Raw genomic sequence first — 130749 nt, 5'->3', positions numbered from 1 at the left:
GGGCACTTTTGGACTCAGAAACAGGGTTGTAGGCATACACCGTGACAGGTGAGGAGAGAGGCTATAGGCAGAGGGGGCCCGGAAGACGGAGGGAGGCAGGAATCCCACCTGACGTGTCACCGTGAAGGGTGGCTGGGCTGTGGCTGCTGAGCGCAACACCGCCCTGCAGACAAGGGGCTCCCGTCTCAGGGACAGAGGGGCACTGGCCGTGACTGGTCTCTGCAGGTCGGCGCTACGGGGTCTCACACCAGAATCACATCCTCTGGCCCTGAAGTGATATGTCACCCAACCCACCGGCCAGACCCAGGCACAGAGCCCCACACTACACAAGAGGCCAGGACAGGGGCTGACTGGGAAGGATGGGCCAGCGACTTGCACCACCTCGTCCAACTCCCAGGTTGCCATAAATCCCATTGACTGTCTTGCACCGAAGACCCCCATTGCCCCATGCTGGAAGATGGCCAAATCCCTGTCGTGCTGTGGGGCAAGCCCAAGCCTGGGGTATCTGGGGGTCTCCGTGAATGAGAGGCTATGTACCAGCCCCAGTGCAGGGCTGGGGGCCCCAGTCAACCCAGACTTGTGAACCGGAAGGCATTTCCCAGCCCACAACAAGGACGGGATGCTGCAGGAACGTCCTGTTGAAGGGGACACGCAGAGGCCCCAGCAGCCCGCCAGGCAGGCTCTAAGGGACCTGTCCTGGATGTGGGTGTGTCAGGGGCTCTCTGGCCCTTGGCTCTGCCCTGGGAGGCTATGTCCTCTGTCTTCTTGGCCACACCTGAGCTTGATGCTGACCAAGACGCCCCTTTGGGGTGACCTGTTTTCTCAGCCTCTTCCCTGTTCCCAAGCCTTTAGTCCTGGGCTCCTCAAACACACTGCAGCCTCCTAGCTGCTTGGCCCCAGCTCCAAGGGCCTGTAGCCACGCCCACAGGCCTTCCCAGTGCTGCCCAGGAGCCCTCACGTGCCACCTGTCCGCCCCACCTGCCAGCCTCTCCCCTGACTTTGGAAGCCATCAGGAGAGGGGGTGACCTGTACTCTTGATGTTCTCGCCACACTGTCTGCCCTGGCCCGATCCACGCAGGGGCTCTCAGCCCCACCAGCACCCACGTTCCTGACCGTTCTCCATTCCTTTCCACCATCTTGCACACCCAGAGTATCTCCTAGCCCATCTCTTCGTGGTGTTTTGCCAAATGCACCCTGTGACCAACAAACTGCTTATGCTTCCTGACCTCCCCCTCCAGACCCACAAGTCACTTCAGGCAGCGTCTGCTTATGAGATTCAAGAGGACATGGTGGCATTTGCTGCTGTGCAGCACAGCTGGCCAACATCCCAGCCTCCAGTAATGGTCACAGCCAGCCCCAGGCCAACGACAACATGTCCTGTGTTCTGACAGCGGGCACCCTCTTATAGAGACCAATTTCTGTACCACATAGGCTATTTTATGCTCCAGGACCAACTCTAACAAAGATGTTTCCCACTCATGCCACGTGTCCACTGCAAGCTGGCAGTGAGGCGTGGTGGGTGGGCTTCCCATCACCTTGTTCCCTTGGTCCCTGTGGTGTGTGGAGAGAGGCAGGCTGTGGAGGGGATCACGCCGGTGACTGCACACGCCGGAGTCCACATGCACTCCCACCATGTGTAAGGAAGTGGGGGCTTGACAGGCAGCAGTACTGACACCCACAGCTGCATTTTCAGGACAGGGAAGGGAGCGGTTAGCAGGTCAGGGAGTGGCATCGGTGGTGCCAAGGAGGTGACATCTAGAGAGGGCATGGGAGCGGCCACGGGCATCGGATCTGTTGGGGTCCAGGAGAGCGGGACCTTGAGCTGACTTCACAGTGGGTTGGACAGCTGACGCATGAACAAGGGTGTGATGGAGGCTGAGGATCTGCCCAGGACCCTGCCGCCCACAGCCCCTCCGGTCCCTGGGGTTGGGGAGGGTCACCGAGTTCCTCAGGCCAGGTCCTGGGAGGGCTGGCTGTCCTCTGGTGTGATCCCAGTGCACGCGTGGTCCGGTCCAGACCTGTCCCCAGGAATACTTCTCTGTCCCCCCTCTCCTACTGGGAACTGCTGGTGCTTAGTCTCCTCTGCTAAGGCTGGGTGCCTCGGGCAGACCTGGAGATCCTCATCCCTCCCTCCATCAGCCGAGCACCCGCCTGGGGGAGCACCCACTCCCTGCAGAAGCAGGGCCGGCAGCGTGACCCAAGGAGGGCTTCACAGCACCCGGAAGTGTGGTCTCAGCCAACGGGGACTGAAACAGCCATAAAAAAGGGATCGGCCATCATGAGATATGAAACGAACCAGTCAGAGACCTTGGGAGTTGTTTTTATTAAAATAAAAAATGAAAACTCAGTAGAAGGTTATCAGTGGAGATTAATGGGCTGGAGTATCAGAACAAATGGTGCTCCAAGAATCAGCAAAGGGGTTTTAAAAAGGGAAACTATAGAGGAAAGTTAGGTAGTGGAATTTACTGAAGACCTGGGGTCTGGAGAGAGATGATGCACTGGCAATCTCAGATCGATTGATGCACTTTCGCTCTGCTCTCCCCGTGCCCTCCCCCCACACCTGGGCCTTTCCAACGGCCCTCAGCCCCGGACCCCGGCCTCATTTCCTTAGCCATGGCTGCCCCTCCCTCAGCACTGCCCACCTCTCTCCTCCCTGGCCAGGCTGAGCAGCTCTGCCCTGCCCTACCAAACCTCCACATACACTGAGGTGTTTCCTAACAGACCGTCCTTTTACCAAGAGGAATCTGATGTTGGCTTTTAAGGCTCACCCCTCCCTTTCTCTCTAAATAATCATCTTGTCGAACCCTGGGAGATCAGAAGCCTGCTGGTGCAGTATCCAGGAGGTGTTCTCTGCAGGCTGGGGAAGGGTGCTAAGGGGATTACAGCCACCACCACCCGTACCCTACCACACCCAAGCCCAGGTAAACCCTCCCTGTTCAGAATGAATGCATGAGCTGAGAGATTCCACTATCTGGAGGGAGGAGGGCACCCACAGCGCAGAAAACAGCCACACATGCAGTGGGCTCTTGCTGGACTGCCCGCCACGGACGTTTCTACACCAGGCTTGTAATGAAATTTAAAAGCACGTGGCTGTTTTGGAGCAGCAGTTAGGCAAAAAAAAAAATGCCTCAAAGGAGCATGTATTATTTTCATAATGGGTTTAAAAAAACCAAAACTTAATCTAAAGCATAACAAGCATAACCAAAAAGAACCCATTCCTTGTGCTGCAGTGAGCAAAGCGAGCCAGACCCGGTCTGGGAACTGCAGTGCGTCCCACCTCCAGCTGTGAGGTCCTGGGTCTCCACCTTCTTCCTTTGAAGTGCAGGCTCTTCGCTGTCAAATGGGACAGCGACACTCGACTACGGGATAGGTGAGGACCATACAAGCACTTGTTTCAAATGAGTCTGACCCTTCCAACCCTTAGGGACTCCTCTTCTTTTAGAGGACTGACCGTGGGCTGCAGAGAGATGGCCCTCTCACGTCCTGCCTGGTAAGATTCCTTCAGCTGGAAACTTCAGGCTGGGGAAGGCGAGAGACCCAATCTTCCAGGACCCCACTCCCATTCTGCCGGGAGCCATGCTACTCAAGCTGTGTAGCAAAGCTCAAGCTAGAAGAAGACCCCCATAAGGCAGAGGCCTTCGCAGCTGGCTCCCTCTATTACCCACTTTGATTTTGTTTTTCTCCATTATACTATTGGCTTTGTTTTTACTTGCATTGTTGCCAAAGACTAAGCTAACCTTTGCTAAGCAGCACAGAAATGATGAGAACATAAACTTCCCAAAAGCTTTTCAGGACAGTGCTCCTGAAGAATAGAACACGCAGGGCCAAATAGCAATCTTAGCATAAAGTACAGAAACCTGCTGTTAGTTAGTCAAACATTGACCACCCCATTTCCACTGAGAATGCCCCCCTTGTTTACAATGCTAGTGAAACTAGTGATGGAAAGTTTTATAGAAATAGAGTCATGAGAAAATATTGAATAGAATAACCCTGTTGACACTTAACTTATCATCTCATGTTTTCTTCCCTCTACTACTTCTATAGTTTGTTTTTCTTCTTTCCTAATCACAGCGCTTTACTAGAATTTGTGCCTCATACGTGAAATTACCAAGTACCATATTCCAGGAAGTAAAGATACCTCAAAACAAGTGCTGGGCATAGAAGCCATGGAGCATAAATCTGCAATGAAGTGAAAAACTAACCTTTTCAAAGAATATTACTTCTCTCTCACTTACCAGCTTTACATCTCCCTGTGTGGCCCCGTAAGATGGCTGGTTAGGCAGAGACGGGTAAGATTCCTCAAGGGAGGAACAACCTAAGACAGGCACAGTCGCAGGAGGGCCATCAGGTGAGAAAAAGGGGGCCAACAGAGGTGAGGCTTAGAAGCTCACCCCCCCCCCCCCCCAGTTTTGAGAGAAATCTTCTACACCTGTGGATGTTTTGTTGCCCTTGTTCAGCTTGGATTAAGACCTGGTCTGTAGGCACAAACTTGATCATCTACACCTGCCTTCTTACAGTTCTAAATCATGCTTTCTATCTATATCTTGCATTTACCTACTATATTAACATTTCATTAGATTCACATATAAAGTATAAAAATCAAATGAATAATCATACATTATATTTGACGTGATTGTTTATAGTTTAAAGTTTGTAGTTAAAACAGAAACAGTTTCTATGATATGAATGCCCTTGCATTGTTCACCATGTAAGAACTTGTTCAGTCCCTGCAGTAGTGGAGTCATGGAGACCTGTGCAGCATACGTCAGGGAGATTTTGGTATCTACACAGAAGAAAGAGAAATGTAGATAAGAAGGAGAAATTTAGTTTGCTGCCTACTGTGCCCTATAAAGGGGTATAAGATGAAGATATGAGTTTATGATTTTAGATTGCTTATAAATTTATTAAAGCTTTTAAGAATATTTTTGTGGGAAAGAATCCTAGCTAACTGTGGCACTAGGTGACCTGTATTACACCCTGAGCTGATAGACTCCATAGTCGCTGCTACATACTGCACACTCCTATGGTCACATGCACTTCTTAGAAACTGTGTTGCATAGAAACGTAAAACACAATAGAGTACATGTTAATGGGAAAAGTTTTGGTCAAAGAACAGAAAAACAGTCGTCTAACACTTGACCAACCACGAATAGATTAGAAAGTAAAAGAAAGAAAAAAGCTTGCCTATACTTATTAACCAACTGTGTATTCTAGTTAATCATCAAAATAATAAAAAATATCCTTGTGCAAAATGGTATAAAGCTGTCATTGGCACTTTGTCGAGAGACCACCTCCATCTGACTCCATGTCCTGTCTCTCCATACGCCGACTCTGTCCTGGACCTTCGGGCATCCCACCCCTAGGCTGGAGCTGGACTCCCGCACCATTCCACCCCAGCTGATGACCCACAGAGGAGCAATCCACGTTTGGGGCCTCACTGACCACCCCCCACGGCCCAGGACCAGCCACGTGCTTTGCAGTTTCTCATTTGATCCTCATATCCACCCTGGGCCCTCTGCACCTGGGGTTTGTACAGGAGGGGAGAGGCCCAGATAGTGGCCAGGTGACTTTTGCTCAGGTGATTTCACATGCTCCAGGCTCTGGGGCCCCAGGCTGCTGCTCTAGACACCCCCTGGACCCACTGGGGTAGACACCGGGCTCCCACCATCTCTCAGAGCTCAGAGGACAGATGTTAACTTCAAGATGTGCATGGCAGAAGCTAGTCCAGGCCTTGCTCAGGGAGGGAGACAGGTCTCCTGCTGTCCACAGGCCTAGGACACCGAGCCTGACTGTCCAGCAACTCAGTGTGACTGAGAACAAGCCAAATGCGAAGTCGCATCAAGGCCTTTCCCCAAAGACTTCGCTTTCGCTCCAAGTCCCAGGAGCGCCCTAAACTGGGGGGCCTGCAGGCTCTCTCCTGTGCACCCCCCTCTACAGCACCCTCCTTTTTCTGACTCACAGGACTAGTCTCCACGCAACTTCAAAGCAGCTCTCTCTTTTCTCCACTTCTGGTTCAAACTCCAGGCCTCCAGCTCCCTCCCTCCCAGCCTACCCTCAAGGACCCACTTCAGGGCCCCCCACTTGCCAGTGGTCTTCTAAGATGCAAACTTGGCACCTGCCTCTGCCCGCTCTTAAAGCCCCAGGGCTCCTCAGAGTCCTGGGTGCCACACCCATTCCCTCCTGGGAGGGGAGGTGAACCTGTGGTCGTCTTAAAATGCATCTAGATTCTCAGATCCTCCTCCCTACAAAAGGTGGAGTTTCACGCCCCTCCGCTTAAGTTTGGGCTGGACTTACGGGACTCACTTCCAGTGAATGGAAAGTTGCAGAAACGATGGAACATAACGTGGGGGGGGGACCCATAAAACAGGGACAGCTTCCGTCTGCCCTTTCCCTGGAGCCCCGTGCTCTGGGAGAAACCAGCTGCGACATTGTGAAGACACTCAAACGGCTCCATGGAGGTCCACATGACAAGAAACTGAGGCCTGTGGGCTTGGAAGTGACTCCGCCAGTCCCAGTCCTCCTCCAGATGACCTCAGTCCCCGTCTCCCAAGAGGCCCTGAGCTGGAACCACCCACCCACCCAAGTCACTACCACATTCCTAAACCACAGAAACTGTGACATAACAAAGGCCTATTATTTTAAGTCCCTAAATTTTTGAGGTAGTTTGTCATGCAGTAGTAGGTAATTAATACAGGGTCTCTGCACAGTGTAACACTGAAACAAAAGATCCAACTCAAAATGACTCAAATAGTAACACTGCATGTTCTATGACCCTAAGTCCCAAGGTGGGCAATTCTAGGACTGACCAGTTCAGGGGCTCAGGGATATCACCAGAGACCCAGACTCTTTCTGCTCCCAATAATCAGCATATTGACCTTTGTCCTTTGGCTTGTCCCTTGTGGTCACAAGCCAATTGCACCAATTTCTGTGCCATGTCCTCAACACACGGGCTCCCAAAGGCTAAGAGAATATACCACCCCCGTGCCTTTGTAGGCTGCAGAAAACCCTCAGCAGCCCCCCCAAGAATGGCTCCTTTGCCCCACTGCCCAGAGCTGGGGCGCAGGCCCCTGCCTAAAATACCTGCTTCTGGAGCTAGAGGGAGTTCCAGGCTCCCCATGACCTCAGCTGCAGCAACTGAACAAATGGAGGAGATGGAGGGGTGCAACAGAGACCCCTTTTGGTTGGGAAGTCAGAGGTTTTTGGACCAGGTTCAGTTTCTCCTCGAGAAGTAAAGACTTTTCAGATCTGATTACAGGAGAGCTTTGATCTGACCATACTTCATATTCTGGGGGCTGGGTAAAAGCAGCCTGGGGATAGGAAGAACCCAGAGGACCTAATAGGTGGTGGTGAGCTGTCAGAAGAAGGGTTGAGGCCCCCTTGCCCTCCCTTGCCCAACGCTCTGCGGGCTCCAGGCACAGTAAAGCAGGCTTGGAGGAGCAGGCAGAGAATAAGCCTACTGGCTGACTACTTTCCCTCCTTGCTGGGAATGGGAAGGGCAGGTCCCTGCACTAAGTCGCAAAATCACTGTCCCCACCTCCCCGCAGTACTGAGCTGCCACGGGTTATAATCGCACTTCCAGCACGTCACTGTGCAGCCCACCAGGACCAGATGCCAGATGCCCGGCCATCCAGAGGCCAGGAGGACGCTCCAGCCCCATGCCCCTCGGGATCCAGCGCGTCTGCTCCAAGACTGCCTTGAGACAGCGCCCCGGGCCCGCGCCGCCGCCCTCCCCAGCCACTCACACAGCCACGGCAGCGGCGCACGCAGCACTTGCCCGCGGCGGAAAGCAGCTCACCGGCGGCCGGAAGAGGAGGCGCCATTCTGGGAGGCGGAGCTGCACTCTGGGATCCGCAGCCTACAACCCGACCTCGGCCGAGACGGCCCCTCCGCGCCCTCAGCCCCAAGAGTCCGCGAATCCAAGCGGCCCTGATGCCCAAGCTCAAGCCGCACGGAGCGAGGACAAGGCACCCGGCAGCCGCCAGGGCATGAGCCTCCGCCGCGGCACTTCCCGATCCTCCGGTCCCGGAAGGAGATGTGGTGCTGGTGCGACGGCAAGACCTCGCGAGAGTAGAATTCGCGAGCCACGCCCCTGGGACCTCCCGAGGCTGGAGTGCGAGTGGGCCGTTGTGTCATGTGACCCAGAGCGATACACCTGGTTGGCTGCGACCTGCCGGCGGTTACCGGGGCGACGCAGCCGGCGAGCATCGCCGGCCCGATGGGCACCCGCGGCCGGGAGGCCCCGCAGAACTGCAGCGCCCGGAAAGCCGCGGGCCTGCAGGGGACTGGTCCTCCTTCTGGGCCGCGCGCCGCGAGATGCGGGCCCCGGCCAGGGAGCTCTTCCGGGACGCCGCCTTCCCCGCCACGGACTCCTCGCTCTTTTCCAGCTTCTCCACGCCGCTGGCCCGGTTCCGGGAGGACATCACGTGGAGGCGGCCCCAGGTGGGAGCCGTCTCGGGGCTCGGGCTGACCCCTAGATGCCAGCTCCCTGCCGGGGTGCGGAGCGCGGGGCCCGGCCGGCGGGGCGGGCACGCGGAGGTCCGCAGGTGTGCCGTTCGGCCCTCAGCGGTGGCACCAGGCCCCGTCACCCACCTGGGAGCTCCCTGCCAAGCCCCCTCCAGGAGTGCTGGGCGACAGGCTCCGGGCCCCCACCTGGGGAGCTCTGCTCGGAAGGCGTTTAGGGGCACAGCCAGGGGGCGTTTTAACGGAAACCCAGCGCCACTAGCTTCCGCTCTGAAGGGTGTGTAACCAGACTTGGCTTCTAGCCTGCCTGGCTCTTCTGCCCACAAGTGGTTCTGTTCTCTTTTACGTGTTTGCTTGTGGCTGCTGCTCTCATGCGCTTCCGGAAGGGCCAGACTGAGCCTGCAAAGCAATTTTATTTTGGATTTCGAGCACCTGCATATTCAGATGTGAACATTTTAAGGTGGCTACTTAAAGGGATGATCTGGCCTAGTGCCATGCTGACATCTTCAGAAATGGTTTGCTGCTGAATGACTCTTCTCAGGGAACAACCTGCCTTCCCAGAGTGTCAGCAGAGACATCCATGGGGCCACCCAGTCCTGCAGCAGATGCAGAACTGCTTGGCTCTGGCGACAGGTGCTTTCCATGGGCAACACTGAGAACCTGTTTGGCCAGAGAGGGGGCAAGGGCCAAAGCACGAAGAGCTTTATAGGCCATGTTGGGGGCATTTGGGTGACAAATGGATTTTAGGTGCAATGAGTGGCCATTAGAGGGTTTTAGTAGGAGAATGATTCAATTGGATTTATGTTTTAAGAAGTTCACTTTGCTGGTAGGTGGGAAGGGAATTGTCTGGACAAGAGTAGGAATGGCCATTACAGTGGCCCTGGAGCAAGATGAATGGGTTCAGACCAATGTGACAGCTGTCAGGGTGGGGCTGTGCAGTGGCTGACTTTGGAGGGGGCGTTGATAGGCCTGAGTGACCAACTGGGAGGGACTGAGAATGACTTCTGGACTTCTGGCCTGAGCATCGCCCAGGATGGCAAGTCCTGTTCGATGTACTGGGGAAAACTGGGAGGTGGGGGAGAGCCAGGGGTGGACATCTAAGACTGGGTTTTGCTCTCATGTGTTCAAGCAGAGCTGTCAGTGGAAGGTGGGTGAAAGAGTTGGGAGATCTGGGCTAGAGGCTCTGTCTGTCTGGGAATGGGGACGGGAGCAGGGTCTGGAGGATTCTATCCAGACAGTGGGCTACAGCAGCACAGCGCTCCAAACTGAGCCTTGAGGCGCCCTAGTGTTTCCGAGTGGGGTCAAGCAGGTGTCCTGGCAGGCAGCCTTGAGAGGCAGCAGGCAGTGAGGTGGAAGGACAGCCAGGAGCACATGGAGTCATGGGAGCCAAAGGGGACCGCTGGGGATGTGAACAGCCACCTTCCTGACACTGCCAAGTGCTGGGAAATGGTGTTGGGAAATTCAGTCCCAGGAGATCTCCCTGCAGTAGGGGAGACCTCAACCCCGGGAGAGGGTTCTTTATCAGTAGAGAAAGAATTCACGAGCATGCGGAGCAGGTACAAGCAGAGTAGTTCAGTGAAGTACGCACTCAGGGAGGGAGTGCAGGCGTGCCCCAGAGATGAGCAGCATGGTGGGGTTCGGATTGGGTGGTCTTACAGCTGGAGTTTAAGCAGGGGCTGGAATATTCATTAGAATAGGTGGGTTTTTCTCTGAATAGAGAGGGGATTTCTGGGAAATAATGTGACTCCCTCTTTTGTCCTGGAATGCCTAGGAAACGTCATGGTGGCAAGTGTGATTTTAATACGCTCATGAGCATGTGATGTCCTTTGAGGTGAGGCAGGGTCAGCTTGTCTGCGTCGGAACCAGTCAGTCTTGGCAGGTCTGCTGTTTATATCCTCACTCCCCACCTCCCAGGAGAACAGCATCTGGCCAAGTGTAAGCCCTGGCCCAAGTCTCCAGCACCTCCCTGCTCATGTCTGGCTGTCTACCGACCGTAACAGGAGGGCGAGGACCCTGGATTTGACAACACAGAGGTGCTCTGGGGGCATGACTGGCCCAGAAGCTAGAGCGGCCATGCGGAGTGCGAGCAGGAGGGCGGAAGTCAGGGCAGCAGCTTTTGAGAAGTCTGCTGGTGGAGGGAAGCCTCAGGGGGGAACTGGTGCTAAGGGACAGTGTCTTAAGGAAGATGGGGCTCCCTATGCCTCCGGCTTGTGGGGAAGTCCAGCTCAGAGAGGCATGGGCAGTGAGAGTGTGGGAGAGGGAGGAAGGTGAGGGTATGGACTTGTCTGGGCTGTGGGGAATTGAGCCATTTAGGGTGACAGTAGGATTTCCAGCCGTGCAGAGGACCCATCGGGATTGGCCGTTAGGAATTCAAGTGCAGCCGTTTTCTAGACCAACATTCAGCTGTTGGGATAGGATGCACCTAGAGTCGTAGTTTTGCCAGTTAAGGAAGGTGGCTGGAGACGGCCCCAGAATCTAAGCTGAAGGGGCCAAGTGAAAGCCCGGAGGGGCCGCACGAAGCCAGCCGCTCCCTCTCCCCTCCTAGGCCATGCGGACAGCCAGAAAAGCTCCTCCCCAGCCTGGCACCTACATCCTGTGTTCTGACTTTGAAAGACTAGCCATCAGGCATGATGTAACTGGACAATTTTCTTCATTTCAGGAAATTTGTGCCACGCCCCAGCTCTTCGCAGATAACCCCCAGGAAGGCCAGGTGAAGCAGGGGCTGCTGGGGGATTGCTGGCTCCTATGTGCCTGTGCCGCCCTGCAGAAGAGCCAGCACCTGCTGAACCAGGTCTGCAGCGCCGCGCCTCCTCCCCTCCTGCTTCCTGCCTGCGGGCACAGGAAGGGCACATCTTCTGGGGGGGCTGTCGTGGCACCCGTGTGCCGGGGGAGGGGGGAGCTTGGCTCGGGCCACGGGACCTCCAGGGCACCAGGGCCCAGCGGGCATGTTCTGCACAGCTCTGCAGGCTCCTGAGCCCTGGGTTCTCATGCAGTCCGAGCCTCACATTTGGAATAAAAGACAGACATGCCCACCTAGAGGAGGAAAGGGCCCTTGCAGGGATCCTAGTCCCTGGTTTGGAAAGTTCCCCTAGTTAGTACTTTTCTTTAACAGGTTTTGAATATAAGTTGACAAAAGGAGGGGGGATTAAAACTGTTTCTGATGCTAGGTAGAATACACAGGTGTGGAAGGCCTGCCCAGGTTCCTTCCCCAGGAGCATGTGTGCCTTTTGTTCGGCTTACTGCCAGTCGTTCTCGATTAGTGCAGCCACGCTGACGGCGCTGAGCCCAGCTCCTGCTGTGTCCCAGTGCCTGCTCAGTGCCCTGCTGGCTGCCGTTCATTCTCACAGGCCTTGCTGGCTTTGACCCATTTTATAAATGAGGGAGTTGCAACCAGTGTGCTCCCCTAATGAGTGGCAGAGCCAGGACCAAACAAGCCCAAAGTGTGGAGCCCACACGGTCTCTTGGGCTGGTCAGAACCCTCTGGTCCAGGGGCTGGCAGAGCTCCGGAGGTGCCAGGCCCCTGCAGGGGGTGGCGGTGCCTACAGGGGCCTGCCGTCTGCAGTTCTGTCGGGAATTGGCTGGCTCGTGCCTGTAAAATTCACGTTCACTTCGGATTCAGGTCAATCACTTATTCAGAATAGCAGGATGTACTGGTCGACTTAACGCTTTGGAGACACTGGTGCCCTCAGCAAAATCCTAAGCGATTTACTGAAAGGTCTGCTAGTCTGTCCGGTGACTGGGTTTTCCACAAGTGCCAACATCTAGGTGTGGAGTAAAGGTGCACTCTTTGCGAAGCTGCAGGGTGCTGGGGGAGGGGCCAGTGGTCACAGGCTGGCTGAGACACTCAGGCAGCACGCAGGACGCTGTCCCTCACAGCCCCGTTTGCCTTCCCCTGTGCCGGTAGGTCATTCCTCCAGGACAGCCCAGCTGGCTCGACCAGACGTACCGTGGCGCCTTCACCTTCCGAGTCTGGCAGTTTGGACGCTGGGTGGAGGTGACTGTGGATGACCGTCTGCCTTGTCTTGCAGGGAGGCTCTGCTTCTCCCGGTGCCAGAGAGCTGATGTGTTCTGGCTTCCTTTGCTGGAGAAGGTCTATGCCAAGTGCGCACACTGGGTCTGGAGGGGGGCTGGGGGCCCCACATCTTTGCTCTCCCTGGGCCGTAGCACGTTTGTGAGCTCCAAGGGTCTGGTGGCCAGGCGTGGAGTGAGGCTGACTGCCCAGAGACAGGAGCCCTGGGACACGGCCCATGGTGGCCTATCCCCCACCCACTTCCTCTTTCCCTTCCTTCATTCCAGTGTCAGCATAAAGGCACCACCTCCAGAAAGAGAGGGGCTGTGTCTCCCCCTTTCTCTTTCCTCAGACCCCAGCAAGAAAGATGTTTCCATCTGTCTGTTTCTCACCACTGGGGGCTAGCATCCTCTCTGCAAGTTGTCAGGAGGAATGAGGCTGCCTCAGTCTCAGCCCTTGCTTATCATGGCCCTGACCGAGACCGGGACACTCATCTAGGGTCTGATTTGAAGAACTTCCCCCTTAGAATGCCTCTGTCGTCTTGCAGAATGAGGCTGGCCTGGTTGGCAGGCCTTTGCACAGAGGAGGAAGTGGGGAGGCCTGCTGGGGACATCACTGTGACTGAGTCCCCCATCCACTGGCCAAGGCCCGTGATAAGGGGTTGGAGCTTGAGAGATGGAGGAATGGGTGTCCACAGCCTTGGCGCTGGCTGAGAAGGTGGTGCCGGGGTATCGGGGGCAGAGAGGATAGAAAAGAGGCAGGGAGCCCCCAGTGCCAGGGCCTCACTCCACGATTGTCTCCCAGGGTCCATGGGTCCTACGAGCACCTGTGGGCAGGGCAGGTGGCTGATGCGCTGGTGGACCTCACTGGTGGCCTGGCGGAAAGGTGGACCCTGAAGGACTTGGCAAGAGCCAGTGGCCACCAGGACAGGCCTGGCAACTCAGAGCACAGGGCTTGTCGCCAGCTGCTTGGTCTCAAGGACCGGTGTCTGATAAGCTGCGCGGTGCTCAGCCCCAGAGAGGGTAAGGCGACAGGCGGGGGGTGGTGATGGGCCTGCACGCCTGTGCCCGGCAGCCGCCCGGCAGCACCAGAACCTGCTCCCGTGGCCCTGTCAGGACTAAGGAGAAAGCAGGATGCTTCTCCCAGGCAGGTGTCCCATGCGCAGCCTTCCCCTGTGGTTCGTCCTCCCCAGAGGGAGACGTCCCTTTTCCTTTGACCAGGACCCTCCCTAAAAGCAGGCAGGAGCCTCTGTGGGACCTGCCGTGTAGACACGTTCTACAGCGAGTGGCTGGTGGCACCATGGCCTGGCTGGAAGCCTGGCAAAGTCAAAGTGTGAATTTTTGTTTTGGTGATACATGTGCTCAGTAGGAGAGTTGCAGAAAGAGAAAAGTCACTCGGCACACCACCTTTGACTTTTTAGTGCAATTCCTCCGTTTTTTTTCATAAACACATGTACATTTTGCATTTAACGTCTTACATCATTTTATGTGGTGGTGTGTAAACTTTGTGAGCATCTTTTGTCATGGGCATGCCCACCCTGGTTTGCCCACGCCCCCCTAACACCGGGCATGTGAGCTGCCTCTGGTTTTGTGCTGTGATTGACACTGCGGGGAAACCTCCATGCGCACTGGTTTTCATACTTAGGATTTCCACAGTGGAATTTTTGGTGGACGACTCTGAACATTGAAGTAAACCGTTGCTGTTGAGCTGCCCTGTCAGGTGTGTGAGGGTTGGCACAGACCTGGCCTGAGTCCCCCACAGACAGACCCTAGGCTGTAGTTCGAGCACACACACAGGAGAGTGGGAAGTGATCTGTGGGCTCTGTGCCAGACGCGAGCGTCGCCTGAGGGTAAGGGGGCTGGCCTAGTTGGCATCAGCTGCTTCAGGATAGGGCAGGGCTATTTCTTAGCACTTCAGGCTTTGGAGAAACCACCAGGCAAAGAGAAGGGGCTGCTGGCGGTCAGCTGGAGCTCACAGATATGGCAGGGCCTGCGGACATGCGTGAGACACCCAGAGTGGCTCCCTCGGTGCCATTCTAAATGAAGCATTTAAAGACATCCCAGGAGTTTCTTTGGACCACCACCCTCACTCCCTCTCTCTGCTTCTCCACCTCCCTGTCGTTAGTCCCCAGGCCACTGGGCCTGCAGTCTCCCAAACTGGTGTCTGGTCAACATGTCCGGCTGTCCCCTAGCTGGCCTTGCCAAGAGGAGGTTCTCCCGTTGCCTGGCAGCAGCTTGTTGGAGGGTGGCCCTGTGTCCGGCGTCTGGCACTGCCATGCAGGCCGTCCCCCCACCCCGTCCAGGCGCAGGCCAAGACCCCGCAGAGGGGAGGATGCCAGACCTGGTGCCATGGAGCCAGATGCACACCCAGGTTCTCCACTGCAGCACCACCTGGTCCCTGGGGGTCCTGGGTCTGCATGCCCATGTGGCTGTCGCTGGGGGGCTGAGGACTCCTGGGAGGAGCAGGCCCCCCTGGGCCTGTGACTGAGCTGTCCTCGCCCAGGTGCCGGGGAGCTCGGCCAGTTCCATGCCTTCGTTGTCTCGGATCTGCGAGAGCTCCGGGGTCAGGCTGGGCAGAGCATCCTGCTGCTAAGGATTCAGAATCCCTGGGGCCGGCAGAGCCGGCAGGGACCCTGGACAGAGGGGTGAGTGCAGGCACCAGGTGGTGCCAGAAGGGACCTGGGGCCCCCAGTAGCAGCTGTGTGTGTGCCTGGGCCCCAGTGCCCATAGCACATGCCGCAGTCACCTCTAGCTGGTCAGAAAGTGCTTTCTTAGTCCCTGGCAAGGCCCACTTGGCACCTGCTTGAGGCTATCATATTCTGCACATGCCCAGATGAGTCAGGAGGCTGGCTCAGTGCTGGGCACTGGGACCAAGGCAGCCCTGGCTCTGGGGTCCTGTCTTGAGGATGCCATGGATGGCAGATGCCCAGCCAGGCTGTGGATGACAGAGATGCTTGTGCTGCAGCCCCCAGCCCAGTGGAAGACCACTGTGGCTCTGGGTCAGCTCCCCTTGGCCAGGCCTGGGGCTGGCAGACAGATCCCACACTTCCTCCTGCATCAGGCTGCCAAGGGGCGGTGGGCAGGTGGCCTTTGTTCACTCTCCTGGCCCTGGTGAGACACGTCCAGGGGCGGGAGCTGCTCTGGGAAGGATGGGTGACTGCCCGCGGGCAGTCCAGCCACGGGGCACTCTGGGTGGGGCCGTCGGGGCTGCGGGGCCTGGGGCTCTCTGACCCACTCCCAGCCCCTCCGGCCTGGCTCTGGTCAGTGCTGCGGGGGAGGCCTCCACTGAAGCGAGCTTCTGTCCAGGGGCGAAGGGTGGCACCTGCTGGACCCCGCGGATGCGTCGGAGTTGCTTTCGCAACTCCAGGAAGGGGAGTTCTGGATGGAGGAGGAGGAATTCCTCCAGGAGTTCGATGAGGTCACCATTGGCTACCCGTTCACGGAGGCTGGCCATCTGCAGAGCCTCTACTCAGGTAACAGGCCCGCGCCTGGAGAGGCCGCCCTTACCCCACCTGGGCCGGGCCCCTGTCGGGTGCAGCGACCTTCTGAGGGGGGAGGGCTGCGCAGGCCCCTGTGCCGCTGCCAGAGGCTCTGGTCACGGGCTCGCCCAGCCCGACTCTGCTCCGCGGGGCCCTTGAGGATGCCAGTGCTGGTGAGGGAGGGGAGGGCAGGGGAGCCATCCCCAGGGGTGACGCGCTCGTGTTGCTGCCCCAGAGAAGGTGCTGCGCCACACGCAGGAGCTGCCCGGGGCCTGGGTCGAGGGACAGTCGGCAGGCGGCTGCCGGAACAACAGTGGCTTTCCCAGCAACCCCAAGTTCTGGCTGCGGGTCTCAGAGCCCAGCGAGGTATACGTTGCTGTCCTGCAGAGACCCAGGGTGCGCACACTGGGCCGGGCAGGCTGGGCCCAGGCCCCGGCGGGGAATGACCATGCTGTGTGGAGCCCGGTGGGCTTCCCGAGCAAGGACTACCAGGCTGTAGGCCTGCACATCTGGAAGGTAACTGCCCGGCTGGCCCCCTCCCTGGGGGTATGGGGCTGGGGCTGTGGAGGCCCATGGAAAACTACATCTGAGGCTCAGGAGCGGCCGTGCCGGGGCGCAAGTGTGTGCCGGGAGCCTGTGTGCCTCCCTCCCACCTGCTGGCTCTCCCGGGGCTTGCGTGCGTGCCGGCACTCCTGCCAGCACAGCAGTGGAGAGAGTCCACCGGGCTCAGGCTCGGGGCGTCCCCCAACCTTGCCCAGTGAGTGGCCGACAGAGCAGCCCCCGGCAGAGCCTGCAGGAGGCACCAGGCATAGGCTTCTGCTTGGGCCCTTTTCTGTGAGAAGGGGTATCAGGACCATGGCCAAGCAGGCCAGCCTGTCGAGGCCCAGAGCCCGGCTCTGCTGCTTCCCCTCCCTGCCTCCCTGTGAAGCGGGGAGGGTCTCACTCTGGACTCCTGCCATTGAGGTTCAGGCTATGGCCGAAGGAGCGGCCGGCCTGCCCTCCGAAGGGATGAGCAGGTGGCCAGCACAGGAGCCGGCCGCCTGTGTGCTCGACTGCCATTTGGTCTTCGATCTCCTGTGTCCTGAGGAGGCCTCACGACTCAGGCCGTGCCCTCCCTGCCCCTTTGCCAGGTGGCCTGCGTCACATTCCCTTCCTCTTGGGGAGCAGCTGCTGGCTGACCTTTGGGCAGCAGTCCGGGGCTGCACTGCCCTTCTGTCCAGTTCACCCGTTTCCTGGGGCAGCAGTGCTTGCATGGCTCACCTCTGGGACAGGCTCCCCACCCCAGGGCTGAGGAAAAGCCCCAGACTCACGGGCATTCCGGCCGACCCCTGAGCAGTCATGGAGGGACCGGCAGGCCTGGGTGACATGCCTGAGGGGAGGCCAACGTGGGAGCCGGGCCAGTCTGTGGCGTTGGCACCAGGCCTCTTCTGCAGGTGGAGAAGCAGCGGGTCAGCCTGCCCAGGGTCCTGTCCTCACCCCCTGTGGCTGGCACCGTGTGTCACGCGTATGACCGGGAGGTCCACCTCCGCTGTGAGCTTGCCCCGGGGTACTACCTGGCCGTCCCCAGCACCTTCCTGAAGGATGTACCAGGGAAGTTTCTGCTCCGGGTCTTCTCCAGTGGGCGAGTGTCTCTCAGGTGAGGGCCACCGGGGGCCTCTGCTTTTCTAGCTCCGGCTCGGGAATAGAAGGGACCTATTGGTGCTTCCTTGGGGGCTTGTGGTGCCTGTGACCGAGGCTGGCAACATCGGGTGCTGTCTGTCTCGCGCAGCGCCGTCAAGCCTGTGGCCCAGAGCCCTGCCCCCAGGGAGGCCCTGCCACTGGGGGAGTGGGAGACCGTGCGGCTGCGGGGCTCCTGGAGACTTGGCCAGACAGCGGGTGGCAGCAGGAACTTCGCCTCCTACCCCACCAACCCCTGCTTCCCACTCTCGGTCCCCGAGGGCACCGGCCCACGCTGCATCCGCATCGCCCTGCAGCAGGATTGCCAGGACGGCAAGTGCCACCCCATCGGCTTCCACGTCTTCCAGGTTAGCTTCTCACGCTGGCTGGGGGCCAGGGGCCAGGGCCGGAGTCAGGCCAGGTGGGCTGCAGGGAGGGGAAGGTCGCTCAGGATCTGTGTCCACGCAGATGGCCAGGAGTGGCGCTGAGGCCTGGATTTTGTCCTTCGGGCAAGTCGGCCAGGCTGGCTGGGCACATCAAGACTTTTCTAGGATGCATACAGTCTGTAACTCACTGGGGTCAGAGGTCAGCTCAGCCCATTGTCCACTCACCCTGGCCCTGAACAACTGTGTCATGAGGGCAGTTCTGCCTCCCAGACGGCACCTCCCACCTAGGAGACCCACTGGCATGCACTGGGGCACAGTCATGCACCAGGAGCCGCCTCAAAGCCACAGGACCCACCTTTCCCCAGCCACTGAGGCTGCTCCTAGGCTGGGAGCGAGGAAGAAGCAATGGCTGGGCGCTGGAGGGGCAGAAAAGGGATGGGGGAGGCCCACACTCACTAAGACACTGGGGGCCTGACAGGCACTCCCCAGTGGTGCTGCCAACAGTCAGGTGTGTGGAGAGCTTGCAAGGTCACAGGAGCCGCCTCCAGGCGGGGGAGTCCAGTGTGAGGGCCCCGTGGGCTCAGCAGTGTGGGGCGGGCCTGAGGAAAGTGCCAGTGCCTCGGGCAGGATGACCCTGGGGCCAGGGCCTGGGCAGTGTGCTTCTGGTGGTCCTCCCTGCGGGCGTGGACACCTGGCAGGGCTGCCTGCCCCCCTGCCCGGGCCTTCCACCAGGGCTGGGGAGCTCTGATGCACAGGGAGTCCAGCGTCACAGGCCTGGCAGCTCCTCCTCCTTGGAGAAGGGTTTGTGTGATCGGGGAGTCGGGGGCATCGAGCCCCAGGAAAGCCAGGCAGACCACTGCCCCTGCCCAGGTGCGCCCGGCCTAGGGAGGGAGTGTGACCCTTGTGTGCCTCGAGCCACCGCAGATGGTCCCACCCGCCCACACATCCCCAGGTGCCCCCGGTGGCAGCAGCCCAGGCGTGCCCAGCCTAGGAAGGAAGTGCGGCCCTTGTGTGCCTCGAGCCGCCACAGGCAGTCCCACCTGCCCATGCATGCCCCCCCAGGTGCCCCCGGGTGGCAGGGGCCCAGGCGCGCCCTCCCTGCTGCTGCAGGAGCCCCTGCTGAGCTGTGTGCCGCATCGCTACGCCCAGGAAGTGAGCCGCCTCTGCCACCTCCCGGCGGGGAGCTACAGGATCGTGCCCTCCACCTACCTGCCAGACTTGGAGGGGGTCTTCACTGTGACCATAGCCACCAGGATAGACAGGTGGGGCCCAGGGCTGTGGTCCTCGGCACCTCAGGCCCACCTCCCCGTCTCCCCAGCCTGCCCCGCCCAGCACAGCCCTTCCCGTTCTGGCAGAGACCAGCGGCAGACACACCTGCCTCCGGACTGCCTGCCTGTCAGCCCGTGGGGGGAGACTCGCGTCCATCTCGTGCATAGCTGGGCGGGTGCGTGGCTGCCCTGGTGGGATGACCACGGTGCGCTCTCCTGCAGGCGCTCCATTCACAGCCAAGAGGCGCTGGGGCAGCTTCTCCAGGAGGTACGTGTGGGGGGATGTAAGCTCCCTGTGCCTCAGGGCTGCCTAGGGCCCTGGCAGCCCCCGGCCCCTCCCAGCGGCCAGGCTGCAGGCTGGGCTGTGTCCTGGGACGCGCAACTCTTTCTCTTCCCGTGAGGGCCCTGGGCAGGGCTTGCGAGGGCTGTGAGGCTGGTGCCAGTGGGAGGCTGAGGAGGCCCCAGCTCGCTGTCCAGGGCAGCTGCTGCCCAGGCCTCACCTGTGCCCTCTTGCAGGCCTCCTTTATGGCCGTGATGAAAACCTAACTGGGAGATCCCGCGTGTCAGCTCCAGCGACGGGTCTGAGGGGCGTCCTCACCGGGTGCTGCCGGCCTCCTCGCTGCCGCAGCTCGACCCACGCTGGATGGCAGCGTGTGCCTGGAGGCCCCGGTGAGGAGCCCCGTCCTGGGGAGAGGCAGTCCTGGGGTCGATCAAGTGCCACAGGAAGGGCAAGGGAAACTCACAGGGGCGTGTTTGCTCCACGCCACAGACGGCAGAGCCTCCCCGAATCCGCTGCGTCCCCCCTCTGGCTCCAGAGAGGCCTGGCCGTGGGCGAGAGGACCATATCGTGACAACACTGATCAGGACTCTTTATTTGAGATACTTTTAGGATGTAACTTTATAAACGCAGGAGTATTGAGCAGTTTCCAGGTGTGGCTGGTTTCGGGTAGCTGGTGGTGAATCGGCCTCCCTGAGGGAGTGGCGACAACCGCCCGCAGGGGCTCCGTCCAGCTGCTGGCACACTGGCCATGATGCGGGCCTGGAGGAGGGCAGGACTGGCGTTGAGGAGAAGGGGTGGCGATGCGGAGAAGTGACGTCTGGGGGCTCAGGCAGGGCCCACCCCAAGACTGGAGCTGCCCCAGGAAGCCTGCTGCACCGCCCTCCACCCGGCTGCCTTCCAGCTGTCTGGGTCCCAGCCACATGGTGTGCCCAGCGGGGAAACGCTGCCAAGGGCAAACGGAGAGACCCCGTGGCCTCTGCTTGCTTCCAGCAGGAGGTGCCCGGTACAGTCCTGTGCTCCGGACTCGGCAGGGGACGTTGCCCTGGGTCCCTGACCATTGCTGACTCAGCAGGCCCTGACCGCGGTTCTCCCACCACCTCTTAATCTTCCAGCTTGGCACCTGTTGTCACATGATCAGGGTGTCTGGCCCGTTGGGTCTCTGTGCCATAGTATGAGGTTCCTGGGGAGAAACTGCCAGGGCCTATTGTCCGGCCCACGTGTTTCTGATCCTCCCAGACTCACCCCACCATGGCTGCACCCCTGAACCTCAGGCCTTAGGGACGGCCTGCCTGTGGCTGCCCCTTGTTGGTGAGCCGCAGTCCACACCATCCTGGAGCCCAGTTTTTCCAGCCACATGGAATCAAATGGAGACGCGGGGTCCCACCCCAACTTTACAGAGCCCCCAGGGTGGTCCTAATCTCCAGCCTGCTGCTGGTGGGGCATTATGGTCTCTGTCCCCCCTTGGCCCTCCCAGCTGTGATCTCTGACCCCAGTGAGGGTGTTGCTTGTTTGCCACATTTCAATCCCAATCACGTGCTTGGAGACCAGAAAATGGCCATGCGCCCACCATAAGCCGGTCCTGGCAAGCCTCCGTTATTCACTGCCCATGTGCCTGCTCTGCCAGGGCCCATGAGGATGCCCCTGGGGCAGAGTCAGCTCAGGACCTCTGTGCCCAGTGGCTCTCAGAACACATGGACACCCCTTCCTCTCCCAGCACACAGTACTGAGTAACCACAGGGTGGGGGTGCAGGCACTCTGGGGGTCCGGGTCATCCACACTTGCCGGGGGGAGGGTCCTTCCCCTTGGGGCCTGGCCGCCTGGGTTGGGTCTGGCTCTGTCCTTTGGCTGGAGCTTCTTTGCAAGTGACCGGAGACTTCCTCAGGGCCAGCCCCCACAGCCTGCCCTGTCACCCAGCCCGGCATCCGCAGGCCTGCTGGCTGGGCCTTTCCCCAGCACCTTCCGGTCAACCCAGAGCTGTGGTGATGACAGCGGGACCACCACCTCGGCCAGGGGCCACCAGAGACGCACTGAGCGACCCAGCTCCAAACCCGCTGCGCAGCTCCAGGACTGAGGCTGGGTTCTCCAGAGGCAGATGGTTCTGGCAGCTTTGGGGTGGGGGTGTTTGTAAGGGAGGAAGAGGAAGTCAGGGCAGCACAGCCTGGCCACCCCGCTGGGGGCTCTGCAGCGCCCCGTGCCCCACGTGGCTGAGGTGCCCAGCGCTTGCACCCCCCAGCTTAGCCTTGCGTGTGCGGTGCGTGCCCTAGTCCCTCCTGCTGTCCAGCATGTTACTGCCCTCTGCTTGGCACTGTCATTTGGATGAGAACCACAGGTCTGCCTGGCGGCCACCTCGACAAAGACACCAAGGACGGAGTTGTTCCCCCAGTCCCTGTGCTGAAGGCCTGACCCTTGTGTGGTGGTGTCAGGAGGCAGGGCCGGTGGGGGGATCGGGCTCAGGTGAGGTTGCATGTGGGGCCCTGTGATGGGATCAGTGTCCTTGTAGGGGGACCCCAGAGTTTCACATGAGAACACAGAAAAGAGGTGGCCGTCAGCAAGCCAGGAAGAGGGCTTTCACCAGGAACCGACTGCCGGTGCCCTGACCCTGGGCTTCCAGCCCTCGGAAATGTGAGAAGTCATGTTGCTGAAGTCATGGCAGCCCTGGCCAAGGCCAGAGCCAGCTGGGCCACAGTGGCCCCTCAGCAGCCCTCCGGCGGGCTCCCTGCTGCCGCCAGGGCCTTGAGATCCGTCCGGGTGCTCCTGTGGGAGAGGCCCAGGAGGCCGCCACGCCCCTGCCCAGCCTGGGAGCCCTGATGGCCCCGCCGGTGTGGTCTGTCGCGATGCATGCCCCCAGGGTCACCGCCTGCCCGCTCGCCCCTCCTGGGCCGTCCGGAGGCTGCCGGGGCGCACTCGAGCTGCGGTGCGCTCCGCTCCATCCCTCCATGCGCCCTGCTGGCTTCACTGCGAGGCATTTGGTTCACACCCCGAAGTCAGGCCGGGTGCCCCAGCGGGAGCGCCACCCTTCCAAAGGAGGGCTGGGGGCGTGGTCGCACCCGAAAAAGGAAATGGCTGCTGAACCGCCCTGCCCCCGTCACATCTGGGCCAGATACCCAGACCTCTCCGGAACTCCAGAGGGCAGGGCCGAGACTGGTGCAGGCTGCCCCGCTTTCCTCTTCAGGGGACTGGGTCTGGGGACACGTCCGGGCCCCACTGTGGGGTCGGCTGGAGGACCAAGGGAGGACCAGGACCTGCGGGCCCCGCGGATGGAAGGGCCACCTGGGGGAGGCAGCCACCAGCTGGGCTCTTAGGACTTGGGGGGCAGCTGCGACGGGGCGTGCCCTCCTGCCCCAGGGCAGCCTTGGTAGCCGGGCAGACCCGGCCCCCCGCAGCACTGCCCCGTCCTGGCTGAGTGGCCTCGAGAAGCAGGGGGCGGCCTCTGGGCCTCGGTGTGCTCGCTGAACACGTCCCGGCTCTGTCTGTACCCCGCGTGTCCCGCGTCGCGGCCTCTGGCTCTGCTTTGCCCTGAGTCCTCGGCCGCGAGGAAGCCGCGCGATGGGCTGGGGGGGGGCCCTCTGGGGTCTGAGCGTGTGGGGGCTGCAGCGGTCGCTCCCTCTCCCCCCGCGGCGGAGCCCCCACATCCAGTGCGGCCACCCCAGGCTGAGCGGCCCCCGGGCCCCAGGCAGCCCCGCTGCTACCTCCACGTCCACCACAGTGGCCGATGGGGCCTGGGGGCCGCCCCGGGCCTCCGAGCCGTGGGCCTGCTGGCGGGGCGCAGTGTGGGGTGCAGGCCGCCTCCCGCCCACACGCCGTGGCTCTGGCAGGCCCAGGCCGACGAGCAGGTCCGGGAGGGCGCAGGCGAGGGCGTCTTCCCCGGCCGGGTTCTCCTGTCGCTTCCTGCTGCAGGCGGGCGGGCAGCGCCTCCTTCGTGGGGGCCCGTCCTTCCCCGTCCTGCGCCAGCCTTGGGGTGGCAGAGCTTCTGGGGTGAGTGTGGGAGCCTGGTGCCCCGGGGAGGCCTGGTTGGAGCAGGGCTGCCTGGCCAGGAGGCGAGTGGGGCCGGGCTGGGTGGCCCAGGGCTGGCCAGGCTGCTGACTTCTCAGAAGCTTCAGGCTCTTTTCTCTCCATCTCCATTCACAATTCTCAGTGTCCCATGTCTGCCTCATTTGGTTTTACTAGATTTCCCCCCTAATATTTAACAGATTTAAGTTAGCTTTGCTGCCTTCTAAAATGGCTGGAAAGTCACTTGTGTTCCTGAGGGCACTTTGGAGTCCTGGACCCCACACAAGGCCATGGACACGACTGCTCCACTGGGGGAGGGCCTTTTCTGGTTTTGAGGATGTGCTCTGGGGGCAGGCTGGGCCAGCCCCCAGCTACACTCAGCACTGCAGCTCTGGGACCCCATCCCTCCCCAAAGGAGCCCAGATGGTGGCTGTGGGCTCTGGCCGCGTCCAGCCCACACTCGGACCGTCTGGCAAGTGCAGGCTGTGTTTGCAAAGACAGTGCTGCCTGCGTCTGGCCTGGGAGCCTGCTCCCAGGGCCAGAGCCCAGGCCCTCCCATCCTCAGCTGCCCAGGACCCCTGGTCCCTTTATAGATCTGCCAGGAGGTGAGGCTGCTAGGCAAGGAGTCACTGGCTCGGGCTCTACTGGGGCTACTCTGCTGGGGCAGGAGCTGAGGCTGGAGAGGCCGATCAGGGCCTTGGGTCCGCTGAAGGAGCTTGAGTCTTATTTCTGGGGCAGTGGGAAGCCCCTGCATGGTTGTAAGCAGGGCCTGCTGTGTGTATGTTTGACATCTCTCTCTGGCTGAAAGCTCAGGATGGACCGGAGGTAGTGGACCAACCAGAAGGCAGTTGCAGACATGCAAGGGAGAGATGTTGGCATCCTCACCGGGCAGGAGGTGGGGAGGCCAGCAAGACGAGGTCAGGGCTGAGGAAGCAGAAGCAGCAGGAGGTGATGCTTGCTGCTTAATTGGATCGTGTAGCTCAACATGGGCGAACTGGCACCCTCAGTCCATGAATGTGGTATGCCTGTCCATTTATGGGGGGCTTTAATTTCTGTCACCGATATTTTGTAGCTTGGAGCATACACATTGTGCACTTCTCAAGTTCTTTGTTTTTGACACTTGCAAATAATGAATTTTTAGTTTCATTTTTCCAGTTTTTTGCTAGTATATAGAAATACATTTTTGTTTGTTAATTTTGTGTCCTATAGCCTTGCTAATTCACTTATTAGTACGTAATTATGGGGGGTACATTTCTTACGATTTTCTACATACACAATAGGTTATATGTGAAAATAGTTGTACTTCCCTTCCTATCTGAATGCATTTTTTTTCTTGCCTTATTTCTACTGGCTAGTTAGGCTCTCCAATCCATTTTGAATAAAAATGGTGAGAGCCCTGTTCCTCTTCCTGAGCACAGTGGGAAGGCATTCAGTCTGTCACCATTAAGTATGATGTTTCCTGTAGTAGATCATCAATAGATGCTCTTTATCACATTAAGTGAGTTTCTATCTAAAAAGGATGTTGAGTTTTGTATCTTTTTTTGCATCTAATGAGAGGATTATATAAATGTTCTTTATTAATGCAGTGAATTATTGATTCATGTTCCAATATTAAAATAAACCTTACATTCCTGAGATAGTTGTTCATGATGTTATTTGTTTTATATCTTGCTGAATTCAATTAGCTAATATTTTATTAAAGATTTTTGTGTTTATGTTCATGCATGTTATTGGTCTATATTTTCTTTCCTTATAATAACTTAATCCAGTTTTGCAATGAGGGTAAAGCTTGCCTTTGAAAATGACTTGAGAAGTGTTTCTCCTTAACCTTCTGAAACTGTTTAAGATTGATATTATTTTATCTTTAAATATGTGATACAATTCACCAGTGACACCATCTGGGTCAGGAGGTTTTTTTTGTCAAAAGATTTTAAATTATGAATTCAACAACTTTAATAGATATAGGTGATTTAGATTTTATATTGTATCAGTTTTGCAAAGCAAGCTGTGACTTTAAAGAAATTTGTGCATTTCAACAAAGTTGTCAAATGTATTTGCATAGTTATTAATAATGTTCTTATTCTTCTAATGTCTATAAGGTCTGAAGTGATGCCTTCTCTTTCATTCCAGATTATTATCCATGTGTGTTTTTCTTCTCGGTCAGTTTAGCCAGCCACCCCCCAGGGCAGGCTTTCCAGCCCCTGTTCCTCATCGGGGGCCCTTACCTGACCCACGCCTGGCTGCCAGGCGGCGGCTGTCCGCAAACCCGCAATCTAACCGGTCGGCCTCACCGGGGTTGACTCCCTGCTGGGGAAGCCCCACTGGTGGGGGACATCGCGCAGACTGTCCCAGGGGAGCAGGGGAAGCTGGCCTCAGCTCGGGGTCCGGCCGAGGGTCGCTGGCTGTCACATGCCCTCTCCGGCTCCTGTCAGTGGCTCGGTCAGATGTCACACGTGGCGCTTGATCTAGTTGCTTGATCAAGTTCAAGTCCCTGTTTTTGGCAAGGACACCTCGTGAAGTGACTGAATCGTGTGTATGGTTTTTTTAAGCATAAGTACAAATTCATGAATCAAAACATTTTTTTGTTCCGATTCATTGAACTCATTCTCCTTATTGATATTCAGATCGTCGCACCTTGGCCAGTGGGGGAAGCCGGGCTACTGAGAGCCTCTGATGGTGGCCACGGTCCCGATCCGCCTTGTCCTCCAGCATGAAACGCTATTCCAGGCACTTCCTCACTTTTCCTGGCCCAGACCCGAGAACAGCCACTGACAGAAATGGTATGTAGAGACCACAGTCTGGGTGTTAGGGGGCTTGCTTTAGGGCCTTGGCGGCAGACAAGGACGTTTCCTCTTTAAGAGGAGACACAGCTGCGGTGGGTACGGACACCATCGACTTCAGAGCTGCACGGTCCACTCAGCTGTACTGGAGACACACCTGCTCCTCTAGCAACCGGGGCTCTGGACGGTGCGCACGTGGCCACCAACCCGGCATCTCCCACAGCACAGGGAGCTCAGACACCAACTCCAACACTGCTGTCAACAGCATGGTTACTAAAAACAGTTTCACACATTTTTATTTATCTTTAAAATCCTTGGGTTATACAGATGTGCAGACAAAACAGTGGTTTTTCCAAAATCATTTGGAAAATGAAACATTTTGCCATGCTTTCTGTACACAGGTTGTTTGGATCTGCCCTGAAGCCCTGGATGCAAACATCTCTTGGCAGAGTTTGATAAGGTGAGGCTACCACCTGATGATGAACTTAACTGCTTTCGTCCTGCTTTCAAGTTTAAGAACTCCTTTTATAATTTTACTTAATTTAGTAATTACATAAATATTTACATTACATTGTCCCAAAGCCAAATCTACCAGCTAGGGTATAATCACAGAAGTTTCAGTTCTATCCCCATCTCCCTCCACTTCATTCCATCTGTTCCCTATAGGTAACAACTTAATTTAGAACAAATGTAGTGTCTTGTCCTTCTACTTGTTAAAATGCAAGATGCTAGCCCTAAACAAGGAAAGAAGCTTCAACCCCCTTTGCCCCTTAGCAGTGCACCCTGAGAAAACCAATCTAGTGCACAGAAATGCTTCTCCCTCCTCACAGCTGCCGGGTGCACCGTGGTGTGGACGGGACGTACTTCACACAGCCGGGGCCCCGTGGGCAGATGTTTGCGTGGTTCCCAGGCTGTCGGGCTCCACACACTGAGGGGTCCACACGCCCTGTGCTACAGGAAAGACCCTTTCAAGGATCTACTCCTCTGTCTGACAGATCCCTAGATGATTCTTAGAAACAGGGCCACTGGGCCAGAGGGTAGTGCATCTGTCACTTGGCGGCCTGTTGCCAAGTCCTGTCCCTGGGGGTTTGTACCAGGCAGAGTGTCAGAAGGTGACCTGAGGGTGTCTTCCCCATAGGCTGTTGTCAAACTCCTAGGTTTGGCCCATCCGCCAGGGAGAAATGGTACTGCATTGTCCTTTAATTTGTATTTCCCTTTTTCTGAGTATGTGGGCACCTTTTCATATGTGCGAGCAGCCCTCTGTCTCCTCTTGTGTGAACGTCTGTCCTTATGTCAGCGGGCATCTTGCCCCACCTTCAGAGGAAGTGTCTCAAAGGCCAGTGGTCCTGGGGGCGCAGGGCGGGACGCAGATTGCTAGCGGAGCGCTTCTCAGGTCCCCTGGGGCTGGCCGAGCTGGGCGGGGAGAGGGGCCTTCCTGCTCCAAAGCCGGCCGCTGGGCTTCAGGGCGGACTCTAAAGCAGGGGTCAGATGCGCTCAGCACATGCCTGCCTTGTAAGCTGCTGCTCTGGGCCTGAGGCCCCTGCCAGAGTGTGGGGCAGTGGGGAGCCGCCACAGGCCCTTGAGCAGGCGAAGACCACCTGGAAGAGGAGCTCTCCCACGGAAGGGGTGGGGAGGGCGCCCCGGGTGGGGGCTGGGACGGCTGTGGCTGCTGGGGGAGGGGCTGGACCAGGGCTGTTCAGGCAGCATCCCCGGAGCGGGTTCTGGCCCGGGGCCAGCAGCCAGCGTCCATCAGAGGCGGCCTTCAGCGGAGGAGGGGCAGCGGACCCGGGGAGGGGGTCGATTCGGGGCAGCGAGAGTGGGGAGCGGCTGGGAGAAGCAGGTTCCCAGGGCCGCAGACTGCCGCTGCCACCCCCACAGGGGCTCTGGACAGCACAGGAGGTGGGGCGGGCAGCCCCCTGGGACCCCGCGGAGGCGGTGAGCTGACCAGGGGCGCCAGGCAGGGGTCCGCGTGGGCAGGTGCCCTCAGCCCAGGGTGTGCCCTCCCTACCAGGCCTGCTGGGTGAGCGCATGGCTGCTGCAGGGGGGACGCTTGTCATCTGCCGCTTCCAGATGCCCGAGGCTGCAGGCGGGGACGCAGGTGCCCCGGCCCCTGAGTGTCCGTGGGCGGCGGCTGCTGGAGGGGGCAGGGGGCTTCCCTGGCTGGGAGTGTGGAGGGCGGGTGGACAGACTGCTGCCCCCCTCTGTGCCTCCTCCCCGGGTGGGACCCAGGACCCACAGAGGGAGCACCTGAGGACTCTCAGGATACCCTCGGGACCCCTAGTTGCCCCGTGATGTCCTGTGATGGGGCCTCCCCCGTGGCATCTGGAGAGGACTGCGGACACACCCGAGCACCCGGCTTAGCTGTGACCTCTGTCAGGCGCTGTGGGGTCCACGGTGAACCGTCCCAGAAGGGGCTCCAGGCCAAAGTGTGGCTGAAGGTGGGGCACGTCGGGGGGCCGAGTGCAGGTGGGCGCTGAGGAGGGGCACAGCAGGAGGGGGGCCTGCGATGGCCAAAGCCAGGGCTGCAGCCTCATGTCCTGCAGCCTGGCCTCTGCCGCCGGCTGGCACATGCAGGTGGTGCACAGTCCAGAGCAGCCGTCTGACCGGAGACGGCAGCTTCTGGAGGCAGGCAACCAGCCTCTGGGTACCCTGGGAGCCGGACCCCAGGCCGGGCCGTGGCAGGAGCCTCCCTGGCCGGGTGGGGCCCAGGCTGGGGTGGAGGCCCAGGCTGAGGACAGGCAGGTCCTGTGGCCAGAGGCCTCCCGTCCCCCCTGACCCTTCCAAGCCGGGCTCCTTTCATCTTGCACTGTGTTCCTCTGAATGGGTGCCAAGCACCAGCTATGACACAGCGGGTATCCAAGGTGGACCACAGCTCCAGGCACACACACCCCCCGTCCCCAGCCAGACCCTGAGGGTGTGCCGCCCCCACTCCCACCCTCTGTGGCACCCCTTCCTGCACCCCGTATTTGCTGACGGCGCATGTGCATGACCGAGTGAATGACTGGGTGAGTGAGCAGCCCTTGCCTCAGGACCACGTCAGGACGTCTGTGCAGGGCAGAGGCAGGAAGTTGCCCCAGGGGGGAGCAGGTTTCCTAGGCAGAGAGGCACTGGAAGCCTTCCCACTAGAGGGGGCTTGCATGGCAGGGGGGCTGAGAGCGGGGCTGGGGGTGGGGAGCCGAGGTGGGGTCTCCCAGCCTGGGGTGGGGCACTTCTCCCGGGAGGCTCTGTCCCTGTGTGTCCCAGAGATGGCAGACACTGCCTGCTGTCCCACCTAGTCCCTTCCCCACCCACACGGGGACCAGGCCTCGGCCTACCCTGCACTCCTGCCACATCCCGTTGGCAGACCCCCTCTGCCGTGGCCTGGTGGGGGGAAAGGAGTGCACAGAGATGGGTCACAGGTCACATCTGAGGCACTGTAGACCCTTCTGCAGCCACACGTGTTTCCCTATTTTTATAAACTTTTTATTATGGAATATTTGAAATACACCAAAGTAGACGGTCCAGTCCAGCGATCCCCATGGCCCTGGTGCCCAGCCCCACAGCGACCAACTCCCAAGACCCTCATTTCATCGGCAGCGCCCTCCCTCACTGAGGCTTCCCGCCGAATCTCAGGCGCCATGTCCTCCGGCACCCGAGGGCGCATCTCTAGGAAGCCAGGGCTCCATGAAGTCTAGCGCGGTGCCCGCAGCTGTGCCCGTTCACCCAGTCCGTGGCTCCCCGCTCGGCGTGGCCCAGCAGCCCGGGTTTCCTTGCGCCAGGCAGACCAGCGCCCAGGGCCGCGCCTGCCCATGGTCTGAGGCTGGAGGTCACAGCAGCTTGTCCAGCTGTAGCTGGGGAGCCAGGAGCCAGGGAAAAACCGTGCGCAGGGCCTGGGGGTGCAGGGCGGCCAGTGGGTGGTCCCCAGAGGGGAGGGGCCGAAGGCGCAGCTGGACGGGACACAGTCCCCTTCCTCTCCCGTCCCTCTGGGTCTCGGAGGCCAGGCCTGGGCCTGACGGGGCCCAGGACAGGGGATACCTCAGGGCGACCTGAAGACAGGGTGCTGGGGGCTCACGTTTGAGGGTTCAAGCCTGTTTCCACGTGGTAGGGCCTCGTCTTCCTGTGAGGAGGGGCAATGGCTTGGTGGGCGAGGAGGCTGGCGGGGGGGGGTGGGGAGGGGTAGGAAGGGCCTCTGAGTAAGAGGGCGGGCCCCAGGTTCCTGTCCCTCTCCACCCTGGTTGTCCCCATCACCGCCCGGCCCCCATCCCCCTTCCCCTCCCCCCTTGTGCCCTCCCCCCTTCGTCCCCCAGTGGTGTCCGGTCGCCCCTGCAGTGCCCCAGTGCTGGGTCGGGAGGGCAGAGAAGGCCCCAGGCTGGCTTTGGGCCAGGCCCGCGGGAGGGGCCGGGCCATTTCCCAGGCCTGGTTCCTGTGAGGTGGGGAACAGAAAGTGCCGCAGAGACAGCATCCCGGCCTTGTCCTTTGCTAGGGCGGAGCCCAGGGCCCAGTGGCCTTGCTGGCTCTGGAGATGCTCTGCGTCCCACCCATGGGCGCCTGGCGCAGGGCTGGGCCAGGGTGGGGCAAGCGAGGCCCCCCTGGGGAAGGACGTGGAGATGGGTAGGCTTCAGCGCAATGTTGTCGCGCAGCAGGCGCCCCAGATAAAGAATTAAGCTGGCACGGGGTGGAAACCTGGCACTGCCCACAAAGGGCCCTGTCTCCCTGCAGACCAGCCGGCTGCCTCCCCCTCTGCAGTTGGGATTGTGAAGGAGAAGTGAGCAGGCTGCCCCTCCCGGCTCCTCCGGGGCTGGGGGCTGATTCCCTCTGCCGCTGTGCTCAGCCCCTTCCGGCCTGCAGGAAGCCCTCCCCACCTCTGCCTCCTCCAACCTCCCAGGCGCAGCTCAAGTGCCACCTCCTCCAAGAAGCCTCCCAGTCATGACCTGCCTGTTATGAACTTCAGTCTTCTGCCCGGCTTACCCATGTGAGTATATGTGTTCCCTCCATGCAAGGGGCCCCCACCTGGGGCATCTCCCCATTGCCGTGCCCAGCATGGTGCCCATGTGGGGCAGCAGGGGGGTGGGTTGGGAGAGGGAGCACCCCGGAGTGAGGGGGGAGCAGGGTGGATGCAGGATCAGCCCAGGAGGAGGGCCTGCGTGGGGGACTGAGGGGCCGCACTGTTTGCCCAGGACGAGGGTGGGGCGCCTCTAGGGCCCCCACCTGAGTGTCCTGGGGTCCTGAAGCCCCACTCTCAGGGCTTTGTTTCCTGGTGCCGTGGAGGGCAGGTCGTCACACCCACCCCAGGTGGGCAGGCTCGGGGGGGCCGGAGCCCCGGGAGTCGGCTGTGTTTCCTGGGCCGCCCGCGGGCCTCACCCAGCTGCCTCCGTCGTGATGACTCAGCCTCTCCTGGGCGTGAAGGCTCATCTAGACGGGGAGACGGCGGGGGTGACGACGTGCGTCTGTCGGCCACGCCAGCCGGAGGAAGGGGCAGGGAGGGTTCCCCTCAGACCTGGGTCTGGACCCGCCGCACGCAGGCCTGTTCCGTGAACTCCCCAAGCACAGCAGGTGGGAAGCAGGACAGAGAGCTGGGACAGCCGAGGTGGGGGCGCTGGGGCGAGGCTTCGGAGACGGGGGCTGTCTGTGCCCAGGATCGGGCCCCTGGGCCCCACGGGGGGTGCAGTGAGCCTCTGCAGGCTCGTTCCCTTGGTTCTGAGGCTGCCCGGCAGCAGCCCAATGGGCCTGGCCTGGGGCCCGAAGCCTGCCAGGCATGGCCAGGCTTCTCGGACCTGCCGGCCCAGGGCCTCGAGGAACGGCCTGGCCTGCCCTCATCAGCCCCCATCCCCATGGAGAGGGGGCCGGCACAGCCAGGAGAGGGAGGGCTCGGGGGCCAGGCGCCCCCCACTGCAGGCTGTGGCTTCTGAGCTGGCGGCCATAGTGTGTCTCGAGTGCCTGCTGGCAGCCAAGAAGCCCCCGCGCACCCCCTGTACCCCTGGGGATCCTCCCGGCAGGGCCGCGCCAGCCACTTAGCATGTGTAACTGAGGCTCTACTCTTCTCCATGCCATGGGTCACACACTAGGAGCAGGTGGAGTCCTAGCCACTAGCAAGTGCTGCGGACACAGAAGGGCTGTGTTGGCTCCTGAGGTCTGAGGAAACACAGCCAGAGTGGGGCGAGGGGGCAGGGCAGAGGGAGTAGCCTCGTGGCTGTGCTGGGGTGTAGCGTTGGGCACCGTGGGCCCTCCGGGAGCACGGGGCTGCAGGGCGGCAGGAGGGGCCCAGAAGACCCCATTGAGCAGATGCTGCCCACCGTGGGCTCCGCAGGGAGAGGCCTGCCAAAGGAATGGAGGCCCCAAGGAGCTGGCTGGGGGCTGGAGAACATTCTAGAAGGGGGAGCGGTGGTCTAGAAAGAGGCCTTCTGAGAGGCGGGCTTGAGGGGCACCTGGCGGAGGGGGGGGACGGGACTGGAGGCTGACAGGAGTGGCAGGAGTTATCTCCAGTCTGTGCGACCCTCCACCGCCGGGCAGCAGGTCTCGGCAGCCACAGGTGTGGGCGGCTGGGATGCTGGTGGGACAGGGCCTCTGGGGGCAGGGACAGGAGGGCTTTCCGGAGGAGGTGGGTCGGGCAGGCAGGAGGGCCATAGAGGGGCCCCAGCTCTCTGGCTGCTCCCAGAACTGGGCTGCCTTCAGCGAGCATGCTGGTCCCTGGAGATGTGCGTGCAGGCACCCCACTTCCCCTCCGAAACTCCCTAGGCAGCCCTGCTCTGGGCCTGCCTTGAGGAGGGGTGCAGTCGAACTGGCCTGAGGGGCAGGCCATCCCCCACACTCCCAGCCCTGCCTTCCCACCGCCCTTCTCAGGCAGTCCCCGCCCAGGCTGCGGCGGCGCGGCAGAGCGGCAGACAGCTCAGCTGGGGAAACAGGCCGGCTGCAGGTCGGGCTGGCTGTGGGGCCCGGGGTCTCAGAGCAGGCGATGGAGGAGCTGCAGTGGTGACGGCGTGGGAAGGGGGCCCGTCCGCCGTGACCATGGGGGCGCCAGGTGTGGGCGGCAAGGCAGAGTGGCTGCAGGTGTGCGGAGGGCCTGGGCCCCCAGCGGGAGGAGGCACCGCTGAGCGCGGCTTCCCTGGGGGGTGAGCTCCGTGGAACAGTGTCACTCGCATACACCCACCCTGGACCTGGGCTGTGGGGTTTTTCTTATGTGGGGTCACAGCTCCAGGGGCCTCTGTGGTGCCTGGGCAGCCCTAGATCCCACTCAGGCAGGGCCGCCCAGACAGCGGGAGGGCCTGGGGGTACAGGGCTTCCTGTGCTGGGGCCTCCCAAGTTCAAAGGTTTCTCTCCAGCGCTTGCCAAGGTGTCTCAGCGCAGAATCAAGGGGTGCTCTCTGCCTTCTGGCCGGGAGGCCGGGGATCCAGCCTCCGGAGGAGGAAGCGCTGCCTCTGAGGGGCTGCAGCCTCCCCACAGGAAGCTGAGCGGTTCTGCCACCGCAAGACGTAGATCGTGCCTCAGGCACAGGCAGGGGCATATGATGGGGACCCAGGGACTTGACTTTCCAAGCTTTTTTGGAGGGCACCCCTCACCGCAGAGGATCGGGCCCGCAGGCAGGGCATTTCCTCAAAGTCTCATGTGCGCCTAAACTTCTGCAGGGCCCACACCCTTGTTCCTGAGAGTCAGGAGTTCAAGTCACTATAAAAGGGAACGTTTAAAGACTGTCGTCGGGTTTGTGAACTTCTCGTGTAAAATATCGGGCCACATTGAGGCTAGACTGAAAGTCACACCGCCAGGTGCGTGACTGGAGACCAAGTGCCTGTGCGGCCCTCTGGGGCGGGGGGCATCAGGGCTGGGCATGGCCCACCGCCCTGGGCAGTACCTTGCACCACCGGAAACCCAGACAGGCTGGCGCCGCTGTCCAGTGCAGGTGGGCAGATTGCGCGTCCCCGCAGAATGGCGGGATATTCCCCGCAGGTTCTGAGGATTCTGGGCCAGTGGAGGACCCCACAGACTGGCCTGGCAGGTCACGTTGGTGGGGGTGCAGTTGGGGGGTGTCTCTGGGCCGTGGCCAGGCAGGAGGGCCGGGCAGGGAGTCTGGGAAGCCCCCAGCAGTTGGCTCCGGGGCGCAGGTCGGTCCCTGGAGCCGGCCTGGCTGCGGGTCCTCAGAGCCTCAGAACGTGGGCAGAGTGAGGGGTCCCTCGCAGAACGGGAGACCAGGAGCCGAATCCTCCCAGCATGCAGAGAAGGGATCACAGGGTGTGGGGAGCCTGCACACCTGGCGGAGGGTCCTGCAACCTTAATTGCTGGCAAGTGTGCCATTTATAATTCAAGAGATGGAATGGGATCCTTTGCTGGAATATTTCTGTTTCTGACTGTAATCGGTGCTTCTGCTGCCCTAATGGGCTGTGGTCTCCGGTTTCTGGGAACCGCAGCTGCAGAATGAGCCTCCCCACCACGCCAGGCACTAATGGGCACAAGGCTCTGCCCACACTGGGTTCTTGGCATTTCTTCCCTTCCTGTGTGGGGAGGGGGCAGGCAGCAGAGCAGGCACAGCCTGGCTCTGGGCCCTTGCCTGGGTGGGTGACCCCCTTCCATCCACCCCTGAAAGGCAGGCCTGGTGCTTTCACGCAGAGAAGTCATTCTGCTTCACCCCCAGGCCCTTCCAGCCAGAGAAAGGTGGGGGGCGCAGGTGGGTGCCCTGTGCCAAACACCAAGCTCTGACCTCTCATGCACGAGCTCCTTGAACCCCCATGAGACCAGGACCCCTGTGACAGGGACGCAGAGGTTTTGCTCAGCTCAGGGTGAAGCCAGAGACCGCAGTCGCCACACCACGGGCCATGCCCTGGATGTCAGACCCTGACCAAGTCCTCCCAGCCCTCCTGGGCGTGTGGTGGGGCACATCCTGGGGAATTGTGGGCAGGAAGGTGAGGCTGCGTGGGAGCTCCTGATGGTGGGTTGGAAGCTGGCCCTGAGCTGCCCGGCCAGCCTGCAGGAGCAGGGCCACCCTCATACCCTGACCATAGGGAGCTCAAGAGGCCTGACACTCCCGACTCCAGAGGGCCTGGGGCCTCCAAGTGGGGCCTCAGGGCATAGGACTAGGGCAGATGGGCACTCGGAGGGTATGGGTGCCTGGCATGGAGGTCCCTCAGGAAGAGAATGAGGGCTGCTCTCAGCAGGGGACGGAGGGAAGAGGCCTGGAGACCAGAGGTCTGGAGTTTTCTGGGGGGCTGTCTGGAGCCACAGCCCCTGCTGTCCTGGACTTCGGCTACCAGGAATGGCCAGGTGGGTGGCTGCTGACCAGCCTGCTCAGTGGCAGGTGCCAGTCAAACATAGGCCCCTCCAGCAGCCACAGGGAGTGGTCGGGGCAGTAGGCGCCCTGGCTTTGTCCCTGGTTGAGCCCACCGAGGAGAGAGGCCCCTGGGGGTCAGGGAGCTGCCTGCTCACTGTGCGGCCTCGGGCGGTCCTGGCCATTGAAGGCCTCTGTGTGGGAAAGGGCTTGGCCTGCAGGGCCCCTCAGACGTCTGCCAGCTTCTGTCATTTCTGTAGGGAGGTGGGCTTTGGGCTCCCGCATGTCCTGCATCCCTGGCGTGCGGTGGGTGGGCCCTTGCCGGCCCAGCTGCCCTCCCTCAGCGCCTGCCCCTCTCCTGCAGCCCCCCACCATGAACAGCAGCAACTGCAACTACAGTGAGCTCGCCTGGCCCCAGGCGGTCACGTACATCCTCTACACCTACACGAGCCTGCTGCTGGTGCTGGGCCTGGCGCTCAACAGCCTGGCACTCTGGGTGCTGTGCCATCGCCTGCAGCAGTGGACGGAGACCCGCGTCTACATGGCCAACCTGGCCGTGTCTGACCTCTGCCTGCTCTGCACCCTGCCCTTCTTTCTGCACTCTCTGAGGAGCACTGGGGACACGCCGCTCTGCCAGCTCTCCCAGGGCATCTACCTGTCCAACAGGTACATGAGCATCAGCCTGGTCACGGCCATCGCTGTGGACCGCTACGTGGCCCTGCAGCACCCGCTGCGTGCCCGCGGGCTCCGCTCCCCACGGCAGGCCCTGGCCGTGTGTGCAGGGCTCTGGGTGCTGGTGGTCGGCTCCCTGGTGCTTCGCTGGGTCCTGGGGGTCCAGGAGGGCGGCTTCTGTTTCTCGAACTCCTCCCGGCAAAGCTCCAACACCGTGGTCTTCTCGCTGCTGGGATTCTACCTGCCGCTGGCCGTGCTGGTCTTCTGCTCTCTGCAGGTTGTGGCTGCCCTGGGTCAGAGGCCAGCCACCGATGCCAGCCAGGGCGAGGCCACCCGGAGAGCCGCCCACATGGTCTGGGCGAACCTGGCTGTGTTCGTGGTCTGTTTCTTGCCCTTGCACGTGGTGCTGACCGTGGGCTTGGCCACGAGCCTGCGCACGTGCACCGTCCTCCGTGCCCTCTTCATCACCAGCAAGCTCTCAGACGCTAACTGCTGCCTGGACGTCATCAGCTATTACTATTTGGCCAAGGAGTTCCAGGAGGCGCAGGCCAGCCCCACCGCCAAGGCCCACAAAAGCCAGGACTCTGTGTGTGTGACCCTGGCCTAGGGGACGAGCCGCACGTGGGGCCAGATCCCAGGCCTCTGCAGGAGGCCCAGGTGGGGGCCCGGAGCACCCCTGGGGCAGAAGAGGGACGACAACAGCAGGAGGTCTGAGGCCTGCGCAAGGCCAACCCCGGGGCCTGGGAGGGGGCCACACTGCCGCGTGCCCAGCATGGTCCCCGGGGCTGGGTGTGGCTGCCTGCCGAGTGCGGTCAGGCCGCGATGGCCAGCCCTCTGCCCTTGCCCCCCGGGACCAGAATAAAGTTCTGCACCCAGACTGGCCCTGATGGGGCTGCGCCCCCAGGCTCACCTGCGGGGAGGTGGAGGGTGGGCATCTTTCCAGATGACTCTCCAGGGGTCTCCACGTGGGGGCTCTCCTCGGCCTCCCCTCCCCTCCCCATCCGGGGGTCTGGTGGGGCCAGGAACCCCTGGGACCCTCGTGGGGGCTGCACAGCTGCACTAGGGTGGGGGCGGGGGCAGGGGGAGGCGGTCAGGGTTCGTCGGCGGGGAGCGGGAGGCCCGGCTGGCAGAGGCAGGGACTGGGCACCCCAGCTCGAGCTGGAACCGGAGCCGGTCCAAACCAGGCCCGAGTGCAAAGCTGCCTCTTCCCGCCGGCGCGTCTTGGGCCCCAGCCTCCCCGCCCTGCTGCCCAGTCCACAGGCCTAGAGAAAAAGTGGCAGCCGCATCGGGGCAGGCCAGCCTCCCCGGCCCCCAAACGCCTACCGCACACTGCACCGGGCACTGGCTGCCTGACCCGCCGCCACCTGCCCCTTCCCGCCCCTCCGACGCCCACCGCAGCCCAGGGAGCCCTGTGGGTGCAGACCCTGCTCAGGGCTCTATGTCCGGCCCCTGACGCGCAGCCTCCCTCCCATCCGTGTGCCCAGCCCTGCGGGGGTCACACCGCATGCCTGCCCAGTGCTCAGCCTCCCCCTCCTCCCCCGTCCTCAGGGCCTGAGACAGATGGGGGAGGGTGTGGAGGCAGAAGAGCGAGATGGTCAGCAGGACTGGGCGGAAGGGAGGAAGGGGCCGCAGGGTGTGGCGGGCGGCCGGCGGAGGCCTGGGAGAGCGCCGGGCGCCTCCGCCCCGCCTGCAGCCGGCACGGGAACAGGCCTCCGCATGGGCGGGGCCGGGTCCGGGTCTGGGGGGCCCCCGGCTGGCTCTCAGAGGGGGCTTCTCCCAGGGTGCGGCCCAGGCAGTCCGGCCGGGGAGCCCTGCCCTGGCGAGTCTCTGCCCACCCATGCCTCAGTTTCCCCACCTTACAAGGGCTCTAGCTGCGTCTCCCCGCACTCTGTGCTCCAGGACCCTGGTGTCTGTCCTGGGCCGTGTTGGCCTTTCGGAAGGCCAGGCCCGAGCGCTGGCTCTACCCCTGTGGGGCCCGTCCACTGCGAGTGGAGGATGCAGAGCATGGCTCCCGCCTCTTCCAGTTGTGACCCCCGCATCCTGGGCAGGAATGGGCCACCTGTTGACCGATCTGCAGCCCCACCGCTATGGGGTGTCCGTCCCCGAGGGCCTGCCTGCAGAAGGCCCTGTCCACTCCCAGCATGGGGACCACCTGGCAGCGTTCCTGGAAGCCCAAACCAGTCCTCAGGGGCAGAGCCGGTCCCTGCCAGGAGGACCCCTCCTGGGGGGCCAGCCCACAGACAAAACGATGGTGGAGCCCCTTGGGAATCAGCAGCCCACAGGGCACCTCTGTCCCCATTTCCAAGGTGGGTCTCCTGCTGTGCTGGGGGCAGGCCCTCCTCGGGGAGCCCAGGACAGGTCACCGGGATCTGAGGGCTGAAAGCAGAGCAGTGGGTGCTGGCTGAGGCTGAGGCTGGGGGTCCCCCTGGACCGTGGTCAGGAGGCTCTGCCTGGGGGTGGGAGGGGTGCTGCCCACTTAGAGACATGTGGGGCCAAGTGAGGAGTGAGGAGAGGCAGGCCGGGATGACAGGACCCACACCCTCAGAAGGGGTGACAGGAGACATAGGGGTTGGCAGGCCAGAGGCTGGGCCAGGCCCTGCAGAACTGCCCCAGCCGCCCAGTGGAGACCTTCTGGGATGAATGGGACAGCTTGGAGCCTGGAGAGGCCTGGCCAGGAAGGACAGCTCTGCCAGGGCCTGAGTCCCCCAGGAATGGCCACCCCAGTCTCTGTGCCTCCTTGGCTCACCTGTGTAGGCCATGATGGTGCCCAGCAGGGCCACGGCGGGCACCCTGTACAGGGGCGGGCTGCTCCGGAGGCAGAAGAGGGTCAGATGGAAGAGGAAGGCGCAGGCGCCTCCCAGCAGTGCCCAGTGGGGCACAGTGGTGTGCAGGGCCGAGCTGCAGTGTGTGTCCAGGGAGCTCTGAGGACGTGCAGGTCGCTGAGCTCCCAGGCCCAGGGCAGCCGGGTCAGGGCGCAGGCTGCCCGCACGCCCAGCCCCTGGGCCACCAGCTTCAGCAGCGTGCTGGGCAGAGAGGCCTCTGCCAGAAGGAGCTCTTGCAGGGACACGGCGGGGCTGGCCGAGGCCCCATCGAAGGTCACCCTGTGCGCCAGGAGGGGCAGGAAGAGCAGCGTCAGCAGCAGGTCGGGGCTGAAGCCCCCAGCCCAGGGCCCGATCTCCACCGACATCCGCAGCGCCAGGCAGCAGGCCCCCGACTGGGCCGCACCTGCAGCCTCCCGGGCAAAGCTGGTGTAGGCTCCTGCCGAGAACAGGGCCTTGGACGCCCTCCTGGCCACCTGGCAGAGGGCAACAGTGACAAAGAAGAAGGACAGGGACACGTTCAGACCAGCCATCGCCTGGTGCTCCCCAGGGCCCTGGGCCGGACAGACAGGGCAGGGCCTGAGGGAGGGCACAGCTGGGCCGGCCCTGGGAGCGCCACACCTGGGCCCCCACTCCAGCTGCACGAGCAGGCCTGGAGCTCCAGGAGCTCGGCAGCCACATGCACAGGCAGGCACCTGCCCTGTGACTGCTGCACAGGCGCATCATGGCAGCTCCCCGCACCTGGCTCGTGTCCCCACTTGGGCAAGCGTCCCTGGTTCTGCCTGCGTACGGGTCACCACCACCAGTTCCCCCGGGGACAGCAGCTGTCCGCTGGGGCCGGGCCTCACCCCTCGAGGTGCTCACAGGTCTGCTCTGATGGGCCTGGCTCGCCCAACTTCAGTTTGTCTGCCTGGCAGTGTAGACAGAAAAAGGCGTTTGTAGGAAGCCCCGTGTGCCCATCCCGAGCCACATGGCCTCCCTGCAGTCCCAGTGATGCTCTGGACGGGGGCATCTGCTCCGTGTGCAAGGTGGGCCTCTTCCTGGAGACGCAGCTCTGTGCCGCGGCTCCCAAGTCCTCAGGGCCTGGGGGCGGCATTGCTGGTGACCCTGTACTGGACCCTGGCCTGGCTGCAACGCACCAGCCCCGAGTCACAGTCTCTGGGCTCAAGGTCGCCAGCGCACCATGGTGACCCAGGACATGACAGAAGAGGAGCGGGTGGCCCTCGCTGAGGGTGTGGGATGCCGGGCAGGACGGCTGTGCTGGGTCACAGAGGGCCAGCTGGAGTCCCTGGCGAGTCCCAGGGGGACGGTCATTTCCGGCAGAGGGAACAGGCTCCGCCGAGTGTGGCAACCTGAGGAGGGCAGGCTTGGGCGCAGGAGGGGCCTTGAGCTCCGAGCACCCCCTCAGGACCTCCTGGCCAGGGAGGGGGCAGGCTGGGGGGCAGAGAGGGCACACAGGAGCGCTGCAGCAGTTCCAGGAGGAGTGGTTGGAGGAGGGACTCTGGGGCTGCCGTCCAGGTCCAGGCCCCTGGACCCCGTGCTGTTACCAGCCACACCATGCAGGGGCCACGGCAGTGGGCACAGCGGGGCAAGGGCATCAGCAGGGCAGGTGGGCCGCAAGAGGGGGTGCCTCACCCCCGTGCCCTGTGTCCCGACCCTTGTTCCCTGCAGATGGCTGGGCAGAGCCAGGGAGGTGGCCTCTGAGCACAGGAACCTCTGGAGGGGGAAGACCCCGCTGTCCAGACGTTGCCAGGGGAACCCCCAAGGAGGTAGTCCCCCTGCCCCACCCTCACCTGTGCCCTCCTGAGGGCCCCCACGCCTCTCCCCCGCCTCCCCTTCCCGGTCCTGCTGCCCTACGCTGCCTTTCAGAGGGCAGGACCCCTGCCCCAGCCACCTCCCCTCCTCCCCAGGAAACCGTTCCGAAGAGTAAAGGGCGAGCTGCCATCAGAATCCGTGGGAATGTCCTGAGGGGCTCGGCCGACACAGTGCCCGGGCGAGGCTGGCCACGAGGGTGGGGGGTGCAGGCCGGCCTGGCCTGGCTCCTGGGCCCCATGCCTGTCACCGGCCGCGTCACCAGGTTTCCCAGCACCGCGCTGGGCGCTGTGGGAGGAGAGCAGCTGCCGCGCGTGGAGGGTGGGGCCACCAGCCTTCACCCTGCGCTGGAATGGGTTTTGGGTTTCTGCCCAAGGCCCCTCCTGTCCTCATCCAACATCTGTCCCTCCCAGGTCCCCCTGCAGAGACGGGGATCCGCAGCACGGAGGGCAGCTGGGGCTGTGCAGTTGTGCAGGGGACACACCCTGGGAGAAGGCTCTGCGCCCCGAAGGATGGGGCGAGGCTGACCCCACTGCAAATCCCCCCAGCTCCCCCAGCCCGCGCTAGCCTGCCCTCTCAGGGGAGCAAGGAACGTTCTGGAAGCCACAGAGGCCTGGAGGCTGTGTGTGGAGACCCCGGGTGGGGGGTTCCCTCAGGGACCACAGGCAGCGCGCCCCCCGGGCCTCCCACCCCGCCCTTCCTGCTCCAGCCCGCAGGGCCTGGACGCTATGCGCGACGCCCCGCCCGCTGTGACCGCGCCGAGCCCTTCCGGACGCCGGTGTCATTCACGCGGAAGAGTCAATGTGGACCGCTTTTATTTCCAGGCGCTTTTTAAATTTCTAGATGAAACTTAAAGGCAATCTTGCCAATCTTAAGAGTAACTTTCTGTGTCTGTGACAGATGCATGGACCTGGGTGACCCACCCATTACCAAGACGGGGGACAGACTCCCCACGTCCCTGCCCACCCAACTCCTGCCCTCCACAGAGGCCGCCCCTGTCCGGTTCCTGCCCTCACGGGCTCATACCAGCGAGAGGACAATCACACGCAGCCAGGTCCCTGGGCTCCCGCCGCCTGTCCGGCCGTGTTCCTGGAGGGCACTGGCAGTGGGGCGACTGATGCTGCTGCACATGTCAGAGTTTTGTCTCTTTTTATTGCTGAATGAATCCCATTTTATGGGTGAGCCACAGCTTGCTTCCTGTTGAACATTTAGTTTTAAAAAATTTTTTGATTAATACGAATAAAGCTGCTAGAAGCACTTTTATACAAGACTTTGTAGATAAAGGTTTTCATTCTTTTCGGATAAATACCTAAAATGCCCTGGGTCACTGCAGGGACAAAGCCTGACGTGGTGAGGCACTGCCCGCCCTCCGCAGGGGGTGTGGAGCCGTCCTCCGAGCGCAGGGCCCAAGCTGGGCGGCGTCTCTGAGCTGGTGTTTGAAGATTTAACATGTCTGTTCCCACCTGGGGCACAGGCATCTCCCTTTATCGCTTACAGTCGCATTTCCATGATGCCAGATAATGGTAAACACTATCACCTCATGAGCTTATTCGTTATTCAAATACTTTTTGCTCAATTTTTAATTTTTTGTCATTGGGTCACAGGAATGTTTCATTTCTTCATTGTATAGCCTGGATACAAATCCTTTGTCGCACAGTTGTTTTGCAAACATTTTCTCCCAGTTCCTGGTCATTTTCTTAATGGTGTGTTTTGATAAGGATGTCTAGAAGTTTTTTGTTTATATTTGAGTCTAAATTTCTTCTCTCTTATGGATAGGGTTTTGGTGTCATGTTTACGTAACACTATGCCTAGCTCTGCATCCTGGAGATTTTCTTCCAGAACTTTCTAGATTCCTATTTTACATTTATTGATCTATGATCAATTTTGAGTTACTTTTTGTATAAGGTATGAGGTTTAGGCTGAGGTTCACGTCTCAGAACAGACCAGCGTCCAGCCGTTTCAGTTACCTGGTGACTATCCTTTCTCCGTCGGATCACTTCTGTACTTCTGTAAAAAAAAATCAGTTGGCTATCATTTGTGTGGGTCTATTTTGTATTCTCTCTGTTCCATTGATCCATGTGCCTAATGCATTTGATTACTGTAGCTTTATAGTAAATAAGCCTTAAAATTGGGTGGTCTGACTTGTTTTAGCTATTTTAGTTCCTTTACTTTTCATATAACTTTTAGAATTGGCTGGTTGATATCTACCAGGAATTCTCACTGAGAATGTGTTGATTGACAGGCCAGCCCGGGGAGGGAGTCCCTCCCGACGAGCACTGGATCTTCCAGTTCTCAACATGATGCGACTCTTCATTTCACGCAGATCTTCTTCGGTTTCTATCAATGTTTTCAAGTTTTCAGCATGCATATTTTGCAAGTATATTAGATTTACTCCTTTACTGATGTCTGTGTAGTTCACATTTTTGATGCTATTATAAACAGTACTGTTTTTATGACTAAAATGTCCGACCGTTCATTGCTGGCACATAGAAATGGAATGAGTGTCTGTATACTGACCATATATCCTGCAACCTTGTGAAACTCATTCATTCTAGCAGTTTTTTTGTACATTATTTTGAATTTTCTTGCTCAGCAATTATGCCATCTGTGGATAGCTTCATTTCTTCCTTCTGATCTGCGCACCTTTTTCATGCTGCCCTACTGCTCTGGTCAGGACCTCCAGGTCCACGCTGAACAGGACCTGATCACCAGAGGGCATCCTTGCCTTGTTCTGATTGCAAGAGTTTCACATCTGTATTTTGCCACTAAGTAGGATGCTACACACACTTTGAAGGCACTCATTGTCAGTTTAAGGAAGTTATTTTCTATTTAAAGGTTTGATTAGCAATGGATGTTGTATTACCTCAAATGCTTTTCCTGCATCTGTAGAGATTGTAATGATTTTTATTAGTTTAATATCGGGAATTAGTCTGGTTAGTTTTTGAACCAACCATGAGTTCCCAGGACAAACCCCACTGGTCACGAGGTTCTATCCTTTCCACATATCATTAGATTTGACTTGGTAAAATGTTGAGGCTTGTTCCTGTGTTGGTGAAGGATGCTGAGGTTTGGTTTTCCTGTGAAGTCTTTGTCTGGTTTTGGCACTGGGGTAATGCTGACCGCAGGGAAGGCCCGGCCTGGGTGCACCCGAGGAGCGAGCTGTCTAGACAGGGGCCACTGCCTCCCCTCCCTGCCTCACTCCTGGGGAGGCGGGCAGCCTCTGGTCGGTGCTGGCCACCTGGCCCCATCACAGACCACCTTGAAGAAGAAGCCACAGTCTGCGGGTCTGGTGTTGCAGGAGTCACATTTATTTCTTAGTTGGACAGAGCCTTGAGTGCACACACAGTACAGGAACCTAGAGCCTAACAACTCGGGTTCAGGACGTCAGGGAATGAGGGTTTTACGTGAGGATGGTGGTTACGGGCTGGGGCGGGTGCTCCACACAACCACATATGTACAAGCCAGAGGGGAACTCAGGGGACAGCTGGCTACAGGAAGAACAGGCCCGGAAAAAGCCATAGCTTCCGTCCATCCCAGGGGTAGAGGCCGGCACTTCCCAGGATCCCACGCTGGGGGGCCGACGGAGCACCAGCCCTGCTCACTGGAGCCTGTGCCATCAGACACACTCAGGGCCCCTCCCCAAGTGCCTGTCTACACCTGTCGCAGAGGGGCCGGGGCAACCAGGATCGATGGGGAGGCCACCTCCCCGCAGCGCCATGGGCATGCGTGTGTGGCCGGCGGATGAAAGGTTGGCAGCTGGGGAGCAGCTGGGGAGGCCTTGGGACTTAGGAGTATCTCACACCCACCCACCCCTGGGCACCAGCAGTGTCACACCAGAGCCTGGTGCCAGTCAGCCTGGCGCCCACGGGGCCAGGAGGAGCTCGCGGTCTCCTGGAGGGAACAGAGCTTCTCCAGACAGGGATGCCTGTCTGTCAAACTGAGACGAGGCTGCAGCCTGAGCAGCACCAGGCATTAAACACCAGCAGGGAGAGATGGCTTCCTGGGTCCTTCTCCCCTCCCCACTTAGCAGGAAGTAGCAGCCACAGCCAGGCCTGGCTTTCCTCTCGGCACCCACAGTGTGAGGACCCCTACGGCCCCACATCAGTCCCCCATGTCTCAGATGTGGAGACTGAGTCCCCGTTTGGATGGCATGTGCCCAGCTGGTATGACACGGGGGCAGCTTTGGGCAGGACAGGGGTCCCCAGCTCACAGGCAGCTTCCCCTCCCCGGCGGCTCCCTGGAGCGGGCCTGAGAGGAGGAAGTGACGACAGGGTGGGATCGTCGGGAGGCCCTCACCTGGCTCCTGACCAACTGCTAAGGGGGCCACAGGAGGAAAGGGAACAGTCCCCTGGGTGCCCCCATGGCCGTGGGGGCTCCTGAACTTAGGGAGATTCCTTCCCTCGGCCCTGCATCCACAGCAGGTGCTCTGCAGGCTGGCAGGCCTCAGACTCCTGCACCCGGAGCCTCTAGTCCTTCCAAGGCCACGGCTTCAGGCTGGCTGACCTGTGCGGGCCGTGGCCTGGACCTGTACCCGCAATCTCCCTGCAGGAAGGTGGGGCTCTCAGAACCCGGCCCACCTTAGAATTCCCCCACCGGTCTCTCCTCCCTGCCCTCAGGGCCGGTATAAAAGCTCCCCGCAGACCGGGCTGTCCCTCCAGGGACGTCTGCGGGGAGCACAGGCCACCTGGCTTCTGGACGGTGTCTGACCCTCTGTCCAGGAGGTGACCCCTCACCTGGGAAATCTCCAAAGGAAGCTGCTCAGTGCCGCACTCGAGGTGTGGTTTCCTAGGACCTGGTTCCTACTGATGGAGCTATGCAGGGGGGCGCCTCCAGGCACAGGATGAGGGCAGCAGGGGGCAAGGAGCGCTGCCAGGACCACGCACAGGAAAGGTGCCCTGGCTGCCTCAGCTCCCCACTGGGCTCATGCGGCTGCTGGGCAAGCCCACCACCCTGCGTCTCACGTCCAAGGTGAAGCTTGAGGGGCCCCAACAGCTTTCCCGAAGGAAAACATCAAACCACCATCTCCTCACTTGGTATGGGGGCTGAGGCCTCCCGTCCCCAGGCAGATGCCACGCACACCTCTGGTCCCGGTGCAAGGGTCAGGACTATGTCCACGTTAGTGCCATCAGGGGACAGCCCGGCTGCAGGGGGGTCTCGGAACCACTGACTGGGGTGCAACAGGACCAACCCCACAGACCCAGGGGACAAGTGAAGTGTCTGAGCAGTGCCCAGCAGGGTCTGGCAATGGTGACATAAGGCACCAAAGGGCCGCATGAACCAAGAGAGGCCGGATGTGAGCCTGGATCCGGAAGTCGCAGGCCCAGGTGCAGCCTGCCCTTGGCGGGCCCTGGGAGGGACGGGGGGTTGTGATTTGCTGCTGTTTTCCCTTGAGCTAAATAGAGGCCAGGTGTGCCTTTGGGTGTGGAAACAGGTTGCTGAGGATCCTCCGGCCCCAGCCGCATGGTTTCTGTGATGGGTCTACAGCCTGGGCGCGACCTCTGGCCTGACTCTCAGCCTGGGGCTGACTCCTATTCTGTCCTGGGCAGCCCTCAGGCAGAGGGTCTGCAGAAGGGACACACAAAGACGTGCAGCTCCCTCCACTGCGTAAGTGGGGTACCCGCTGGATGACGGATGACCCAACACTGGCTGCCCACACCTGACCCCATAGAATCTTCACTGGGACGCACAGAAACGCTCTTCTCTAGGGGAGAGAGGGGAAGTCACAGACTTACTCCTCAGGAGGGACTTGGAGCTCATTCTGTCTCTCACGGCAGCTGGGGAGACTCACCACAGGCCCCTGGCTGCCTGGGCGGCCGGTGCACCCAGCCCCGCCTGCCGGCCTGGATACATGACACATGGCGGGATCCTGACCCTCTCCCTCCATCCCATCCAGGACAGGCCCCAGCAGCCCCAGTACCCGTCTGCTCATCACCCCGCCCCCGGCTCCCAGGGAGAACCTGTGGCACTGCCAGGAAGTCGCATCTCAGGTGGCTGCCCTCCTCTGCCTCCCACTGGAAGCACCTCCCCTTCTGAGCAGCTCGGTCTTCAGACCCCCACATGCACACCCTGCCCCAGGGCTGAGGGCCTGCCCCACGTGCAGCTGGGAGAAGCGTCAGCGCAGCTGGAGCAGTGCCCGCCAGGAGGGGCCCGGCCTGTCCAGACCCCCTCACCGTGGCCTTCCACGGCGGCCGCCCACCCTGTCTGTCCCTAAGGGGCTCGGCGATGTGTGTGAGGAGCAGAAGCAGGGTTGATCGGAATCCTACAGGTCTATGCGAGGCATCCGGAATAAATACTTATAAATAGAGCACAGTCTTACAGTTAATTTCCAAGTGGGCTGTTTCAACATCACTAACTAATGCGTGTTAATTGTAAGTCTGTCTATGCTTTAAAAAATATCAGAACGCCAGCCATGTCCCCGGGACCTGTGCCCTCTGGCCTTCCCGGCGCCTCAGGACTCTTCCCACCAGGGCTGCGTTCTCCAAGAGGAAACGACAAGAACGTGGCCTCTGCTGGGGGCCCAACAGGTCGTGTGGCGCAGGCACCCCGGCCAGAGGTGTGACTCGTTGGCTGTCTGGTGGGGGCAGGGCTGGTGGTGGATGACACCATGATGGCAGCGGGGATGGGGAGCGGGGCCGGGACTGCTGGCGGCGCACAGAGGGCTCCGGCTCAGACCCTCATCTGGGCAGACCTCCTTCTGGAGAGCTTGGACCTGTGGGGGAACCAGGCAGAAGCGGGGGTCAGGGTGGGAGCCAGCAGCAGGGCGGGCATGAGGGGTGGCCCCAGCAGACTGCGCAGGCCGATGGCCTGGGCCCCTGGCCGCTGCACAGACCCAGCCCGTGGTTCCTGTTGGCGGAGACTCGGGGGCAGCTCGCGCTCCCGGGGAGTCCCTGCTGTGACGGCAAGGCTGCTGTCCCCAAGCCTGGCGCTGGTGTTTGCCTCTGTGAGGCCTGCCCTGCAGCATGCATGTTTTGGAAGCCTGGGGATTTACAGCCTTTGGGAGAAGCAGAGGTACAGAAATGGGCACCAGAGGCGCTGAGCATGTCCTCTCATCCCACTGGCCAAGAAGACCCATGCCCCCCGAGTCCTCAGCAGCAGAGGGAGTCCCCCCCACCCCAGGTCCCCATGCGGCCCCTACCGTATGGTCCCGGCCAGGAGGGGGTTGAAAGCGTATAGCCAGTCGTGCATGTCCTTGTCACTGTTGGCCTGCAGGAGGATGCCACGGTGCTCCGTGCACACAGCAAACGTGTTGGGCGTCTGAAAAGTGTGGCTACATGAGAAGGGGCCAGACCTCTGCCGGGTAGCACGCGGTGGCCACAGCTCCACTGGGGCCCAAGCGGGTGAGGCAGGGGCACCGCCAGGAAACCTCAGGGGCAAGGGGGCAGGAGCTGGACCCACAGGAGCAGGCAAAGCTGGGAAGGCTGCCCTGCATGCTCTGTGGTTCTGACCCCGATAAGCTGTGGCTCCCTTCCAGAAAGCTCTGCAGTCAGGACACCCTGTCTTTCCATGTCCAGGGCTGCCATGTCACTGCTCTGTAGCCCAAGGGTCAAGGTTCCCTCCCCAAGGCCCCTGGCTCAGCGATGGGTCTCAACTGTGTCGCCTTGGCCCCACGGCATCCTCTCCAGGACGAGCCCTGGGTGTGGCGGGCATGGTGGCAAGGTGAGTCACACCCCCACCCCTAGGAATCGAAATCATCTGGTGGACGCTGCGGCTGCCTGCAGGAAGGAGTCAGGGTCCTGGCGCACATCTAGGGCCACAACTTGCTCAGAGAGCAGAGACAAAGCCAGGGACGGGAACTTGGGCTCCTAGGCTCACTGCATGGCTGGCCCTGTGGGGCTCAGCACCACCCACCACCGGTGTCCCCAGGAGGAGGAGACAGGGTCACTGGCTATCCAATGGCAGAGAGTTAATGTGAGAGGCAAAGAAAGGGATAGTGAGGCTGCCCCCAATGTCCCCACCCTGTGAGAAACAGGGGGCAAGGACCTTAGTCTGGTGGTTAGCAGTTGCCAGGCCCACAGAGGACAAGGCCCAGCCCCCACCCTCCTCTAGCCCCACTGGGGGCTCGCTGCGCCCTGGCCAACCCGAGGCCACCCATCCGCTCCTGGGGCTGCACCTTGAGCATGGCCTGCTGGTCCTCACTGTACTCCACCTGGGCGGTGGACAGGTTGAGCACAAACCGCTCCACAGTATCCTTGTCACTGTTGTACATGTAGGCGTAGGGCCGCCGCACCACCACGAAGCGCTTGGCCCAGCCGGCTGTGTGCGGCTCCAAGAAATGCAGGTAGCCCTTCTTGGAGACGATGGGGCTGTGGAAGCAGGGAGTGTGCTTGCTGGCGCCCTTCAGAGTGAGGCCTCCCACATTGCCAGCCACGGCGAAGGTCAGAAAGTGGGCCTCCCCGTGGAGCAGCCAGGGCTGAGGCCCAGGGGCAGGAAACCCCAGCCTGGAAGGCCTGAGAGCGAGCCTTCTTGGCCTGAGGGCCCCCAGCCGTAAGATGGAGAAACTTTAAAAAAGCCGAAGCTGCTCTGGAGCTGTCGCGCTCTGTCCCGTGAGCACAGCCCGCCAGCTACGGCGTTCGTGGGCCGCAAGGGCTAGGCAGGCATCTTGCACAGCAGCCAAACTGCTAACTTGCAGATGCACGAAAACCCTCTTTAGGCAGAGCTGCCCACCAGGCCCCCTGCCCTGGGCCCTGGCTCTACCCTGCCCCCCTGCCCTTTACTGTCTGCTTATTCTCCACCCCACCTGATGGTGGCCTGCCTGACCCCACAGTGCAGAGCCGCTCTCTGCCTTAGGTCAGGGGCACAGCTCGCAGGGTGGTACTTTAGAAGGTCCTGTTTGGGGCAGGGCCCCTGTGTACCTGACCCGGACCTCCTGGATGTCAGGAACAAGTAGGCGCTGGGGCTCCTTGTCTGCCGCTGTTGCCCGAACGGGGGATGGGGGCTTCAAATCTACCTCTGGCATGGGCTCTGGCTCTGGGCTGGCTGGCTGGGAGCAGGGCTGAGGGGTCCTGGGAAGCAGAATGCAATCAGCACATTCTCAGCAGGAGGCCCGTCTCTGGGCCCAGGAACCTCACCCCGCACCCCCGGGGCTTCCGTCACAGCCCGTGCCCGCATCCCCCCGAGAGCTTCCGTGGCGCCCCTCTCGGGGTCGGTCTATCCGTGTCCACAGTCAGACCTCCAGGACCCACCAGCCCGATTCCAGGACAGTGCTGGGTGCTGGGAGCACCCCGTGCTGATGGTGGGTCGGCTGTGCAGTATGCCACACCCTCTGCCCCCCGTACCCTCTGCCTCCCCGCCATGTCCCCCCTGTAACAGTGGCTCTAGCATCTCTCGGCTCCAAAACTGAGCTGAAGTTGACAGCATTCTCAGAGACCGTCTCTGAGAGGGAGCTGCTGGCCGTGGCACGTGCCAGGCCGGGAGCAGATGGCTTGGCAGCCAGGGGCCTGTCTCAGGATGAGGGCCAGAGGGCTTGATGCCCTTTCTTTCCTGAGAGAAGGAAAGTTGGAAATGGGGGGGAATTTCACCATCTGATGGATGAGGCACAGGCAGCACAAGCCCTTCCAACCCTCTGCCCAGCCAACATCTGGCGGTCCCACCAAACCCACAGTGGGTCTTCAGGTCCTGTTTTGTATCCTTTTTCCCACTGAGTACTTCAGGAGTGATGAACCAAGGAAAGGGTTTCTGCTTTGTGGTGTTTTGACCCATTCCTGCATTTTAAGTTTAGGTTTCAGCTGACACTGGCCTCAGAAAGGCAAGACAGCACCCCATTGGGTGGGGCAGGACCCGGCCAGACTGTGGGCAGGGACCGAGGCCCAGCTGCGAGCGGCCACCCAGCGCTCAGCCCCTCAGCCCCTCGGGCCCCACTTCTCTGCACTCTGGGCCAAGTTGCTCACCCACCTCAGGTCGGTCGCTCCGTACCGCCCTTCCACCAGAGAGGGGCAGGTGGAGGAGGGGGTGAGTGTGGCCGCCCCCAGGGGGGACATGGACGGGTCCCGCAGCAGGGTGACGGACATCTCAGAGAGCTGCAGCAGAGAGTGGACCTGTTGTGGGGCCGGGGAGGGGACAGGCCTGGACCCTCCGTGGGGGACACCCCTGCAGTGGCTGATTTTCCCTAAGTGTAGGGCACTCCCCAACCTAACCTGCAGGCCATGCCCTCTCTCAGTCCCCAGCGCCCCAGCCTGCCCCTCCCAAGGCCTCAGGAAGGTTCCCTGACTGCAGGGCTCCAAAGCTGAGCTGGAGCTGACAGCTTCTCAGAGACAGTCAGCTCAGAGGGAACAAGGGCCCCTGGGGGGTCAGGGAAAGCTCGGCCACTGAGTCTAGACTTCAGGATGGCAGCTATGAGCAAGGGACCCTTCCCAGCAAAGGGAGAGGCGAGCACAGAGGGGGACCCTGAGGTCCAGAGGACCTGTGGAGGGCAGGCTAGGCCAGGAAGACCCTGAGCAGGGGTGGGGGTGGGGGGCGGGGCAGCACCAGGACTTGCAGGCCTTGGGAGGGGGCATGAGGCTGCTAGGGAGGGCCAGGGGCAAGAGGGCAGCCAGGGAGGCACTGAGGGACCTGGCCAGCCCCCCTGCCTGCCCTCCCCAGGCCCCAGACCCACGCCTGCCCTCCGGCCCAGGCCCATGAAGCCAGCCCCTTGCTGGGAGGTGTCCCTCCGGACTCAGGGAGGTGTGTCCCTGAGGAGCCCTGGTCTCCTGGACCAGATGGGGTGGGGTTTTCTCGGCAACCCCCAAGGGCGGCCCCCCCATCTACCTTGCTCTCGCTGGCGCTGATGCAGACGTGGCTGTGCGTGTACTCTCTGTTGAACGTGTGTGTGAGGAGCCGTAAGCACTGCAGGAGGGCAAACACTGGGTCAGGGACTCCCAGGACCCAGCTCTGCCCCACACACAGCCCCAGCCAAGGGCCCAGTAAAATGGGTCAAGGTGGGCAGCCCTTCCACCCTCCAAGGTGACGGGGTGAGTCCTCCCAGGGGCCCAGGGCCTGGAGCAAAGGTGGGCGGCCAGGGAGCCTTCCCAGCAGCCTGCCAGCAGAGGAACAGGCCGGCTTGGGATGGGGGTGGTAAGCCTCCCATTGGCGCAGGTACTCTAGAGAGGGCAGGTCACTGTTTGGGAGAGAAGGCTGTGAAAGGCTCCAAATTCTGAGGTGGGTAGGATGGGGGGCAGGCAAGGGACTCGAGGGGCCCCTCATGCTCCCAGTTCCCACTCCTGACAGGAGACAGCCGTGGACAAGGCTGGGGTTAAGGCCGGCTGCCCACCTAGCCACCCTACCTTCACAGCCAGTTCCCGCTGCCTCTCGTTGGGGGCCTCCAGGGGAGATGGCCGGCCCTCGGCTGAGAGTGGGGAGGAGGCACTGGACGAGCCGCGGGACTCAGAGTCCTCGCTGGAGGCGGGGGACAGCACCTCGGGCCCGGGCCGCTGGGTGGTCTCCAGCTTCTCCCGGAGCAGCAGGTAGTGCCTGGTCTTCTCCACCTGCCCAGGAGAGCGAAGGGGGCCTCAGCTCTGCACCCTCGGCAGCCCACTGAGCACCACGGCCTGGCTCAGACCTGGAGAGCCCAGCTCGGCCGGCTGCGGCTGTGGAAGGCCTCAGCCCCGACCCCAGCCCTGCAGCCACCAACTCTGTCCTCCGCCTCACCCCCACCCCCGAGCACATGCAGGCGAAGCAGACAGACCCATGTGTCTGGACACCCACTTCCTGGGGGGTGGGCACGTGCCCTCTGCACCCTGGGTCTTGGAAAAGGCCCTGCAGGTCAGGCAGGCCTCCACCTCCCGCCTCCCGCCTCCCACGTGCCTGTGCCTGGCAGGCAGTGCCTGCTGTGCAGGCTCACCTCCTGCAGGAGGCTCAGCTTCTCCAGCTCCCACTGGTGGTCCAGGATGAGGCTGTCACTGCGGGGCCTCCAGCCTGCCAGGTTCTCCTCACCACGGACGTAGGCCACAGACGTATCCAGGACTCGCCTTCGCCGCCGCTGCATGCCTGAAAGGCGAGGCCCGTCCCACCGCGTCCCTGCCCGAGGCGTGTGCCTGCTGCACAGCAGCCCAGCTTCCTGGCCTCTGCCCGCCCCCGGGCCCGCGGCCCTGCAGAGCCACGCTGGGCCTCGCGCAGAGGAGACGTCCAGCATGCGTCCCCCGGGGGCACAGCTGTAACCTGGCTCCCCCTGCACGCTGCTGGGTCTCTCCTCGCAGAACAACTCAAGAACAGGAGGTGAGCACTTGAGTCTCACAGGTGAGCGACCCCCAAATGTCAGCTTAGTGAGGTCGCCTGCGTGACCGCAAGAAACCCCAACAAAGTGCCCCCCTCAACCAGAGAGAGCAAGGGCACACGCCTACCTGGGCTGCCTGCGTCAGCTACGTGGCACAGGCTGAGCTCGTATACGCCCGTCACACGGTTGCTGGGGGGCAGAGGGGTACATGTTGTCACCAGGCACTGTGAGGATCTGGGTACCAACTCACCACCATCAAGAGCTCACCCGGGGGTGCTGGCGTGTCAGGGTCCCCAGGCTGCAGCCCCTTACACACAGCCCCGTCCCAGACTGCTACAGGCCCCCTTTCTCCCCAACCATTGATGGCACCAGTGCGCCCCCCCACCCCTCTCATGGAGGTGGGCCAGCCAGCAGCATCCTGCACCCACCAGGTGGCCTCCCACATGGCTGGGTCAGCCAGCCCAAGGCCACTGAGTCCTGATCCCACCCTCCTTCCTCCCGGCTGTGCCCAGAGTGGCCTGGACGTGGGTCCACAAGACAGAGCTTGTGAGAGCCTCCCTGAGGGTGAGCCCAGGTGGCCTGGCACCCACGGTGGTCCCTGCTCCTGGGACAAGCCCCTTGCACTGCCTCGACACTCTCGCCCATTGCCACTGACCCCCAGGATGCAGGGAGTGGCTGGGGTGCAAGGTGGGACGGCTGGCCTGGGGCCTGATGCCCAGCTTCCCCGGGAGCTGCCAGTCCTGTCTTCCCACCCCAGCCTAGTCTTCATCCAGCTTCTCCCGCTGTGCAGGCAAGCAGTCCAGATGGTTCAGGTCCCCAGGGACCCTGAGGAGGAATGTCACCTGACCGTGGGGCCCAGGACCACCCACAGGAGGCCCGAGGAGAGCCACCCCAGGCTTTTCCCACCAGGTCCTGCAGGCGGGCCTGGCTTTTCCTGCCCCCCAAGTGCCAACATCTGCCTGACCTCAACATCAGGGGCAAGCAAAGGGGCCCAAAGCAAGAGGCCAGCCGGGAGTGTGGCAACTCTGCCTTGGCTGGGGGGCCTGTGCTGGAGCCCACCTGTGAGCGCCAGCCTGGGGTACGCCCAAGGCCACCCACACTGGTGGTCTGGTTCTCACAGTGGCCAGGAGCTCAACAGGGCAGCCCCTGGGCCCACCCTGGGCTTACCTCTCCGAGGCCCGCAGGCTCCCACTGCCAAATAGGTTGCGGATGGAGCGGGAGGCTGGCAGCTTGGCGTCACGCGAGTAGAAGACCATGCAGACATCCTTGGTGACAACGGCTGGCTGGGTGCAATTCTCCATCTGCAGAGGGCAAGTGTGGGCAGGTCTCAGGCACAGAATGTCCCAGAGTGCCCAGTCCCCAAGGCCCCCTAACCTGGGGGCATTCCCAGGGCCCTGGTGTGGCCCTAGACCCAGGTGGGGGGAGCCTCTGCTCCCGCTTTGAGCCAATTCCTACAGGAAGGAGCCAGGGTACTGCCTCCCGGGCTCTGCCAGAGGGCCAGGTTTCCATGCAGGGGACCCCGAGAGTCCTGGACACAGGCCTGACCCTCTTGGGCCTCAGCCACCTCGTCGTAAGTCAATGACACACTCCCTGAGAGGTTCGTGAGAATCAAGCCTGATCCTGGTTGTGCACGGCTTCAGCTCTGCTGCACATGCCAGCCATCTAGCAGCCCCACAACGCTAATGGTGGGGGAGGAATGACCGTGAGCACATGGGTTTAGCAAGGGCTTGAGAGGAGAGCAGGGCTGTGGGGCCGGACAGGCTGACAGGCACCCTCAGGGCACCATGGAAGGCCGCTCAGGCTCGGGCGCGGGTGCCATGCCTCGATGTAAGCAGAGAGGGTCATGTAGATCTTCTCCCGGTAGGGGGTGACCCGGTTCAGCAGCAGAGTGTTGTGCATGGAGCTGTCCCACGCGGCCTCGAACTGGTAGAAGGTCCTGCAAGGAAGCAGACATGAGGCAGAGATAACGATGTGCAGGCCACTCGCAGCAGGATGGGGACATGGGGACAGACGGACACAGACAGAGGCGTGTGGGCCACTTCCAGGATGGCCACTGGGGCCATGGGGGCAGAAGCCAGGCGGTGGTGTCCAGGAAGGACAGACCCCTCCTTACTCAGGACCGGGCCAGACAAGGGGCCTCCAAATGCCACCACCAGGCGCTCTTGGCTCCTGGAGATGGGGAGCAAATGAGGGGAGGGGAATGACGGGGCAGAGGAGGGGAAAGGGATGGGGGGAAGGGCTACGGGGATGGCAGCAAGATGGGGGGGGAGCAGGGCAGGCAGGAGAGGAGAGGCGGTGGCCCACCCCACCCCACAGCTGAGTGAGGAGGCACCAGGTCTCTGCCTGGATGCAGAGGGAACCTGCCCGGCTTTGCCCATCGCCTCCACCACTGACTTGCCCTTGGAGAGTCAGGGCCCCTGGGGAGGATGCTTGGCGTGGAAGCTGGGCTGGCCCACAGCAGACGGCACGCCCCTGCCCATGGTCAGGGGCCACGAGCATGCAGCGGCCTCTTCTGTCCCCACTTCTAACCGGGGAAGACAATGAGCAGAGCATGAGCCAGTGGCCCAAAAACCCCTGCAAGGGCAGCTCGGGCCACTCCCCTGAAGCCAGGATGTGAGCCGCGCTTCCTGGCCTCTGCTCCAGAACAGGGTTCCCACTGAATCACTGTTTTCACCACCCAATGGCAGAGCTCCTTTGGCAGGGGCATGTTTTGAGGACCATCTTACTTGAGGTGGGGAATCTGCCTCAATCCAGCGTGGCCATTTTAGGGCCAGCCTCACCCCATTTTCATCCAAGCATCCTCACAAAGCACAGTTGAGAGACACGGCAACACAGACCAGACAGCTGACACGCCCTGGCTTGGCCAGGCCCCTGCTGAGGAGCCAGCCCTGCCCAGGAGTGCAGAGGTGCCGAGGAAGGCCGTACTGCGCGCAGACAGCCATAGCCACCCGTCTCTCTGGGACACGGTCTGCGGCACGGGCAAGCAGTGGGACAGGGCAGGGCCGCTGTCGGACAGTCACCGAGGACAAGACCCAGAGGAAGGAACGTGAGGACGGCAGGGCTCCGGGGAATGGGCAGAGAGCTTGGGGGGACATGGGAGGGGGCAGAAACTGAAGCAGGAGAGGACAGGCCAGGCCAGTGCAGACGAGGAGGGGCTGTACCTAGTGTCATGTCCGAATGAAATGCTAAGGTGGAGGCAGCCAGGACACACATACACACACAGAAGAAATCAACACGTCAGAACGAGCACATCACCCGGTGCCACCCGGCCAGGTACAAGCTGACGACAGGGAGCGGGTGTGCGCCACAGCACCAGCCCGAGATTGCTGACCACCATCTCTTGGGGCTGAGACCCACCCTCGGGGCTCTCACTGAGGACAGACCCGCTCTCAGCCCCCAGCCTGGCACTGCAGGTGTCCCTTTCCCCATGTCTGCAGCAAGAGCCTTGGGTCCATCTGCAGCAGGATCAAATGGTTGCCCCTGGAGCTGCAACCAAGACCTAGAGGGATGCCCCAGGCTTCGTGGGGCCAGGCCTGTGGGCAGAGCCAGAGCCTGGCCTAGAACATGCCCTCTGGACTGCCCAGCTCCAAAGATACTTTGTAGCCACGTGATCTCAGCCTGTCCCCAGACATCTCTGTGCCCTGCCTCCCGGACAGACCATGGGCAGTCAGAGGTCCCTGCCCCACTGAGATGCCCTGGGTTAAATGAGTGAATGGGAGCTCTGAGAACAGGGCCTAAGTGGCCCCAGTCCCTGCCCCCAGGAGGCCCAGCCCAAGGACCCCCCCCATCCTGGCAGGCCGGTCAGCCCCAAATCCACCTGCCTCAAACGTTGCTGAAGGAAGCTCCTGGCTTCCCCTCTGCTCCAAGAGCTCTGGGTGTGACCCAGCCCACTCCCACCACGCCCCTGGACCCCAGGATCTGGACCAGTAGGGTTGAACCACGTCACTGTCTGCCTGCTTCTGTGTGCCCTTCAGGAGGGACTGGCCCTCCAGGCATGAGGAGGGGGTCCCCACCCAGTCATGAGGCCCTTTGCCCCTGGGTGGGACCCACTCAAGGACCCAAGCTGTTAAGCCAGATGAATTCCCCTGGCTCAGCCAGGGGCCAGGCCCCAGGACCAGGGACACTGTGCTGGGGTGGCGGGGGCTGCAAGAGGAAAAGCTGCCCCCACACAAGGCCTAGTGAGGCCCCTTGGACAGGCTCTTGGCTGAGAGGCCCTCAGTCATTAGGATGCAGCTCCGCCCTGATGGGACTCCAGTGACCTAGAATCTGCCCGACACCCGTCTCTGGTGGGCGTCACGTGGGAGGTGGGGTGTGGCGGCAGGAGGGGTTTCCCAGGCCCCACACTTCAGGTGCCAAGATGGCCAACCAGACCAGGTCTGATCAAACCCCTGGTCAGCGCCCACCAGTGTTCACCAGCAGCACCACAGCTTCCAGACCACTGGTCAGTTCCTGGCCCCCTGCAGCCCAGCCCACAGCCGTGGTTCCACATGGCCAACCTGGAGCCCTGGCAAGGGGTTCCTGGACAGCACCCGAGTCCCTGTTCCCCTGAAGTCACTGCAGACAGAGGTCTCAAGCAGACCCTGAGCAAGAATTGGTGGGGACAGCGGGTGTGCAGGGGGTGAGGCCGAAGGCCAAGCGGCAGACATGAGGGTGTTGGGCGCATGCAGCAGAGCAGGAACCCCTGACTGGGGTCCCCTAGATCATGCCCAAGGAACTAAGATGCAGAGAGAAGCCCTGGTGAGCCCAGAGGGCCACTAGGAGGCTGTGCAGGGCACACCAGGCCCCCCACTCGGGAGCAGGCACAGGACCCTCTTCAGGTCTCTCTGGACATCAGGTCACCCCAGGAGAGGAGCCTCCATTCCCTGAGGCGCTCCTCACCTACCCCAGGTGCCATTCAGACAAGCCCTCAGGTACAATCACCAGGGGAAATGTGCCACCCAGGCCGCGGTCCCCGGCCCCACACAGACAGCACCATTTGGGAGTTAGCATGGAAACACCCCACCCAGACCAGCTGAGGCCGAAACCCTGGGTAGGGGAGTCTGAGCTGCCTGCGGGCTCCACGAAGGCTTGGCCCGCCCCACACGGTCCCTCCCTGCAGTGAGGCTGTCCTGAGGCCCTGCCATGCTTCCTGGTCTTGGCCCTTCAATCTCTGTGCCGTGCTCAGGGACCCCATTCTGGAGGGACAGCAGTTGGGTCAGGCTACACCCCCAGCAGGGCCGTCCCCCCAGGAGGGACACTGTCAGCACAGTTCCTCCTGCAGCAGAGTCGGGGGCTCAGGACCAGGGAGCCCCCCGAGACACCCCAGGTCCACGTCCAGGAGCCTCCAGCTCAGTGGGCCGGGTGGGGTGACAGACAGGGAGGCCTCTCTGATGCAGCCACAGGCGCCCAGACCAGGACCAGTGCAAACCGAGCTTCAGGCCATGAGCTAGACGCTCAACTGCGTGAGGACCTGCGTGGGGAAGCTGACACTCACTGAGGTCTCGTTGGCAAAGAAAACGCCACATACCATAGAACGCCTTTTCCACTGACTCTCGCTCAGAAAGGCCCAGTGGCTGCATGACTGGACAGTGGCTGCGCGGGAAGTGACTGGTGTTTCACCTTCCCTCAGGTTGTGGGACGGGAGCCCTGCATTTGCCCTGCCTCGTGCAGTGTGCACCCAAGGCTCAGGCAGGGCTTGTCCTCAGCAATGCTGGGCTGCCAGGGTGGGGGCATCGGAATCTCAGGGCTCCCAACACACAGTGCCTGGTCAGACAGCCCTTCAAGGTGCACCGAGACAGCTGCGGTGGGACCTGGCGCCGGCTCTTCCGACAGATGCCACAGCCATCACGGGCCCACAGTAGACACAGTGGGTATCCTGAGGTGAATGGCTTGTTTAGAATCTCAAAATTAAGCTTTCAACCAGAAACTCATCATGCTCTGTGGAGGATGTTTCTAGAAGAAGTGTTACTCAGGGGAAGGGGATCTGATGGGCAGGCTTCCAGGACTGAGCCTGGGATCGCAGCTGGAGCAGCCCTCCTTCTGGTGGGGACCATGACCCAGTGACCTCACAGCTAAGAGAAGGGGGGTGGGCTTGCACTCTGACCTCAGGATTCTGCCTTGTCGGAAGCAACACAACATATGGCTGTGGTGTCACCCCATGCAACACCAGAGCCCTCAGACAGAAGAAATGGAGGAATGGGGAGATGAGGGGCTGAGGGGTGCAGAGAGTAGGGGCGAGGGGACGGGTGAGGGAGGAGGGTCTGGAGTGGAGGAGCTCTGGTCCCCCGAGTGCCGGGGACAGGCCCTGGGGAGGTGGGACTCGCAGGAGGGGCTGAGTAACACGGATGAGTGAGTGAAGGCTTTGGTCCCAGATGGCACAGCATGGAGGTCAGAAGGGGAAACTGAGGCAGGGGGTCTCAACAAGACCCCACATCTGGTCCCCCCTGGGAGCGGAGGAGCCCTGGGGGCCCGGGATGGCCTCCTGTGTTTTAAACCAATCAGAGTATTTTAAACTGAGTACCAACTAAGGACAATAACCACGGGCCCGCGTTGGCAGCTCTGAGTTAAGTCCTGGCTTAGAGTCCTTCTGCGTCACCATTTAACCTCTGAAAACATCGGGCAGGGCTAGTTGTATTATCCCCATTCTGAGGGAGGAAAACAGGTCCCAGAAGGTTTTACCTCGTGTCCACACTCACACAGCCACCAAAGGCCTGGCCGGTGGCCCCCGTCCCTACCCCCCTCCAGACATCCAGGACTAAGGCCTCCCTGCCACACCCCACTGGCGGCTCATCCAGGACCACCCACCACGGTGGCCCCCAGCCCACAGAGCTGGACCCCCTTCCTGCTCAGTGCCCCAAGCCAGCCCCTGGGGGCCAACAAGCAGCCCCCAGAGCCAGCTAGCCCTCTGCGAGGACAGGCACACTGACTCCACGAAGCCCAGGGGCCGGCGTCCTGGTGCGTCTGTTCCTGGCCTCGGCAGTGTTCCCACTTACCCCAGAACCCTCCTAGGGGGCATCAGGTGCAGGGTGTGTCCAGGACCAGCCTGAGCACCGCTCGATCTTCCAGAGCTGGTCATACAAATGCAGACTTGAACAAAATGGCCACATCTCCCCAGGCAATCCTACTGATGGGCCAGAAGCTTCCACTCATCCAGCAGGCAGCCCCTAAACTGGGTACCCTCCAGGGGTGAACCCGGGCAGATGGGCCCCCACTCAGAGCCTCCTGAGAATGAGGGGCTGCCCGAGCAGGCTGCAGAAGCCCCAGCCAGCCCTGCTCCCCTCCCGGACTGGCTTCGACCAGCCTGAGCCTGCCGGGGAGGGGCAGCCCCTACTCTGGGCCCTGCTGGCTGCACACCCCTCGGGGTCAGCCACCACCACGCGTTTTCCCTTGACGGGGCCTCTGCCTCACCCAGCTGCATGTCCCCAGGGAGGGCCTGTACCAGCCTTTGGAAAAGATTTGTTCATGGAAAGGTGCACATGCTTGTGCATGCCATGGAGACGGTGGCTGGTTCGCGGCCCCATGAGCCCTCAGCTGCAGCAGCCCAGGGCACACTCACAGTGACCACTGGTCCACACCTGTCCCAGCCGCCACCTGACAAGGATACTCGGCCCTGTTGAGCCCTCCACCCTGCCCTGGGTTCCTTCCAGAAGTAGGGCGGGCACCCCCTGCTGCCCTCTGTGCAGCTTAAAGGCCCAGTGATCCGTGCCTGCACCCTTTTGCTGCTCACTTCATCTCTGCACACAGTGGACTCAAAGGCCAGGGCTATGGGTCTCTGGCCACAATTTGCAGGCCTAGGAGGTGACGGCCTTGACCCTTGGCCTGGAACAGACTGGGGTCTCAGACAAAATCCCTGGTTTAGGGACTGTGAGGCTGCCTACCCCAGGGCCTCGCTGACCCCACACTAAGCTTCAGGGGCAGAGGCTCACTGAAGTTAGGGAGGGAGCCAGGAAACTGCCTTTGGGGAGTTGGGACCTGGGACCACCAAACGGGTCCACGGCTTTACTGGGCCTTCATGCCTGTACTGCCCACATACTTCCCCAAAGGGTATGTGGTGGCCATGGCCAGGAGCATGGCTGGAGCCTCTGGCCTGGCCAGGCGAGGGCCTCACACTGACGTGGGGAAGGTGCAGAGCCGGCGATCCCCTGGGGTGCCTCCTGTCTTCTCCCCTTTGCTTTCTCACCAGCAGAGCAGGGGTGCTGGTGGGGTGAAGGCAGCCTGGCTGCCGCATGCGGGGACACCTGCTCCGCCCTGGCGGGGGTGGGGTCAGCACAGGCAGTAGGGCAGGAGGAGAGGGAGGCCAGCCAGTGTCTGCAGAAGGGCAGGGACTACCAGAGCAGCCAAAATCAGGAGCGGAGGCAGAGGGACCCAGCCAAGAGGAGGGGCAGGTGGGGAGCAATAAAGGAAACTGAGAAAACCCAGAACTCTGAGGAGACAAGACTGAAGAGGGCGATGGAGAACAGGAGGGTGAGGTGAGCAGGTAGAGAAGGGATCCCCAAGCCAGACCAGTCCCAGGGCTGCAGGCTGGGGGAGGGGCTGGGCTGAAATGAAACCAAGGGCACGAATGATACCTAGGCATGTCCGAATCAAGAAACTGCCTGCAAGACACAAACAATCACAGGTTAGTGAGGGCAGCAGGGCGGGCAGGCGGCGTGCAGGGAAGCCCGCAAAGCGTGGGGCCTTTGAGCGGGAGGAGGCTGAGGCTGTGGCAAAGCTCATGGGCGGTCCAAGCCCAAGCCAGGCCCGGGGTCTCTGAACCTCAGTGTCCGTCGGGGAAGAAGGGCCTTCCCGCTTGCCCTCAGAGCAGCCCAGCCCATCAGTGGGCTCGGAAGACCAAGGCCATGGTCGGGGAAGAGACAGGCCCTGGGAGGGGGGCGGTGCCCTGCCGGCCTGGCTGGCCAAGCCTCGGCATGTCACCGGCCTGGGGCCTCCAGCTGAGGACAGCCAAAGACTTGCCTGGGGCAGGCTGGGGCAGCAGGGCTGTCCTGGGGCTGTACCAACAAGGGTGGGGCCAAGCGAGGGCCAGAGCAGCTGAGGGAAGGCCTGGGAGGCGGGCCCCCGTCCTTGGACCAGGGCCTCGACCTCAGGTGCAGGGCCAAGGGACCCCGGCGCTGCCAGGGCTGGCCTCACTTTCCATAGCCCCAGGGAGCACGGCCAGAGTCTGGCCAGCAATGGGGCCTTGGGCCTCCAGGTACAGAGGGAACCTGTTTGGCCAAAGCCCGCCGACCCAGGGTCCAGCCAGGAGCCGCAGTCTCTAAGCTACCCTGGGACTTAGCCCAGGGCCAAGGTCCGCAGGGGACCCCAGAAGCATGGAAAACCCAGAGGCACAGTCCTCTGTGCCGGGGACAGCACAGAGAGGGGGGCACCCACCCACCTCCTCTTGCACCCCATTCTCTTTCTGCCCCAAGGATCTAGAAATTGCTGGGACACTGGAAGGATCAGAGATTGGGGGTTGTGGGGGTCATCCCCCAGGTCCAGAACCATCAATAGGAGGGGCAGACAGACCCCCTCCCCAGGGCCTACCCTTCCCTGCAGGGTCCCACACCCCCACGGCCCAGGCTCAGTGGCCCACACCCCTGAAGGTAGCACTGTGAGGTGGGCGCTGGCTTGGCTTTCTCTGCCCGCCCCAAGAGTGCATTTCCACGGCACCCCTGTGCAGTCTGCCACACTCCCCCCTCCCTAGGTGTGAACCCAGAACGCTGGCCCTGAGGCCACCTCCACAGGAAAACACAGCTGACTCCTCCCTCCTCTGGACATGGTACGGGGTAGCTCCTTCTGGAAGGTTCTGGGGCAGGGCAGGAGCCGGAGCCACACCTGCCCATGGGGCTCTCTAACCCCACCTCCCACGCCCCACCCTCTGCCAGAGCTGATGATGGGTCACAGCCCACTGCCCAGGAGTCACAACAGGTGGTGACTCCCCTAGGGCCCTTTGTGTTCCTGGATCCCAGCTCGGCTGGGAGTGGTCCACCCCAGCCCTCCCCTGGGGGGGTCCCAACCCGGGGGGTCCCAACCCACACCTCCCCTTGCACACACCAGCCTGCGAAGGTGGCTGTCCTGCAAAAGCAGCCACAGGACCCACAGAGACACCCACAGCTCGAGCTCTGAGAGCCAGCTCGGGCAGGCAGACCCTAGAAGCAGCATCTCAGACACAGCCAAGCCCACCCACATCCCCGTCACCCCCCCGAGGGCAGCTTTGGGCAATTGTGAGCTCCTGCCCCCAGTCAGCCCCCCAACGCTACCCAGTCATGCCAGCCTGCTGGCAAGGCCCAATGGGGCAGGCATGATAGCTTCTGCCAAGGGCACTCCTGGGGGCTTGCACTCACTGTCCTGACCCAGATGCGTGCCAAGCTGGACTTCCCAGGCCACAAGGACCTTGGCTATCACAAGGAGCATCTGCCAGGCAGTGCCCAGCAGGCATGCCCCCACCCCAGGATGTGGGCCACCGATCCGTGAACCCCTGCACCACCTCCAGGACCCCCTTGAAAGGACCCCTGCCAGAGGCCATAGCCCCAGCCACAGCAGTGTGTTCGGCGTGCTTGCCCACTGCCCCACTTGGCCCCCTCCAATGACATGTGCCAGGCAACTGGGCAATGGAGTGACCGGGCTGGGTGACTGGCAGTGGGGTATCACGCAGCAAAAGCCCCAGGGACTTCAAGGCCACGAGCTTCCCCTGCCTTCCCCCACCTGCTGTTCTTGAGGTACCAGAAGGACGGCTCAGAAAGCTCTGGGCCACGCACGCCCTATGCGGCTGGACCCTGCGCAGCCAGTAGGCTGAGGGCGCGGCATGCTGACACACTCAGGGTCTGCACCTGGACCCCTGGCTCCCTGAGGGGACTCACCGGTCATCCTGCGCTGGGTGGATGTATCCAGATGAGAGGATGTTGAGAGACAGTATATTTGGGTCAATGAGGGACTCGTCGGTTTCTGGAGTGTTTCGGATGCGACCTACAGCAAAGGTGAGGGCCCGTGTCATGTCCCCGGAGGGTGGGGGTGCCTGCCTGGCCAGAGCTTCACAGCCTCCAGGCCACGTCAGGGAACCGGCCCCCACATGGCGACAAGGGCACCCTGCCAAAGGCAGTGCCAGGGACAGACAGGGAGGCCCAGCACCGGCTCTGCCCCACTGCCCAAGCTCTGAGTGTGTTCACTTGTCAGCCGTGGTAACACTGTCTCAATTTCTCTACCCCCTGCCCCTCCGACCACCCAGCCTGGAACGCACAGGCCCTCCTACCCACTGGCAAAGGTAACCTCAGCAAGGTGAGGAGGAGAACGTGTTCCCTCTTCTCTACCCTTGAAAGAAAAGAGAGGGAGGGTGGGAGAAGGAAAACGCTGTGTGCTGTAACTCTCCCCCGCAAGGGGGATTCCAGTGGAGCCCCCCGGGGCCGGTACTGGGTACAGGCAGCCTGTGGCAAGTGCCAGACCCGCTGTGGGCCAGCAACCCTGCCTGGGGCTCCCGTGAGCATTCCTCACCCTGTAGTGTTAGTTAACTGGATCGCTCTGCTTCTCTTCATTAAACTGGAAAGGGGTCCTGCCCTCTATGCCCCCATGCACGGAGATGAAATAAAAGCCAGGACTCAGCCAGGATTCTGTGTCCGCATGCTGGAGCTGCTGCTCGCTGCCTGGAAACTTCTTATGACCCTTGGGTTCTAAGAGGAGGTGGGTATGGTCTCCCGGGCAAGGGCCCTGCAGGGCTGGGGTGGGTGGGCCCAAGGGCAGGATCCCATGGCCCAGCCTCAGCCCTCCAGACTGTGTCCTTCAGAGAGGCACTCTGCCATGCGCACAGTCTGACCAGGCACTCTGCTTGCATGGACCTGCTGGGAGGCTTTGCGCCACCTGCTGCCCAGGGCTCGGGCCTCGGAGCGGGGCACAGAGCATTCCTGGTTGAGCCTGTCCCAACAGCCCCACTTGTGACCCTCAATTCTAGGACAGTGACCAGGGCCCAGGTCTCTGCAGGGGGCCACCTTGCTGGTCTTGGGGAGCCAGGCCCCATTCCCAGGATTCCACCCTTCTTTCTGCCCCTATGCCACCTCCCTTTTTGAAAAAGTAAGCAGAATTATTTGTCGGGGGCGGGGGTGGAACAGAGGTGCTATTGAAAGGCTTTGGGGGATGCTGGCATGAATGCCGGGGCCCCGACTCCAGGGTAGAGGTTTGGGCTCCGCCTCTTGGGGCTTCATAGACCAGGCGATCTGTGAGGGCTCTCTGCCCGCCCAGGCTCTGGGCGCAGCATGAGGCTGGCAAGGCCCCCCGAGGCAGCCTCCCCGCCTGCACTGTGTGGGTCTGTGAGCCAGCTGGGTATTTGCTTCATCTTCCTTCAGTTGATCCACTCATTTTAGACTTGCCTTGACACTGCCTGAAACGAGGTGGTGGGCACTTGCTCTACCTCTTTCCCCATCTGTGTGAAAATGGTATGTCTGAAATAAAAGCACCTGCCCTGGGGCCCCAGAACCACCTTGCTCACAGTCCTGCACTTTGGGGCACAGGACGAGGGGTCCCATGGTCACATCCCTGCTACTGAACCCTCAGACCCCGCTCTACAGACCCCAAGGACACCACCCTTGAGCTGCTGCCCGCCTGGCCATTGAAACGTCCAGGGTGAGGCTTCCAGAGGGATCCGTCAGCTCCGGGGTGGGGTGGCGGAGGGGTGGCCTCATGCTGATACCCACGGGGCTGGACAGTTGTTTGTATCCTTGAATGAAAACTGGGGAGGCCAATTCTCCACTGCTCAGCAAAGGAAGTATTTCTAGTAGGCCAAAGAGTCCAGCGTGAAGTCGTGGAGGTGTCTGAGATCCCTGGCGACTGCTTCCCCCCAGAAAGACATGATGCAGTCCCGACCCCCAGGACCTCAGAGTGTGACCTGATCCAGAAATAGGGTCTTGGCAGTTGTGATTTGTTGACATGAGGTCAGACTTGCGTAGGGGCCCCAGCTAAGTCCTTACAAGAAGAGGCCCCACCTACAGCCACAGAGCGTCAGAGACGGCCCACAAAGCAGAAGCCAGAAGAGGCGAGGAAGGGCTCTCCCCCCCAGCTTCAGAGGGCACCCAGCCACCGGGCGGCCCCCTTACGCCTCCAGGACTGTGAGAGGGGAGGTTTCTGTTGTCTCACACCCCTGTTTCGTGGAGCTTCATCACAGCAGCCCTAGCAAGCTAAGACGGGATGAAACACGCATCTGGAATCATCCCCCAGGTCCAAGCTATCCTGCACAGGCAAGGGAGTGAGGCACAGCGAGGCTAAGTGACGTAGTCAAAGTCACACAGCAACAGGGGCAGTGTTCTGGTTAGAACTCAGGCCTCTGGCCTGGGGGGCTCCCTTTCTTCCCACCAACCTAGCCCCGCCCCCAGGGTGGCCCCCACGGCCTCACTCACCCACCACCAGCTCACGCACTTCCTTCCAGCGGATGTGGCCACCTGTCTCATGCAGCAGAGTCACGGTTATCCGCCTCTGGATGCCCTGAAGGGACGGACCGGGACAGGGGACACAGTCAGCTGGCCTGGGCACCACAGGAGGAGGGGCCACGAGGGGGGCAGGGCAGGGAGGACTTCCCACCTGGTGGAGCAGGAAGGTACCCATGCACGGCATCCCACCTCGGTGGTCCACAACGGCAGGGATGTAACTGGAAAAGAGGGAGATAGTGAGGCCCCCTTCTCTGCCCCAAGGGGCCAAGGAGGCCAGAAAAGCAGCTGCCCCCTCTGGCGAAGATGGGGTGGCCCAGTCCATGGAGCCAGAGTCATCTGGGTGAGGAAACCAGCATGCACCACCTCCCCAGTCCCTGGAACCCCAGACCCGCAGGGCCCTGCCTTCCCCGGTGGGTGCCCAGGGCATGGGAACGCACTCGCCGTTGGCCTCCAGCTCGCAGATCTCGAAGTAAACCAGCAGGTCGTACTTGCAGTGGCAGGGCCCCGGGCAGGGCCGCGTCAGTGTGCTGAGCTTGGTGGCGGGCACTGGGAAGTGATGGGAGAGAGGCACTCATGGGAGCCCTGTCCCTTGTTGGCCAAGGGCACACTCAGGGCATCTCAAAGACAATGAAGTAAAGCCGCTGGCAGACACCACCCCCAGCCCAGGATCTGCCCCACTCTGGGTGCAGTCGGGCCTCAGCAACCACACACTGGCCTCGGGAGCAGAGGGGGCTACTCACTTCTCCATGCCCAGGTGGGAGGAGCACATGGCCACACACACCTGGGCGTGAGCCTTGAAGACTGGGCCGGGGACGAGACCCTAGCAAACCAGCAGGGCAGCAGGAGCCATGCTTGCTGAGGCCCACAGCCCTCCAGGACCCCTCTGTTATAGCGCAATTTGCCATAGCCCACTGCACCAGTCCAAGCACCCTGCTGCAGCCTGGGTAGTCCCTGCCCCTCAGTTCCCACTGGCCTTTCACTCATGTCCAACTCCTGACAAATAGACTCTTTGTCCACCTCTGCCCACAACCCTCTCCTCTGGGACCATCACAAAAGCCACAAATCCCTTCACAGCCCCATTGCTTCACCTATAAATGTGGTCTAAGTGTCTCCTTTGAGGTTGCACGGAGGACAGAACGGCCCAGGTGACAGCCATGGCCAACCCTAAGGCCTGAGCATAAGCCAGGATTAACTCCACGAACAGGCCAGCAGGCCTGGGGGTGTCTTTCCAGAGCATCCTCAGAGTGCAGAATACAACTTAGAGAGATTCAGAGGGCGGGCGTGCAAAGGACCTGACCCTTGTGGGCGCTGGTGCTAGGGCGATGGCCCCCATCTCAAGGTGGGTTCCCAGACAGTGCGAGGTCTTGCCCACACTGCTCGGCCCTGGTTCCGACTCCCTCCAACCTTCCAGCTGCACCCCTGAGTTTAGGCTTTGGTCTCGACAGCAGGAAAAAGCCCTACAAATCTTTTAACTAAAATCCAACCACCTCAAGAGCTCTTCTGCCACCCACCCGCTCCTGGAGGCAGGGGCTCCGGGTTCCAGGTAAGGGTCCCGGGTGCCAAAACAGAGGGGCCTCACCCTCCAGACTGTGTACTCATCCCAGCCTGAGCTCCCCAGGAACAAGCTTCCCAGCCGGCTCTTCACCCCAGAGCCCCATCTACCCTTTGAGCTTCAGTTCAGGCGGCCCTGGGGTCTCCTTGGAGCCCCAGCCCCCCACTGCCTTCCTCCCTCTGCTCCCACACCTCCCATCTGCCCCAGGTAAGCCTGTGGAGGCAGGGCAGGGACCACCTGCCTGTCGCTCTGCTGCTCTGCGGATGCAGGGGTCCCTGGGCCTTCACTCTGGGCCCCTGGTGCACAGGGGAGCCCCATCCCTGGGGACCCTGAGGCCCAGTAAGAGCAGATGGCCCCCAGAGCCTGGCAGAGCACAGACCCTCTGCGAGGACGGAGCTCAGCTGGGAGGCCCCCCTCTCCAGCACATCCGGTATGCGCACCTCACTCCCAGGGGACTAAGGAGAGCCCTGCCTACCTGGCTTGGACAGCGGCATGACCCGTGGGAAGTGGCGGCGTGAGGGCCTCAGGGGGCTGTGGAAAGACAGGGCCAGTGTGAGGATCCCGGGCCGGAGCGGGGAGCCAAGAGCAGGGGCCGGCAGGGGGGGGTCAGCGGCACTGCTGGCCCCGAGCCCGGGCCTGCCTGCGCCTTCCCCTCCCACACCAGCTCAGATGGGGTTGGAGGGGCCACCAGCAGCCCCGCCAGGCCAGCGGCACTGGCGAGGTCAGGCTCCGGTCGTCAGGTCAGCGGCTCCCAGGGCCGAGCCTCCCCGAGTGCTCCCGAGGACAGGAGAGGCTTGGGGAACAAACGCCGAGACCAGTGCCTCCCACAGCTTCCTTTCCTCAACACCCAGATGTCCTGCTTGGCTCTGGGTCCTGCACGACAGCTGGCAAGGGCGATGCGGGTGGCAACAGAGGATCCCACCACCCCTGACAGCTATCTGCAATCCCCTGGCCCTCTGGGTGGCGGGGGACAGGGCCACATCCTCAGCGTCCCCCAGGAGGTTACATGGAATGAGGGAGAGAAACAAAAGTGCCCTCACTCTCTGGGATGCTAAGGACTCTGGGAGGTGGAGCAGCCGGGCCCCTCTGGTGGAGTTCCTGACAGGCACCAGGAGACGTCTCCCCCTCAAGCCTAGCACCCAGCTTCCCTCCACCCCAGGACAGTGCCCATGCCCAGTTCTGACAGCCGTCCTCTTTAAGACCCCCTCCTCAGCCCTGGAGGCATGTCTCTGGCTTGCCCCGGGTCCCGCCGACCTCAGGTCCTCGGCAGCCCCTGGATGGAGGCAGGCATTGGGCAGGAGGCCTGCCCAGGGCGGTTGGCTTTGCTGGCTGGGAGGTGGAGGGCCCACGCCCGGAGGGTGGCAGGGGGCTGGATAAGAGGCCTGTGAAGGGGCTCCCGATCCCCACAACCTGAGGACGTCCTTGCAGAGGGGTGGGAACGGGTGCTGCTGGTAGTGGCCGAAGACCTCGAACACGATGGGCTGGCTCTTGATGTATTCTATGAAGGACTTGGTCACCTCCACGGCGATCTGTCAGCGGTGGTCAAGAGAGGAGAGTCACAGAGGTAAGCTCTCTGCTTCATGGAGAGCTGAGCCTGCCAGGCCCAGATTGGAGACCGCCGGCCAGGCGTGGACCTCTGCCCATGACAGGGGCAAAGCTCCTAGCCTAGTCCTTCCAGCCCCACCTCTCCCCCAGCACACACCCCGTGGACACACCACCAGTGGGCAACACTGGGCTCTCTCCCCAGGACAGACCGGGCTGAGCCATGGGGCTTGGATGCTCTTTCGGAACAGAGCTCAAGAAGGTGGACCAAGCATAGGGGGTGGGGGCTCTGTGGTCTGGACTGACCCTCTTTGGGCCCTTGCCTGCTCACCAAGAATTATGGGTTGAATTGCGTCCCCCACAATTAATAAACTGAAGCCCTAACCTCCCAAGGGTCAGGATGGCCAGTGTGCAAGCCCAGGCACAGGCCACGTGGCAGCTCAGACTTGACTCTGCCCTCCATGGCGGGCCCTCGAGGCCTCGGCCCTGGCAGCTTTCATTATGGCCAAGGGAAGCACACCTCCTCCACTGCCAAGGCAGCCCATTCTCCCAACTCAAAGAGCTGTCCCACCTGAAAACCCCCGGCTGTCCTGACCGCCTAGCTGGAGACCCTCCCCTGCCCAGAGCTCTCCTGACCTCTCTGAACTATGCCCAGGCATCCCGTGCCCTCTGTATGTCCTGCCTGCCTCTTCCCCAGCACCAGGCACCCCAGACACTACATCCATATCTGCCCAAGGCTCACCGCAGGGAGCTCTCGGGGGGCTTATCGGGCCACCACCTCCAGTCTTAAACCTGCCATGGCCCCCCCACACCTCACCTGGCACCTGAGGCCCTGCCACACTCCCAGGCAGCACCTGGTACACAGCTGGTACTCAGAGGAGGGAGGAGGAGGGGTGGAGAATGGCTGGGGCTCGGCTCAGTGTTAGGGAGGCCACACAAGGCCAGAGCCCTGGAGGGCCCACCAGCGGGGGACTGGGGCTCTGAGGACATACGTTTTGGACGTGGTAGAAGCCAAGTGGGGGACCCCGCCCTGTGTTCTTCAAGGGCTCTGTAGAGAAGGCCTCGTCGTGGCGATGGATGAAGCTGCAAAGAAGCAGGAGATGCTTGCTTGGGCGCAGGGAACTCGGAACACGACCCGAGGCCTTGTGGGGTTACCAGTGCGAGCAGACCCAAAGCAGGCGACACTCGGCTAAGGGCCCACCCGCCCACCCACACAAGCCAGCCCCGGCGCTGGGGCTCACTTGAACTGGCAGAAGATGTCGGCATATTCTGCAGAGATGCTGGACGCCTGCAGGACGGTCACGCGGAAGGTGAAGGTGCTGCCCAGGTGCAGGTGGTCCAGGGTGGCACCCAGGGGCCCATCTGGGGCACCTTTCTCAGGGCTGTCTGGGAGGAGATCTTCCGGAGGCACAGCTGCCGAGGGCAGAGCAACATGGTGGGACCTGAGGGGCTGGAGCCTGGGCTCAGGCAGGGGGCCCACTGAAGGCCCCTCAAGCCCCCACAGGAGGCTGGCCAAGGGGGAAGGGGCTTGGTCTGTCCCGCCTGTGCTGGACTGAGAGGGCCTCAGGCTGCAGGGGAGGGGGGCCTGCCCAAGCCCCATGCCCTGCACCCCGAGGCCCACCGGAGCAGGTGTTGTACCGGAGCAGGTGTTGTTGTTGACCTCGTCGGCGGAGGGCCCTGTGTCTGTGCCCTGGCCCTGGCCTTCCACGATGCGCAGCTCCTCCTGGGAAGTCCCTGAGCGGGACATCCCCACCACGGGGCAGGACTCGGACTGGAACTGTGTGGCAGGGGGACACGGTTGAGGCAGCCAGCCTGGGTGGGGCCTTCAGATAACTAGCTCCAGAGAACTAGCTTCCCACGCTGTCCCAGCCTGTGCGCCTCTGTGCTGGGAAAGGGGGACCAGCCGATGGTCTTCCGTTCTGCAAGTACCCAGCCAGGGTGCTGCCCTCGCTCCTCCTCATGGCAGGACGCAGGTAAACTCTGATGGTGCTCAGGGCCCTCGTCAGGTGCCTGCCACCAGGGGTGCACACAGCCTCCTGTACCCCTCTGCACACCCCAAGCTTTCTGCCTGATGACCTTTGCCCCCCATGCATCCGCACCATTGACGACCCCCTCTGAGAGGGACAGTGTAGGAGACAGAGGTTCAGGGTCGGGTGATGGGCGGCAGGGTTCAGGGAAGGGCAGGGAAAGAGCCTAAACAGAGAGGGAAGGAGCCACTGTGCCTGGCAGCTAAGTGGCTGTCTGGTTGGGGGGCACCAAGAAGGACCTTCGCCCTCCCCTCTCTAGCCTGGCAGCAGAAAAGGGAAGCCCAGGTGGAAGTCATGGTCCCTTCAGTGAGGGCTGGAGGGGGCAGCACCCTGTCTTCAGGTGCCACAGCAGGTCTCCCAGCACCTGCTGTTGGGACCGTGATGAGGGCTCTCTATGCCCTTCCGAGCTCACTGGGATGTTGGGGTGGGGGGACTACAAAGCCAGTGGTGGCAACAGAGTCCTGCAGGGACCCCCAGGACAGTGAGCATGACAGAAGGGGCACCGGGGGTGTAGCGTCCTTGTGGCTGTTCCAGGAACATGCCTGCTGTGTCCCTGCCTGAGGCTGAGGCCTGTGATGGGGGAGATGGCTGGACACAGTGGGTCAGGGCAAGTCAGACAATGAGGTACGGGGACAGGCCAGGAGGCCGAGGGCTTGGGAAGACGGAAAGCGACCCCAGGAGGCCCCGGGTGGTTGGCTGGGTTGGGGGGAGGGGGCAGGACCCTGCCATGCAGCTGGCACCTCAGGTGGGGTTGGAGGCGTGTGGGTCGGTACTAGACGGCTGGACTGACTCTCACATGTTACCTTTTCAAAATGCTGGTCATCGAAGGAGATTTTGGCAGTTCCCGACTGACGGACACCAGAGCCATAATCGGGGGCCTCTTCATCGGCTGAAACAGGAACCGAGCAGGCAGTCAGGGCCCGGCTTGCCCCCCAGGTGGCGTGACGGCACCAGGCAAAGGCCGGTGGGGGAGGGCTTGGGAGCCAGGGCGTGCACGTGCCCTCACCCGCACAGGGAAGCCCGACACGGTCAGCTGGGCTCGGGAACAAGCAGGGTGCCGTCCCAGGCACCCTGACGTCAGCCCATGCCGCCCAGGCCCAGACGCAGCCACATCCTCCCCACGGTGGCTCTGATGGGCAAAGACTCCACATTTCAAAGCTTAACTTATGACTTCTGCCTCTCTCTCCTCACCCTGCAACCCCCAGACCCAGATCTCCAGCAGAACCCAGGCCCTCCTGACCCTCTCTCACCGTACCACACCAGTCCTCTGGCCACCATCACTGGCCATCTGGGTGCTCACTGCCCCCAAGGAGCCCTCCCAGCCCCCAGGCCCACTCCCCACACGTGCCACACCCCTGGGCTTCATAGGGTTCTCTAGTTTCCACAGTGCTTGGGGCAAACAGACCCTTTTCCTCTTGCCTAGAGGACCTCCATTCCTGGTTCCGTCAGCCTCCCTGAACCCCAGCTCCAGCCATCTGACTAGATACCATCCTGGGAGGCCTTGCAGATCCCCGGGCACTCCAACCCTCTGTTCTGGTACCCATGGGCCCACTGACACTGCCATGCTCAGTCGTGCCATCACCCAGGGCCTGTGCACTGCAGGGCTTGGTGCTAAATCAGATGAGGTCTCCAGGCCGGGGAAAGTGCAGCATGACTTCTGTGACCACTGAGGAACCACTAAGTTCCTCTCCTCACCATAGCCACTAGCCAGGGAATGTCAGGCTTAAAGGCAGACAGTGGCTGGCGCAGCCAGGAGCCCAGCTGGCAAGGGTGGTCAGTGAGTAGGCGGCATGTGTGCCCACCTCTGCAGAGAGGGGCTCCTGTCACCACACCCACACTGGAGGGAGGGCCTCCTCAAGCACGGCCAGTGCCAGGGGGACCAAGGGCTCAGAAGGAAGGGTGCACTGAAGAACTGGTGGAGGCTCTGAGGGCTGCTGAGTGGGGAGGGAGACAGGGGCTAGGGCCCGTGTGCCTGTCCCGGGGCTTGGAGATGGCAGCGGAGGGGTGGGCAGGAAAGCACCGCACCACACCAGGTGGTCAGGAGCCAGGTGGTCTCTGGGTCCACCTAGGACTGCCTGATGGGAGGCGGGGCCATGATCCAGATGGGGCTTGGCCTGCACAGCCCTGGGGGGCCCCAGCTGACCTGGGAGAGTCCAGGAGGCCAGAGCCAAATGCTGGGCAGCAGAGGGTTCTCCCTCAGCCCCCACCTAGCCACCCGCACCTGGTGCCAGTGGGAGGGGTGGAGGACCAGAGGGGTCGGTACTGACCTCCCTGCCCGCCGGGCCTTGTGTACGAAGGCAGAGCCAGGGGGCCACACAGCACGCACCTGAGATGGCCTGGACGGCCACACGGAGGAAGCCCTTCACCTCGCCCTTCTCGCTGACAATGGCCACACGGTGCACCAGGGGCACCGGGTACAGCAGGTTGCTCAGGTACACGAAGGCCCTAGGGAGAAGCAGAGGCGAGGGCAGGGTCACCCCAGCGTGTGCTGAGTGGAGGCACGGCCTGGGCTCATGACACGACACTGCGGAGCAGAGCAAAGCACAGGCAGGCGGCAGGGAGGGGAGGGTCCAGGGGCACAGAGGAGACAGAAGGCGGAGGGACAGAGGCAGAGGCATGTGCGGTGGGAGCAGAGGCAGTGAGCAGGGCTAGAGAGGGCAAAGCCTGTGGGCCGTACCAGCCGAGGGAACAGAAGAGCTGAGGGAGGTTCAGCCTGCTTCAAGGAGGAGGAGGACAGGACCCGGTCACGCTGAGCTAAGACCCTCAAGCACATCCCCAGAGGGCTTGGACGGCGGGGTTTCCTGCGGAGCCCTTTCCGGGGGCACGGCAGGTAGGGGCTACTCGGCGTCAGCGCCCCAAGATGCAGCAAGACCCCCAGCCTAGTGTCAAGGGACGCTGGCTCACGGGAGACCTGAGGACAGCCCCAGGCCCACGGCACTGCCTGGTAGGCCCCCACAGCCCTCCCAATCCCGGGCAGCTCAGCTGCGCATGCAGCCACTGCCCGACAGGCAGGCAGAGGCCGTGTCACGGGTGGCTGCTGCATTCCAAGCTGGCCAGCGTGCGGCGTCGCATGGGCAGCAAGGAGCAGAGACGAACCCAGAAGACCCTGTGCCACCCAGCCCGGCGGGAGGGGTGAGCTGGACTCAAACGCCCCACCCCTACGTCACCCACCCCATCCTGGTGAGAGCCCACAGTCAACTCAGGCTGCCTCCACCCCACCCTGCGCTCAGGTGCAGAGCTGACTGGCGGCTCCTGCTCCACCCAGAGGCAGGACAGCAACAGCCCTGAGCCACGGCGGAGCTGGGGCTGGTGGTCCCAGGGCACGAGCAGGATCGGGCACAGGAGGGTGGGAGGCAGGGAGGCAGTGCCGACAGTTGGGTGAGGGAACCTGGCACCCCGGCAGGGAGGCTGGACAAGGGGCAGGCAGAGGGGAGGAGCAATGGGGACGGAGGGTGGAGGGAAGGGGTCTAAGTCTGCAGGCGGGTGCCGGCACCCAGGTGCATGGCCAAGGGCAGAGCTGGAGGATCAGGAGGAGAGGCTGAGCCGCTGGGCCTTGTGCCCCCACTGGCTCCAGGACACCCAGCTCCAGATGCCCCCGTGAGCACAGTGCTCTCCAGCAGGCTCCCGAGCGGTGCCACCCTGCCAGCCGCCCCAGCAGGTCAGGAACCCAAGCACCACGCTGGTTCTGGCAGCCCCTCAGCGCTTCTTGGCAGTCCTTTGTCCTCCGTCCCCACGGGGCACCCTCCTGCTCCCCCAGGCACTCCACAGAAACCAGAGGGCCTTTCAGTCCCTGTCAGACCCCCTATGTCCTCAGTGACGCCCAAGCCCACTGCCTGGACCCTGCTGGCTCAGTCCCTGGCACCCTCTGCCTTGGCACCCTCTGCCCCGCCACTGTGCTGCCGGCTCCTCACTGCCGCTCCTGGCCGCCCACCGGCATCCACTCGCCTTCCTCTGCTGTCTCTGTCCCAACTTCCCAGCCGGTCCTTCTGTCAACTGTCTCTTGCTTTCTGGGCACCCCCAGGCCAATACAGAGGGAAGGGGCACACTGCCTTATGGGGACCGAGCGTCGCCCTGGGCCCCCTTCCTGGGGCAGAGGAAGCCCCCGGTGGCTTCCCAGAGCCCCTCTTTTCCTTGGCACAGGCCTTCCGAGAACGCCCCAGAGTTCTTCCCCAAGGCCCTTCCCTCTGGGAACTCACCGGGGTCAGCGCAGACAGATCCCTGCCTGACTGGGGCGGGGGTGAGGGGTTGGACTTGGCTGCCCCTGACCACCTGAGGTGAAAAGAGCTTTGGCCCAGGTCACAAGAGGAAGCGCTGTCTGGCCGAGGTCCAGAGAGTGGAAGCCTATTGCTGCAGCCACACTGGGGACCCAGCGGGCAGAGACCGGACCCACCTTGGTGGGGGCAGTGGTACTCTTCCCACCTGGGTACATGGGCTCCCAGCCAAGGACTTGTGCTTGGCTGGGATGGGTGAGGGGCCTGCCCACACACAAAGCTGTGTGGTCCAGAAGGGGAAATAGGGGAGCCCAGGACTCAGGCTGAACATGCCGCCCTGACCCTGCGTTGGGCCCCCACAAGGCTTAGGGGGTAATTCCGCAAGGGGTGGCTATAAGCAAGCAGGACCCTGGGCTCTGGGGCCACCCAGACCACCACTCACAGCACCTCTGAGATGACCCACAAGCCTAGAGCTCCCTGGGACCCCACTGAGGGACTGGGGGCAGTAAGGGTGGGGGAGAGTTCACAGGGTCCATGCCCACCCACCTGCAGACTCTCCACCCTTGCCCCCTCAAGGGCCAGGCCAGAGGGATCTGAGACAGGGCAGAGAGGTGAATGGAGGCGGGACGGGGCCCTTGCAGCTCAGAAGGCGCAGCTGTGGCAGACAAGCCCATCCCAGCTCCCGACTAGCCTCACTGCTCAACAAGCCCTGTCCAAACCTATGGTGGTCATCCCAAGGGGACTCTGCCACACTGCCAGCCCACAGGCTCAGCAACCTGTAGCATTATGAAGATTCCGAGTTCCCACAGATCAGACAGGGGCCGGGACCCTCGTATCCCCAAAGCTCAAACTGAGACCGAAAACTCCGGTGAGGATATGGTGTGAGGCTGCGGGCTGAGCTCCCTGGGGCCACCGCGGGCAGCCGGCAGGCCACGCCCTGCCCATTCTGGAGCCCGCTCCCCACGTCTCAGCACCGAAGCTGGGGCTGCCCTCCACAGCAGCTCACTTGGCTGCACCTTTCTCTCCCGAGGGGGCACCAAACCCTGGCATCTGCAGTGACGTGTGACGACGGCATGCTGGGCGCTGAGACCCGGCCTCGCTACCGCACCGCAGGCGAGGAGCAGGCACAGAGGTGTTCAGGCAGTTGCTGGGGCTGCCAGGTAGGGCCTCGCTGGGATCCGAACCCACAAGCTGGCTGCTATCCAGCCCTCAACTGCGTGGGCACCGGGCACCAGCTAATAAAGTGGATCAATTTTTTCGCGATCTTTCATGATTTCTCATTTCAGAGGGGAAAGAAAACCCAGACACTTCTGGCATCAAAAACCACAATGGCCAAGTTCACACGGTCAGTGTATCCTGCTGTGCCCCAGACACAGGCCTCCCAGAGCGGCAGCCTTGAGGGACCTGTTTGGAGGTCAAGGGCTGTACAGTGAAAAAGACCCCCAGGGCCCGTGACCAAGCCCTCCCGCACCTTCCCTGAACTATGTCATTCAGCTTTGGGGAAGTACACGCGCTCCTGCTCCAGAGGGCGCCCCGACGGGGTGCTCCAAGTAGGCAAAGGTGCATCTGGCACTAGATGCTGCCCCTCTCTCTCCTCCCTGCTGCCCCTAATCCCAATGGTGTGGGGCACATTCTAGGGAGCAGCAGCCCCCAGGGGCTGCAAGTGGGAGCTGGAAGCTCCCACCCCACAAGCAGACCCTGCCCTGACCCCCAGCACCCTGGATGTGGCGGGGGGCGCCGTGGTGCAGAGGCTATGCCTCCCCTCACTGTCTCTGGATGCCAGAAACAAGCTGACATCAGCACCTGCCACCACAGGGCCAGTACAGCCCAAGCCTGCCCAGAGGGTCCCACCCACACAGAGGGGCTCCCAGACTCATGGTTGAAGATTCAGGCTGAGTGGCCCCACACAGAGGGCACCCAGCTGGGAGCTGAGGGGCAGGCCGTGCTAGCCCAGGTGGCACAGGGTGGACACGGCAGGTAAATGGTTTTCCACCCAGTGTCCTGGACACTTCCACTGGGCAGTCACCTGCCCTCCCTCACCCAGTCCCCCTCCCCTCGGACCCTTCTCCCCAGGCAGTCAGCCCCTCACCCTCCTCTCTGCAGCTCCCCTGTCAGCCCACCTGCTGAAAGCGGTGGTCCAGGCGGGGAGGGTTCTCAGAAAAACCACAGCTTCCTGGGCCAGGGCACCCCACCACCCCAGTTCACCTGGCACCCCAGACCACCAGAGGCAGAGGCCTCCTGGGGGCTGGCCCTGGACTTGGGGGAGGGGCCCTGGGGCCTTGTTCACACAGGTGAGCGCACCTTGAAGCAGGCTGAAACCCGCCCAGAGAGAGAGAGGCAGCGGCAGAGGCGGCAGAGCCAGGGCCGAGTGCGGCAGGCGGGGAGGAGGCAGGGCTAACCACGAGACTGGTGAGGTGCAGAGCCGCATGCTGGGGCCGGGAAAGCCTTTCCAAAGGGAGACCAAAGTGGGCACCCCCAGTTTGCTCAAGCTTTGGAGAGAGCCAGCGGCTACCAGAGGATAAAAGGGAGCCTAAGGCAGGGCCCTTCTCAGGACCCGGGCCTGCACAGCTGCCGCACGGGAGAAGCCAATTCTTGCCAAACCAAAAGATCAGATGTTTCCAGTCGAGGCCCTTCACTGACCGCCCACCGCCGTCCGGGGCCCGCCTCTCCTGGAGGACTTTGGTTTGGTAACATCTCAGATCCACAGAGGGGAACAAGTGTTGGAAGGACCCAGCTCTTTCCAGCTGAGACTGCAGAGCCCACACCCGTTCCTCCTGGTGTCCTCACTCCCCTGCGTGCTGACCCCACGCCAGCCTGACGCCTGAGCCACCCACAGGCCCAGCAGGCCAGGGGGCCTGGCTCTAGCAGCCTGGAGCTTCCTGAGAGGCCTGCGTGGAGCTGGCCCTGGGGCTACACCTCTCTCTCAGGCTCAGCAGAGAAGGAAGCCCAGACTGAGGCATCTTGGAGGGAGAGAGCCCTGAGTCTTGGACCCATAGGCCAGCACAAAACACACATGGAAAACTAATTAGAGAAAACTGACATGTACCCACGGGAACCTGCTTCCTTCCAAGAGGAACCAGTGGGGCTTTCACGCCATCATGTGCACCCCGGGGCTCCCAGGGAAACCCCATTTCTGAGCCAGTCTAATTAATCCCTCAGTATTGGTGTGCCAAGGTCATGACTTCCAAACACCATCGGCCCCGCACAAGTAAGTGATCTCGAACTCCAAGAGATTGCTGTTGCAACTAGCTTACAGCTTTCTGTATGCACCAAACATGTAAATTCAGTTGTCTAGTGAGCCAAATTTCCTATTACTACGGCTAGGTTTTCTAGAGCTTTCCTTTGCCTGTCTTGCTTCCATTCCACTATCATAAAAAAGGTGAACGGCAGCTGTATTTGCCCAATCTGCCTGTAGGACACACTGGGTCTGGGCTTACCCAGGGCCTGCACCTCCAGACTTTGGCCTCTCCCATCCACCTAGGAAACGTAGCCACCAGCCCCCTGCAAGGGCACTTCCCATGAAGGCACGGGCCTCGTGTGCCTGTACTGCACCGTGATGGCCTGAGAAGTCAGGAGGAATGAACTGTCCTCACCCTCGGACAGACAGGCTCAGAGAAGCAGGGTCTACGTGGCTCCCTGCCGCAGAGGGAGACCCTCCACCCTGAACGCCAGCTCTCCTTCCCTGCCCCAGACGGGGAGGCCTGCTCTTTCTCCCACAGAGAGGGCAGGGCTGGGAGCGGCCGGGACCCTCCACCTCTTTTGGAGAACAGCAGAGGGAGGTGAAGCCGCCTCCTCTGGTGGTGGATACAAAGACGCAGGCCCCCACCTCCCAGTGTTGCCCGCAGGCCCTGCACGTACTGCCGGGGCTCTGGGGCCTCTCTGCACAAACCGGGGGACCTTGCTCAGGCCCACGCATCTCCCTAAGTGGGTCCCCTGCTGGGTGCACTCCAGGAGGGCTGGGAGCCCTTGTGCTCCCTCACCACCGCTCCTGGGGAGCCCTGCCCCAAGGCCAGCCTCGGCTGGGGCGGGGAGCTGTCCGGCACGGGGTTGTCATGCCCCGACAGCAGTCAGATTGTGCCCGCAGCAGTGCTCCTGCGCAAAAGAGCTGGTTCCTTCCCAGCATGCTGTCCTCGACCTCACCAACCTTCCTACTAAACTGAACAGGGGGGGCCGGTCGTAAAACGGGTCCCGGCCGTCGCACAGCCCGTGCTCCGGAAAGACGTCGTCCTCCAGGTCCTCCTCCTCCTCCTCCTCCTCCTCCTCCTCCCCCACGCTCTGCTCCTCGGCAGGCTCGGTGGCGTCGGAGTCAGGGCTCGAGAAGGTGGGGGAGGGGGTGAGAGCAGCCATGCGCTCGCTCATGCATGTGTTGAGAAGAGGGTAGCTGTCGCAGCCAGAGATGACTGAACTGAGGTTAGTGCGACAAGACAGAGAGAAGTTAACACCGGCTGCTCGCAGGGGGCGGGAGCTTCTGTTTAGAACCAACACCAAACACACAGACCACCAGGAATGCTGCTTTGAAAGACAAAAGAACCAAAGTGCACCCTTCCCCAGGCTTGGAAAGAAACTGCATGTGCACCAGTGGATGGCTCCAGAAGGCTCGGGCAGGCGTGGCCCTGCCCAGGTGCAGCCGAGGCCTGGTCAGGACCTGGTGAGTGTGGCCATGCTGCAGCGTCAAAGCGCCACATCCCGTGGGGTGCGGGGCGCAGACCCCAGGCTGGGAGAGCACGGCAAGGGCTCACAGGACTCTGGGTCTGCCTCTCTGCTCACACCTGCATGGCCACCGGGTGACCCAGAAGCCTGAGTAAGCCACACGTTCGTTCACACACTTGTAAGTGGCAATGATGAGAACACCTCCCCATTTCCCCTAATAGGGCCCACTGGTATGTGGAGAGGAGTGGCTGGGGGAACCTCAGACCGAGGACAAGGGGGGAAAGGGCATTTGCTCTTCCCCCTTCATGTCATGCCAGGGCTGGCTGGGGGGTCCTGGCCTTGGGAGAAGGGCCACTCCCTGCCCCCATCCTATGGCCTACTTCCCTGCTCCCTCTTGGCCCAGAGAGAGTGGGAGGTGCCTACCTGCCCACCAGCCGGAACCAGGGAAAGCGGTCGTAGAAGGGGTCTCCACCAGTTACCACATTGTCACAGTCTTCAATGACACTAGAGGGTACCTCGGCCGCCCGGTCATACATCTCCCTCATCAGGTCCAGGCGCTGCCTGCAGGGGCACAGACATCAGCATAGGCCCAGGCTGCACCAACTCTGGGGACAGCGCTCAGCCTGGCCCCAGCCAAAGGGCCCCGCCTGGGGTCATCCAAGGCTCATGGTGGTTCGCTGACGGACCCTCTGTGGTCCCCCAAATTTGTCAACCATGAGCAAGGGACCTCCGGTCAAGCGTGAGAGCTCACCACTAATCCTCTCAACCTTGACCAAGTGAAAGCAACATGATTTAAAGTGACAATCAGGGACAGGGCTGGGCCAGTTGGCAGGTGGAGAAGGGGAGAGAGAGAAGCCACCAGCAGCCAGAGTGGGGAGGCTCAGCACGTGGGCTTCTAGCTTGCCCTGGAAGCTTAAGGAATGAAGGGCAAATTGGTGATGGGATACAGAAAAGTTTACAGGTTACCATCCCAGGAAACCAACAGGTTGAGGAAGAAAGGAAATGCAACAATCTCCCTCTGGGCTCATGTGTAACATGAACGACGTAGTGGTGGGTATTTGTGCTCCCCAAAGTAGCCCCCAGGAGGTTGGAAGGGGCAGTGAGAGTGGAGCAGGAGTGTGTTTGAATGTGTATGTCTGCTTGTGAGCTTCTGTGTCTGTCTGTGAACTGTGAGTCTGCCTGTGAGTATGTGCGTGTCTGCCTGTGTGTGCATCTGCCTGTGACCTTGTGTGTCTGCCTTGTGTGTGCATGTGTGTGTGTGGATGAACCAGACAAGAAAGGAAGGTGTGCGAGTGTCTGTGTGTGAGGGTAGGGGTGTGAGTAGCACTGTGAGTGGGTATAAAAGTGAGTGGGTATAAAAGCGGAGGCTGCGGCTCCCGGCGGAGGCGCCCCCCCCACCCCAACTGCCTCACTGAGCTCCGGGCAGACGTGGGGCACTGACCTGCCCCTCAGTCCTGTATGCTGGCCCAGGAGCTCTGGGGGCCCTGCTGGCCATGGCCCAGCCCCACTTCCTGGGTAAAGTAAAGCCACATTACTCTTTGCTACCACATTGGTAGGAGGGGAACACGGACACAAGAACAAGGCTGGATCCCATTTACTTTTATTTTAAAGAAATTAAAAGGAGAAATGGCTGCATGGACATGTAGGCACCACAAAACCTGCGCCCACCCCCAGGACCCAGGGAGGGTCACCCCTGTGTCCAGCTCAGCTGCCCCCACCACACCTGAGCTTCTCCAGCGTCCAGTAATGGGTGGCCCCATTCTTCTGGTCCTGGACCTCCACGGCCACGATGGTGCGGGGGAAGGGGCGGGTCTCCCGGTCCTTGGCAGCATCTGGGGGCAGCAGATCCGGCGGCAGCGGGGAGTAGAGAGTGTCTGTGAGCAGGACGAACTGGAACTGGACCTGTGACAGTACAAGGGGACTGCCTATCAGCTGCAGCGGGGGCACAGCCCGGGGGCTCCTGCCTACCGCCTGGAGATCACAGCGGCACCCACCGCGGCCACTGAGCCCTCCACTAGCTGCTGAACTGGGCGCTACGCCTGCTGGCCAGTCCACCCCGAGCTCAGTCAGGCCCTGGCCTCTGCGCGGCCCACCTGCTGCGGCCCTGGTCAGGCAGCCACCCCAGAGGCAGAGGGCCCAGTGCTGAGCAGCGCCAAGCCCTGCAGAGAGCAGGGCCAGCCAAGATGGGCATGGGAGCCCACCCACCTTCTTCTTGAGCTCCACGCTGATGGCATTGGCCTCCTTGAGGAAGATGGCATTGCCCCACAGCAGGTCCCGCAGGGACGTGAACTGGTACCACTTCCACTTCCGGAAGGCCCACAGCGCCAGCTCGCACTCCCTCTCTGTCCACTGGACTGTGGGACGGGCGTGCAGGATCATCACCAAGGGCCACGTCATCCAACCTGAGCCCGGGCTGGGGCTCTGTTTTTGGGCCCCCAATTTCACACTAACTCTTCTGGGCGCTCAGAAAGAAAACCAGCAGAAAGATATGCCCCAGGGAGGGGCCTGAAATGGCTCTGCGGGCCCCAGGGAGGCCGAGCGCTCTCAGCAAGGGCTGCAGGGGCAGCACACAGACTCACAGCCATGACCTGCGGGAGGGGCAGGAGACGGCTGGCTGACCCACATGCCCCCTCCCAGCTCACGTGCCCTCTGTCAGGAGAGAGAAGGACAGGCAGGGATGCCAGGAGGGGCCCATCCTCCCGATGAGCCCTCCCCTAAGCACCCCCACCCTGAGGGAAGGAGCCTCGTTGGGCAGGCAAGCCCAGACAAGGGGAGGCCAAGGTCACTCAGCATGAAGGCACTGACCAGCTGACTGGAGGCCAAGTGGCATGTGAGCCCCGAGCCCGACTCCCTGTGTGCTTGGGTCCTGCAGCCCCCCTCAAAGCCTGGGGCAGCATGAGGTCAGCAGGGGGCCGCCCGGGCAAGCACACAGAAAATGGCTCCTGAGGAGCGGCGCAGAAGGACCACGTCCTGGGGGCACCGGCCCCACACCGGCAGGCAGCGCCCTGTGCTAGAGCCCTCACGGTGCCATCTGCCCCACTGTTCCCATCATCTGGTCTGCTCCCGCCAGAGCCTGAACGTGTGTGCGTGCCTGTGTGCACACGTTATGTACATACGGTCCCCGGACCTCCCTCCGTGTGTGCCTCTCAGGGACACGCAGGGACCCCAGGGCAAAGGCGCCAACCGGCTGACCTCCACGGAGCGGCCCAAGGGCTGTCCCTTCTCTGAGAGCCTGCCCCCTGCACGCCTGCGGAGCTGCTCACCTTCGTCCCCCGGCTCCTCCTCCTCATCGTTGGCCTCGGGGTAGTACCGGGAGTCCATCTGCCTCTGCAGGGCCTCCAGCTTACTCTCATAGTCCTGAGCACAGAAGCAAGGCCTGACTCCCCGCGGAGATCAGGTGCCCCCAGCCTCCCCATCGTTCCTCCAGTGGGGGGCCTCCCAGGGCTCGGGGAGCCGAGAGTCGGGCAGGGGAAGCAGGCACCCCGGCTCCTCCAGCCCCGGCGTGGGGGCCGCCCTCACCAGCCTCTGCTGCTCCAGCAGGTAGGTGGCCTCCTCTCGCTCCCGGCGGTACTGGTCCTCCAGCTCCTGGAGCCTGCAAGAGCGGTGAGGGTGAGCAGCCTGGGCGACGCGGCCGTGGTGGGCAGGGCGGCTGGCGGAGGCCCACCTCTGCTCCATCTCCTGCTTCATGTCGATGCCCTGTTTCTCCAGCAGCTCGCGCTGGGCGAAGGCCCAGTCCACGGGCTCGGCAGGAGTCTCGGCGCATGGCGTGCGCTCACGCTCCTGCCTCGCCTGTTCGGGGTGGTTGAACCGGAACACGTGGCTCTTTCCCATGATGATTCGGTTTCCTGGGGCACAGAGGCAAGGCTGGATGTGGAACCTGCAGCCTCCGGTAGCCTCGAGGGTGAGACATGGAAGTGCAGGTGCTTCCTCCAGTGGGGGTCCCATCATCACCTACCCAGGGAGGGCCCCAGACCCCAGGAGCCCCCAGGCCTGTAGGTCAGTCCTCCCTAGGCCTCACCCAGCCCTCTCAGCGGCTCATGTCCCCATACTCCCTGCCCTGAGCCCGGATTGCAGCTGGGCCCAAGGGCCAGGAGGGGGACCCCAAGTTGAAGCCTCCCCTTCCAGCCTGGGCTATGCCATGAGCCAGCAGTCAGACCCAGTCCCAAAACAACAGCGCTGTCACCCCAGCCACACCTGACCGCAGGATGCTGGGCTCTGTGACCTTCTTGCCATTAACGTAGGTGTCTGCTCCATCACAGGGCTCCAGGGTCACCACGGCTATAGGACAGGGGTGGGGGGCCAGAGAGGACCATGAGGATTGTTATCTGGGTGGCCATACCCTTTGCCCACCTGCAGGGTTCAGCGCACCTGGCCCACCAGGCCTCTCTCCTCCCTGCTAGCTGCAGAGCCTGACTTTTGGCCTCAGAGAAGCTGGAAGGGGTTGCTCTCAGCCAACAGATAAGGAAAGTGATGCCAAATGTCCCCAGGTCAGAGAGCCGGGGGACTGTCCTGGGCTGACCTCTGAGGCCTATCAGAGTCTCCAGGTGGGCACAGATGGGAAACAGTGGCTAGCACACCCCTGGTGGTCCTAGAGCCCCTCTGGGCTTTGTGCTCACCAACCCAGGGGAGGACAGGCTTTGAGGACAGAGAATTCTGGGTAAACCAATGTCCCAACACTGGCTGAAGCCACCACCCCAAGGTGTCCCAGCCACACAGCGGGCTTTGGTCACTGGCCTGCCGCCCGGAGCTTGGGGCATGGGTGACACAGCAGGTACCTCCCCGCCAAGAGGGTCACGCTGCAGACGGGTGATGGGAGGGGGCTGGCTGCAGGCGGGGGAAATGGGCAGATGGCTGCTCCACAGCCGACAGGAAAGCAGGGTCTCAAAATAGTTCTCCACTCTGGGACTGGGTTTATTTCCATGGCTTACTGTCCTGCACCACGAACATCCCCAACCACCCCCACATGGGGAGGGAGCCCCGTGTCCCCCAGCCCAGCCTTCAAGGCACCCTTCTCATGGGAACTGACTGGGTGGAGGGGTGGCGAGCTGGCCTGGGGCTGACCCTGTGAGCCTCACTGAAGCCTGACCGTCAGTGCTGGGGGGTTGGGGGGAGCAGGGCTGGGCCCACCTTCACTGCCCCCTCGGGAGTCGCTCCGGAAGACACAGTGCTCCTCCTTGATGAAGTGCCCACTCAGGACGATGTCCTGCCGCCGCTCCGCGTCCTCCCGGCCCACTCTGGGGGCAGGCGCGCCGTCAGCACTGGCCCCAACCAGCGCACCCATGATAACACCCACCGGCCCCCCGCCAGGGCCCCCTGCGGCCTCCAAGGACACCCAGCTGGCCTCCTGCAGGAACTGTCCAGGGTGCACATGAGTGGGGACCCAGGGGTACCCCCCAAACTCAGCCTGGAGAGCCTTGAAGACCAGACTGGCCCACGGGATCACCTCCAGGAGGGAGCACGGGCAGGCTACACCCTGGGGGCCTGTGCCCCTCTGGCCCGTACCTGGTGACCCCATCCTTGATGTAGTAGAGGAGGCACTCAGACATCAGTGGGTCCTCATTCAGGTTGACGAGGTGTGGTGTCTGGGGAGACAGGAGGGAAAGCTCTCCAGCAGAGGGCAGGAGCCCGGCACTGGCCACCCGCCTGACCTCTCCCCCAAGGTGCCAGGTCACCACCAGCCCCAGGCCTGGCCTCCTGGGGACAGGGTGTGCACGCAGCCTGGCAGATGACAAGAAAGGTGAAAGGAAAGCATCCCCGAGGAGCAGCCTCTGATGGGGACCCTGGAGACCTGGGGACACAGCTGCCAGGCAGCAGGCTAGGTGGGGCTGAGCCCAGGCACTCAGCCTGTGCTGCGCCCGTGGACGAACAGGGTGCAGGCTTGGTCCCGTGGAGTCCAGGGCACTGGAGTCTGGGCCCATTCCTCTGTGCTAAAGAGGGCTGTGGGGCATACAGGAGCTGAGGGCTCCAGTGGACCGGTGGGTCAGGAACCACTAGGACGCTGGCAGGGAGGAGGGCTCGGGCCCTGGGGTGGAGCAGAGGCTGCGAAGGAAGTCCCTGCTAGCCACCTGGGTTGGAGCCCATGCCTCTCCTGTCCACGGGCCTACCAAAGGCGACAGCCTCCCACCAGCTGCCCATGTAAGCCCTGCCCCACTCGCCCCCAGCAGGGGCTGGACCCCCCATCTCTGCCTCCTCCACTGCTCTCACTCCAGGGTCTCTGTGCCCCCAGCACTTCTAGGGCACTCCATACTGTGTCCCAGGCTAGGGTCCTACAGCATGGTGGAGGCTGGGACAGCTTCCTCAGTTTCCCATCTGGTGCCTTGGGGCAAGCTGCCCCCACCCCAGTGTGTACCTCCCACAATGCCCCACCCACACCCCGTGCAGGTTGTGAAGATGTGGTCATCAGACACTGGGGGAAAACACCACAACCAGCCCCTTCCCCTGAGCAGGGCGGGCATCCAGCCAGGCAGGGCCTGTGCTCACCCTCCCAGCTGGCATATGTGCTCTTTGGGGTCCCTGGAATGCTGCCCTATTGGGAGGAGGTGTCCCAGGCATCCTCCAGGCTGCCCTCCCACTCCTGGGTAGTGCCCAGACCCAGACCACCAGCAAATCCCTCTGCCACCACGAAATCAAAGAACCCGGGGAGCAAGTGTCCTGAGGATGCCTGTACCCACAGCTGTGCTTGCCAGCCCCAGGGTACATCCCAACCCCCAGGTAGCCCAGGAACAGTCCGCTCAGAAGAAACCAAAGGCCTCCCCAGAGAGGAAGTGAATGCAAGAAGACCCCTCCAGGCTCCACCTGCTCCACAGGCCATCCCAAGTGCTGGTCCACAGGCCTCCCTGGCACCCCGCTTCCTCATGGCCTCAGCACGTGCTGCTCCCGGCCTGGCAGTGGGGGGCAGAAGCCCAGGGAGCCTGGCCCATTCGCAGGGAGCAGCCACCCTGGGTGCGGAGCCCATCACACCTAGCCTCATGCCCCAATTCCCTCGGGGTCCCCACAGCACATGCCACTGGCTTCACTGACTGGCAAACACAGAAACCCTTGCCCCAGAAACCCTTGCCCCAGACAAGGCCGGGGTGAAAAGCTGGCCATAGTGGGGCTGCTCTGGGGAAGGCAGGCCAGCTGTTTGCTCACTAATGAGGTAGCAGGGGCAGGGCCTGGAGAGCCCTACCCTGGGGTCAGAACACACCACTGCCACCACCTCCAGGGAGGCCTACAGGCTTGAAGCTTGTTTCCTAAGGGCTCTAAGGGTTTGGCAATCTTTGGGATGGATGGGGGGTGTCTGGGTCCTAGATTTACCAGAGACTTTCCCAAATGCTCATGCTATATCCCATCTGAGCTACTGAATGAGAGGTGCTCTGCTCCATCTGAGTGCCTTGAGCTGACATGCCTGGGTCTGATGGGTGACCCAGGCCTGGGTGGAAGAGAGGGGTCCTGGTGGGGCTGCCGGACTCCACTTTAGCTAAGCTCCAAGAGGGCAGCCGGCTCCCAGCTCCACATCCAGCCAGGCCCTGGCCAGGGGCAGCAGGCAGGTCCAGGACCCACGTGTTTCAGGATCCGCAGTCTCACCAACCTCCAGGGACCCAGGCCACCCCTCAGGCAGCTAGGTGACCTATCTAGGTGTCCCAAGGCCACAGGGACAGCCTGCCGTGAGGAAGTAGGCCAACACCCACACAGGGAAGGCCTGGCTGTGGGTGAGCATGGCCCCTGTTATGCAGCCCCACGGCCGTGTCCCACCACCCAAGAGGATCCCTTCAACCTCTCAGAGGATCTGGCACCCTGGAAAGGGCCATGGGTCACCCTGCCCACGTCAGGGCAGCACCACAGTACTGGGACCGGTGCCTACCTTTTTGGGAGAGAAAACGCCCAGGGTGCCGCCATCCTCCCGCATGGCCACGCCCATCTCAGCCAGCAGCGCTTCCCTGGGAGGCAGGGGCGGGGGTCAGCTTGAACCTTGAGGGGCTGCAGGGCCTGCCTCCCCCCAACTGACCACTGGCCAACTGGGAGCACCTGGCCAGTGAGTTATGGCACCTGCTTAGAGGGCAGGCCACCTGATCCAAACGGGCCAGTGGTGACACGGGGTGGGGGGTCGCTGGGCAGGAGGAGCCAGGTTTGCCTTGTGCTGGGACATGGCCACCCAGGTGTGGGAGCCCAGGGTACAGCGTGGCGCCCCCTCACCCACCTCTCCATCCGGATGGCTTCGGTCCGCCGTAGCTTCTCTTCCCAAGTCTCGTTAAGCTCAGCTATGATCTTCTCTGTCTCCTGGGAAGGGACACAGGCAGAATGAGGGCAGGGGCCGTATGGGTGGACAACCAGGTGAAGGACAGCCCCCTGCAGGGCACGGAGGCCCGAGACCCTGATTCCTGGGTCCTTCCTGGCAGGGCAAAGTCGGAAAGATCAAGGTGAAGGGCTGAGGGTTAACACGTTCGACGGGACGCCCCAGAGAAGGAAAGAGCAGAGTGAGCTGGAGGGAGAGAAACGGATGCTGGTTCCGAGGCCCTCCTGCAGCCTCAGCAGTCGTCCCTGTTCCTGCCCAGCCCTCCACCCCGGGGCCCCGGCCCCCACCCCACCTCCTGGGCCTCTGCCTTGGTCCCTCAGGCCCCTCAGCTCACCCCACCACCCAGCACCTAGCACTTCAAAGGAGCTCAGAGTTGCAGCCTAAAGCCTGCCCTCCCTGTCACAGTGAATATCCTCGGGCAGGTGCAAGCACAGGGCTGCTGGGAGGCGGGGAGGAGCCCAGAGGATGCACGCTCTTCTCAGCAGGAGGCGGGCTCCACGGCGCTGGGCAGAACCCCGCCAGTGGGGGGGCACCGGGGCTGAGGCTCAGCCTGCACCCACCTGTACACCTCCATCCCAGCCCACCCTCAGCCGTTAGCACAACCATTCACCAAGGAGAGGATTCGCAACTGCCCCGGCGTCCAGCCCCCAGACAGGGGGCCCCGGGGAGGGCCAGGAGACACCCAGTTCTCTAGGCGCAGCCCATTTTCCCAGAGCCTGGTGCCCCTGGCAGCCGGGCCCTCACCTTCAGCCTTTCGATGGCCTCCTCACTGCCTGGGGCAAACAAGATGCGCTCGTGCAGACTGGACACGGACGCAGCGCGGCTGGACAGGGCCGAGAGCGAGGATGAGGGGCTCACGCCCACCAGGGCGTTGGTCACTGTGGAGAGATTGTCAGGGGCTTGACTCAACTCCGCCCCGCCACGGTTACGGTTATTGTTCTCAAGGTCGGACACATCTATGGGAGGAAGGGGAGGGGAGGGTGGGCAGACAGACAGGAGGGAGAGAAAAGAAAGACCGTTGGGAAAAGCCAGAGGTGATGAAGAGACGGCAGGAAGCGGAAACACGAGCCAGGCTCAGCCGGCCCACACTGGACAAGCGCATGCAGGGCGGCCTGACCCCACGCTGGGACCAGCTGGGTGCCAGCCCCACCCCACCCCCTCAAAGCAGCAGGTCCCCAGGCCCTGGGCGCCCCTCAGCTTCTCTCTGCTCTCCCGCACCTGCAAGCCCAGCCACGCCTTCTGGGCCACCCTGTGCCTCTGCACCGTGAGCACGCGAGTATGTGAGTATGTCCCTGCCCAGTGGCCTCCCTGCCCCCAGGGCCCTGTGGCCCATCCTCATCCCCCTGCTGTGGGCACCCACCCCTGCATCCTCCACCAACAGGACCTAATAACTGTGCAGTGCCACTGAGCAGGGATATCAGCCCGAAGAATGCCCTGGAGGAGAGACAGACTGCAGGACCCCAAGGGAGCCCCTATTTGTGCATGTCCAAGAGGCTGTTCTGGGCCCCGGGTTCCCCCTGCACTGGGGCACCCAGAGAGCCCTCACCACCCCAGGGCTCCGTGCCGTGGGGGTGGGAGGTGCCCAGAGGCCCCGCAGAAGCAGACACACAGCAGAGCAGCAGCAAACACAGGACAGCACGGGCTCTGGGGACCCCAAGGTGCAAAGGCACCGAACCACATGCCCTGCCCTGGGAACCAGGCCCAAGGCAGGCAGGAGTCAGGGGAACCTGGCCTTTAAGGGCCCCCAGCTCTGCTGGTGCCCTGGAAGCCCAGAGCTCAGCACCCTGACCTCAGCCATTTCAGCCCCAGAAGGCCCTGGCTGCACCTGCCTCCCTGTTGCCCATTCCCATGCAGACACAGGATGACAAGGTGGCATGGGCTCAAGGCAGCAGACCCTGCATCTAGCAGGAGGGCACCTGTGAGTGAGAGGACCTTGTTCCCAGACCCCAAAAGAGGGGAGGTGGAGGGGGTTGCCCCACCGTGCTGCCCTACACCCGGCCAGGCCAGGACAGAAGCAAGGATGCAGAGAGCGTCAGAGGGGATACACACATTTGGGTCCTCCGGGCACAGTGTTGGCTATGGGAGGGGAAGTGTAAGGAGGAAGGAGAGACAGAGAAACAGAACAGGTTTGTCTCCGGAGAGTCCGGGCACGCCTGCAGCAGGTCGGGCATTGGGCAGGGTTGTGGCCCATCTTCATCAGGGATATTGCAGCCCCAGCACCTGTGGTTTGCTGGTGTGGCTTCCAGTAAATCATCTCTGGCCTGCCTGGGCCAACACCAACCCCAAGCCATGCAGTCCACCCAGGCCAAGGCCAAAAACCCCAGCCTTCCATTGGGAGCTCAGAGCGAGGTCCAGGATCCAGACCAGAGGGCTGAGGCCACGGGTGGGTGGTGGTCTGGGGAGGAGAGGCCATGTGGCCCGCCTGCCCTGCCTGGGAGAGGCGGGTGCAAACACTCACTGTCAGTGATGTCCCCAAGACCCTGGGCATACAGCAGGTCCCGCAGCCGGGTCACCTCATCCTTCAGCTCTCGGATCAGCTTGTTGTTGGGGTCCTCATTGATGACAGCATTGCATCGGATCTGCTTGGCCCGGTCAGCGTACCTGGGCAGCACAGGGAGCTGGCAGCTGAGCCCTGCCCAGAAGGCCCAAAGGTGCCCAGAGCCCTGCCTGGGTGCAGCTGGACCTCCAGACAGTGGAGATGTCACCACCCAGCTGGGCTTTCACACAGAGCAAGGACTCGTTTCCCCTTGCAGTCACCGGGGCCACTGGCCAGGGGCCTACAGGTAGTGTTCCCCAGCCCTGGAGTACCCACTTGGGGAAACTGGGGCCCTGGGAGGACAGGATGGCATCTTCTCCCCACAGTGAGGCTCTCACACCTGGACCTGTGGTCCCAGGATCGAGGGAGCAGGTCTAACCTGCAGGGGTATGTGAAAACATGTGCACCTGCTCCAGCCTGCACCACACAGGCACACAGGCGTGTGCATGTCACAGATGAGTGCGTGGGCTTCTATAGAGACCCATGCCCTTCCTATCTTTTACTACTGGTGCTGCATGGCCAGAAGAGGCCAGATTCTGCCGACCAGGCGGCTAAGCAGCTTCCAGCAGGGCTGGGGACGAGGCTCCCACCCACGGCACCTGCCCTGCACCCAGAGGGACTGTCCCACAGGCCGTGCCTCTTGGCTAAGTGGAGACCCCTGATAGCTCCCAGGCCAACAGCTGAGTGCAAACTGGAGCACAGTTCTCCGGGGCTGGACCAAGGGGGCCCCGGGCCACTCACAGCCCCACAGTGTACCCCCAAAAGGTGGTGAGAATGGAATGGGCCCCACACAGACCCAGGTGCCCCCGACAGACACTTGGAGCCTCAGGGAGTCACAGGTAGATAGCCCCCAAAGAGGTGTTCTCACCTGGCTGGAGGGATCCACTCCCACCCCCACTCCCTGGGAGCTGGGGTAGGGGGCAGGGCCCACCTCCCTCAGGAACGCACCTCAGCGTGCTCAGGGTCTCGTCATAGTTGATGTCTGCGGGGCTCAGAGCCGCCACCATTGCTGTCCTAGAGTTCCCACCTGCGGAGAGAAAACCAGGTCGTGCCCAGTGCAGGGTCAGCCCCACTGGCATGTCCAGTCCCCTCCCAAGGTTGTAGCTAGTGAGGCTGAGGCCTGAGAGGTAAACTGAATCATGGGCCAACCGGGTGAACAGGGGTGGTCGGTCCTCATCGCGGCACCCAGCACCTGGGTGATCCTTCTGCCTGGCGTCTTCCTCAAGTTTGGGGTCATTTTCCAACAACCAGGCCTCCCCATCGCCATAATGAAGTGGGAAGTAGGGGAGGGTTTATGATGTTCACTGTGAGAAGGGCTGCTATGTTCAACAATTTCTCTACTCTTATCCTTCCTACTTGGAACATTTTCCCCAGCGTGCGATGCCAGATGCCTGGTCCATAGCAGCGGGGTCCCCACATGGGGCAGCACCGGCTTGACTTCAGTTCAGACACCAACCTATCGCCTGTGGGACCCTGGCAGGGCAAACACTGGGCAGTCGTCCCAGTGGGTCCCCGGCTTCAGGGCCGTTGCCTCTGCATGCGCGGTTTGGACAGGGAGCCTCTCCTGCTCGAGCCTGGGGACCAGAGTCCCAGGGCCGTATTCCCAGGGTGTGGCCCCCACAGGGACTGAGAAATGCTATTGTGAAGGGCTGGGAGTGCAGTGCTGTGCCAGGTGCCAGGGGGCTGTGTGGGGGGCTGTCCTGTCCCATCCCTGGGGTTGGACCTCGGTGGCCCTGTGGGAGGGACATCCTTCCCAGCCCTCGTCTGATGAAGGGGCGTGCATTCCCATGGCCCTCCTGTCCACTCTCAGTGGGGTCCCCCTGCCCCGGGAGCCACCATCTGCCCTCTCCTCCAACTGGGAGGCTTGACTGGCGCCCACGACCAGCCCGAGCTGAAGGTTGGTCAGCAGGGCTGCCAGCCGGCCAAGGAAGGCTACACACCCAGGTGTCTGTGATCCCCACGTCAGCCTGAGACATGACCTCCCTGGGTGTTAGCCCCCAGCTGTAAACATAACACAGGAGAATACCAGAGGTTTCTGGGGGGAGGGGTCAGCACCGGGGGCATTTCAGTCCCCACCTCCCCATCTATCACTCACTAGCTAGGAATTTGGGCAGGGAGGATGAGGAGAAATTTATGGCAGTTCCCCCGAAACCCAGCAAGCTGGGCTTCCCAGAACCATGAAGCCAGGGGTACCTGGTACAGATGAGGGAACTGAGGCCCAGAATGGGGTGGGTACTTGCTCTGGGTGTCACAGACCTGAACCAGGAGCACTGCATGGGTGGGGGTGTGTTCTGTGGCCCCTGGGCTGTCCCACCCCCACCTGTGCTTTTGTTAACCCTCTGCTGGCCGCCAGAAGGACCTCCTGGTTCGCCCCAGCCTTGGCCCGTAGGGGTGAGAGGCCTTCTGGAGGCTGAGTACCCTCCCCGGGCAAGGACAGGACAATGGCCCCCGGTGGACACTGGAACCCCGGGGATGGGCTGACGTGTGATCCTCACCCAGGTTTTCCCGGAGGAGCCAGGTCAGCACCGAATCTCTGTATGGAATGAAATCTGTTTTCTTCTTTTTCTTGTTCTGTTGGGGAGGAACAGTCAAGGTCAACCCTGCGCTCCCCAAAGGGAAGGGAGACGGAGGGGCCAGCACAGGGCCTGCGGGGCAGGTCCCAGAGCCAACGGAGGCTGTAGGGGCAGGGCGGGGCCCGCTCTCAAGGCCCCCGGGGCGGACCCCAGGCCGCCACACTGCTGCTGCCACACGGGGCTGGAATCAGGGACTCGCTGGCGTGTCCCTTGGTCCCTCCCTCAGCCGCCCTGCCACTTGCCTAGGCCTCACGGCTGGATCCGAGCAAGGTGTACTGATGCCACACCCCGTGTATCCTCCCTCCAATCGCGAGGCCCACGCGAGCCCCGCCCCGCCTCCAACACCATCAGCGGCTCCGGGGCTAGGAAGAGGCTGCCCTAAACGGCACTCAGGCCTCTGCCCGTGCCACCCGGCTGACCTGCCCCCCACACAGCAGTCCCCTTCCCTCTGCCCTCCAAGGCCCCGCTTGCCCCTGGAGGCCAGCTGCTAAGCCCCTCCCCTGACACTGCCCCTCCCCTCTGAGCAAGCGTCCTGCGCACTCTGGCCTCTGGCCTGGCTCTTCCTTCCTGTTAAGGAAAGCGGGTCCTTAACTGTGGACTCCAGCCCACGAAATGGCCGCTGGGAACTGACTCTCACGGGCGCTGCGTGACTGACGATGCCACGGCCGTGGACCCTTACTTGCCAGTGTCTACGTGCTCGCGTGCACGGTTGCTTAGAAGCGTTGCTGACACCTGCCTGGCTGGCAGCCGCGGCCCCCGGCCCTGGAGCCCCTACCCAGGGATGCCAGCGCAGGTGCCCCCACCAGGGCTGTGCCGGGTGTACGCGCGCGTCACCACCACTGTTTGGGGCGATCCCCGCAGAGCTCCACCAGCCCGCCGGGGAACCGGACCGGACTCGGAGACAGGCCGTCAGCGTGGGCGCAGAGATGCCGCGCTGGCCTCGCTGTGGGGGTGGCCCTCCCGGGCCCGCGAGGCAGGGCTGCGGGCTGCCCTCCTGCAGGGGACCCCGGTGGGTGCGGGGCTCCGCTTCTCGGCCGCGGTCCTCATCCTCCTGCGCCCGCAGCAGACGCAGGGCGGTCACTCCGTCCCGCCAGCGGGAGCCCCCGGCCCCCCGGTCCTCGGCTGGCTCCTCACTTTCTCACCCAGCATCCCAGGCGTCCCCTCCGCAGCCTGGCGGCCCCTCGCGCCACCCCCGGGTCCGCACGGCGCCCACGGCTCCTCGGTTCCCCGCCAGCCCAGCCCACGCGGCCTCTGCAGGCACGGGGCTCCCGGGGCCCTCAGAGCCCCCACAGCGTCCCACACCCCGTTTCTCACACTCGCACCACACTTCTGCACATCTCTTCAGTCTCTCATGAAGCGCTTGTCACAGTTCCTTGCACAATACCACACGCTCTTCACAAATTTCTCCTCACGTCTCTCGAGGTCCTCGGGGCCCACAGGGAGCCGTGAAGCATTCTTCTCACAGGTCTGGCGCTCGCCTCCCTCCCCGCCGCCGCCCGCCGCTCCCTGCAGCTCCTCGCACAGTCCTGCGAGTCGCCCGCGCAGTTCTCACACTCCCCCCATCATTCTGCACGATTCCTCACAGTCCCCCTCAGTTCACTAGGTCCTACCCGCGGCCCCAGCTCCTCGCCGTTCACACACACAGCTCCTGTTCCCCTCAACAGTGCCCCACATTCTGTTGACCTTACAAATAAAACGGTACCGGCAATAAAATGGGTTTATTCGGGAAGAGCTGAGAACTACAATTCAAAAGAAGCTGCTGGAAAACCTCACGCCGGCCCAAAGAAGTAGGAAGGAGGCTCTTTTATAGGGGGGTGAATAGGTGGGGCTGTTAATAAGGGCAACTCCATTGGAGGAAACGGGGAGCTCACGGTATAGTGGCTTCTCATTGGCTGGGCTGTGGCAGTCTCTCATTGGCTGGGCTGTTGCTGGGGTAGGAGGGAAATCTTTCCTGCTCCTGCCCGGGCAGGGCCTAGGAGGTAGCAGCGAGGACTCCGCATCTGCTCAGGTTGGGTCTCCATCCAGAGGGGCCGGCACGGGAGCGTCCCCTGCTGGCCTCCGGGCCGCACTGAGGCCCCACACCACGCCTGCAGCTGCTCGCTATCCTCCCAGCGTCACCCAGCACCTCACACGGCCCCGCGGAGGCCCATCACTATTTCTGCGCTGCTCTGCAGCGGGACCCTCGGGTCCCCGCGGTTCCCGCCCAGTCCCCGCACCGCTCCACACCCGCCCCACGCCCACGACCTCGCTCCCAGTCCCCGCAGAGTTCCTCCGTCCCTTCCCCTCCCCGCCTCACGCAGGTCCCCACAGTCCGCGCATTCATTCGCAATTCTTCACACAGCTTTACGCACTGTGAGAACTGACAAAGGGAAGCCTCGTGGAGGTGGGGTGAGCATCCCGGGCAACTGCAGACCCCACAGGGAGGAGGAGGACACACCTGACGACTCTACGGGCTCCTTTGCCACCAGCGGGCTGAGGGGAGAGTTTCTGCCCCGCCAGCAACAGTCCGGCAACAGCCCCACCAATGAGAAACTGTCACAGCTCAGCCAATGAGCAGCCACAACACGTCGGGCTCCCACTGTCCTCCAATGGGCTTTCTGCTTAGAAGAGCACCACCTTCCCCTATAAAGAGCCTGGCTCCTGTTCCAGGACACAGCTTGCTTCCCGAATTCCGGTTCTCCCCGTTCTCAAATGAGCCCATTTTAGTGGCAAAATAACTGACAGCCTTATTTTAGCGTTAACGATGCAGTTCCTCCCATAGTTGCACACACAGTTCCCCACAGTTCCTCCTGCATGTTCCCCCAAAGCACCTCCCGGTTCCTCAGCGGTTCCCCACAGTCCCCTGGGTCCCTGCGGCTCCTCCTCGTCCTCATACGGCACTTCCCGGGCACCCACGGTTCTCACAGGCGCCCACCCCTCACAGACCGCGCTCGAGTCCCCTGCAGGGCGCCCCCCGGCTCCCTGGGGCTCCTCGCAGCCCCGCACACTTCCCAGTCGGCTCCTCCCAAATGGTCCCAGGCTGTCACTGAAAACAACGGGCTCCAAACAGTGCCTGCGGTGGGCACCTCGGGATCCCCGCGCGAGTCCCCCGCATCTCCATGCAGTTCCTCACGTAAACCGTGTCCCCCTGCGCATCTCAGCCCGGGCTTTCCACGGCCTGCCCCCCACGCCTCCGCCCCCTCCGCCGTAAGCCCCCCTGGCAGGCTGGCAGAAGGCCGCCCCACTCAGGGCCCACTCAGTGGGCCTTCTTCTCCTTTGTGAGATTCACCCCAAATGTTAAGTTTTCGGTTCCGTGTCTGCCCTGCCCCCGCTGGGGAGGCCCCGGAAGGACCTCGTCGCTGTCCCCGCACGCGGAGCGCTGGGGCTGAGGGCACCCTCGGCGTCGAGCCGCCCACCCCGGGGACGCGAGGAACCCAGGACAGCGGCTTACCTTGTTGGGCCCGGAGTCCTGGAAAGGAAGAGACAGAGCCTGAGGGCGTGTGCGCGGAGGGGAAGGCGGGCGGGCTCCGGAGGGCAAAGGGGCAGGACGGCCGGCATGTCAGACACCCGGCGGCCACCACGGCCAGCGCTGGCCACCAGGGCGGCCCTGACAGGCCACACAGCGCGGCCTCTGGCCCTGCCGTCACCCAGCGGCTCTCCCCTCGACCCGACAACCTCAGAGGAGGGCAGGGCCTCCTGAGATCCGTCCTTCCACGGATGGAGGCCTGGACACCTGGGCGAGTGGGCCACTGCCTGTCCCTGCGGCCCATCGAGCCCAGCTCCTCACCCCCAAGGACCGTGGGCTCCTCCCAGGGGACGGCCTGGGTTGGGCCAAGGTCAGCGGCGACCACACTGCCCTCCCAGGGGGCCAGCAGCATGCTCGCCATACTGACCCTCAGATGGGCCCTCTGAGGAAGGTGCACCCCGCCCTTCTGCGGCTGGGAGACAGGCTCCAGGGAGGGGCAGGGACGCTGCGGATCTGCAGCCTGGTGACATCTCCCCCGCCTCCCATCTCTGCCTTTCCCGTGAGCTCCAGGCACCCGGCTGGAGGCAGGGCCCAGAGCAGGGACGGCAGGCCCCCAGCGCACCTCACAGAGGGCGGGACGGAGGGCGCCCCCACAGCCCGTGCCATCAGGCCAGCTCTAGAACCCCGAAGCCAGCTCACCATTTCGGCCAGAGCGGAGATGACCTTCCCCAGCGTGGTCAGGGACTTGTTGATGTTGGCCCCCTCCTGTGTGCGGAGGACATGGCTGAAGTCTTGGGAGCCACGGCTGCAGCCGGACCCGTGGAGCCTGCCCCCGTGGCGTGCATGGGTAGGGCCGCCCAACCCGGACTCTGGGCCAGGACCCTCGGGGCACGGGAGGCTCTGGGGGGGTGGTCAGAGGCCCCCTGGCCAGGAGGGAACTTTGCCCAGCACTTCTCCTTGGCACCCTCAGAATCCTGATAACATCAGAGGCCCCACCACAGACAAGTCCCAGAGCTCCTTCCCATCCATCAGATAACGGTGGGGACCGAAGAGGGTTCCAGAAAAGAAAACTCTCCTTCCTGACCCCAAGACTTCTTTGACCAGAGGACTTCTCCCTGGGACGCTGGTGGCCAGCCTGCTCCCAGTCTGCCCGCGGCTGCCTCGCCGCCTGCGTTCTGGCAGAAGTCACAGACGCGGGTGGGCCCAGTGCTGGGAGGGCCCAGCTTTCCTGCAGGGTCTCTGTCCTCATTACCCGTGAGCTGGTGCACCCAGCATGGCCTCCGGCTCCTGGCTCCTCCCCTCTCCTTGCCTGTGCCCCCTGCCCAGATTCACCCTGGGGGTGGCCCCAGCCCCCTGCAGCAATCCAGGCGGGAGCCAGGACTCTGCCGTGAGTCGAGGGCCAGAGGGGGCCCCCCGATCTCCATGGCCGTGGAGGTCTGGCGCCTACCTTGAGGCGCGTGCCTTTGGCCCCTGTGGAGTCGGCCCTCTCGCTCCCAGCTAGGTCCACCAGACTGATTTTGCTCACCTGAAATGACAAATGTGCTAAATGCAGGAGATGCCATGAGGCCGCTGGGGCACCCTGCCCCTCCGGGCACGACCCAGAAGGACCAGTGGATGAGCTGCGGCCAAGCCCTTCCCGGCCGGGGGTGGGGGTCTCTCACCAGGCCGAGCTTCCCCCGTCTGCCTCCCCCAGGAGGCTGTGTGTCCCTCGTCCCCAGCATGTGATGCTGCGGCCCTGCTATTACATTCTCTACAAGCAGGACTCCCCACAGCGCTCTCCAGGTGGGTCCTGTCACTGTCACCCATTTCCACAGGTGGGGCCACCGTCTGTGGTGGGGTCTGAACCAGCTCCAGCACCCCAGCCACTGCTCAGCTGCCTCGAGGGGCACAGTGGCACACGCCTGCCTGGGCACTGGGCAGGGCACCCACTGACACTCCCACAGCCTGGAGTGGGCAACCACGGGCATCCTGGGGAGGACCAGGCCCTCCTGACCCACACCTGCTGCAGCAGAGCTCACCCAGAGGCCCGTGGGCACGGACACCAGTGGGACCTTCCTGTGTCCCATGCCCACCAGGGGCTGGGAGGGACAGCAGGCAGCCCACAGCTAGGCTGACCCAGGCCAGCTCTGCTCTCCCTGCCTTCCCAGGCCCCACGGGCCCATTGTGAGCCTTCAATCTGAAGTGACCCTGGCACCATCAGAGCTAGGTGGCACCAACTCCCCTCAGTCCCTCTGCAGACCCTGGGAGGCTGCATGAGAGAACCCTGCCCACCAGGAGATGGCCAAGCTGTCCCTGGAGGGGGGCCAAGAGAGTGGGTTGGGGTAGAGAACACAGACAGCCAGATGCCAAGGAAGCTGCCCCTTCCTGGCGCCCAGGCTCTGTGTGTAGTTAAAGGCCCCAGGGGACAGCGCCCAGGCCTGGGCCACCCAGATGCCAAGGCACGTGGGAAAGGCATCTGGGGCTGGTAGCAGCAGGAGGAGCAGTGCCGTCAGAACAACTTCTCCATTGTGCCTGCACATGCCTGTGCTCACCCAGGCCCTGTCCCCGGCTGGGCGCCGCTCACCTGCCAAACCGCACCAGGGCCCACAGTCACCTACGTGATGGGCTCAACCCACGCCCCCCAGCCTCCGAGGGCCACCTGGCATCTCTGGTCTGTGGGGTGACATGGCACTGAGGCCCTGGGCTACCAGGGTCCCCACCAAAACCACACAGCAGGAGGCAGATGGAGCCAACCCACGTCCAGTTCCTCCACGCCAAGTCTTTTCCACAGCCAGGTGGTGCCGAACTCCAAAATGAGGCGGCCACACAGCCTGACCGCTGCCTCGCTGAGGCCCACACAGGGCCAGCTGGGCAGCACCTGGCGCTGGTGTGAGGACGCTGCCCACCCCTCGCAGGCCAGTGTCTGTCTCGGCTTCCTCCTCCTGCCTGAGCGCCAGCCCACCCAGTGTCACGCGCCCACCAGGCCACGCTCACTTTCTCTGTGGTGATGTCAGTCTCTGCGTCATGGCGTTTCTGTGTGAAGATGATGTTGAAGACGGCATGGGAGCGGCTGCTGGTCTCATTCATGTTTGTGGCTGCCACGGTCCTGGGGAACAGAAGCCACAGGGGTTGCCCACTGTCCTGTGGCTGGTGTGAGGGTTGCTGGTGGTGTCAGCTACTGGACTAGGTCGGGGGTCGGCTCCTCCCGTGCACCATGTCCACGTGGCACCCTCAGCCCCAGGCTGGAGCCTGACCCTCCATGAGCTGTGGTGGGAGGTGAGTCCCACTCCCGGGCCCTCAGCACAGCCCTGGTGTGCCTCACCCAAGTCTCTGGGTGCCCCACTCATTCCCGCTCTGGGGAGGGCCAGGAGCAGGGCTCTGGGGGCAGCCCAAGGCGCCGCCGGCCGGCAGCCTAACAACCGGCCGTACAGAGGCCTGGTCAGAACAGCGTCCCCATGGGACTGCTTCCAAGAGCTGGGGGCAGCAACTGAACAGGGAACCCTCACCCTCCTGGGGCACCTGGGTGGCCGAAGGGGACAGTCACCATGACAATAAGGGTAGACGCTCCTGGGCTGGGAGGCCGGGGCACCGCGGCCAAGGAAGGCTCACTGCTTCGGGCTGGCAGCACCTTGAGGCTGACCCTTCCCCCCTTGCCCCACCCTGTGCCCCAAGCAGAGGGCTGACAGCGTGTGGTCTCCTGACCACCAGGCCCCACAGCCAGTTGCCCACAGAGATGGCCAACTGGGGCGGCTGCACAGCCCGAACCCCCAAGAGGAGCCACCTCTGTGTAGATGAGTGTCCCCTTGTGCAGGGGGAGCTGGTGGCGCCTCTGGGGCTGGCATGTGCCCTGAGTGGCCTTAGGCCCATGAGGCCTCCACCCACTTGGGGGCCACCAGACAGCCCCCAGGGAGACCAACAGGTGCCCAAGGGCCGGATCTTCCTCCAAGGGACTGGGGGCCATGGGCGTGTCTGGGCGGAGAGCCAGGGCAAGTCATCCCGCACACACCTGGCCTTGTTCCCTGAGTCCATGAGGTCCTGGATGTCATTGTAGGAGGTGACCGCCAGCTTGGAGAGGTCCTCCACGTATGGCCCCAGCAGCGGGTGCTCCCTCACTCGCAGATTGCCCTTGTTCTTGGGGTTCAGGAGGTCACGGACGCGCTCACAGTAAATCTCCATGTAGCTGACCTGCAGGGCAGGGACGCGCCATCAGAGCCCCCTGAGGTGGGGGCAGGGGCGGGCTGCAGGGACGGCCATCAGGGTCTCTCAGGACAGGGGGTATGGGGGCTGCCCACGGGGTAGGGGGAGGCATGCAAAGGATTCTGGGCCCCTGAGTGCATAAGTTGGGGGTATCAGCCCACCCTCATCTGCCTGGCCACCCCCCGCCCACAGCCACCCTGGGGGCTGGCCCATGCAGTCACACTTGGGCCGCCTAGGCCACAGCACTGTCCAGGCTAAGGCTGTGCAGTTCTGGGGAGCCAGTTCCCATGCTCAGCCCAGAGTAGCTGCTCAATGAACACGGGCTGAGCTGAGGACCCCCCTCCCTTCCGTGCCCTGCGTGGCTATGCTGGCGTGGTTGCCATGTGCATACGTGAGGGACAAGCTAAGGGCACGACTAGGGCCAGGCACTCGCTCTAAGTCAGAAAAGCGCTGCTGCCCACTCCAGAAGCCCCCACCATGCCCCTGGGGCAGACCCACCTCCACGGAGTAGGACATGTTGTCATTAGTAGTGTCGTTGATGCGGGAGAACAGGTCCTCGCAGAGCTGCAGGGACCGGGGACACAGTCAGATGATGAGGGTGTTCCCGGAGCCCCGCCCCTTGAGGCACCAGACCCAGCCCAGGCCCCACCTGCGCCCCACAGCCCTCCTTAAAGGCACTGAGAAGACCTGCAGCCAAGGGGCCGCTGTTCCTGCTTAGCTCAGGGGTTCCCCTCAGCTGATACTGACCCGTTCCTACGAATCGCCTGCCCACACCAGCCTGCTCCTCACACCAACCTCATCCCCAGGTGGGTGGGCTGCACCGTGCTCCAGGCCACCCCGCCTTCTCCCCTGCCCCCCCGAGCAGGACAAGCACCAGCTAGCTCAGATCGGGGGGCCCGAGGGGCCGGGGTGGGGGCCAGGGTCCCAGCAGTACTGAGGCCTCCCTGTCTCAGCCTGCAGTTAACTGAAGGCCGCCCCTTGTCCCAGGGGCCTCTCCCTGGGCAGAGCAGCCCTCACAGCCCCCCACAGAAGGGTCGGCCCTGCCAGCGGCTCTTCCAGCCGCCCTGTCTGCAGATGCCGCTGGGGGCTCGGTCCTCCGGAACTCTCCGTCCCAGGGCCCGGCTCCCCGGCCTCTCACAGCCTATCCGCCCCATGCTGCCCCCTCCTGCCCTGACCCCACGCGCCCTCTAGGCTCCTCTCCAGGGCTGCCCTGCTGGGGCGCCCTGCCCTCACTGGGCCCGGCCCTCACCCGTGCCCGCCCCAGCACCCCTGCCCGCATGCCTGCGGGATGATGCCCTGCTGGTCCTTCTCCTGCTTGCCCATCATGGTGTAGGACTTGCCGGCCCCGGTCTGCCCATAGGCAAAGATGCAGACGTTGTAGCCCTCAAAGGCATGTTGCAGCATCTCCTCGCCTATGTCCCGGTACACCTGCTTCTGCGAGGCGTAGTTGATGTCTTCGGGCTGAGGGACAAAGGGTTGCAGCTGCAGGAGGCCGGGTGCTGAGGGCTCCACCCAACGTGTCCACTGAGCACCCACACTGTGGCCAGGGCCTCGGGGCGTCAGGGACCACAGTGGGGAAGGACCCTGGGGGAGGGGACCCAGTCCTGCCAGGGTGGGGGGCTTCCTGAGGCAGGCGTGGGAGGAGGAGCCGGGCAGACCACGCAGGGCAGAAGGGAACAGCAAAGGGAACAGCATGTGCAAAAGTTCAGAAGCGGGAGCAGGCCGTGGCATGGCGGGAAAAACCAAGGCTCAGTGGCTCTCCACTGACCTCCAGGCCCCCACCAGGGCGCCTGGCAAGGCCAGGCCACACAGGCACCCTGCCAGCCCATGGCTCTGAGCCAGAGCCGAAGGAGTGAGACAAGGTGGGGCTGAGGAGGGCAGGACCTGGAGGCCCAGGAGCCCAGGCACAGGGCGCCATGTCTGGACACTGTCCTGAGGACACAGGGTTGCTCTAGCCATCTAGAGGGTTACCGTGACATTGCGTGTCACTGCTCCGGGTGACCTTCCGAGCACAAGGTGACTTAGGAAGGCAGACACCCGCCAGAGCCTCACACCTGACCCCCACCCCGTGCCCTCACAACAGCTCTGCAGGGAAGCCGGGCAGTCATCACCCCATTCAGAGGAGCCTGCACCTCAGAGAGGTCAAAGGACCAAGTGAAGGCCAGCACCCGCGCCACTGCGGCCCACCTGCCCTGGACCCCACCAAGCTCACCGAGGTGTGTGACCAGTAGGAGTAGTCAAAGCTGAAGCTCTTGGGCGTCTCTTTGGGCTGTTTGGGGTTGACGATGGCTGTGGGGAGACACAGGCGAGGTGGTCAGTGCTACGCCGAGGGACAGGCTGGCCAGAGCACTGGATATGTGCTCCCAGAAGTGGGGGGAGGGGTCCTCAGAGGCCTCTGGCTCCAAACAAGCCAGCCCCCCACCGGACAGCAGCAGGGTCCCCATTCCAGGCAGACAAGCCACCTCTGTCCCTGTCCTTTGTCTGTGGACACTGCTGCCCAGTCGCCCCTGAAGGCAGCCCAGGGGGGTTCCTGCAAACTTGGGTCAGAGCCTGCAGCCCACCACGTTGCTCCACAAGCATGGGTTGCTGCCTGCCTCCTTTGGACCCCACCGTGCCTGTGTGGCTTGGCTTGTGCCCTGCTGGGCACTCCATCGCAGGGACACCACGATTCAGTCCTCCTCCTGGGCTGCACAGGGCTCTCTGCACGAGTCCCTCCCTCCCTCTCTCCCTCCCTCCCGCACGGAGTTGCTCCCTGGGTGGCTGCAGGCAGTGCTCACAGAAAGGCGGCTCACTGAGTGGGGAGAAGCCACGAACCCAGGCTGGTGCTGCCCCAGGACCCCACACGCCCAGGGTGACCTGTCACCAGCACCAAGAGAATGAGACCCCACACCCATCGTGTTGAATTATGTCCCCTCAAAACTCACATGTTGCAGCCCTAATCTAGGACCTCGGAATGCGACCTTATTTGGAAAGGGGGTCCTTGGGGAGGTAACTGCTTAGGATGGGGTCATACCCAGTCACATGGACTCTGCTCCAACATGACTGGTGTACTTGTAAAAGGGGACACTGGGCAGTCAGGCACACAGGGACAAGGCCACGTGGAGCTGGGGCAGGGACCAGGGTGCTGCTCCCCCAAGCCAAGGACTGCCAGCGCCCCAGAGCCTGGACAGAGGTCAGCAACAGACTCTCCGTGGCCTCGCCACCAAGCCCACACCCGACTGGGGCTCTGGCCTGCAGCCCTGCTGTCTGAGCCACCTGGTCTGGTGTTTTCTTAGGGAGCCCTGGGAAGCTGGCCCCCGAGAGGCCCCACATTCTATGGACACCACTGCCCAGAGGTCCGCAGGCAGGCACCTTTGGCTGTGTTCCCTGGCTGCATGTCCTGCTCACGGCACAAGTGCCACTGAAGCCCCATCCCCAGGACTGACCTGCTTTGGGACCCAGACCTTCAGGAGTTCTGGGAGATGACCTAGCTCCCTTGGGAAGCCAGCGAAGGAGCAGGTGACTGACCGTAACAGCCCTGCTCTTGGGGCCAATAGGGGGTCACATCCATGCCACCTCCAGGAGTGGGGCACGGAGGAGAAGATGGCCCTGGCTTCAATTCCTGCCATGACCTGGAGATGCAGCGGCAGGAACCCCAGGCGCAGGCAGTGCCGGAGCCGTGGGGACAGTGACCAGCAGCTTCTGAGAGCAGCCTGGGCTCAGCCGAGGGCTCTGGCAGGCCCGCCAGCGATGTCCCACCTCTGTCCCCTGGGTGTCCTCACCTCCCTCACTGAGGACCAGGGTCCCAGGCAGGCCCAGAACCCCCACACCAGGTCCCTGCACAGGCCTCTGCCATCTGGCTGGCTCTCCACCCCCACCCCGACCAGCCGTCCCTCCCTTACTGGGCATGGCACTTGCCCAGTCCTGCCCTGCCAGTGTCCTGGTGCTGGGGTATTTGCCACATACCCCTCATGGTCTGTGAGCTCCCTGAGGTGGGGACCCGCCCAGGGACAGGACACAAGTGTGCTCAAGGAACACCGAGCGGCACGTGTCAGCACAGCGAGGGTCAGAGGGCAGGGAACGGGCCACGAGGAAAGTCCTCCATGGGGACCACCACGATCCTTGGACCTGCTTGTCGCTTGTCACCCCTTCTCAGGTCCCGCGGTGTCTTGAGAAACACCCTGTGATTGCGGGCAGGATCCTGAGCCCCAGATGCAGCAGACTGGGGCCCGGGTCCACACCCACCTGGCTTTCCATTGATTTCCGGGCCCCCGCCAGGGCGCCTGGCAAGGCCAGGCCACACAAGCATTCTGCCAGCCCGCAGCTCTGAGCCAGAGCCCAAGTTGCTATGAAAGGACTTCTCTCGCTGGGTCTCAGGTTTCTCCTTGTGGGACTTCCGGGGAGGGGAAGAAGGGGTACCCCGGGGCTCGTTGAGTGGGTGACTCAGGCCAGCTCCTCCGCCCCTGCTCTGGCCAGGCCCCTCCAAAGAGAGTGCATCAGGCCCCGATGTCCCGCCGTGCCGCCTCCCAGCAAAGCCGGGTCCAGGGCCGAGGAACGTCGTGCGCCTGCTATTCATCCTCGGTAGCTTCCTCCTGGCCGTGGCAGAGTGCACCGTGGACCGCAGCCACGGACATGCGTGTGAGACAGAGAGAGGGAGAGGGAGGGAGGGAGGGAGGGAGGCCAGCCAGTTTACCAGCAGGCCACTGCCCAGAACTTGCAGGATTTAGGAGCAGGGCCACCTGAAACAGGCCAGAACCTCGGTGGGGTTTCGGGGACACTCAGCTCAGCATCGGGCACTTGCCTTCTCAGTCCAGGGGAGCCCCTGGGCTCCTTCCTCCTCCTCCTCACCTCCTGGCTGATGGCAAAGGCTCCTTCCTGCCATCATCTGGCCTACACGCCCTGCGGCACCCAGCCCCTGCCCCCTGCGTGATTCCTGAGGCCTGGCGCACGTCGCTGGTGGGCCTGGTGATGTCGCGTGCCTCCATGTGCATGGCCCACCTCCCCACCCGAACATCACCACTGAGCGCAGCGAGAGCCTCTGCCCTGTGCTCTGGGGCCCAATGCCCAGACGGGAGCTGGGCACAGGCTGGCACTCAGCAGATGTTTGCTGACATGCAGGGACCCCGTCTCCGCTTTCTCCTCCCTGTGTAGCCACATGTGACAACCTGACCTCACAGAGCCCCATCTGTGCCGGGAGACAGTCCTCGGCTCCCTGGGACCAGGGGGATGAGGTCACCCTTGTGCCTCTGCACATCAAGAGCCCATTGCAATTCTAACGGGCAGGCCTGCAGGGCCAGGGCTGCTTGAGGCCTGGCAGCTCCCTGGATGGTGCTGGTAGGGAGGGCAAGGACGTCGTGGCCGGGGGCCAGCCTGGCTGCTGAGGCTGCTGCCCGGGGGTCCTGAGCCAGTCCTCTAATGCGGCCTGCAGCCACGTCCCCACCTCCTTGGGCACAGCCATGCTCTCTTCTGTGCTCTTCAATTCGCAGCCTCACTCCGCTTAGACCTAGAACATTCTAGGACAGTGACGGCAAATGGGGCCAGCTTCTCAGATGAGGTGGGCATGCCTGAGGCTGTAAGGGGCTGCTGGGTGACAAGGGCCTTAGTGCAAAGATGCTCTGAGCAACGAGCAGTGTCTACGTGGGCAGGGGAGGTCCTGGAATATTCCAACGGACTGTCCAGAATGCTGGTCCACTCCCTGAAACCAGGCCCAGCTTGCCAGGATGCAGAGGAGGGCTGGACACAGGAAGCCAAGCCAAGGCTGTCCCTGGATGCGTCAGCCCCGTGCTGTGGTTTGCCCCCTTCCCTGCACAGGGGCCATGTTGCACTGAGGAGGGCTCCCCCATAAATTCACATCCACCCGGACTCCAGTGTGTGGCCTTGTTTGGAAACAAGGTCTTGGCAGATGCAATTAGTTGGGGTGAGGTTACAAGGGTTTAAGGTGGGCCCGGAGCCCAGTGTCCAGAGTCTTTACAGGAAGAGACCCCTGGAGGAGAAAGACCGTGGGACACTGGGCATGTGCCCAGGCCGCAGGTAGCACCAAGGACTAGGAGGGGCCGGAGAGGACTCCCTCAGGGCCTGCAGAGGGGACCGGCCCGCCCACACCTCCGCCTCACATGGCTGGTCTCTGGGACTGTGGGGAAATAAGCTCTGTCCTTTTACACCACCTTGTTTGTGGCACTTTGTTCCAGCGGTCCCTGGAAACCAACACCCGTGCCGACGGCCCGGGGGTGGGCGCCTGGAGTGGACACCAGAGGCTGAGATTGAGGCCCAGCCCTGCCTCTAGGGCCCCTCCTGTACAGGGGCAGAGACAAGAGGCTCCCCAACCCCAGGCTTCCTCCGTGTGGCCAGAAGGACTCAGAAATGACCTTGAATCAGGGCCACACAGGAGCACTCGAGGTGGAGGCTGGCCCCCACCCCTCACTAGGTCCTGGCTCACCTGGGGTTCCTGCAGGAACCCCACTGGGTGTGACTGCTGCTGCCCAGGGGCCAAGTGGCAGCCAGCCCCCGGGGCCTGCAGAGCTCACTGCCCCCTGGTGCCGAGGGTTGAGAAGGTGGAGTGGGGAGAGATGAAAACCTAGAAGTTTAAGTGTGTCCCTTTGTGAAGCACAGGGCGCAGGGATGCTGGGGAAGGACGCACACATGCCCTCTGTGCTCTTGAGTAACCCACGCGGGCCCTGCAGGGGATGGAGGCAGGTGTCCCTACGCTTGCCAGACCGGTGGGATCGGAGGAGGCATGCGGTCTGCCCAGCCGGCAACGACAGTCAAGGCGCTCAGCTTGCTGCGCAGTGTCTCTGCCTCAGTGTCCCAGCAGCGTGTCATGTGGCTCATTTAGAGCACGGGCACCTGGTGTGCACCTAGTTTTGAGACTCGAGAAATAGGCCAACACCCCGGTAGCAGGACGGGGGGGCCACACCACCTCCCACCCCGGTGCTTACTTGGGGCCTGGCCCAGGCACCGCCACGGTGGCCAGCCAGTCGGAGCCCTCACAGTGTCACGGGGGAAGGGGCTCCCTGCAGGACAGGCTGACAGAGCCCTGCTGGCCAGCATCATCCCTGCGCCTGCTCACAGGCCCTGTGGGCACTGCCCAAACCTGGCATCTGCACCCTCTGCCTCAGCTGTGCCCGCCTCACACCTGCCTCAGGGCCCCGGAATCAGGCCCGTCCCACACACCGGCCCTGCTCCTCAGAAGGCACCTCGTCCCGGCTGGGGGTCCTCAGCCCTCGCCCAGGCTTCTGACGTGCTTCTAGCACTTTCCACCACTGCCATCACTGCACTGCCTCCTCCAAAATGAACAGAGCTTTCCGCGTGATTTTTCCTGATTACTCACTCCTCAGACACGGTCCCTCTCGTCTCTGTCCCTTCTGACTGTCTCTGCTCCGTCGGTCCCCATGCCTCCCTGTCTTGTCTGTCTCTCGATCCCTGCCCGTCTGTCAGGCCAGACCTGGGTCAGGGTCTCACCCCTGTGCCGCCCACTGCTTGCTCCCGTGACATGCGCCCCCCCAGGCCACTCCTGGGTTCCAGGAGGTCGCAGGGTCTGACCCGGACGTCTGGCTCCCTCTGCTCACCCTGCGGTGCCCACAGGGTCTGGGCACCTGTGAACCCCTCCTGCCAAGCCCCCAGAGGCTCCCTGAGGTGACAACCTGTTGCTGATGTCCTGCGTCACCCAACAGTGACGTGTCAGGCATTGTTGGTTCCTTGCACACCTGCCCTCACTCGCCCGGGGTCCTGGCTCCCACCAGAGGCGCGGTTCCTGAGCAGCTCTGGCTTCCACCGGAGGCTGGTGCCACACCACCCAGCACTTTCTCTGGCGGCAATGGGGCCAGGATGGAAGCGCAAGACCAGGCCCCTGGGCTGCCCCTAGGACCCTGTGGGGCTCTTGCTGGACAAGCACCCTGCTCCCAGGAGGGCAGTTCAGACAGTCCCTGCAAGCCGACCCACGGCACGTGGTGGCCCCTCTGCGGCCTCCGCTCCTCTACACTCCCCAAGTGTCCTGGGACCACCTCTCAAATATACCCTTGGCACCCAAATGTGGGGACCCAGTGAAGTCATGATGGACCCCCCAGAAGCACGTGGGGGTGTGCCCAGAGCCCCTGCCGAAACTCCGTGGGGCCTCCATGACCTGCCCACACAGAATGAAGGGCCCGGGAGCTCCACAGGCTTCTGGACAGGCCATGTCCTGGCCCAGGCCGCCTCCCGCACAGCCTAGGACATTCCCAGAGACGCTCAAGCCCTGCCCCCTAACAGGCCTAGGAAGGCAGCGGCCATCAACCCTGAGCGCCCCTCCCTCCAAGCCTATAGATGGTGGGGTCACACAGGGGCATAGCTCCCGATGGGGGGGTCTGTCAGCATCCTTCCAGCTGAGCATGAGGGCGGGCGAGGTCAGCCAGCTTATGCCCCTCGAGCCTGTGGGTGAGGGCCGCTGCACGAGGAGCCAGCGACCACACAGCCGGGAGAGGGCCAAGAACTCTCGTTCTCGGGTGCCCAGCGTCGGGCGGGCTGCTGGTCAGCAGGGGAGACGGCTCTCTTGGGGTTATGCCCGGGTGGAGGCTTCCGGGAGGCGACGCTCGGCTTGGCCTGGGGGCGGCTTGGATCCCAGGGGCCCTTTGGGCAGCAGGCTGCGCTCTGTCTGCTCCTCGTGGGTCGTGCGTCTGTGACAGCGGAGGAGCCGAGGCAGGGCTGGGAGGAGAGGCCCCCCGCCGGCCCCCAGCAGCCGGCCCTCCAGGCGCGAGGCCTCCTGACCTCGGAGCTGCATGCTCCCTCCTACTACGTGGACCCCAGGCCGCCTGCTTCTTGGGAGTTTTGAAATGACACAGTCAGAAATGGTGGAAGGAAGGACACTTAGGAACGCAGGGCAGTGGGCACACGGCGAGGACCAGGCCTCAGCCACTGGAATGAAAAGCGTCCCCCCAAAGCCCGTGTCCATCCCAGACCTTAGAACATGACCTTATTTGGAAACAGGGTCTTTGAAGACTTTATCAGTTGTGAAGTGGTGTCGCACTGGATGAGGGTGGGTCCTAAACCCAATGACTGTGGTTACAGGGCCACGGGAAGACCACGTGACCACAGAGGCAGAGGCTGGGGAGCTGGCAGCCCCCAGAGGCTGGAAACAGCAGCAGGGACGGGGTCCCTTCCAGAGAACCGCAGAGGGAGCGTGGCCCTGCCCACACCTGAGCTCGGCCTCTGGCCTCCATTGCTGAGCAGGAAGGCCCAGTGGTCAGTGCGGCTCCAGCACACCAACACAAGGACTAGGCAAGAGCCGAGCCAGGTGGGCTGGAGGCCCAGGACCCGAGGCCCAGGGCAGTGGCCGCCCCGCAGCCCGGTACTCACTGGTGGTGCTGCCCGACATCTGGATGATGCACTTGGAGTCGCGGCTCATTTCCCGGGAATTGAAGGGGCGGACGCGCACCGCCACCTTCACGGAGGCCCCGGCCATCTCTCCGGCCTCTGTTGGTCACGCCCAGCAGTGGCGGAGGCCCCAGCGAGCTCGCAGACACCTTGGGAAAATGGGAGACGTGAATTAGAAACAGCAGCCGACAAGGCAGGACGGGTGTTTCTGGGTGGTGACTGAGCCCCACTGCCTTCCAAAGCCCCGCTGAACACCACCCGCTGGGCCCACAGGGACAAGGGACAGCAGAGGGCCACTGCAGGTGAGAAACGCCACAGATTTCAGGAAAAAAAGCCAGTGGGATGGGTGGCACCTGGAGCCCAACAAGAAACAGCCAGCGGGCTCTATGGGACCCAGGGAGACTCTAGGGCCTCCAGGCTGGCGTCGGGGTCCAAAAACGGGCGTTGGTGCCAAGTCAGTAGAAGGAGCTCTGACTGTGCCATGGGTTGAATTATATCCCCTCAAAATTCCCACGTTGAAGCCCGAACCCCCAGGACCTTGGAATGTGACCTCGTTTGGACATAGCGTCGTTGCAGATGTGACCAGCTCGGCTAATGAGGCCGTACTGGAGTAGGGGGTGACCCACAGGCACACATGGGGAGGAGGCCTCGCCAGGAGGAGGCAGCCTGGATGGCACACCCGCCACGAAGGGCGCCAAGACCACCAGCAGCCCCCGCACGGGGCAGTCGGGACAGTCTCCAGCACGGCCTCAGGGGCCAGTCCTGCCCGCACCCTGACCATGGACTTCCAGCCTCCAGGCTGAGACACTGACCTGGCGCTCTCTGAGCCCCGCAGGCCATGCTGCCCTGTGACGGCAGCCCCAGCAGACCAGTGAAGACCCCCAGACCCTCACTCCTGCCCTGGGAACATCCAGGACCCTGTCCCCACCACTGCCAGGCTGGAGGCCAGAGGGTACTCTCTGTCCAGCCTGGGGGATCCGAGGACCAGACGAGGGTGGGCATGAAGCAAGTATACTGCAAAGAGGGGCTGCACTCCACCCTAAACACCCCCCGGCAGGGCCGCCTCCACCTCCTGACGCTGGGCCCGCAGCATGCCAGCTGTCCAGGACAGGGTAGGGTTCTTTGCTGGGATGCTGACCAGGGCCACACCCTCTAGTGAGAAACACAGCTTGAGAGGACAGGACAGGTCACAACAGAGACAGGTGGGGGAGGGAAGAAGGCATTTTCCAAAATACCTTGTAATTAACATCCTGGGAGACAAAACTGGGACATCCAGGAACAAGGTACCATTAGTAAATAAAGAATTCTCTTGGAAATTAAAAATAATGACACAGAAACTTTAAAAGCAAATTAAAAGGTTGGGAATAAGATTAAGTACTTTTCCATGAGAGGAAAGAAATAAAATTTAAGGATCAATGAAAAGTAACTATTCAAGAAAACTTCCCAGAACTGACAGTCACGTGTCTCCAAATCTAAAGGGTCTACCGCCCCACCCGCTGCAAACCATCATGCCCCAGGGCAAACTGTGACATTTCAGAGCCTCAGGCTAAAGAGAGAGGATGCCACAAGTCACCCAGAGAAGATCAGGCCAGGATGGGGCCCCGCCCACCACGTGGACCCCAGTGACACTGAAGGGGCTTCCACATCGCCAGGGGACGGTGCCCGTACACCTAGAATTCTCTGCTCAGCCACACTACCAACCAGGTGTGCAGCAGGACAAAGACCCAGGACGACCCCAGAAGGTGCTGGAATCTGTGCTCTAGCCAGTGAGGGAGTGAACAGGAACAGGGGAGAAGACATAGGGTCCAGGCCCCAGGAATGGTGCAGGGGGTCCTGGGAGGGCAAGGGGGTTGACCTTGGGGTTGTCCCTGACACAGGGCAATGGAAGGGACACCAGGGGCTGCAACCACTGCAGGCCTTGCCACACGAAGCGTCCTCTGAGCGTCAGAGATGAGCCCGCAGAGCGCCGGGGAAAGGCCTGCCTTGCTTGTTGTTGATTCCAGACCCGGACAACCCACAAGAAGGCCGCAGAAGCATAGTGAGCTCCTGGGAAGGGCGGGAGGAGACTGGTGCCCTCTGTGCCCCAAGACACAATGTCTGACCCCACGGTGCCTGGGCCTTTAACTCATCAGCAGGTCAAGGCCAGCTAAGGAGGAGCTCAGGATGCTCACCCGCACCCCCCACCCTGGGCCCTAGGTGGCAGTAAGGTCTCCAAACCCGCAGGGCAGGGACCAATTACCCAGCAGATCGAAGCCTGGGACAGACGTCTGCGTTCTGAGCACGGGCCCCTTGGCTAGCAATTTCTGCGAAGGCCCTGGAATTCCCGAGGCTGCACCCAGGTCTCATGAGCAGAGACCCACAGCAGAGAGAATCAGGGGCAAGGGGGCCCAGAGGGGGGCCGGCCCAGGTCCTGCCTTTAGTTGTGTGACTTCACCCCTGGGGCCTTGGTTCACCCATCTGTGAAACGACAGGGGTGGGGGTCGATGACCCCAAGTGATTTTTGCATCTTGGGCCCCAGAACTCTGAGGAAAGCTGGTGAAAACTCCCCATGAAGTATGATGCTGCTAAGGCCACTCTGAAAGGTCTTCCCCACCAGGCACTGCTGGGGCTGATGGCTGCTGTTCACCCCAGGACAGCCTGGGGCTGAGGAACAGGGTTCCTGCAGACACGGGGAGGGACACACAGGGCAGAGCGCTGTTGGTCAGGGGACGGCCAGAGGCTCCAGCAGACAGAATGCAGCCTCCACGGAGAGGAACTCCCAGGGCTCCTGTCTGCTGCGTCTGCAATGAACTCAGCTGCCCAGTAAGTGGTGAGCCCCCCATCACAAGAGGCAGCCAAGTAGAGCAGAAGATGGGGGGGGTCTCTTTGAGGCCTTCCCACCCTGCAGTTCTATGCAGTCCCCCCTTCTGAAAAGTAAGCTTGTACGTCTCCATTCCCACCTCAGGAGAATCTGACCAAAATACCCGCTTCCACCAGGGTCCCAACCTCCCATCTGTGAGGATGGGGCAGGGACCTCAGGCACATCCTCTGGGGACACCAGGATCGAGGGCAGAAGGCCCCGCTGAGCGCCTGGGGCACATCCGTGTTTGCAGATGGAGAGGGGAGCGCAGCAAGGGCTGAGATCCAGGCAGGACTCAGGCTGTAAACTCAGAGACCGTGCCCGGGGCCAGATCCTTGACCCCTCAGAACCCCCCAGAACAGCTGGACATGAAGCAGGACCACCCTCACAGGCAAACCCAGCTAGAGACCACAGGCAGCGAGGGGGCACCAGGCGGTTGGCAGCAGCATCCGGCGCTGGAGGCGTGCCGAGCTCCACCCCTGGGCCCCTCACCGGCACAGCACACACCCTCCTCTACACACTCATTTCCAACAGTGTCACCTTCTCACCTCTGTGAATGACCACCAGGAGTGGCCTGGAGGGGCGGGCCTCTCTGAGAATCCAGGTTGCCTTATGTGATCTCTGCACTTTTGAAATTGAGGAAAATCTGAGGGCATTCTGGCTGGGGCGGGAAGAGTGACAGCAGGACTGCAAATTCCCAGCGACGGTACGACATGGAGTAAGAGCCCCAGTGGGCACCCAGCACCACCACTCATGCCCTTACGAGAAGGCTGTGCCCGTGATGAGCCATCTCAAGCACCAAAATACAAAGTACTTAGAAATGAAGAAAATATTCATGAATGCAAACGTTCGTTTTGATACTGCAAAATTTTCAGTCCTCCCAAAATTTAGCTATAGTAATTCAGTGCAATTCCAATAAACAAAATATTTCAGCAGGATTTTCAGGGGAATTTGACAACAGTTTGGAAGAGTTTTGAGAAATCAGAACAGATTGGGGGAACATCCATCCCCTCCTGGCTATCACAAAGCTAGTACAATTTCCAAACTCGAGTAATGACATGAACAGTGAAATCCCAGGAAAAGAGAAGCATGGCCACAGACAGATGTGCAGACAGACCCAAGAGATGACAAGGCAGCACTTCAAGGAACTGGAGAGCTGAGTCACCCGATTCTGCTGACTGGGTGATTCACTACCCAGTATGGTGCAACTGACTAGGCCACGTGAAAACCTTTGTCTTTGGAAGCCACAGAGGGACACGCAGGAGCCTCTGCGCCAGCTCTGGAGTGGAGACTATGCACTGGCACAAAGCATGAACAGCCCAGGAGGAAGGGGGCAGAATGCTGGCAGCAGAGCCACACTCCCTGCACAGCTACAGAAGCTGTTTTGAATTTTTAAATCTGTTTGAAAGAATTGAAGAACTGCTGAAGCCATGCTGACTAGCGGGCCAGGACTCCAGAGAGGGACTGGGCAGGAGAGGGCATTCCGACATCCAAAGCTTTCTCCCCGAGCCATTTGTATTCTGGTCACAGGGCGAGAGGCCAGGACCCTGGAGTCTTTCCAGGCAGAGAGCCGTTGCTGAGGGACGGAGAAACCTGCAGCACTTTTGGTCAAGAGAAACAAGCCTGAAGGCCAAGATCCCAGAATAAAGAAGCAGAAAAATAAGCCAAACAAATGGCCATTCTTTCCCAAAGGCATGTGCAGAGCTCTGAAGGTTGAGGGTGGAAGTCTAGAAATTCAAGCAGAAAGCCTCTGAAAATCAAAGAGGAGAGTCTTCCACAGTCTGAGGTGCTAAGGAGACGGAGATCAGAGGTCAGGATCCGGGGGGGGGGGGGCCCGGTGGCCACACCACACCTGATGTCACAGGACCTGAAAGCAGGGCAGAACTTAGGCAGGATGAGCCTCATCCAGGCTGCGGCACTGCCCGGGCTCAGTTTAGCCTCTGACCAAGCCAGGGGTGACCCTCCACTCTATCTGCCTGCAAGAGAAAAGGTGGGCTCCCCAGAGCATCTTAGTGCTTTAGTAGACAAAGTCTGACATTAAGTCAAAAGTTACAAGGTGTGAAAAGAGATACAACTATATGATTCAAAACAAATGGAGTGGGGGTGGGATGCAAAGAAAAACACAAAGAGGGAAAAAGAAACATGCCTACACACGATCCAGATCTAGGAGTTATCAAGCAAGGATCTTAAAATAACCATGATTTACATGTTCAAATTAAGAGCGAAAAGGATGGAGAAAATAAATGGAAAATTTTGCAAGAGGATTTTAAACTGTAAAAAGAGAATCAAATGGAAATTTTAGAATTGAAAATACTATGACTGAGATTAAGAACTTGAGAGATTAGACACAGTTGAAGACAGTGTTCATGAACTAGAAGTCAGGTTAATAGAAAGTTAAAGAACAGAAGAAAACTAGAATGGAAAATATAGAAAAGAGAGTCGGAGAAATATAAGACACAGTGAAATGGCCTAACATGCATGGTACAGGAATCTAAAAGAAGAAATGGAATGGGAGAGAAGCAATACTTAAAAAGATAAAAACCATTAATTGTCTAAAATTGCTGAAACATATCAATCCACAGATTCAGGGAGCTCTGTAAACACAAAGCAGGAAAAATACAAAGAAAACTATACTGAGATACATACATCATAATACGACTGCTGAGTACCAAAGATGAGGAGAAAAATCTTAGAAGCAGTCAGAGTGAAAAAAAAATTATATGTATATATAAATATAACCTTTAAAGCAATAAAAACAAGGTTGACAGCTGACTTTTCACCAAAAATGATGGAAGCCAAAATACAAGGTTCTAAGATTTCAACATTACCATGTATGGGGAAAAGCAGTAATTTATACCAGCTTGTCAAGGATACACATTTTGATTGCTAGGTAATCATTAAAAGAGCAGAAAAAGAATGTATAACCAACAAGTTCATGGCGAGAAATATGGAAAATTTTTGAAAATTATTTTTATTAATCCAATAGAAGGAAATAAAGGAGGAAAACCAGAACAAAAAAAAAAAAGAAAGAAAGAAAGAAAAAAGAGGTCAAATGGAAAATGAAGATTTGTAGAAAATTTGGCTTGCTTGTTCTATCAGCTACTCGGAAGGAAAAGTGAGTATCATACAGTCTACCTCATTGGCACATAGAACACTTGCTACAATTAGTCATATGTTAGTATTAAAGCAAACACTAATGAATTTTAATTTAAAATTAAAATCATAAGGCATATGTTCTCTGACTACAGAATTAAGCTATACATCAATAGCAAAAACAAAACCAAGGCAAAACCAAAAACCCTACAAATCCCCCAAGTGTTTGGACATGAAGCAATATAATTCGAAATAACCCATGGGCCAGAAAAAATATCTCACTGGTTATTAGAAGATATTGTGAACCGTACATAATGAAGATACAACATATCAAAACTGTGGAACACAGGTAAAGCAGGACCCAGGGAGGAAGTGCGGCTTCACAAGCACAGGGCTGGGGGGTCCTTCACATCATTTCCAGATCGGTGCAGACCCCAGCTTCCCTGAGGGAGCTGTGGATTCACCTCTGGGACTGGAGGGTCTGCCTTGAGACAGGTCTGCAGATGTGACCCAGAAGTAAAGATCTCCCAGAGAAGGGCCGTCATCTCGCTCATCCCCTGGCCCCCGCGTCTGCAGCACTGGGGGGCTGGATGTGGAGCTACCAGGGAGGTGGCTGGAAGTGCACACCTGCAGAGGGCTTGGGGCAAGGAGAGGGGGCCAGTCACTTGGGAGCACTAAGTCACGGACATGGGCGAGATCAACAAGGTGGAAGGCTCAGAAAGAGGAAAAAAAAAAGTGATGGAGAAGGAGCCACGGGAGAAGCCTTGGGAGTCTAACTGCTCCTCAGCAGACTCCGGACCGGACCTCTAGAATCGTGACCCCGCTGGGACCCACTCCTGGCCTGCGGGACGGCCACAGGTTGCTCCACAACGTCCCCTCTGCCTCCTGGGCATCCAGTTTTCCTGCACCTGGTCTTAGTTCCCACATAGGTTCTGCATCTTCTCTTCTGTTCTTCCAGCCCTGAGAGAGAGTTTGGACCTTCTTAGCTTACTTTACTGTTCTTCAGTGGCGTTTCAGGAGTGAGGGGACACCACAAACACACCACTGAGGGAAGACGAGCCAGACACTAAGGGGAGACACTTCGTGATTTTGCTTATGTCGCTTCTAAGACAGGCAAAACATTGTCAGAATAACTACACTATTCAGCAAGATAGAGCCAAACAGCAACAACAAAAGCTGGGATTGGGGACAGAGAGCAAAAACAGCTGATTTTCTAAATAAGGTCTGTCTGTAGACATATTTGACCTCCTAGGCTGTGTTCACACTTCATCTAAAAATAATTATTTTTAAAGTAATTACCAAATGGTTCGGGTAAATCAATCAATCCATCAACCAAAAGACCTCATTTTGGTTGATGAGTATTGGTGTGCATGAAGACAAGAATCAGTTTATTCAGTAAAATTAGTATTTCTCAAACAATAGGAAAAAAGATGAATGACAGACTTCCACTTCTGGCCGTGTGTTAGATGAGACGCCCTCCCATTAGAAAACACATAGAAATTTGGGGTAAATCATGAATATCAGAATAAAATAACAGCACTTTTGAAGAAAGGGGAAATGGAGGAAAGAGGAAGTGAAATTAGACTGGCCAGTCGGCCCAGCAGGGGGGACGCCGCAGACACACGCTCACCCACGAGGTGCGGCGAATTTCATTCCAGCTGCTGGGCAGGAGACGGGAGGCACGGCCTCAGACACCTCCAAGAGTGGGATCGGGACCAAGTCGCCACAGAAAGGTGGATCCTCCAAACAACCCCAGTGAAATGCAGGCTGGGGAAAACCACCCGCCATCGAAGGGACACCAGGGAATTCAACTGGATGACTTTCAGCTCCACGTGGCAAAAAAGCCAGTGTTTCTGAGAATTCGAGGCCACAAACCTGTCCTCAGGCAAGTTTTGGTTTCAAATGTACAACACCTGCACAATCAGCAAACCACAGGTTTGAGAAATGGCTCGGAGAAGGTCTGAGGTGTTTGCACCCAGAGCACCTTGCAGAGGCAGAGTGCGTCCTCCTCAGAAATAACCTTCTCCCCTCGGGTCTCCGGTATTCCCACAGTTGACAATCAATCAAATGTGAGCTCACAGTGAAATGCTCCCAAACACTGAAGAAGCAAATCACTATAAGTAAGAGTTGGGAAAAAAAGAAAAGAAAACCAGAATTAGATCAAGGACCTCAGACATTGGAACTGTCAGACACAGATTATTAAAAAGTACAGTTACAATGTTTACAGAAATAAGCAAGTATGGGAAATAATGGGGGGAAATATGCAGAACTTTTAGAAATAAAAATGTAATCATTTATATTAAAAACTTAGCAGATACGTTAATCAGCAATTTAAATGGAGTTGAACAGAAAATTAATGAACTGGAAGATATGTCAGAAAAAATTACCCAGAATGATTCCAGAGAGATAAAATGATGAAAACATAAAACTAAGGTTAAGAGTAATGCAACACAAAAAAATCCATTAATTTACCATGGCAGGAATTTTAATATGCCTCTCGCTAATTGACATATGAAGCAGACATTTAATTAATAAGGATGTAGATGACTTGAACACAGTAATCATGAACCAATGAATATATGTACTCTCTTGTTCTTGAAAATTAGAGAAACACATTCTTTTCTAACACATATGGAACATTTATATGCTATTTTACCAGGTTGTAGGCCATAAAGCAACTCCTAATAAATTTCAAAGACCTGTATCAAATGGATCATGTAATTTGAACACAAAATAAAAATCAATAAAGATCATTTAAAAACCCATGCATTTAGAAATTTAAAAAATAAACTTCTAAGTAACTAATGCACAAAAGAAATAAAGATGGAGATGTAAAGCTAGTGCAAATGATAAAGAAAATATTACTAATGAAACCTGTGGCACTTGCACGTCCAGTCATGATGGAGTACAAGGACCATGCCCAGTCTGCCACTGTAAACGATACCTAGCAAACCGGACCAAACTTATGAAAGTCACTGTTTTCAGATATGGTACAGCAGGTAGTGCGGGGCTGTGATCACTGAGAGAAGGGAACATAAGAGGTGAAGCCTACGAGTAGACCCCAAATGCGCCTGGAGGCAATTTTCAGATCCCAAGTATGGGAAGGAGGACCTACACAGCTCAGCAGCTTTGAAGAGCTGAGGAGATGGGGGCCAGAGTTCAGGTAGGTTGAGGCGGCTGGAGTTATGGGTCAGAGTTCTGGAAAGGGAAGCATTGCTCAGTAATGGAGCTCCAGAAATTTGCAAAGGGGAACCCTTGAGTCTTTATAGAATACTAGTCCATGTCCATGTAGCCCAGACAAGATTCCCAAGGCTCACAAAAAGGAAGAAAAGGTTTGTGCTTTCACCAGCCAGAATGGAGATCTTTTGGTCCCTCCACCCCAGACGATCAGCGGAGACCCCAAAGAAATCATACTTTAGTAGTGGGCTTAACTATCCCTGGAGTGGCATCTACTCTAGAGTAACTCTAGAAAAGCTTAAAATCAGGCCTTGAAGGATCATATTAGTCCTCTAGTAACTGCCTGCCAAAACGAAGTCCACTATATTTTATAGGGAGAAAGCATAATCAGATGCTCCACAATGTAGAAGTGCCTAGAATCCAATTTAAAAAATTACTACACAGCAAAGAAGCAGGAAAAGATGACCTATGACAAGGAGAAAAATGAGTCAGTAGGAACTTCGATTTTCCTACATCCGTTAAATAAATTGACTTGATAGTTTAAAAATCTACCCTCTAAAAAAACCAGCAGAATCAGACACTTTTATAAGTGAGTTCTGCCATACAGTCAAAAACAAGGTAATTCCAATGTTATACAAACTCTTTGAGGGAACAGGAAAAAGAAGGGGAGAGAGATTATACCCCCAACCCACTCATTGCAGCCAATATGACCTTAGCATCACACAGACAAAAAAAATTTCGAGAAATGAAGATCACAGACCAATTTCACTGATTAACATAGACATAAAAGTCCAAAACATTATCAAGGAAGTCCACACAGCAAATAAAAAGGATAACGCAGTAGGTTATTCCAGGAATCCCAGTATAGTAACATAATGTATGGTTTAACATTAGGATATCTATTGATGTAATTTGCCACATACTAGATTGAAGGGGAAAAGGCCAAATGAAATACTTAATAGGTCCTGAAGAAGCATTCAGTAATTTTCAAAACCCATTTATGATAGAACTGCTAGCAATATGAGAATAAAAGAAAACTTCTTCAATCTCATAATAGGTATCTACGAAAAACCTACCTATCATACTTCATGGTGAAATATCAGGAACATTTCCTTTAAATTCAGCAACAAGTTCAGGATGCCTGCTATCACCACATCTTTTAAACATTATAGTGAGGTTCTAGCCAGAGTGATAAGGCAGGAAAAAGAAATAACAATGACAAAATATGGATTGGGAAGGAAGAAACCAAAATGTCATTATTTGTAGTTTATTTGCTTACCTATACAAAAATCAAGAGGATACACAAACAAATAATTTGAATTAGTGGGAAGGTTCAGCAAAGTTGCTAGAAACCATTACACTGGTATACGCTAGTGATAATGAGTTTTAAAAAATATTTTTAAGGTACCATTTAAAAAAAAACCAGAAGTATATACAGTACCTTTATAGGAAGAAATGTCATAAAAGATGCACATAACTTTCATAAAGAGAAATTTTAAAGTTAAAAAATTATAGAAAATATAAATAAATGAAGAACTATAACCTGTTCATGGAAAATAGAGTTCAGTATCTTATAAACATTTATTTTCACCCAAATGAATCCAACAAGAAGGTAGAAGGCAACATGACCTGGTGCTATCAAGACTTAATAGAAACCTACAGTAATGAGGACAGAGCAGTTGGGACAAGGTGGTGACCAGGGTTGACACAGGGAACTCCACAGACAGCCACAGCCCTTCTGACACCTGGCAGAGGAGTCTCTGCAGGTCAGTGAGAAGAGGACAGACTATTACACCAGCATTGTTGAGAAAACTGGTGTCTGGACTGAATGTCTGTGCCCCCAACAAACTCCCATGTTGAAACCCTACTCCCCACTGTGCTGGGATCAGGAGGTGGGGCCTTTGAAAGGTGATCAGAGTCAGATGAGCCCATGAGGGCAGGTCTCACCAGCAGGGTAAGTGCCCCGATGGAGCCCCAAGAGAGCGCCCTCTCCTCTCTGCTCCCAGCCATGTGGGGACACAGAACGGAGTCTCTGCGACCCAGGAGAGAGCTCTAACCAGAACCTGACCGGCTGGCACCCTGGCCCAGAACTTCCAGTCTCAGAACTGTGAGCAATAAATTTCTGCTGTTTACAAGCAACTCAATCTGTGGCAGTCTGTTACAGCTGCCCATCTAAGACAACTGGCTAACCATATGGAAAAATACAATATTAGATCCCTTTTTTACACCAAAACAAATTCCATGTAGACCAACCTACATGTGAACAACAACATTTTGGAAGACAATGAAGAAGAATAATCTCTCTATGCTCTCCTTTAAGAAGGATTTCTTAACCCACAGAAGGCACCAAAAGTCCTGACATCAACAGGGCGAAGAGCAGCTCACCCACCAGATGACACAGTGCACATGGCCAACAAGGACCGTGTGTACAACATATAAAGAACAGACAAAAATCAAAGGAAAAAGACACAAGAAAAAAATGCACAGAGAGAAAGGCACAAACAGACAATTTACAGGACAAGATACTCAACCACAACACAGATGGTGCCTGACTTAAGACGTTTTGATTTACTATTTTCCAACTTAATGATGGTGCATGAGTGATACACATTCAGTAGAAACCATGATCCGAAATTTTGAACTTAGATCTTTTCCCAAGCTAGTTACATGTGGCATGATATTCTCTCGTGAGGGTGCGCAGTGGCACGGAGCCGCAGCCTGCAGTCAGCCACAAGATCGCGAGGGTCAGCACCAATACACTGACACAACCAGCCGCGCTGTGCCCGTGCGGCCACGCGCTTCTCACTTTCAGGGCAGTGTGCAACAAACACGAGATACCCGACTTTATTACAAAATAGGCTTTGTGTTAAATGACTTTGTTCGACTGCAGCTTAGGTAAGTGTTCTGAGTACTTAAAGGGGGGCTCGTCTGGGCTCTGATGCTTGGCAAGTTACGTATATTAACTGCATTTTCAACTTAACAACATACTCAATTTATGCTGGATTTATTGGGATGTAACCCCATCATAAGTTGAGTAAGACCTGATTCGGAAACCATGGTTTAAAACCAAAGCCGTCAGATCATATCACTAAAACTTCTGAAAACACCAAATGCTGTAAAGACAGAGCAACAGGAAACGAGTCCACCTCGCAAAACTTCACTGGCACAACCACTTTGGAAACAATGTGGTAATAGCTAGTGAAGCGGCAAACCACGCGACCAGCAGCAGGACCACTAGAGATTCCGTACAAAAGCAGGAGAAATGTCCCCAAATGCTACAGTTTCTGTAGTAGAAGTGTGAGGGGGAGGGAGAGAGGAGGGAGACAGCCTGAATAATAAACACTGTGACCCACTCACACAGCAGCACTGCCTGGAGGCGACGGTGAAAAGCGGTGCTGAATGTGTCCTGGGAATCTCGAAAACATCATTTACACGGCCCAGCACAGAGCACCGAGAGGGCTGAGCACCAACGCCCGGGTGCGGGCGACCCTCCACGCCAGGGTCTAACAGCGGCTGCTGTCCAGGCCTCGGTGGGGCCCTGCATTAGGTCAGCACCCTGGACAAGGCCTTTCATGCCTCCCTGGCCAGGTATGCAAAGTGGGACCAGGACAGTGGCGCCTGCTCCCTCCTGTGGGAGGGGCCCCGTGAGCAGTAGGCGCTCAAGCACTGGGGCCGAGAAACACCCTGAAACACCTTGTTTCCCACAGGGACGGTGGGCCCGCGGCTGTCTCTTAAGCTACTCTGTACTCTGTTTCTGCACGTGTCCTATCACATGATGACATTCTTCAAGGATTTGGCTTTAAGGATTTCAGTCTTGCCCTGAACATAGCCCAGCAGGGCCCAGTGCCATCCCTGGTGCCTGCGGCAGAGGGTAGTGTGAGGGTGGGGTCTGGGGCCCCCACAGGCTGGAGGGGACAGAGGGGGAGCTCTCCCTGTGCAGGGCAGGTTCTCTGGAGGGGAGGACGCCGCAAGTGCTTCCTTCAGGGAAGGAGGATCCCATGGCCACAGAAGCTGAGGCCGCAGGTGATGCGGAGGACATGGACATATCCAAGCTGATGACTGGCTGACTGCAGGCTCAAGGCCACGCAAGGAGACAGACAGAGGGGCAGGGACCACCGCCCAGGGCCCAAGAAGAGCCTGAGGAGCTGCCCCAGAGGGTCTCGGCCAGGGAGGCGGGGGTGGGTGTCTGCCATCCAAGTCCGAGGGGCACAGACCAGGCTGCATCCATGAGAAGTGGAGCAAAGAACGGTCATCGGGGGGAAGGGGGGATCTGAAGGGTGGGGCAAGGGTGCTCATACCCGTGGGAGGGAAGTGACCCACAGTGATGCCCCGACACGGGCACCCAGTGATGCCCAGAGAAGGGGGCTCTCAGGCAATTCAGATTCTGCATCAACACGGGGCAGGGGTGAGGGAAGGAAGCGTGGAACAGCCAGATGCTCAGGGAAAGGGCAGTGAGGTGGTCAGGCAGACGTGCAGAGGCCCCTCCGGTCCAGACCCGCTTATCCACAAATCTGCAGGGAGTGTGGAGGGGACGGGAGGGGGCGGGAGAGGCAGGAACCCTGCCTCCGCTCAAGCGCCCTGACACCAGGGGAGGCGGGCTCTCCAGGGAACAGCATCTGGAGGCTCTCACCTGGGGCACCTGTCTACCTCCCTGTCCGACCCGCAGCACATCCCAGAACAGCATCAACACCACACCTCTTCCTGAAACCCTGATTTTTCTTGAAGATTTTGAGAAAAAATAAAAAATAAAATCAGGTTTCCTTAGTATTACAACGCACGAGAGGCCATGCTCCTGGGCACCGCAGACAGGCAAGGGGGACTCGGGCTGGACGACCGCCAGGCACACTGGTCACTCTCGAGACCCCATGGATGGAGGACAGAGCGCACCCTCTGTAGCGGGTCACCCTCACCAGTGGAGGGTGTGGGAGCGTCATCACCCACGGCCTCTGGCCCTGACAACCTTTCTGGAGGGCAGGTGCAGGAGCCAGAAATGGCCCAGAGCAGGTTGGCCCAACAGGAGCCTCGGGGGCTCTGGGCCTGGGGGCTCAGTGGATCCAGCAGAGGACAGGAGCAGGAAGTCAGGCTGAAGAGGGGGCCTTGGATGCAAGGCTGTCTGCAGAACCCCCACACCAGTGGGGGGTGCACCCGCCTTCCCTCTCAGAAGACAGAGGCTGCCATACCCCCAGGAAAGGAGCAGAAGGTTCTTCTCCACAGAAATAGCAGGAAACGTGTGGCCAGAGCAAAGGCTTCAGTGTGCATGCGGCACCCTGCATTGTGGTATTGGGGGACAGCTTGGCATCTCACTCCCATGCCTTTGCCTAAAGCTAAGCCTGCCCATGGAGGCCCCACTCCCCACACAGGCTCCATGCCAGCAGCAGGGCACCTCCCCACACCAATGAGGCCTCCCATGTACACAGGAAGAGAAAAGGCTTCCAAGTGAGAGACCAGAATAAAGCAGCAGGCAACCAGCCTCGTGGGAAGAGACACCGCAGAGCAGGAGTACAAGCAGCAGGCAGAACGCCCCTAGCAGCACCCTTAGAGTGCTTCTGGACGATGCTACGTTTCCCAAACAAGAACAGGAGGCTATGAAATGGGAACAGTTACAGACAAGGACGTCAAATGCTTAGAGATAAAAGGTGCTCATGCTGAAATACAAAATTCCAAAAAAGAACTTGAAAAGGAAGCCCAGAAAACAGAATGTAAACAAGAGAGAGAATATATGAGAGAAAAGACGAGAACACAGAAGGCCAATGCACAGATTCAAAGACGAAAACAGAAGAAACGAAAGGCGGGTATGTGGCCCTTCAACAGCTGGATGCAGCGGGCCATGCGGACGCCTTCTGTGCTCGGAGGGAAGCGATTTCCCCAAAGGAAGCGCAGCCAGACGCACCAAATACCCAGCGGGAGGACAGAGCAAGGACGCTGTCACACAGCCAAGGACTCCCTTTAAGGAAGTCGCAGGAGAACGTGAGCCAGCAAAACAAGACAGAAACCAAGAAAGGAGCAGCCCTGGGGTCCCAGAAACAGACTCCAACCCAGGGGAAGGACAAAATAAACACACTCAATATCCAGACCCCTGAGATCTCGGGGAAATAAAGCCCCAACCAGGAACGTCCTGCCTGAGTGTGAGCCCAGGCAGAGGGGCGAGGCCCAGGGCTTGTCCCCCTTGCTGGGCCCGGCCCCCACAGCACTGGTCATCCTGCAGCGGCCACCCTCCCAGGCGCCACGGACCTGCAGCCATGGTGTGGTCCTGTCCCCAGGAGTGTGGGGACCAGAGGACACTAAGCAGCTCAGTAAGCCCCCCACCCCTGTCCCACAACAGGCCCTCAGCAGTCTGCCCCCACTGACCCACAGGCCTTAGACACTCATGGTCCAGCTGCCCTCACCATCCTGGCTGGAGCTGAGGACAGGTGGGGAAGGAAACGGGGGTACACCTGAGTGCTACTGTCAGGGCTGAGGCCCCGGGTGGGGAGCAGGGCACCCAACAGCCCCAGTCTCCCTCCGAGGGCAGGCCTGAGGCTGGGCTCAGGGGCAAGGGGTCCACAGGGAGCCAGGCCCGCAGGAGCAGTCACGCCCTCCCCACCCCACCCCAGACCTGCCCTGCAGCAGCCCCAGGGGAAGGGGGCACTTGCCTCGGGGAACCAGCAGGCCCTGAATGGGGGAAACAGATACACAGACATCCCCGCCCTGACAGGGTGGGAAAGGGACTGAGTGCCCACAGTGTGGGAGGCCAGCAGGCCGGTCAAAGAGAAGCGCAGGGCAGGGGTGGGCGATGGGAGGGGCGGGGCAGGGTTGCACTAGCAGAGCCAGCGTCTTTGGGGTCAAGAGCTGCGGTAGGGCCCCAGCACACAAGCCTTCTCAGGGCAGTGGTCTCTACACTGCCTGCCGGGCGGGGGGTCTCGGGAGCCCCAGATACGGGATGCATATGAGGGGTGCAGTGCGGTCTGTGTCCAGTGAATGCCCTCTTCCTCCTTGGTCCCATCCCGGGGGGTGGGTGACAGCAGGTGTCAAGGTGGTGGCCGCGTCTCGGAGAGCAGGAGCCTCCCGCAGAGGCTGGGTGGGAAGAAGAGCTCTGGGCAGGAGAGCGCTGCAGGGCTGTGTGTGCACGAGTGCATGAGTGTGTGCATGTGTGTGAGTGGGTGTGTGTGCAAGTACACGTGTGTGTGCGCATGTGAGTAGCGGCTCCAGCCACCCCAGGGTGCGAGGGGACAGGTGAGGAGCAAGAACAGGAAGCCTGGGCAGGGGTCCTGCTTGCCCTCCCCAGCCCCCAGGGAGCCCTGAAATCTGAGCAGGGGGAGGACACCAGCCAGCCCCACGGCTTCCAAATGGGGGTGGGTGGGAGCAGGGGTCCAGGGCTTGGCACCCCATCCACAGAGCCAGGATTAGATGCGATCCAGGTGGTATTTCCTGATCAGACCCAAGGGTGGCACCTTGCCTCACCTGCAGTGGGTGCTAGCTAGGGAGGGCGCCGGCTGGGGAGGGCAGCCACAACCCGCAGGAGGGACTAGGTAGGAACTCAGAGGGTCAGGAGGCTCAGCCTCAGCTGACCACTGACCTTGACTGCCTCCTCCGCCCTTCCAGTCTCCCAATGCCATCACCCCTTCACTGGGTCCCTGAGGCACTGGTTGGGAATTCTGGGGGCCTGGAGTTGGCCAGCGCCCCTCAGCCTGCAGTCAGGATCCGATCCTGGTCATGCTCAGGAGTTAAAACTGCAAGGTCAGGCAGGGGTGCGAAGCAGGGGTGCAGGGCAAGGACCCCGCCCCCCGGGCCTGACCCTGCGCCCTGCCTGTGGGGGAGCGCCCAGGTGGGCTGGAACTTCATCAGCTAGAGGGACAGAGTGGGTGCTGGGCAGCCGACCAGTCTGGCTTGTCCAGGAGGTCTGGGGTAGGGCATGGTCCCACCCCAGCAGCGTCCTCAGAGAATCTCCTGGGTGCGGATGGGAAAGGGGGACAGGGAGGCGGCTCAGTGGATTCCCTTCAGCCACCTGGGTGGGGAGGCAAGTCCAGTCCTTCTGGCCTGGCCAAAGAGCACTACATGGGGCAAGGCTCTGGGGAGCACTCGGGACACAGCAGGAGGGCAGCCATGTACTCATCCTGGGCGTCACTAGCTGCTGAGGGACCCCTGCCAGTCACTCTCCACCCGAGGTGGCAGCTCAGGGCCCTCCCAGCTCAGAGAAGCACAAGGTTTCAGGCCTGAAGGGCTCTGTGGGCCTGTGTTTCGCAGGACATGCCCTGGGCAGTTGCTCCTAAAGGTGAGGGCATGGTTCCCAGTGCAGTAGCCCTTACACAGCCCCGGATCCACTGGTACCAGGTCGCCATCAGGACACTCCTCACCCCTGCCCCCCAGCCCCCGCCCAGGGCCTTCTCCTGGGGCCCTGCTCCAACCCCATCCACCCTCCACAAGCGCATGCGAGGACTTCCCCACTCTGACCCCAAAGGACACGGTCAGCCCTGGGTGTGACAAAGCTGGGTGGCTGGACCCTCTCCCTGTGGGCCTGGGTGCACCCTGGCTCGGCTGGGCACCAGTTCTGGGCTTCGGACAGAGCCTCAGTCTCTGCACAGCTTCCTCGCTGGCGGGCCCAGCCAGGGGCCAGAGGAGGTGCAGTCTGTGGGGTACTCCAGCAGAGGGAGGGAGCAGGGCAGCACCGGGATGGCACCCGGGGGGGGCACCCAGAGGGCATCCTGCAGAACTCCTCACAGGGTCCCTCAGTGGGAGGCCTGGGCTTGCGGCCTCCACACCTGACCCCAGCTTCCTTCTACCTGCAGACCACGCCCCAGCAGATACCCTGATCTCCTCAGGTCCAGGAGCTGCACAGGATGCGGCTGCTCATCCGCACCCTGCTGTGGACCCAGGACCCTCCCAGGCTTCACACCCAGAGAGAGGCCCACTGCCCCTGCACCTGTCTGGGTCACTCGGCCAGTGGCCTCCCTGCAACCGTCAGCCCCAGACGGTGCCTGGATCCTGACTCCAACCAAGCGCAGACCTGACCCCGGCAGCACCCCTCGCCCTGCACTGCGGACACTGCGCCCCAGTGCAGGCGCCTCACCTGCTGCACACCCGATTTCCCCGTCCCACGGCCGGCGGAGGCGGGTGACCAGCCACACCTGCAAAATGGCCGCCGCAGGTACAGCCCCAGCCCCCGCTGGACCCCTGAGCTTCGTCCAAAGCCGCAGCTGCGCTCTGAGGCCTCGGGGGATGGGCACGGCTGCCCTGGCAGGGCCCCCCGGCCAGCTGGGGCGCAGGGCCGAGGTGGGTGGGCGTGACGGCCCCACAAGAGCCTGCGCTCGCGGTCGTGCCCAATCCCCAGGGTTACGATGTGGCGCCCCCGCACCTCTCCGCAGCCTGAGAGGCCAGTCCGCTGGCCCTAACAGGCCTTCAAGCCCAGCGATGCGGGCACCCCTGTTAGGGGTGGCTGCTTGAGGAGGGGTCCATGGGTCTCTGGGGGAAAGTCCGCATTCCTGGGAACGTGGGCGCGCATCGGGTCCGCGCCAGGACGGCGTCGCGCCCGCGCCCGGCAGGCCCCATGACTTGGCATTCCCTCCTTCCCCTCCCCCGCCCCACCGGCCCTCCATCCCCCGCCCACCCAGCGCCCCGCCGCCTGGGGCTCTCCCCACCCACCCGGGACGCGGCCCCGGGCCCGCCCCGTGCCGAGGGCCAGGACGGCGCCGTGGGCATGGAGGGAGGTGGGCGAGAGGCAGCTTAGAGGGGCGGGGCGTTCAGGGTCCCCGCCGCAGCGCTCCTCGCGGTCACCCGATCCGCGCGCCAGGGGAGCCCCGCCAGCCCAGACGCCGCAGCCCCGCGCCCCTTCCGCGCCCGCGGCCAGGCCGCACCTGTTACTGGGGCGCTGGCTGCACAGACGCAGGCGTGGTCCGCCGGCTGCCCCTCCCAAGCCGTGGGTCTTTCCGGAAAGGGGCTGGGGTCTCCTGGGAAGACGGCGCGGCCGGGGGGAGCGAGGTGGGCAGCCCCGGAGGTGCGCACGGAGCGGGCGGCTGCGTCTCGCCGCCCAGCCCCCGCCCGCCCTCCCGCCTGTTTTGCTCGCGGCTCCAGCCCCCGCCCTCCCCACCCCGGGGACCCAGGCAGCTGCCCGGCCGCTGCAGCGCATCCCTCCCCGGAGCGCCGTCTGCATCCTCTCCCCCATCGCTCCATCCTTCCCCTCCCCCGCCTGGGCGGACGCAGCCCGGCCGCGTCCTTGCGAGGTGGCTCCTTCCAGGGGAGGGTGCGGCGCGGGAGGGAGGGAGGGGCCGCCCGGGCGCTCGCGCCCCCCACAGCGACCCCCGCCCGTCCCAGCCGGGCGTCCAGCCGCAGCCGGGGCCGCGGCGCGGGGGCCTTTTCCGAGGGCCGCGCCCGACTGCGAATGAAGGGCGGACACCCCTGACTTTGCTCCATTGTTCTCCGCGGGGACCGGGGAGGGTCGGGGGAAGGGAAGGCGCCGCGCCGCGGGTGCACTCCGGGCGGAGAAAAGGACGCGGGCGCGGACGGCGAGCTGCCCGCCCGGGCGCGGTCGATGCAGGTGCGGCTGCGGGGCGCTGCGCCGGGTCCCGGCGACGGCCTTACCTCCTGGCGTCAGGGGCGGCGGCCCGACATGGGCACCGGCCAGGGCGCGGGTCCCCGTGCGCGGAGCTGCGGCGACTGCCGGCTGCGCTGGGGCTGTGACGGCGGCACCGCGTGACGGCTGCGCGCCCCCGGCCCGGCCCGCCCCGCGCCGCTCCCGCCGCGTTGGTTGGCTGCGCGCGGCGCCCGGGCCCCCGCCGCCGGCTGGTTTGTCGCGCGGGGAGAGGGACAGGCGTCGCGGCCGCCGCAGGGCTGGAGCCGGGGCCAGAGGGGGCGGGGGCCGGGCTGTGACATCACCGCCGACACCGCGGCGCGCTCGGCCGCGAGCTGGGGGACCGACTCCCGGGCTCGCGCGCGGAGCCCCTTCCCGGCACAGCCCCGCGCC

General features: G+C 61.1%; 4 protein-coding genes across 36 annotated transcripts; 2 read left to right on the top strand and 2 right to left on the bottom strand.

Moving 5' to 3' along the window:
* Nucleotides 1–8212: 8212 nt before the first annotated feature.
* CAPN10 (calpain 10) lies at nucleotides 8213–20179 on the top strand. 7 transcript variants are annotated; one of them, XR_005027902.2, is made up of 13 exons: nucleotides 8229–8439; nucleotides 11120–11251; nucleotides 12365–12561; nucleotides 13274–13491; nucleotides 14972–15113; nucleotides 15775–15941; nucleotides 16183–16463; nucleotides 17381–17583; nucleotides 17716–17971; nucleotides 19052–19251; nucleotides 19480–19525; nucleotides 19774–19926; nucleotides 20027–20179. XR_005027902.2 is itself a non-coding variant. In XM_057503355.1 (13 exons), exons 3-13 carry the CDS (start codon nucleotides 11206–11208, stop codon nucleotides 19801–19803), a joined length of 1662 nt encoding a protein of 553 aa, XP_057359338.1. In that variant the 5' UTR covers nucleotides 8314–8439; nucleotides 10375–10493; nucleotides 11120–11205; the 3' UTR covers nucleotides 19804–20179. The 7 variants fall into 7 exon arrangements, 6 of the variants coding, with proteins under 6 accessions (XP_057359337.1, XP_036757150.2, XP_036757146.2 ...); XM_057503355.1 differs by adding an exon at nucleotides 10375–10493 and having other exon boundaries at nucleotides 8314–8439; nucleotides 12489–12561; nucleotides 19774–20179; XM_057503354.1 differs by having other exon boundaries at nucleotides 8213–8439; nucleotides 12489–12561; nucleotides 19774–20179.
* Nucleotides 20180–31123: 10944 nt separating this feature from the next.
* On the top strand, nucleotides 31124–37088 carry GPR35 (G protein-coupled receptor 35). Of its 3 annotated transcripts, none has more exons than XM_036901262.2 (2): nucleotides 31124–31258; nucleotides 35904–37088. In XM_036901262.2, exon 2 carries the CDS (start codon nucleotides 35913–35915, stop codon nucleotides 36816–36818), a length of 906 nt encoding a protein of 301 aa, XP_036757157.2. In that variant the 5' UTR covers nucleotides 31124–31258; nucleotides 35904–35912; the 3' UTR covers nucleotides 36819–37088. The 3 variants fall into 3 exon arrangements, with proteins under 3 accessions (XP_036757157.2, XP_036757160.2, XP_036757158.2); XM_036901265.2 differs by lacking the exon at nucleotides 31124–31258 and adding an exon at nucleotides 31705–31839; XM_036901263.2 differs by lacking the exon at nucleotides 31124–31258 and adding an exon at nucleotides 31715–31873.
* Nucleotides 37089–37330: 242 nt separating this feature from the next.
* Nucleotides 37331–40687, bottom strand: LOC118920423 (uncharacterized). The gene is given in 2 exon segments (XM_036901260.2): nucleotides 37331–39137; nucleotides 39140–40687. Coding segments are annotated over 2 exon segments (1494 nt in total). The 5' UTR covers nucleotides 39564–40687; the 3' UTR covers nucleotides 37331–38067.
* Nucleotides 40688–44129: 3442 nt separating this feature from the next.
* On the bottom strand, nucleotides 44130–130504 carry KIF1A (kinesin family member 1A). 25 transcript variants are annotated; one of them, XM_036901221.2, is made up of 51 exons: nucleotides 130368–130504; nucleotides 110687–110853; nucleotides 103593–103669; nucleotides 102662–102841; nucleotides 101879–101944; nucleotides 101190–101368; nucleotides 100178–100289; nucleotides 98652–98729; nucleotides 97904–97969; nucleotides 97190–97207; nucleotides 93682–93757; nucleotides 92135–92213; nucleotides 91109–91251; nucleotides 90700–90726; nucleotides 89395–89606; nucleotides 88555–88634; nucleotides 88219–88294; nucleotides 85878–85957; nucleotides 85503–85609; nucleotides 84570–84653; nucleotides 84040–84220; nucleotides 83895–83967; nucleotides 83639–83732; nucleotides 82581–82729; nucleotides 82099–82277; nucleotides 80799–80936; nucleotides 79870–80130; nucleotides 73841–73959; nucleotides 72318–72403; nucleotides 71126–71264; nucleotides 70729–70900; nucleotides 70480–70570; nucleotides 69356–69474; nucleotides 68421–68476; nucleotides 66831–66939; nucleotides 66545–66611; nucleotides 66364–66448; nucleotides 63844–63949; nucleotides 61576–61602; nucleotides 56191–56214; nucleotides 54851–54965; nucleotides 54197–54330; nucleotides 53157–53218; nucleotides 52658–52803; nucleotides 52101–52301; nucleotides 51586–51663; nucleotides 50734–50876; nucleotides 49695–49844; nucleotides 48953–49145; nucleotides 47978–48096; nucleotides 44130–47551 (listed from the first exon to the last, which is right to left on the bottom strand). In XM_036901221.2, the coding sequence occupies exons 2-51, from the start codon at nucleotides 110790–110792 to the stop codon at nucleotides 47509–47511; spliced, it is 5505 nt and encodes a 1834-aa protein (XP_036757116.2). In that variant the 5' UTR covers nucleotides 110793–110853; nucleotides 130368–130504; the 3' UTR covers nucleotides 44130–47508. The 25 variants fall into 25 exon arrangements, with proteins under 25 accessions (XP_036757116.2, XP_057359327.1, XP_057359328.1 ...); XM_057503344.1 differs by having other exon boundaries at nucleotides 70729–70904; nucleotides 71127–71264; XM_057503345.1 differs by having other exon boundaries at nucleotides 50734–50858; nucleotides 70729–70904; nucleotides 71127–71264.
* Between the last annotated feature and the right edge of the window lie 245 nt (nucleotides 130505–130749).

This window comes from Manis pentadactyla, chromosome 6, assembly GCF_030020395.1.
Source record: "Manis pentadactyla isolate mManPen7 chromosome 6, mManPen7.hap1, whole genome shotgun sequence".
Classification (NCBI taxonomy): domain Eukaryota; kingdom Metazoa; phylum Chordata; class Mammalia; order Pholidota; family Manidae; genus Manis; species Manis pentadactyla.
The sequence above is the reverse complement of the archived record's forward strand: the minus strand, read 5'-3'. Positions and strand labels throughout refer to the sequence as shown.

Coding starts and splice junctions, on each gene's coding strand:
- CAPN10 (XM_036901251.2), top strand. CDS start 8,314: ATGCGGGCCCCGGCCAGGGAGCTCTTCCGGGACGCCGCCTTCCCCGCC. Junction 8,440..11,119: donor TCACGTGGAGGCGGCCCCAG/GTGGGAGCCGTC, acceptor TCTTCATTTCAG/GAAATTTGTGCCACGCCCCA. Junction 17,584..17,715: donor AGTGGGCGAGTGTCTCTCAG/GTGAGGGCCACC, acceptor TGTCTCGCGCAG/CGCCGTCAAGCCTGTGGCCC.
- GPR35 (XM_036901262.2), top strand. CDS start 35,913: ATGAACAGCAGCAACTGCAACTACAGTGAGCTCGCCTGGCCCCAGGCG.
- KIF1A (XM_057503344.1), bottom strand. CDS start 110,792: ATGGCCGGGGCCTCCGTGAAGGTGGCGGTGCGCGTCCGCCCCTTCAAT. Junction 70,571..70,728: donor GACATCTTCTGCCAGTTCAA/GTGAGCCCCAGC, acceptor GCTTCTTTGCAG/CTTCATCCATCGCCACGACG. Junction 47,552..47,977: donor CTCCTGGCCGGGACCATACG/GTAGGGGCCGCA, acceptor GTTCCCCCACAG/GTCCAAGCTCTCCAGAAGGA.